The sequence below is a fragment of the Rattus rattus genome, chromosome 1, assembly GCF_011064425.1.
Source record: "Rattus rattus isolate New Zealand chromosome 1, Rrattus_CSIRO_v1, whole genome shotgun sequence".
NCBI classification, from domain to species: domain Eukaryota; kingdom Metazoa; phylum Chordata; class Mammalia; order Rodentia; family Muridae; genus Rattus; species Rattus rattus.
This window is the reverse complement of record NC_046154.1, coordinates 259,030,621-259,174,799: the sequence shown is the minus strand read 5'-3', so window position 1 is coordinate 259,174,799 and position 144,179 is coordinate 259,030,621. Positions and strand designations below refer to the sequence as shown.

Below are 144,179 nucleotides of genomic sequence, written 5' to 3'. Positions count from 1 at the left end.
ATGGAAGGATACAATAGAGAACATTTTGCACCAGAACAGTTTTTAAATAGCATGATGTTTCTGAAGTTTATCTACTTTCTAGCATAAAGTATTTCTTCCATTTTAGAACTCAGAGTAACAGTCTATGTCTACACTGTATCCGTCTATCCACTCATCTCCTGGAGAACACTGAGGTCGTTGAGCTTGTTCAGCTTGTTCGTACTGTAGTGAGTGGTGTTACTACTGTTTACACCCAGTATTTACACATGAACCTACACTCAATTTGGGGATGGACATCCATGGATTGAATTAATGGTTGCCATAGTGATTCTCTAACTTTCTCAGGAAACACAAAGTTCCTCTGCATAATAAATGTATCACTTTGCGTCCCAACAGGGATCTAATTTCTCCAGATTCTTGTTATCTGCTCTTTATTTCTTTCTAATATTGCCATCATAGTGGATGTAAAGGGGTACCTTGTAATTTTGCTTTGTATTTCTGTAATCACTAAAATGATGAGTGGTATACAATATGTTCAAGACACGTGTTTTCAAGTATTTTTGCTCAATTTTTAAGTTGAATTGTATGACATTTTGCTGCTGTGTTGTGTGATGTTTATTCACTATTACATATAAGACTTATGAACTTTGTCTACCGTTGTACAATTTTTTCTTTGCCAATTACTCTATTCTAATGAACAAAGCTTAAAGGTTTTATGTAGCCAATTTATCTACTTTCCTTATTGTTCACATGTAAGTGCCTTACTGAAGAGAACATTAATAAACTCATTGTCGTGATCATTTATCCATTAGTTTTCTTCAAAGAGTTTTGTATTTCAGACCATCAATCATATTTATGTCACTGACCCACTTGAAGTCAATTTCCGTGCACAGTATGAGGGGATTGTGTAGTTTCGCATATAACTAGCCGCATTGGCATCACTTGTTGATCAATTTTTTAAGAATGGAGCTGGTATCTTTGTTTTAAAAAAATTGGTTAAGGGGCTTGTGACCCCATAAAAACAACAATGTCAACCAACCAGAGCTTCCAGGGACTAAACCACTACCCAAAGACTATACATGGACTGACCCTGGGCTCCAACTACATAGGTAGCATTGAATAGCCTTATTGGGCACCAGTGGAAGGGGAAGCCCTTGGTCCTGCCAAGGCTGGACTCCCAGTGTAGGGGATTGTTGGGGGAGACGGTAATGGGGGGTGGATGGGGAAGGGAACACCCATATAGAAGGGGAGGGGAGGGGTTAGGGGGCTGATGGACAGGAAACAGGGAAATGGAATAACATTTGAAATGTAAATAAGAAATACCCAATTTAATAAAAATGGAAGAAAAAAAAAAGAAAGTGCACATAAAGTACATCTCCTTCTTAAAAAGAAAAAAATTGGTTTTCTCCAATAAAGCATCACTGGGTGTATCAACCACACTTCAAGGCAGGCCCCATCCAGGAATAACCAACAAACACAAAAATGGACTCCTTTGTCTAATGGGCTTTTGGTTTGGTTTGGTTTTGCCTTATTTGTTTTCATTTTGTCTGGAGTTTTTTGATGGGGAAGAGAGAATATTAAAATGAATGAGTAAGGAGTTGGGAGAATCTGAGAGGAGCTGGAGAGGAAAAAAATCTGATCAAAATGTACTATATGAAGAATTTTTTAAATTATTCAAGTAAAAAAATTCATTTGAACAACAATTTATAGCTTTATTTCTGACCTTAATTTTTATCTCTATATAGCTACACTTTCAGCAATACATAATTTTTAATCAATTTAGGAACAGCAAATATGAGTTCTCAAATTATACTTTTTTACAATATTTTAATTATTTGTTGAGATTACAATATAATTAAATCATTTCCCCCTTCTCTTGCTTCCGTCCAAATTCTTCCATATACTCCTCCTTGCTCTCCGTCAAATTCATATGGAATTATGTTGGCTTAATAAAGGTTCTGTTGTAGGTTCTCTTCCAGGACCTACAACTTGACTAGCTCCAGATAGTTACACAGATTTACAGTGCTGGGCACGGTTTCCCTATTGTTGAGCAGGTCTTCAGTCCAGTTATAAAGGTAGTAGTCATCGCCACTACCTCGAGGCTATCATGTCATACTGGTCATCGATGTCATCCTAAGAATCATAACTAGGTAAAACTGCTAGTGGCTTCCCTCCTTTGGAAGCTATCACGGCACCTCCTAGAACCATTATATCCTACTCCTCAGGGAACAAGCATTCAGGTCCGTTTCAGCTCAGGGGTCTCTTTACCCAGTTTTTGAAGTATGGTGTCCAGAGCAATAAGGACTTACCTTACATCTCTTCAGGAAACCAAGGGCAATAGTGGTGTTTCAAGATAGAAGGAGACTGAGATGGAGGAGGGGGAGACGGGGAGAGGGGAGGCAGGGGAGGCGGGGAGACGGGGAGGCGGGGAGGCAGGGAGGCGGGGAGGCGGGAGGCGGGGAGGCGGGGAGACGGGGAGGCGGGAGGCGGGGAGGGGAGGCGGGGAGACGGGGAGGGGGAGGGGAGGCGGGAGACAGAGACAGAGAATTTTGTTTTGACGGTGGTCACATTGATTCTGAGGTCTCTTTAAGTAGTATTGCCATTTTTTAAACAATATTAAGTTCTGTGTTCTAACTAAGCAGAGATTGCCTTTCTAATTCTTTTACTCTTCTTTAATTTCTGACAGGAACGTTTTAAAGGTTACTATGTAAGTTTTTCACCTGGCTGCCTAAAATTTATTATTAGATATAGTATGCTTTCATTATTATTGAATTAATGTATCAGTTATATTAATGGCATCATTTTATTAATCTCTTTTTCAAGTTGTTCAGTGCTCTTGTATAGATGTACAACTGGTTCTTGTCTGTTAGTGTTGCTCTCTGAGATTTGGCTGGACACATCCATTGGTCCCAATCAGTTCAGAAAATTTGTAACACGCAAGGCTGTGACATTTTTGCGTGTGATTTCACCTATTCTAACTTGGACCCCTTTGTGTCTCAGTTCCTGTTCTACTGCTGTGATGAATCGTGACCAAGATAATGTATAGAATATCATTTAATTAGAAGCTGGCTTACAGTTTCAGAGGGTTAGTCCATTATCACCAGGACACAGAGAGTGGCAGGAAGCAGGTAGACATGGTTCTAGAGCAGTAGCTAAGAGTTCACATCTGATCTGCAAGATGAAAGAGAACAAAAGTCAGGCTGGCCAAGGCTTTTGAAACCTCAAAGCCAATCCCCAGTGACATACCTTCTCCAAAAAGGCCACACCCTCTAATCCTTCCCAAACAATTCCACTAACTGGAGACCAAGTATCCAAACCTATGAGACTATTGGGACCATTTTCATTCAAACCACCACACTTTGCTTATTGCTTTGTTTACTAACTGCCAGGACTTAAATTTCAAGTACAATATTGAATACCAATACTAAATAAATAAATAAATAAAAATGAAAAAATAAAAATGCATGCTCATCTTATTTCTGATCTCAGAAGAAATCTTTCAATTTTTCACCACCAAGTCCTGTTTCAGGATTTTCTTAAGTTCTTTAATACCGTATGAAAGTTTCTCTCTGTCTTAGTTTACCTTTAATTTTTAGTATAAAATCATGTAAAAGTTTATTAAGCAATTGATCTGATGGTTTGTACCAATTATGAACATCGTTTCCATGCGTGTCGTTACAGTAAATTTTTTTTCAAGTTGAATCATGTTGTCTTTGCTGAAAAAAAATTTCCATAGGTCACAATGTGAAATCCTTTTCATACTTGTCAGACTTGGCTTGCTAGAATTTTATACATGATTTTTTTCATATTTATTCAAAGATAATTAGTTTTGTCTTATTGTGCTGTCTTAGTCTGGCTCTGCTAATAAGGCAATATTGGCCCAAACAATGTGGCATGATGTATTCCTCCACCTTATATTTTTTGGGAAAGTTCCAAGAGGATTAGTTTTAATTCTTTAAGTGTTTGATAGAGTTGATTTGGCTTATTTTTTAAAATCATTTTATTGTGTGTGTATTGGAGTTTTGCGTGCATGTCTGATAGTACATGTGTAACTGTGACTTGTGCCCATGGAGGCCAGAAGTGGCCCTCGAATTCCCTGGAACTGAAGTTACATACGACTATAAGCCACTATGCAAGTGTTGGGGATTGAGCCCAGGTCCTCTGGAAGAGCATGCATTTTTAACAACTGAGCTAACCCTCGAGCCTGAGGGCTTTCTTTTGGAAGGTTGCTGATGTAAAATTCCATCAGTTTAGTTATGTCGAGTCTATTTTGCTTACGTAAATTTTGATTCCTTGCGTGTTCCTAACAATTTGAGCACTTTGTTCACGTCATCTAAATTGCTACCACTAGTCTCTGTTAACCTCTGAAAGGTCAGTAGTAACAAAATTCTGTTCTCATCTTGTAGGATGATGTCACAGGTGAGGCAGGCACAAGATAGAAGGAGGCCTGTCATTGGATGAGAAGGAAGGATGGGCGGGAGAGAAGTTTGAAGGAAGAGGAGGTGACTGGAACAGAAAGAGACAGGAGATAGGAGAAGAGAAGCCGTGGCAGGACAATGTGGCAGGTGACATTAAGATTCTGTTCTGTGTATTTACAGGTTGTTATCAATGTTCCTAAGGGATGGATGGTACCAGGCTTTGTATGTTTAAGTTGGCAATTATATCTTGTCTATTGGATCTAAGATTATTGTGTTGTGTGTTCTTTTATGTGATGGTTTGAGTGTAGGAAAGTGTGCGGCGGCAAGAGACACTGGGCCGCCGAGGAATTGGGATGTGTTTCCGCCAAGATATCTAGCAGATATCTTCAACCTATACCTTTCTATTTTATATATTTTTACAACAACATCATCTCAGTTGTGTTCACTGGCATTTGTTTGATGAATCTAGATAAAGCCTTTTACAATTTCTTGATACTTTGTAAAAATCTGATTTTTTTTTTTGCTTTATTGATTCTACTGTTTTTCTATTTTCTATTTGTCACCATTTACTTTGTTAAATTCTGGTTTGCTAATTTTATCTAAGTTATATAGCATGGAGATAGGGTTTTGTTTTGTTTATTAGGCTTTTAAATGCTTATACAACATGGACTCAGCTGGAAGAGAATCTTAATGAGAAATTACCTAGATCAGGTCTGGCTCTAGAAAAACCTATAAGCCATTGTCTTGACTGTTCGGTGAAGTGGAAAGACTCACACTGAATACGGGTGACACCATTTTGTGGGCTTGGCGTTTCACTGTATAATAGTTAGGTGCTGAGCACAAACAAGCAAGCGAGGAACCATGCATTTATTCTCCGTGCCTTGAAGAATAGATGTGATGCTTTAATTTCCTTCCTTGTTTTACTTATAATGATGGTCTGTAACCTGAAATTATAAACTTAAATAACCCCCTTTCCCCTCCTAAATTGCCTGTTATCAGGATATTTTAATCACAGAGACTGAAACAGAAGTAAGACGACGGTCTGACATCTTTTTCTCACTTAAACCTACTTCCCTCTTTCTGATCATTACGTTGGTTTTCTAACAGTCTCACTTTGTTTTGCAACCAATAAATTTTGTTCATAAGCAACTTCATATATGTCTATAGTACGTTCTAATCATTCTTTCTCTACCCTCTCTCGTCTACTTCTTCACCCTTACCATCTCTCCTTCTTCCTTACAATTTGCTACCGTCTTCCCGACTTAATTTTATTGACCTACAGAGTTACCAATGTCACTTGTATGACCAAGAGGTCATAACTAGACTTTTGTTGTTGCTCCTCTCATAACATTTTCTAACTTCCCTGGATTTCTTCTCTGACCCAGTGGGTCTTGGGGTAGCTGTATTGAATTTCCACATACGTATGAATTTTTCCATTTGTCCTGTCATTGACGTTTAGTTTCATTCTACAATAACTACAAACATTTTTCACATTGTTTACATTTTGTAATTGATTAAGGCATGTGGTGGGGACAAGGTGTAGCTCAGTAGTAGAATAATTGCTTAGCATGCTAGAGAGTTTGGGCTGAAATCCTATTAACACAAATTGTGTCATTTAAGCTAATAAATGTTTTATCATGGAGTATTTAATGTGCGTTTCAGAAGAACATGTATTCTGTTGCTGTTTTATGTATAATTTTAGGTGTGTATTAGGTCTTATTAGTTTGTAGTGTCCTTCAAGTCTACATCCTCATTGATTATATGGCTTTATGTTCCACCTGATATTAAAAGTAGGCTATGGCTGAGTGCCTGTAGAAAGAAACAGGAAAGAGCATATGTCAGCAGCTTGACAGCACACCTAAAAGCTCTAGAAAAAAAAGAAGCAAATACACCCAGGAGGAGTAGAAGGCAGGAAATAATCAAACTCAGAGCCGAAATCAACCAAGTAGAAACAAAAAGGACCATAGAAAGAATCAACAAAACCAAAAGTTGGTTCTTTGAGAAAATCAACAAGATAGATAAACCCTTAGCCAGACTAACGAGAGGACACAGAGGGTGTGTCCAAATTAACAAAATCAAAAATGAAAAGGAGGACATAACAACAGAATCAGAGGAAATTAAAAAAATGATCAGATCCTACCACAAAAGCCTATATTCAACAAAACTTGAAAATCTGGAGGAAATGGACAATTTCCTAGACAGATATCAAAATCAAGTTAAATCAGGAACAGATAAACCATTTAAACAACCCCATAACTCCTAAGGAAATAGAAGCAGTCATTAAAGGTCTCCCAACCAAAAAGAGCCAGGTCCAGACGGTTCAGTGCAGAATTCTATCAGACCTTCATAGAAGACCTCATACCAATATTATCCAAACTATTCCACAAAATTGAAACAGATGGAGCACTACCAATTCCTTCTATGAAGCCACAATTACTTTTATACCTAAACCACACAAAGACCCAACAAAGAAAGAGAACTTCAGACCAATTTCCCTTATGAATATCGATGCAAAATACTCAATAAAATTCTGGCAAACCGAATCCAAGAGCACATCAAAACAATCATCCACCATGATCAAGTAGGCTTCATTCCAGGCATGCAGGGATGGTTTAATATACGAAAACCATCAACGTGATCCATTATATAAACAAACTGAAAGAACAAAACCACATGATCATTTCATTAGATGCTGAGAAAGCATTTGACAAAATTCAACACCCCTTCATGATAAAAGTCCTGGAAAGAATAGGAATTCAAGGCCCATACCTAAACATAGTAAAGCTATACATACAGCAAACCAGTTGCTAACATTAAACTAAATGGAGAGAAACTTGAAGCAATCCACTAAAATCAGGGGACTAGACAAGGCTGCCCACTCCTCCCTACTTATTCAATATAGTTCTTGAAGTTCTAGCCAGAGCAATCAGACAACAAAAGGAGGTCAAGGGATACAGATCGAAAAAGAAGAAGTCAAAATATCACTATTTGCAGATGATATGATAGTATATTTAAGTGATCCCAAAAGTTCCACCAGAGAACTACTAAAGCTGATAAACAACTTCAGCAAAGTGGCTGGGTATAAAATTAACTCAAATAAATCAGTAGCCTTCCTCTACACAAAAGAGAAACAGGCCGAGAAAGAAATTAGGGAAATGACACCCTTCATAATAGATCCAAATAATATAAAGTACCTCGGTGTGACTTTAACCAAGCAAGGGAAAGATCTGTACAATAAGAACTTCAAGACTCTGAAGAAAGAAATTGAAGAAGATCTCAGAAGATGGAAAGATCTCCCATGCTCATGGATTGGCAGGATTAATATAGTAAAAATGGCCATTCTACCAAAAGCGATCTACAGATTCAATGCAATCCCCATCAAAATACCAATCCAATCCTTCAAAGAGTTAGACAGAACAATTTGCAAATTCATCTGGAATAACAAAAAACCCAGGATAGCTAAAACTATCCTCAACAATAAAAGGACTTCAGGGGGAATCACTATCCCAGAACTCAAGCAGTATTACAGAGCAATAGTGATAAAAACTGCATGGTATTGGTACAGAGACAGACAGATAGACCAATGGAACAGAATTGAAGACCCAGAAATGAACCCACACACCTATGGGCACTTGATTTTTGACAAAGGAGCCAAAACCATCCAATGGAAAAAAAAAGATAGCATTTTCAGCAAATGGTGCTGGTTCAACTGGAGGTCAACATGTAGAAGAATGCAGATCGATCCATGCTTATCACCCTGTACAAAGCTTAAGTCCAAGTGGATCAAGGACCTCCACATCAAACCAGATACACTCAAACTAATAGAAGAAAAACTAGGGAAGCATTTGGAACACATGGGCACTGGAAAAAATTTCCTGAACAAAACACCAATGGCTTATGCGCTAAGACCAAGAATCGACAAATGGGATCTCATAAAACTGCAAAGCTTCTGTAAGGCAAAGGACACTGTGGTTAGGACAAAACGGCAACCAACAGCTTGGGAAAAGATCTTTACCAATCCTACAACAGATAGAGGCCTTATATCCAAAATATACAAAGAACTCAAGAAGTTAGACCGCAGGGAGACAAATAACCCTATTAAAAAATGGGGTTCAGAGCTAAACAAAGAATTCACAGCTGAGGAATACCGAATGGCGAGAAACACCTAAAGAAATGTTCAACATCGTTAGTCATAAGGAAATGCAAATCAAAACAACCCTGAGATTTCACCTCACACCAGTGAGAATGGCTAAGATCAAAAACTCAGGTGACAGCAAATGCTGGCCAGGATGTGGAGAAAGGGGAACACTCCTCCATTGTTGGTGGGGTTGCAGACTGGTACAACCATTCTGGAAATCAGTCTGGAGGTTCCTCAGAAAATTGGACATTGAACTGCCTGAGGATCCAGCTATACCTCTCCTGGGCATATACCCAAAAGATGCCCCAACATATAAAAAAGACACGTGCTCCACTATGTTCATCGCAGCCTTATTTATAATAGCCAGAAGCTGGAAAGAACCCAGATGCCCTTCAACAGAGGAATGGATACAGAAAATGTGGTACATCTACACAATGGAATATTACTCAGCTATCAAAAAACAATGACTTTATGAAATTCAGAGGCAAAATGGTTGGAACTGGAAAATATCATCCTGAGTGAGCTAACCTAATCACAGAAAGACATACATGGTATGTACTCATTGATAAGTGGCTATTAGCCCAAATGCTTGAATTACCCTAGATGCCTAGAACAAATGAAACTCAAGACGGATGATCAAATGTGAATGCATATCGCTCCTGAGAGACACAGCCAGAGTGCAGCAAATACAGAGGCATATGCCAGCGGGAAACCACTGAACTGAGAACAGGACCCCCGTTGAAGGAATCAGAGAAAGAACTGGAAGAGCTTGAAGGAGCTCGAGACCCCATATGTACAGCAATGCTGACCAAACAGAGCTTCCAGGGACTAAGCCACTACCCAAAGACTATACATGGACTGACCCTGGACTCTGACCTCATAGGTAGCAATGAATATCCTAGTGGGAGCACCAGTGGAAGGGGAAGCCCTGGGTCCTGCTAAGACTGAACCCCCAGTGAACTAGACTGTTGGGGAGAGGGAAGCAATGGGGGGAGGGTTGGGAGGGGAACACCCATAAGGAAGGGGAGGGGGGAGGGGGATGTTTGCCCGGAAACCGGGAAAGGGAATAACACTCGAAATGTATATAAGAAATACTCAAGTTAATAATAATAAAAAAATATATAAAAAAAAGAAAATATAACTTTTCCTTGATACATGAAAAAAAAAAGTAGGCTATGACTCTGTAGATCTTCTTGACCCTTCTTGTTGTGTCCTTACCCCTCTGGTCCTCTCAATCCTGTCCCCCACTCTTCCACAAGACCCCTGGAGCTCCGCCTGATGTTTGGCTGTGAGTTTCTCCATCTGTTTCCATCAACTACTGGATGAAGCCTCTCAGGAGACAGTTACACTAGGCTACTGTCTGTAAGCATAGCACAATATCATTAATATTGTCAGAGATTGGCTTTCTCCCACGGGGTATGTCTCAATTTAAGCCGGTCATTGGTTGGCCATTCCCTCAATCTCTGCTCCACCTTTATCTCTGCAAGTATTTGTAGGCAAGAAAGATTTTGAGTGAAAGGTTTTGTGGATATCTTGGTGTCCCTCTCCCCTCCACTGGAAGTCCTACCTCACTACAGGAGGTAGCCACTTCAGTGTCTATACCCAACCTCTGCTGCTAGAAGTCCTGTAAAGTCTTCCCTCCCAACCCTGGGGAGCCTCCTCTCCCCAACCCACCCCAACCCTGTCCCAGGTCTCCAGGTAATCCTGGAGATGACCCCTCCCCCAATTTCTATGCTCTCTCCCAGTCTTCTCCTATCCTCCCTCCCCATACCTGATCCCCCTTTCTGTTCCCCTCTTCACCTTCTCTGCCACCCAGATCCCTCCCTCCTTCACCTCCGATGTCTGTTTTGTTTCCCCTTCTGAGTGAGATTCAAGCATCCTCCCTTGGTAATCCTCTCCTTGGGTCTGTGGACTGTAGCATGATCATCCTGTACTTTATGGCTAATGTCCACTTCCAAGTGAGTCCACGCCGTGCATGTCTTTCTGAGTCTGTATTACCTCACTCGGGATGGTATTTGGACTTCCATCCATTTGCCTGCAAATTTAATGATGTCTTTGTTTTTAGTAGCTGAGTAGCATTTCATTCTGTAGATGTACCACATTTTCTTTATCCATTCTTCAGTTGAAGGCATCTAGGTTATTCCTTGTTTCTGGCTATTACGAATACACGTGCCACGAGCATAGTCTTGGGTCCATGGGGACTCACAGAGTGATCCACCATCCTAGGCCCTGGACCTAGGAGCCCCTACACATTTGAAGCAGATGTGCAGTGTGGTCTTCACGTGGGTCCCCTAACAATTGGAGTGGGGGGGGGCTGTCTCTGACTTTGTTGTCTGCCATTAGATCGCCTTCCCCTCGCTGGACTGCCTGGTTGGCCTCAGTGAGAGGAAGCAGTTAGTTCTGCTGTGACTTATGTCCCACTGGTACCCAAGAAAGGCTTCCCCTTCACCATGAAAAAGGGTAATTGGGGGAGGAATTTGTGAGGTTGAGACTAGGAAAAGAGTTGGTGGGGGGGAGGCTGTGACCAGAATGTAAAGTGAATAAATAAATAATTAATAAAAAAGTAGGCTAAAGGTAAATCTTAGAACTGGATGTGTTATAGCTCTGTTGTTTGACTAGTATGCTCTTTTAACTTCATGTTTTCTGACAAATTAACCCTTTTGTCAATATACAACCTCTTTCCTTGTCTTCTATAGTAATCTCAAATTTAGTATATTTCTCTTTTTAACTTTTTATTATATATTTATTTACTTACATTTAAAAGGTTATTCCCCTTCCTGGTTTTCTGTTCATAAGCCCCCATTCCCTCACCTCCCCCATCCCCTCCCCCTCCCCCATACAGGTATTCCCCCCTATATATTCCCCCTTATTGCCCTCCCCCATATTCCCCTGGGGAATCCCCAACCTTGGTAAGACCAAGGGCTTTCCCTTCCACTGGTGCCCCAACAAAGCTATTCTCTGCTACATATGCAGTTGGAGCCCTGGGTCAGTCCATGTATAGTCTGTTGGTGGTGGTTTAGTCCCTGGAAGCTCTGGTTGATTGGCATTGTTGTTTTCATGGGGTCGCAAGCTCCTTCAACTCTTTCAATCCTTCCTCTAATTCCCCCTAAGGGGGTCCTATTCTCAATTTGGTGATTTGCTGCTAGCATTGACCTCTGTATTGGACATGGTCTGGATGTGTCTCTCAGGAGAGAGCTATATCCTGTCCCTTTCCACTTGCATTTTTTAGCTTCATCAATCTTATCTAGTTCTGGTGGCTGTATATATGTGGGTCACATGTGTGTCAGGCTCTGAATGGCCATTCCTTGAGTCGCTGCTCTAAAGTTTGCTTCCATATCCCCTTCTATGGATATTTTCCCCCTTTTAAGAAGGAGTGGGAGCATCTGAATTTTGGCCATCCTTCTTCTTGAGCTTCCTGTGGTCTGTAGATTGCATCTTGGGTAATTTGAGCTTTTTGGCTAATATCCACTCATCAATGAGTGCATTCCAAGTGTGTTTTTCTGTGATTGAGTAACCTCACTCAGGATGATATCAAATTTAGTATATTTCTGATACAACTATAATTAAATTTTTGTTGGCCTTGTTTTGCATCTCTTTCTATCCTTTGACCTATTTTGACCTGTTCTTGGAGGCAGTGACAAAAATTTTTAGTCAGAGAAATTTATAAATAATATTGTTTCTTAGAGTTCTGGAAGCTTGGAGGTTCAAAATCAAGATGTCAGCATGTAAAATGGAAAGGACACCGGTAAGAACAGTGTGCGCCCTTTCCTTCCAATACAACAACGAGAGAGGAGACAGGCATGTCCACACATGCTGGAAGGCACAGAAAGAGTGAATCATCTCTCTCAAGCCATTTGGAAGTAGTAACAGCATCCCTGATGATCTTTCCCGTAGAAGTCAATCACTTCCTGAAAGTCTAACTTCTTGATACCATCAGAGTGATAATCAAGCTTATTTATTTATTTACTCCTGTTTTGAATATGGAATATTTTCTCACGTACTATATCTTGATTCAACTACCCCCTCCCTCCACTTCCCCCAGTTCCTTTCCAGCACCCCTGCCATCTGGATCTACCCTGTTTCTGTCTCTCATTAGAAAACAAACAGGCTTCTAAGGGATAATAATAATGATAATAATAATAATAATATGAAATAATATAAAATATAACAAGTTAAAACAAAAGCTAACACAGTGAAACAGAGCAATGCAAACAGACATGAGAAAAGGACCCCCCGCCCAAAGATTCAGAAACTCGATAATTCACACACTCAGGAATCATATAACAACACTGAATTAGGAGCTAGTGTGGATTTTTAGAAACCAGGCATTCTTCCTTTGGCCCTCCAAACTTTTGTGGGGGTTATTTGTTGCTGTATACAAATATTAGCTTCATCCCAGTGACCCCCAAAAGTCTTAACTCATTCCAGCATCAGCTTAGCATTATAAAAGTATGAGCATCATTTAATCCAATATGAGTGAGACTTAAAGACATCTCTCATGAAGAAAACTTCTCCAGTTGTGAGCTGATAAGTAAGTTTCATGCTTATTTAAAAGCAAACATCAAAATGCATATAAAAACATGCCTGGGTCAAACTGAAGAACTAGAAAAAGAAGAAAAGGAAAGTCTAAAACCCAGTGGGGCACATAATAATTCTTACTACTTGACAATAATGTTCTCTGATTTCTGGACTCTCAAGGGGTTTGAGTGGGACCTCTGTATATGCCAAGCTTCTGAGTACCATGTCATGTCAGTCCCATTATTGTTCTGAAAGTCATGATCTTCATTTCTCATGAAGACAATAATAGAAAAATTAACTAAAATTTAGACTCTAACATCCAAGTAGATATTCCCTTTGTCTTTTTCTATCTCTGGAAGGTACTGAAAAACACACATACATTTGAGAATTAGAATGAGAATTAAATATAATTCATACACATATGTGTATATTTGAATTATATATTTAATATATAACATATAATTATATATATAATATATAATATATAATATATAATGTACTATATACATTACATATGTAATTAATCATATATAATTAATGTAATTAATATTATATATATGGCATATGATGGAAATCACTACCCCTGTATCTTTCAATTCCTTGATTCTGGCAATGATTTCTGTAATCCCCCATCATTGTAGTATTGACTTTGGTCTGTTATTTTTGTAGGAAGCTGCAATTATAGAGGTGACTACTCAGCAACCCCACCACAGTAGTTATCGCTCCACGGAGCAGGAAACCAACTACCGGCTGCTTAGTACATTTATCCTAATCACGTACTCTGTAACTTGAACAATAACTACAGGTTTCAATACAACCTACTATGTTCTCTTTGACCCAGGCACAAGCTAAGGTTATATCCGTAAGCTAGGAAATCAATGTTTGTCAGCCTCTACTCTGACTGGTGGAATGCAACATGTTGAGTCTCCAATAATTCAGATAAATGGAGATCCATTGTACTATTATTCTCTAGTGCAAGGTTGAAGGATGGTTCACTCCAGTGAAAGGGAAGGCTGGACAAAAGGACTCATGGGAATAAGTTGTTAGCCAGATAGTCAAATACTTCCTTAAAGGTGGTCAACTTCCTCTCTATTCAAGTGGTGATGTGGTTATAATCACACAGGTCTGGCAATGAGGAGTTATGGCACTCTATTCAAGATCATATTCAAGTAATCTTATTATTTGCCTTAGAACTCTTCCACTAATACAGACCACATAACAGATTATCTGATTTTTTTTACAAGAAACATAATCAATTAACCAACAGAGCAGGGCTCTGATTTGGCTCTGCTCCCAGCTGCCTACTGTATAAACCATGATCTCCTTGACTATGGTGGTTGCCAGCAACTCTATGGGATTGTCTCCTTTGTGTTTTAGGACCCCTTCCATTAGCAGCAACTTTCAGGAAAACTTCTGACCCATAAAGAAGAGGACTTCCAGGACTTATCAAGGATGCTCAAGCTGTTCCCGTGAATAACTTCTCATAGTTATGGAGAAAGTTATGTTTTCCATCTGGAAAGCAGCTCTTACATAAGTCCAGAAAATCATTCTGATCATTAAAATTTTGTAACTTCTTGAACTGAAACATTACATCTAAAAGTTTTATTTGATGGAATCATATCGATAAACTTGGCCTAATCTCATTTTGTATCTTGAAACATCATCCCACACTTTTAATATATATATTTCACACACATTCCCCCCAACTCTATCTGCATACATTGGGGAAATCATGCAGGTTTTGTTTGCGTGTGTAGAACACTTCTGCATGGTTTATGTCTTGGGCCTTACCCTTAGGACTTAACGGAAATTGCATGAGACTACAAACGGAAAAGCTTGGTGATGGTGTTCTCTGGAATTCAGAGGCTTTTAAGAAGACAGCTATGTCAAGGGAATCTATTACAGGTTTTAGGGAGCAAAATAGGCTGCATTTATTTTGTACTGGATATATACATGAAACCTGGGCATGAGACCTGGCCTTAAGAGTGATTTGTATACCCAATGAGATTCCGTTGGAAAAAAAATACAATTTTTTTCATTTGTTAGTGGTTATCAATTGGAGATAGCTTCTGGATTAGGAATGGAGACTTGTGCCCTCTTCTTCTCTCAGTTCAGTGATCCCATCTGGCCAACACCTTTTCGGGCCTCTGCATGCTACCACACTCTCTGTGAATTTTTATGTGCATTGTTTGGTCCTGCTATGTTTAGGAGGCCTTGTTTTCTTGCTGTCTTCTACCTACTCTGGTTCTCACACTCTTTGTTTGTCCTCTTCAACAGGGTTCCCTGAACCATGAAAGAAGGGATTGACAACAGTATCCCATTTAGGACTGGGTACCCCAAGGTCTCTCTCTGCACTTTGTCCAGTTGTGGCCTTTTGCATTGTTCCCATCTACCGCAGGAGGAGTTTTTCTGATGATGACTGAACAATTCACTGACCTAGAGGTTCATTTTGTTATTATTGTCTGAATCATCTCATTGCTACATTCCTCTAGCAGTGTTACTGCTTTCCCCCTAGGTCCATGGCCTACCTAGTCTCAGGTCCTTGGCCACAAGAGCAGTATCAGACGTGGGTTCCATTTCATGGAGCGGCCTTAAATCCAATCAGTTAGTGGTTAGCTTCCCCTAGAACTTCTGTGCTACTATTGTACCAGCATATCTTTCAGGCAGGTCGCCATTTTAGGTCCAAGTGTTTGTAGCTGGACTGGTGTTTACTTTTCTCCTCCAGGAGCATGTGGAGTACTTTTCCTTACCATGAACTCAGTAGGAGTGAAGGCCCTAGGCCAGCACCAGCTCAACTCCTCTGTGTTCAGTGAGTTTTGTAAGCATTGTCTTCATCAGTAGGATTCCATCAGTGCATAAAGAACAACAAATGACTTTAGCAATAGCCTAGGTGGTTTGAGGGTTCCCCTGGGCCCCTTTACCAATAACTTTATTATGTGTAATGCATCCCTGTAACTGGAGGCTTCATTTTGTGAGGAGATATTTCTCAGTAATTTGTATGTTTTTGACATTTTCTTAATTAGGTGATGGCAACCTGTGTGTGTGTATTTTTGTGTCTCCTATTCTATTCATCTATATGTCTGGTTTTCTATAATTACCATGTTCTTTTCATGACAGCCCAGTGAGTTTTCCTGGGGCCTGAATTTCATGACAGCTCAGGATGTCTCCTGGCCTTAAACACAGACCCAGCAGTTAGGTCAATAGGCTTGCAAAGAGCTTTGCTCATCACGAGCACCCAATTCTAGAACCTCTGGTTCCAATCTTCAGCATGCAGTTGCTGGTAACAATGACTTGACAGCTGAATAGGTAAATAGGTGAAGGCCTGGCAAAGGAAGAGGTTACGTCCATGCTTAGATATCAATCTACACACTAACAACAAGTGCTGCTAACTCTGCTTGGGACTCCACATTGGTTGGAGGGGAGACTTGCACATGCGTGTTCCCAGACAAACCTGCACTTAGTTGCTAAATATCCCTCATAGTTCCCCAACTACTAAATGCTGTCCGAACAAAAGTTATTGCTGTCATCTTAGCATACAAGGATCCAGACCCTTTATTTCATTCATCTCAGGATAATGTAGCAAAATGAAAAAAAAAATGACCTCTTTTCTGGTTTGTGAGGTTTGAGGCAACAGCATTTAAGAGATGGAAAGTCCTGAACAAAAACCAGGGCAAACACAGCAACAATATGCAAGCAGTAAATCTGTAGATCAGGAACTCTGACCCTCAGAAGAAGAAATACCTCTTGGATACTATCAGGCTTACATCCACTCTTAGCCCCATATTCTGTGTATGCCATGGGGAACCAGCAGCACTGTGATAAGGCCACGGCTGTGAACATCCTCTACACGGACATCAAGGCACAGAGAAAGTTCAACAAGACAAGATGTGGGTCAAGAAGATGGCCAAGAAATTTGATGTCTTTTTACCCCTGGTCTCTGATCAGTCAGATTCCAATGAATTCTGGGCCCAGGCCTGAAACAAACTAGTAAGTTCCCTTCCCTGGTGACATACAATGAGAACACAGTGGCCAAAGGCAATAAACTAAGGTCCATAATCAAATTCCTCTGAAGAAGGTGCTGTGCCATTGGTTATGTAAAGATGACAGGTGGTGAGCCGGTCTACATCTGCTTTGCATTTAGTTTCTTGATATTATTGCTCAAGAAGTGAAAATTCTAAAGGTTTTATACACCAGAACTATAGGCAAGCCCCAGCACCCATGTTATGACACATCTTAATAAATCTTAGTTCTGCCAACCACAAGCAAATAAGAACAGAAACACTGAGCTCAGAGATTGCAATTGCTCAGCCCTGGATACACAGAAACCATCTAAAGCCTTAGTGTATGAAAAAAGTAACCTCTCAAGGAGCCTTGGGGCTGAAAAGCCAAACTCCAAATTCAAACCCTTATCAAAATAAATGGCTGTCAACACAAGGTAAGATCCCAGACTCTAAGAGTCTTGGCAATTAAAGTGAGGACACTGACTGGAAAAGATTCAATTGTGTTACTTGGGATGGAGGACCCCGGCAAGGCTTTAGGGCATTGAACTCTCAGATTATGATGGGTTTATTTTAACTGAAGAACCAATCTGCCTACCATGAGTGATGGGTACATTCATGATCCTCCCTCTGCACTACTGCCCTCTCTAACCTTGCCTTGGGGAAATTAACCTTGAATTGTTCATAAAATCACCAGTGACCTTGCCTAAAGACAGTACTGGCGCTACTCTTAGCCTATGTAGACTTATAATCACACTCAAGGTTCAACATTTTACTAGAGTGGGGGAACTTAGTGGGACCCTAAAGAACTTCCTGAATTTTCTAATCCATACCAGTGTAAATCTGGGAATAATGTGTGAGAATAGATTCTTTTGGAGGGAGAGAGTTTATTTATTTACATTTCAAATGTAAATATATTTACATTCCCCCCACCTCCAGAAACCCTCTATCCCATCCTTCTTGACCCTGCTTCTATGAGGGTGCTCCCCCACCCACCCACTCACACCTCACCTCCCTAGCATCCCCCAAACTCTGAGGCATCAAGGGCCTCTCCTCTCATTAATGCCCATCTCTGCAACATATGTGGCTGGAGCCATAGGTCCCTCCATGTATACTCTTTGGTTGGTGGTTTATTCCCTGGGAGATCTGGGAGTTCTGGTTAGTAGATATTGTTGCTCTTCCTATGGGATTGCAAACCCCTTCGGCTCCTTCAGTTTTCCCCCTAACTCCTCTATTGGGTTCCCATGCTCAGTCCCATGGTTGGCTGCAAGCATCCACATCTGTATTGGTCAGACTCTGGCAGAGCCCATCAGGCTCCTGTCAGCAAATGCTTCTTGGCATCAGCAATAGTGTCTGGGTTTGGTGTCTGCAGATGGAATGGATCCTTGGGTGGGGCCGTCTCTGGATGGCCTTCCCTTCAGTCTCTGCTCCACTCTTTGCCCCTGTGTTTCCTTTAGACAGGAGCAATTCTGGGTTAATATTTTTTAGATGGGAATAGATTCTTAACAGTAGTAGTGGTAAAAGGAAACTAAAAGTTCATCTGGCAAACTTTATCAGTGTAACTATGATAAGGAGGTGTAGATGAATATATATTTTATTCTCTTCTATACACACTTAACAAAATCAAGTCAGTACTCTGTTGTGGTAGCTTAAAAGAAATCTATGCCTAAAATCTATGTTGAACTATAGAGTTACATGGGAGTTACATGAGCTTAAATTTGACTTAGGTAAGCTGAGTTCTGCCAGCTCGTGATAACCCCTACTTCTTATCTTGGAAATGCAAACGCTTGCCAGAAATTGCCTGGAGAAGAGCTTGTCAAAGCTACTAAGGTCCTGATTGATGCAGATTCTATCTCTGTTTATTTTTTTCAAAGATTCATTTATTTTTATATATGTGGGTGTACACTGTCACTGTCTTCAGACACACCAGCAGAGGCATGAGATCCCATTACAGATGGTTGTGAGCCACCATGTGATTGATGGGAATTGAACTCAGGACCTCTGGAACAACAGTCAGTGCTTCTAACTGCTGAGCAATCTCTCCGGCCCCCTATTTCAGTTTATTAAGAAAAGGATCCTTTACCTTCCAACGTTTACATGTTTTTAATCACCCTTTAGAAATTGTTTTAGCTAGGATTATCATTGCTGTGAAGACATACCAGGACCTAGGCAACTTATAACAGAAAGCATTTAACTGGGGACTTGCTTACAATGTCAGAGGGTTAGTTCATTACCAGCATGGTAGTGGGGGAACATGGCAGTGGCAGGCAGGCATGGCACTGTAGCCATAGAGGAGAGTTTACATCCTAATCTACAGACAGGAAGCAGGGAGAGACTAGTCCTGGTAGGGCTTTCAAAAAGTCAAATCCCCCATTACACACATCCCCCAATAAGGCCATACCTCTCAATTCTTTCTAAACAGCCCACCTACTGAGAACCCAACTCTGAAGTATGCAAGCCTAATGGGGCCACTCTGATCAAATCACAAGTTAGGTAATCTTGGAAACACAGTGCAGCAGCCCACCATGGTGTTTCCACAAGGTTTTAACTCCTCAACACCAGGGATCAAAGACAATGGGGTAACTAAAGTGCCAGAAAATTCTTTCACAATACTAATTTTAAAAAATGATCAATGATCAGATAAAGGACTTAAATATCAGATGAATTTCAATAAAGAAATAAAATCTGAAGCTAGAAAAGAAAATTGGCAAAGTGAATCAAATGTTCAATAACCTTGACAAGAAAATTCAAAAAATGAAAAAACCTTCAGCAAGGAAATTTAGACTATGAAAGTAATAAGATAAAATTATGCGAATGAAAGAATTAATCAAAAAGAACAAAGCTGAAAAAACAAACCAAACCAAGAAACCCAAAACACTTCACTTGAGTTTCATAATCTGAGTTCTTCAGAAATGACTGCAGGAAGATCAAGAGTTTGAAGTCATCTTGACTCCACACGGAACTCCAGACAAGCCTAAGCTGCTCAAGACCCAACCACAATTATTTTGTAAGTTAATAAATAAATTTATAATAATATCTTTATAAATAAATAAATAGCAGCTATAAAAGTGTGGAAACATCAACAGACAGAACAGGTAGAAAGATGAAATTCAGGGGCAGAAGGCAGGGTGAAGACAACATATGAAGATATGCATAAAAAATATTAACAAAGATGATAAAAATTAATTCCTTGTACTCTAGAAGATGTCAAGAATCTATACAGTAAAAGAAAGAACTGAAATGAACTCTGAAGGCTCTGGAAATGTATTAAGATTCTAGCCGTATATATCCCAAACCTAGCGACAGAACTGAACATCTAATCACAAGAGGTATTTTGAACCCCAAAGAAAGAAGAGCAAGAGAGAACCTCTTGATGTTGCATCAGACTCCTCATATCAAAATACAAAACAATTATTTAAAATAAATACACACAGAGAGAAATTCCAACTTATGTGCAAGACTGAACCCATTAAAACATCATAACTTCTTTTGCAAACGGATCGAAAAGCAAATAATATCTCAATCCTTGACAGTAAAAACCATCAACTAAGATTGCTACATATAACCAAGCTATTTCTTAAGGCTGGTTGAGAGTTGGTTCTTTGAAAAGATTTTTTTTAAAAAAAAAAAGATAGATATACCCCTAACTACAACAGTAATAGGGGAGGGAAGAAAACATAAATTAATAATACCTGAGATTAAAAGGGATTTGTTGGGATGGAGAATAAAACAGAGGGGACATTGGGAAAAGGATAAATAAAACTAAACATAATTGAAAATGCCAAATTGAAATCTATTATTCTATAACCTCCCTAAAACCATAAATAGATGGAAGGAAGGAAGGAAGGAAGGAAGGATGGAAGGAAGGAAGGAAGGAAGGAAGCTAGGTAGATAGGTAGATAGTTAGGTAAGTAGGTGAGAAACATTTTTTTAAAAGATAATTTAATCAGAGTTACCTTAGGATGTGATAAAGCTCACCTTGGAAGCCATAGATTATGAAACAAAGGTCCCAGAGCCAGACTGAGAATATCTCCCTTTAAATTTATGTGGGATGAGTGTTTTCTTACTCCATATCCTTACCAGTATGAGCCGTCATTTGTTTTATTGATCATGGCCACGCTGGTGGGTGTAAGGTAGAATCTCAAAGTAGTTTCGATTTGCATTTCCCTGATGGCTAACGATGTTTAAGAGCTTCTCAACACTTTGGGTTTTCTCTTTGGAGAATTCGGTTTAGGTCTGTACCCCATTTTTCGATCAGGTTATTTGTTTCCTTGATACGGACACTCTATCAGATGTAAAACAGATAAAGATAGTTTTCCACTCTGGAGGCTACCTTCTCCAAATGATTATGTCCTTTGCCATACAGAAGTTTCTCAGCTTCATGAACTCCCACTTATTAACTTTTGTTCTTTGTGTCTGTGTTATTAGTGTTCTATTGAGATAACTCTTTCCCGTGCCATTAAGTTCAAAACTATTCCTCACCTTCTCCTCTCTCAGATCCAGTGCATGTGACTTTACATGGAGGTCTGTGATTCACTTGGAGTTGAGTTTTATGCAGGATGACATGTATGGATCTCTTTGCACTCTTCTACATGCAGCTGTCTAGTTTGACCATCACCATTTACTGAAATGGTGTCTTTTTCCAGCGTGTTATTTCTGGCTTCTTTACCAAAATCTAAGTGCCCATAGGTGTGTAGATTTATGTGTAGATCTTCAATTCTATTCTATGGATCAATGTGTCTTTCTGTGGTTACTGTAGCTTAGCTCTGTAATATAATTTGAATTAGGGGATGTGATTTTTCCAGCAATGGAATGATTTATCATTCAGCAATATCTTTGCAATTGGGAGTGAGGTGTTTCTATATAAAGCTAAACATTGACCTTTCGAGTTCTGTGAAGAATCGCCTTGGAATTTTGCTGGGAATTGCACTGAATCTGAAGATTGGTTTTGGTAGGATGGCCATTTTTACTATAGTAATGCCACTAAGCAGGGGAAATCTTTTTATCTTCTACACTTGATCTTAGCCAAAGGCCGAGAAGCGATTCTTTCTATCTTCTGATACCCTCTTCAGTTTTCTTTTCAGTATCTCTTTATCATATGAGTCCTTTACCTGTTTGGTTTGAGTTACCTCAAGATATTTTCTTTTTTTTTTTTTTTTTTAAATCTACTGTGAAAGATGTTTTCTTGTTTTCTTTCTCAGTCTATTTGTATATAGAAAGGTTACTGGTTTTTATAGCTTAACATTCTGTGCTGCTAGTTTAATGGAAGTGTTTTTTCAGCTGTAGGAGTTGTCATTGATAAGCAGGCTACAAACTGTATAACCACAGAGGTTAGGTATAGAGACTGGGGACACAGATGGATTTCCCTAGGAAGAAGAAATAGAATAATTATGGATAGAGTGGGAAATAAAATGGGGGGATTGAACAGGGAGGGGTATTTGTTTCTTTGTTTTAATAGTATTTTATCATATTATTATTAGTCACTAAGTGCCTGTTTATTTTCTAATAAGAGCCAAAAAAGATGTGGCTCCCAATGGAAGAGGAGATAGGGAAGAACTAAAAAGGAGAGGAGGGAGGGAAAACCATAATCAGAATATATTGTAAGAAAAAAATTATTTTCAATAAATGAAATAATTATTTTATATACCTATATTATATATGATATATATGTATGTTTTATAATATATATAACGCATATGGGTGTTTTACTTGCATGTGTATCTGGCACACTACATGTGTGCCTTGGTACTCACAGAGGTCAAAGGACATCACTAGTTCTCCTGGGCTTGGAGTTACAAATGGTTCTGAACAGACATGGTTTTCTGGGAATTGTGTTGGGTCCTCTGGAAGAGCAACTACAGCAATTGGCCATGAAATTCCTCTCCAGCCTCCCTGTGATAGTTTTCATTCCCTGGTCTTCAGCATGTAGAGTACTGCTCTCTGGCCTGGGGCTGGAATTTGGAGACGGCATAGTGGAAGCAGCCAATTCCCTAGCCTAATGTAGTTCCCCTGTCTCAGTCCACAAATACTGACCTAGCACTGGGTTGGTTTGTTTTTTGTTTTTTTTTTTCTTGTTCGGTTTTTTTTTTGGGGGGGGACAATAGGACTTATCCCAGGACTGTGTTTCACTGTCAGTTGGTTGAGAATAGCATTAATATGTCAGACTCGATACAGGTCTCAATTTCCATGCTGGACTGCCTGGAGTTGGAAGGATTCTGCAAACCTGTCTTTTTCCTGCCTCTCTTCATATATCTTGTCCTTTGACTTTGTAGTTTTAAAACCAGGCGTTTTAGTTTCTCCCCTGATTTTGTTTAGTTTTTATTAAAGGAGTTTGGTACATAGTAGCAGTCTAAGCTGATGTGGGGGGGGGGGTCACGACATGACACATAACCATACAGAAACATCTACAGTTGTCATCTTTAAAAAGCTACATCTCCAATTCTATCTAGTATCATTTTTAAATGTGTCTTGAAGCCCAAGTCTTTATTCATGGATCATTTCGTGCTCCCAACTCAAAGCCCTGGGTCTGGGTCTTCCGCTAGCTCTCCTCTGCCATCAAGGCCAGCTCTCCGCACTGCCCTATCGATGAGTGAGGCCAGCTCTCCTCAGCTTCTGAACTAATATCAACATGGCCCCAGGCAGCAGCCCCGACCAGGAGCATCCACATGAACGGGCTTGGGTATCCCTGAAAATTAACTAGCCTCAATACAAATTATTTCAGCTTTTGCCAGGTTGAATTAAAAGGATCTAGACTTCTTAGGAAAGATCCCTATCTGTGGGTCTTGATGTTTATCATTCATAAAAGTGAATGCCATTTTCTGAATTAGGACATGCAGGAGCAAGTCCAAGTGTATAAGGAAGTTAGGAGGGGATTCTGGGTAAGATGCTACACTACAAAGCCTCACTGGAATAAGTGAATGGTTACAACCTGAGAATTGCGCCGGGGCAGGAATATTTTTCTCACCTTATCAGCTACTACTCCTAGCCCAGAATCAACTTGATCAATATCTCAACAAAACGTTTCTATCTTTAGATGCATGAACTTTCTCCACCATCGGACTGGACTTGCTATTACAACGGCAACTAAAGCGACTGTTGTTTCCATAGCAGCATACTACTCCAGGAAACAGGCTGAACGATCCTACCCAGAATCCTATAAAAGGGGCACCAATAGGAAGGTCAGAGGAAAGTTTCCCGGGAGCTGCTTTCAAGGCCATCATCAGCGCCACAATGGGGAAACACAACGCTGTGAGACATGTTAGAAAATCATCCCCCCATTGCACAAAGAAGCACACAAAGAAAGTAACCCAGAAAGGCAATCTCGTTTTGTAGAAGCTGTGCACCACGAAACAAACTAGGCTAGCAAAACACACGGAGCAGGGTATTCAATAGGTTTTTATTCCAACACAAGAGAACTGTGTCTTTCCCCAATTGGTCGGGGTCTGACCTTACAGTTTCCTGTCACTGGGTAGTTTTAAAAGAATAGACACAAAGGAAATTGTGGAAACAGGGAAGGAGTTGGGAGCTCTGAGCCTTTAAATTCCAGGCATGAATGCAGCAGGGCCTTTGAGTAAACAAATATATTTTACCCTTGGGGGGATGGTTAAAATGTTTACATAAAAGTTTTGCAAGGTTGGGTGATTAAAAGATTTTAATTTCGTTGCTTACAAATATCTCATGAAGTGGGGGAGAGTGATGGAATATTGGCCATTTGGTGGGCCAGCCGAGTTTAATAAGGAACAATGTTCCTCGTATTCCTAACCACAAGTTCTAAGCAGCGCTTTGGACACACATGGCTGCCTGTCATTCCCCACCCTGTTGGAACACTGCTGCCAACCTGAATATCCACAGCACAGAGAGCACAGTGAAGAAAACTCACACACAAGGAGCAAATGCTGAGCACAAGAGAAGAAAGGCTTAGACAGTGAAGACAACAGAGAGCGTAGCCAGAGATACAGAACAAACGGTCCCTCACGGAGACTCAACATGCAGCCCAGTGAGTCCCCTCTATAATTCCACCCAACTCCCCTCCATTCCCTGTAACAGCTACTTCTTATCCTTATTCTATAGAAGGGCAATGTAGTAAGCCAACACCATCCCCTGCTCTTTTATTTATCCACCCATCTACCCATCCATCCTACCCCACCCATCCACCATCACCTATCTACCCATCTACCCATCTACCCACCCTACCCATCCTACCATCCACCCATCCACCCATCTACCCATCTACCACCTATCTACCTATCTTCCACCCATCTACCCATCTACCTATGTACCTACCTTACCCACCCATCTACCTATCTACCCATGTACCCACCTTACCTACCATCTACCCATCTACCTACCACATATCCATCTATTTATCTATCTACCTATCTACCTACCTACTTATCTATCTATCTATCTATCTATCTATCTATCTATCCATCTATCTATCTATCTATCTCTATCTATCTATATCTCTCTGCTTGCTGCCTGCAGACCAGGATGTAAAGCTCTCAGCTACTGCTCCAGAGCCATGCCTGTCTGCTCCCCGCCATGCTGAACATGGACTAACCCTCTAAAACTGTTAAATTAAATTAAATTAAAGCCCCAATTAAATGCTTTTTAAAAGTAAGAGTCACCTTGGTCATAGTATCTCTTCACAGCAATAGAACAGGGACAAAGTCAATGGCGAAAGAAAAGTAGGCTAAAGGAACTTATGGCCATCAAGCCAGCCTTGCCTCGGAGGCTGGAAGGAGTATTTCAGTTTAAGGAGAAAGATAGACATTCCCCAGGAGACTATAGGAGTTAAAAGCAAGTAGCATCCTCCCACTCTTTAAACGAAAGGAGGTTAAGAAGATCCCAAATAATCCAAAATCAAGGAATGACAGGGAGCAATGCACACCCTCCAGTGACAACTCTGAATATCAATGACAACTCTGAATATCAGTGTCCTCAAATCACCCATCAAAACACACAAACCAACAGGTTAGATTAAAAAATAACACCGTTCTTTCTGATGCCTCCAAGAAACACATCTCAAAGCCAAGACAAACACGTGTCTTAGGGTGAAAGGATGGAAAAATAACCCATGCAAATAAAACAGGAAGCAAGTAGATGGCACTACTCTAATAGGTGACAAAACAGACTTCAAAACATTTCTATCCAAAGTGAAAAGCAGAGTTTCTTTTGATTGCTCGAATCGTTAATGCATCAAGGGAAAGTTACGATTGTAAATACATATGTATTGCACACAGGCTCATCCACATCTATAAAGCAAACATTACCATATTTAAGGTCATTGATTAATACCAGCACAGTAATGGTAGGAGAGTTCACTACCCTAATCTCAGAATTAGGTAGAACAACTGTTAAAAACAAATAGTGAAACAAACACTGGAACTAAATACCATCATAAATCAAACTGACTCAAAAGAAATCTATATAGCATTCCATTCAGATACCAATGGATACGCATTGTCCGCGGCATCACAAAGACCGTTCTCTAAAGTATATCAAACATCAGGGCACAGATAGTGTCTCAACAAATACAGGAAAACTGAAACAACATCTTGTATTCTATCCGAAAGCAATGGGATAAAGGTATAAATCAATAGCAGGAGAAACCATTAATGGAGATTAAGCAGTATTATCATTGAATGATGACTGGGGTCACTGCAGAAATCAATAAGTAAATTTAAAGATTCATAAAATTAAATGAAAGCAAGATATTCAAATCTACAGGAAACAATGAAGACAGACCTAAGTGGGAGGCTTGTGATTTTTAAGTGTTTACATTTTAAAATATCAGAGAGATAGAAAAAATAACAAGAAAAAGAACAATCCGATGATGGACCTTGCAGGCAACCATGGAGTTTCCCTGACGTAGCTGCCTTGAGAGGCTTTTGTCACAGGTTTTTCAGGTTAGAGGCCATGGCTCCTGAGGTGCATGTGCCTTCCGGTTCCTGACACACGGATGCCCTCCCTCAGGCAGTGAAGTGTTCAGGTTGCTTTGTGTTTTCCTGTACATTCCCTTTGTAGTCAAGGAAGCATAGAAGCTTGACAGAACAATTGGTCTTTAGCAATAATCTTGAGGGCCCTGCATAGCTTGCAAATGTCATCGTATCCTGACTACTGCCACTGTATTGATCCCGGTGATCACCATTATATTCTGTTTCTGATAAAGGTATTAAAAGTGTGATTGCTGTCAATTAAATCGTCACAGCCTCAGTTGTGCTGCAGCTCCTCCAACTGTCCTGATTGAGCTCCTCTTGGTCCTATCAGGTGATCCTGGCTGACAACTAAGCACGGGTGCTTCTGCCACCTAATGGTGTTGGTGAAGCAAAATTAAGCCAATCCCAAAAGCTGTAGATGGGGAGATGTCATGAAGAAAATCAGAACAGGAATTATTGATAGGGAAAGGGAGGAATAGAATCAGTAAGTCAGCTGTTTCCTTGAAAAGATAAAATTGACAAGCCCTTAGTCAGATGAACCAAAGTAGAGAAAAGACTCAAGTTAATACAACTGGAGATTAAAAGGTCAACATTACAACAAGTACAACTGGGGAAGGTCAGAGAAGGACATACTCTAAAATTTACATCTCACTGAATTGGAAAAATCTAGAAGAAATGCACACGCATCTAGATGCACATGACCTACCAAGATTAAACAAACAAAAGTCAGTAATTTATACAGAGTTGTAAGAGTCAATGAGATAGAAACACTAACTACAAATTTCCTAACTCAGAAAAGCTGAGGGCCCAACTGATTGGGGGTAGAATTCTACCAGACCTTCAAAGAACTAACACCAAGTCTCCTCACATTATTCCATGATAGAGAAAAGAAAGAAACACTACCAAGATCTTTTAATAGTACCATTATTATTCTAATACTCAAAACTAAGAAAAAAAATAACCAAACAACAACAAATTGTAGCTCAAGCTCCCTGATGGAATATTCTAAATAGAATACTTGCAAATAATTCTTAAGAACACATTTAAAAAAATCATTCATCCTGATCTAGCTGGCTTCATTCCAGCCCATGTAAATCAATAAATATAATTCTTCACACTCAAGGACGAAAATTGCAGGGGCATTCGGTTGGTGAAGAAAGGGTCTTTGACAAAAATCCAACAACTTCTTATGATTTTAAAAAAAAACTGTAGAAATATAATTAAGCGATTTGTAACAAACTGAAAGCCACATTATAATAAATGAAGAAAAGCGCAAAATCTTCCAACTACAACCAGGAACAAGACAAAGGTGCCCGCTGTGGCCACTCCCACGCAGTATAAAGCTTGAAGTCCTGGCTAGAGAGAAATCAGGAGAGAGAAGGAAGCAAAAGGGACACACACAGGGAAGGAGGAAGCCAAGGTATCTCTGTTGGAACATGGTCCAAGAATGGCGCCCTGTGAGGACAATCCTGAGTGCTTGTGAGAACACTCCACACATGAGTCTTAGGCCCTCAGACTTTTCAAAACACAGGATTCTTCTCGAAATGTGCTTCCATGCTCCTCCCAGGCATAGCAGATAGGACTAAGTTTAGTTCAGATGACTCATTGCTTGCCGGTGCTATTTGAATAAATGTCGAAACTATCCTTTCTATGCCTCTGTAGAAAAGCATGCTTGGGCCATGTTCCGCTTGTCCCTTTGATTGTATACAACGTGAACTCATGAGAACTTCACTCATGTGATCCTTCTTAAGCCTCGGCGTCTATACTGTCTGATGTTCTGAATAGAGTTGGCCGTTGTTTGAGACTTTAGTCTGCCTTCTATATTGGCTTCATTCTCCCAGGTCCCACCACCTCCAGAGCCATGTGACATCCCTGTTTGCAGATGTCCAGACTCTATACAGAAAAGGCCCCCAAAGACTCCACCATATACTGACCGTGTCAGGGAACTGGTGATGCTCCTATGTCAATGTGTGCTGCTTGATCTGTGTGCAACCAACTCCTAGAGCTGACAAACACTTTCGGCCAAGTAGCAGATTGTAAAATTAAAATATCCAAATCAATAGCCTTCCTATATGTCAAGTACAAACAGACTGATCAGGAAAACAATACAATTCTCAAGAAAAGTAAACTGATAATAGAGGTGAAAGACCTACATGACGCACCCCCTTCAAGTACTGAATTAATATGCCAGAAAATGGAGCAGAGACCTTTCATGGACATAGTGTTGCTAATACCATGGCATTTACTGTTCTACCAAAAGCAATCTATAAAGTCAATGTAATCTCCATCCCCTAGACAATTCTTCACAGAACTTTAAACTTCATATGGAAGCACAAAAGCCCCTGGATAGGCAAAACACACCTGAATTATAAAAATACTTCTACAGACATCACCATTCCTAATTTCAAGATATACTACAGAGTCACAATAGTAAAAACAGTATGGTACAGGCACAAAAGAAGATATGTTAATCAACGGAATAGAATCAAGGACCCAAATGTAGGTCCACATACTGACAGTGTCAGGGAGCTAGTGACATTCCTATATAAATGAATATTGCTTGATCTGTGCACAACCATGTCAAGGATCCCAATCCCACAGTCTTGTGGGAATGAGTTAGACTCAAGAAATGGCAAAACCCTTTCCCTAGTTCATGTGTTGATATTATAGTGTGCAGAGAAAATGTCCACCATAGCTTTCTACCTATGTATGTACTGCCTGAAGACTGCTCCATTGTCAAGACAGCTATTACACTAGCTAAACCTGACTTTGTTGAGTTGTATAGAATAACGCTCCCTCCTTGTTTATATACAATAATCCCTCCTTTCTGTTCAATTGTATCTACTAAACACACTTATCGTCCTGAGCACTGTTGATTCTTTATCAGAGAGCCCCAATCTCAGCTTTCCTGTTCATGTGTCCATGTGTCTGTCCTTTCTTGAAATAATGTTTTGTATCTTATCAGACCACCACAGATTAACGCTGGACTTCAACAACAACAACAAACCACCAGAAAGCCTACATGCTCATGGAAATTGAACACCTCTCTGCTCATACTATAGCCAGGCAAGAACCTCCATTGGAGCAATAGGGACACCAACCTACCCACAAGTTTCAACCCAAAATTTATCCTGTCTACAAGAAATGCAGGCATTGGGGGGTAGAACAGAGACTGAGGGAACGGCCAACCAGTAACCGGCCCAACTTGAGACCCATCCCATGAACAGGCACCAATCCCTGACACTATTAATGATACTCTGTTATGCTTGCTGACAGGAATCTAACACGGCTGTCCTCTGAGAGGCTCCACCCAGCAGCTGACTCAGAGTCACACAACCAAACATTGGATGGAGCTTGGGGACTCTTATGGAAGAGTTGGGGTAAGGGGAGAGGAACACCACAGGAAGACCAACAGAGTCAACTAACATGGACCCTTGGGGCTCTCAGAGACTGAACCCCCAACCAAAGAACATACACAGACTGGACCTAGGACACTTGCTACAAGTAAGTGGCAGACGTGCAGCTTGGTCTTCGTGTGGGTGTGGAGCAACTGGAGCGGGAGCTTTCCCAAAAGCTGTTGCCTGTATGTGGGATATGTTGTTCTAGCTGGGCTGCTTTGTCTGGCCTCAGTGGGAGACCAAGCACCTAGCCTCACAGACACTTATGTTCAGGGTGGGGGTGATTATGGAAGGGTCTGACTAGGAAGGGGACAGCAATCAGGATATTAAATAAATAAATAAATAAATAAATAAATAAAAGAAATAATTAAACAGTTGGCTCTGATCACTCAGGTTGCGATTTCTTCTAAGGATCCTCTTAGTTCCCATTTGGGGGTGGTGGGGTATCCAGTAAAATCTGAAACTCAAATCTTGGGAATGACTCCCATATGTCTCTTATCTTACGATTCTTCCTCCTAGAGAACTGGAAAGAGCATGAGAATTTTAAAAGGAGAAAATGGAGGAGGCTTGAGCAAATAAGGGGGGAAAAAACCACAGTATCGAATATTCAAAATTGACACCAGGGATTTTATTTTTTTAGAAACTTCATCTCCAAACCAGTTTCTCCTACATATCACACAGAAGCCAGTGAGAGTCGGAAGCGACAGAGATCATTCAACATAATGGTTTTGTGGTGTTCTTGTTGTTGTTTGACAGTACCTCACTACGTAGCCTTGGTTAGCTTGGAATTCACAGACATGAGTGCCACCACGTAGGGCATAAGCAGCCTTTTTAAACTAACGGTGTTGAGTATGGTGCTTGTCCTTACAAACAGCAGTCAATGGCTGCTAAACGAGTCACTTCTTCAGAACTCCCTTAGCTGTGTGTGTGGATCGGGACAGGAAAGCATACCGGTACTGCTTGGTTTACTCTTTTTAAGCTCAAACAATTGGCAAAAAGCGACAGTGATAAAGTCTAGAGATTTAAATTCTTGTCATCTTAGCCTCCAACACTTGAATGAAGTCCTTTCCCCAGAGTCCTACTGAGCTACCAAGGAACAGCAGATTAGCAGTGTTTAATTCATTTGTTAATAAGTGATTTGTAGAAAAGACCACACGCTCAGGAGAAAAGACAGAACCCCCTGGTGTTCATTTTAGATGAAGAAGGAATAACTTCAAACAAATGATGTCCATCTGAAGCAATGGTCTGTAGGTTGTGACCCTTTTGTGGGAGAGGAGCATCAAAGGGTTCTTTCACAGGGGGTCACCTGAGACCACCAGAAAACACCGATATTTACATTACAATTATAACAGTAGCAACATTACAGTTACAAAGTAACAGCAAAAATGGTCTTATAACCATAAGTTTATAACTTATAACCATAAGTTTAGTACAGTGTATCACCACAACGTGATACACTGTACCAAAGGGTCGCAGCATGGGGAAGGCTGAGAACCACTGAGACGTTTACCCAGGTCACCAAAAACACCACTGAGGCTAGTGGCAGGCTAGGAATCTATAAACTAATGCTAGAAATGTTACTTTCAGAGTGTGTTTACTTAATACTAAAGCAGAAGCCAAGCATGAGAGGGTCATTAGAGGGATCCACATCTCTCTACTTCAGCAAGTGCAGTCTGTAAGTGGTATATAAGAGATAAATTACTCATTTGCTCCTCCACATAGCATTTCGCTCACCCAGTGCTTTCAAAGTCCCATGATGTGCTGCACACTGTTCTGCCCAGACTGTAGATAAACGGAGGGCAAGGACGACTGGAAAGTACTCTACTAAAATGTGTTACTTAAAGATCCAGCGTACAGTAGATAGTCGATATTTTTAGACTAACGGTTAAGTTGTTTTTTATTCTGGTCTTAGAAAAACCACCACTCATTATGCAATAAAGAAGAAAAATCAAAAGAACCCTGCAGATTTCATTGTTTCTTAATCATGGTGAAAATCGTCTCCAACCACCCAGTTTTCCTATGAATCAGGTAAAAGTGAGTCAGCTAATGAATGCTTACCCACCACAGTTGAGTCTTACCGCATTGTCCATCCAGCAGACATGAACCACAGACTGACTAGTAGTTTAAAATAAAATTGTGTTTTACCAGAATGGGCAAACAGACATGTTCAGCATGTTCTGTTTCAGAAATTATGTCTCTTTTGCCTAATAATAGCTAATCAAATCCTAGGGATACAATATGGGAACGAACCCACATGAAAATGTTTTTTTAACTTCTATTTTCCTTTTATTGAAATAGATTTCATATTCACACAGTATATTCTGATTGTGGTTTTACAGCCACCCCCCCAGTCCCCCCAGATTCTCCCACCACCATCACCACCACTAAATTCCACACCATCTCTTTCTCTTTCTTGTCAGGAAACAGACACCTAAAAAACTAATAATAAGAAAAATATTTTAATAGCGCAATATGACAAAATGAACAAACAAGAAAAGGAGTCAATGAGAAGGTAAAAGAAGAAAGCACACAGAGATGCAGAGACATGCACATCTGCACACACAGAAATTCCACAAAACACAAAACCATGAAGCATAATGTCTCAGTCAGGGTCTCTATTCCTACACAGACATCATGACCAAGAAGCAAGTTGGGGAGGAAAGGGTTTATTCAGCTTACACTTCCACATTGCTGCTCACCACCAAAGGAAGTCAGGACTGGAACTCAAGCAGGTCAGGAAGCAGGAGCTGATGCAGAGGCCATGGAGGGATATTACTCACTGGCTTGCTTCCCCTGGCTTGCTCAGCTTGCTCTCTTATAGAACCCAGGACCACCAGCCCAGGGATGGCACCACCCACAATGGACTGGGTCCTCCCCCCTTGATCACTAATTGAGAAAACGCCTTACAGCTGGGTCTCATGGAGGCATTTCCTCAAGAGGGTAGAGGGCTCCTTTCTCTGTGGTAACTCCAGCTTGTGTCAAGTTGAAGCACAAAACCAGCCAGTTCACACAATATATACGTAAAAGAACTGTAAGGTTTAAAAGGAAGGAGGAGGAAGAGGAGGAACAGAAGAAGAAAAATAAAAGAAGCCCTGAGACAAAGAATCTTTCAAAATTGTCATTGAGTTAGTTTTGACTTGATCATCTACTGCTGAACGTGTGGCCTGGCCTTCAGTATGTTTTGTATACCCAGTGAGACTCTACTGGAGTAAACTAATTTTTCATTTGCAAGCAGTTACCAGTTGGAGTTATATTCTGGGTAAGGTGTGGGGGGTTCTCTCTACTCCTCTTCATACTCAGACCCCCAGTCCCTAGTCGCTCTAGGCTCAGGTTCTTGGCCACCCAAGAACTGTTGGGTATGAGTTTCCTCTCCTGCAGTAGGATTTCAACCCAATCAGATACTGGTTATTCCTACAACAGTTGTAGCATTACTGCCCCGGTGTATCTTGTAGGAGAGTCGCAATTATAAATGGAAGGGTTTGCAGCTGGGTCAGCTTTTACCTTTCTTCTTCAGAGGCAAGCCAACGACTTTCCAATACCAAGAACACTAGTCCATAGGAGTGAGGGCCCAGTGTAGGCAATAACTTGATTTCTCCACGTTCAATGAGTTGTGTAGATATTTTCTTTACCAATATGACTTCATCGTCAGCTAGTGGAGAGCCACCAATACTTTGGCAACAGCCTGGGTTGTTTGGGGACTTCTATAGACCCCTTTGAAGAACAGCTACATTAAATGTAACCTATCCCTGGACTTGGAAGCTTCGTTTAATTGAGGGATGTGCCAGTGGGGCTCTGTTTCCCCATTATTTGGAGATCTCAGTTAGACCACCTTCATATATGTACACATTTTAGAAGCTTCTACTGTATTAGGTTTCTATATGATTCCTCAAATGGCCCTTAGTTTTAAGTGTCCCTCCTCCAACTGCCTCTCTTACCTTCTGCTTTCTCCCTCCTCCCTGTTTGTTCATTCATTCCGGTACAGCTTCTTGTGGTAGCTTGAATGAGAATAGACTCCATAGGCTCCTAGATTTGAACACTTGGCCCTCCAGGAGTAGCGCTATTTGAAAGGATTAGGAGGTTGCCTGGTAAGAAGTGTTTCTGAGATGCTAGTCACTGGGATTCCTGGGGTAGAAAGTGTTTCTAAGCATTGGGAGCTAACCCAAGAAATGGGAATGGGCTAGATGGGGGTGGTGGGGCTGGGAGAGTGCATCGGAGGGAGAAAACTGGCTCTGCTGGCAGGATCAAAGTAGTTCCTGGGAACAGGGACAAAGAGCTAGGAGGGTCTACCGTGGGTGGTCTGTTTCCGGTCTGGGGAGGAGTCTGGGTAATTACAATCTGAGGGCAAGAAGGAAAGTGAAGATTGCTTTGTCTACCTGTATCCCAGGCAGGTATGACCAGAGGGTTTCCAGGGAGCACCTCCGGGGGCTGGAGGCTGAGAGATAGGGATACAGGGAGGGTCTAAGGCTGTAAGAGAAGCTCTGCATTATCATGTGGGAAATGGGAACAGAGAGGACCTTAACGAAGCAGCAAATGGTTTACAAAGCTGGGGATAAGACTGGCGACTCTAAAGACCTTTGTTCAAACAGGCTGATAAAAAGACTTCAAAACAAATTCTTTACAATTAAAAATGCCCCTGGAGCTGATTGCACTGAACCTAATCCCCCACACTCAATTGACACAGAAGTCTGGTCTTCGCATTGTTTAAGCCTCCAGCAGAGAAGAGACTGGAATCAAGTGGTGCCTCCCAGTCACGAGTCATGATTTCAATAAATAAAACCCTGATGGATGGCATATTTCGTTCTGTCATCTACCGAGGAAGATTAAATGCAATGAATTCAAAATTACCCGTTCACAGTGCCGGGTAAACCGGCTTCTGGTGAACCTCACTCACTCTGCTGATAAAAGTGTTCTTACCTAGACTGTTCCCTATCCCCAAATTGTCATTGTGCCAAGTCGTTTTAAAACAAACTGTAAACAGGTATCATTCCACTTCGCACGACCTGTCTTCTGATTACATTTATTTTAAAATAAAAATAAAGACCATCAGGTCTGGAACGGGGAAAAGATTTTCCTTTCTTTTTTAAGAGATACAGAATCCGTGAGAGACCAGGGAGTAGGAAAGTTGGACTGAAATGGGGGAATGGGAAGAGTGTGACTGGGGCTCAGGAAGGTGTGTGGGAACCGCTGGAGGGCATGGTCGCCTCTGCCACAGCTGCCCGCGCCAGCCTGCCATTGGCCGAGCCGCCTAGCACCCGGGAGGCGCCGTTCTGCGCGCCGCCGCCCCTCGCTCCCCTCTGGCTGAGCTCTGCGCGCCTCCGAGCGCTCCGAGGAGAAGCGCAGACCTGGCAGCAGCGTCCGTCGGCGCGCGCCACCCTCCTGCGCCCTTGCCAACCATGGGGCCAACTCGCAACTCTTAAGGCTCAGCCTCGGGCCAAGGGAAATCAGAGAAGCTGCGAGCAGAAGCCAAGATGAGTTTCCGCAAGGAGGACGGGGTGAGCAGCCTGTGCCAGAAGGCGCTGCACATCATCACCGAGCTGTGCTTCGCGGGCCAGGTGGAGTGGGACAAGTGTTCGGGCATCTTTCCAGCCGATAGGAGCGGCCAGGGCGGAGGTGGCACAGGTAAAGGGACAAGCTTGCGCTCCTCGGGACAAGGGGCATTTGGGGGGCAGACTTCCTGGCTGGAGCTTGTCTAGTTGGGCCTCGGGGATTTGTTTGCTGGGTTTGTCGCCTGCACCTGCTGGGTCTCTGCTCCCAAGCTGTTCTCGCGCTCTCCCACCTGCTGCTCTAACACCCCAGGGACTCAGTGCTCTAGCTTGTCCCGCAGGGTGCAGCAGAATCAATCACTCAGCCTGGCAAGAGAATCTGCGCTTGGCCTCAAGGAACCCAGTTGTAGAGGTAGGGCTGAATCGTCAGCCCTAAACGCAGAAAGAATCTCTCAGCTGTAACTTTCGGATGCAACCTGTCGAGCTCTTCAAAGCTTGCAAGGCGTTTCATAATGCATATGTAATTTTCTAACGCTTCTTGGTGGTGACCGTTAAAGGGTAGGGATTATTGACACCGGGCGCTCAGGACACTTTTCAAGAAAATGGAAAAGAGAATCTAAATCCTTTCCACACTACTTACTTGCGTCCAGAACCTCGGAAGGAAATGTCAGGGGGAGGAGATGTGATCAGATGACCCCAGGGTCACTTAATCGCTTTAGGAGATGCACCGGCTCCTTGTGTGGGGTCTTGTCGCATTCACTTTATTTTGTCTCCAGGCAAGGGTTTCTAGCTTCTGGGTAGCCAGGGCAACAGGTAAGCGCAACCACGAAGTCAGGCTCAGGAGAGAAGTGAAGAAGATGAAAGGAGAGTTATTTTTTGCCGGTCGACCCTAGGAGCTAGACAAAGGAAGGGAGTCGGAATGGGTTTGCTTTAGCTGAATCTTCGAGATGTTTACATGGGCTGTCTCCTGGGTTTTCAAATGCTCTGCGGATGGCAACAGAAGCAAAAAGGGGGGTTGTCTGAGCTTGTCAGAACCAGGGATTCTTGAAGCAGAATGATACATTGTTGCTGCTGTCAGTGTGATAGAAACAGTCTTTTTTTTTTTTTAATGTATAAACGCCACCAAAGCCGTTTAAACCGAGTTTGTGCGGTGTGTGTGTGTGTGTGTGTGTGTGTGTGTGTGTGTGTGTGTGTGTGTTATGCAAAGGATGGAATAAAAATCAAAGTGCTGCGACTGTAAGGACCTCTGTGAAGAGAGTAAGCTCCTCTGAAATGTCCTTAAGCGAACATTAAGCTTGGGTTCCAAATGGGGAAGGGAGAATACTTAATTCTAAGGACATGCATTTGGTCACCAATAGTCGACGACGGAGAGACCATAACCCCTAATTCTTATTCTTTCTTGGCCCTAGGGATTGCACAGGAAGAGGTGGTTTCCTGGCTCCCATTGGCTAACAGTGTAGAAATTACGTGACAAATGAAAACTAAAATAGGGTTAGGTTCTCAACCGTCCAAAACGTTCAATTGAGCAAATTCAAGCTATGTAAATTTCATAGTATGTAAACTGCAGGAAAGAGTTCTGAGGTTTTCATAATCACTACAGTGCATAACTGTAGTCCTAGTTCTTGTTAGACATTCATTTGTGGGGGAGGGTGAAGAAAAATGACTCTAAAACAATTGTGTGGATATTTTTCTCTCTTTAAGGAAAATGTGTATTATAAAAGTGGGATATCCTGTCTGATATGTGAACATAGAAAGTATCTCTCTAGAGATAGTCCACAAATTACACTTGACATATGAAGATAAGTGAGATTCCTCTGCTTGTTTTCATTTGTAAATTTGATTCAGTCCAAAGCAAAGTGCTCTAATTTTAAAACAGCGTCCCCATATTAAAGGATAATCAAAGCAGACTTGATGATTATTTGCTAAATGTTTGATTATATCGGTTAGCTACTCAGATGCCTGTTCTGTAGATTTTCTCACAATGTGTGCCCTTTTCATGGCTCCTACATGAAATCACTTGCAACTGTTGCTGTTGACAGCATGGTAGGTAGGAGAACATCGGTGGCTTTTATTGATACAGTGGTGGTTCACTTTTAAAGTATCCAGTCCGTTATAACTAACAGTGTTCGTTTTACAGTGCAGTGACTATCTTGAGTTTTGAAACTGCATCCCTCTTCAATCCTTCACACAGTGATAACAAGAGAATGAATGGTTCACGTAATCCCAGATAAAGCCATTACCCCAGGAAGGGAGTTAGGAACCTAGTATACCACTAAGACAGAGATACGCCCCCGAAGGGTCCACAGTCCAGCCAGTCAAGCTCAGGCATTGGTGAAATGTTGAAGATTTAGACTGTAGTGACTAATGCTAACTAAACTGCCCTTTTAAAGTGCTTAGTGAAAGTCATTAAATGAATCAACATTACTATATACAAGGCAGTCTAACAATAGTACTACAAAGTGAGCCCTGAGTACGTTTTTAAAAAAACTAGATGTGGGAGAAGCTTAAAAACAAAAGACATTGGTTGACCTTAAAATGGAGACGTTACCCTACAAATCCATTTAGTGCACAACAATGTTATAACCAAGAAAGCTATGGGGAATTCAAAAAAATAGGTTCCTCTTGGGTGTCATTTCTAAGATATACTATAATAGTATACATAATATTCATAATAATTTTTAGCTGCTTTTAAGCTATCGTTTCTGGACAGGTTTTGGTGGTTGCTTAGATGTTTATCAAGTTTAAGAAACTTATATTGCTGGAAAATCAAAGCTCCAAATCCATAGCTAAGCAAGGCCATTGACGTTCACAGTGTCACACCACAACTGTGGATAACTAACCTTAATATACATATTTTAATAAGCATAATTCATCAGTGTTTCAGGTTTGTTTTTGTACAATTTTATTATGGGGAAACAGATTCTAAAAAAAAAAAAAAGTAAACAAATTATTCCAAGTTCATTCTAGCATTTAAAAGTGCTATTATTCAGCAAGTATTTATCAAGAATTTTCTAATTGGCAGTGATACAGTTAATGTGCACGTTAAGTCCATAAATGAAAAATCTGGGGTGCATTCTAAAGGCTCAATAGATATTTGCTGAGTGAATGAGGTGTCCTATGGTAAATGTACTTAGTTTATTGAAATTCTATTAAAAAAAAAACAAAAACAAAAAACCCTAGGAATCTCTGTATAAAAGAGATACCCTTCAAGTTATGGTGAGGTTGTGTTCCAATCAGACACCAATAATAAAATTCTAAGGTGCATTTAATAAGCCCAGCCCACTGAACTGAAAGCGTGACCACTCTCTATCTTAACCTGTACTAAAAAGACTTCAGCTTGTAGCCAAGCAACACAAGAAGATGATACCAATATTTCTAACTTAAGACAAGGTCGGCATCCCAAACTCAAAATATGGTCTCTACCTTATCTCTTGTTTGATTATAAAGAAAAAAAAGTCATGAATCAGGGCCACTCAGTGGCAATTGTCTCCATTTTGACTGCATAGCAGGGATTCTCCAGATTTGCATTGATGAGATTAATGTGCACTTTAAATGTCTGGAATATAATGTCCTTGAAAACAGAGCTTTGTCTACTCCTACATCCCCAGTGCTGGAAGCATCCAAGGCCCATACTAGAGATTTGATAATTTGCTCAATGAACAAAACGGCTTCTTTAATGATCCCCAGTAGCAAAAGAAAGCGTGTGACTTTGCTTAAGTAGAAAGTACTGGATATAATAAAAACCTATCATTAAAACTCTTTTCAGTTATTCTAGTTTAACCAGGGGCCATTACTTGGCAGATATGAAAATAAAAAGGGAAAAAAGGGGGTTACACTTTAATCACAAATCACAAGTAGTTGCTGATGAGTACACTTAAGAGCCTTGGGCTTCTTAAACCCCAGCCGTCCCAGAAAATACTGGAAAACACAGACTTTTAACTGTAGACCATAGACTACAACATATGAGAAGGTAACAAGGTTTTCCCACTCACGATTAACTCAAACCTCGAAACTTCCTTTTTTATTATTTTTTATTAGATATATTTCTTTATTTACATTTCAAATGTTATTTCCTTTCCTGGTTTCCTGTCCATAAGCCCCTCCATCTCCTCCTCCTCCCCCATACAGGTGTTTCTCCCATCCACTCTCCCTACCAACCCCGCTCCCAACAATCCCCTGCACTGGAGGTCCAAACTTGGCAGGACCAAGGGCTTCCCCTTCCACTGGTGCCCCAACAAGGACATTCTCTGCTACATATACAGTTGGAGCCCAGGGTCAGTCCATGTATAGTCTTTTAGTAGTGGCTTAGTCCCTGGAAGCTCTAGTTGGTTGGCATTGTTGTTCTTATGGGGTTGCAAGCCCCTTCAGCTCTTTCGATCCTTCCTCTAATTCCCCCAAAGGGGGTCCTGTTCTCAGTTCAGTGGTTTGCTGCTAGCATTGATCTCTGTGTTGGACATGCCCTGGATGTGTCTCTCAGGAGAGATCTATATCCAGTCCCTTTCAGCATGCACTTTTTAGCTTCATCAATCTTACCTAGTTTTGGTGGCTGTATATATATATGGGCCACATTGGGGCAGGCTCTGAATGGCCGTTCCTTCAGTCGCTGCTCTAAACTTTGCTTCCTTATCCCCTCCTATAGATATTGTTTTTCCCCCCTTTAAGAAGGAGTGAAAGCATCTGCATTTTGGTCATCCTTCTTCTCAAGCTTCCTGTGGTCTGTGGAATGTATCTTGGATAATTCAAGCATTTGGGCTAATATCCTTATCAATGAGTGCATACCAAGTGTGTTTTTCTGTGACTGGGTTACCTCACTCAGGATAATATTTTCCAGTTCATTCCATTTGCCTATGAATTTCATGAAGTCACTGTTTTTAATAGCTGAGTAGTACTCCACTGTGTAGATGTATCACATTTTCTGTATCCATTCCTCTGTTGAAGGGCATCTGGGTTCTTTCCAGCTTCTGGCTATTATAAATAAGGCTGCTATGAACATAGTGGTGCACATGTCTTTGTTGTATGTTGGAGCATCTTTTGGGTATATGCCCAGGAGAGGTATAGCTGGGTCCTGTAGATACCCTGTCACGCAAACAGCTGTGCAGGCATAGGTTATCCATTTGTCATACTTGAGCATACGCACTTATGTGCACCAAAGTTGGTGTAACTATTTGTTTAGCCACATTCTAGTCTAAATAGGATTGATTCACATTAAAAATGAGTTCATGCAAAAGGTTATTTAAATCATTTTCTTTTATGTGTGTGGCTGTTTCTCCTGCATGGCTGTCTTTGCGCTGAGCGTGGGAAGTACCCACAAAGACCAGAAGAAGATGTCAGAGTCTCTGGAGTTGGAGTCACAAATGACTGTCAGCTGCCACATGGGTGCTGGGAACTGAAGCTGGGCCCTCTAGAACAATCTGTGCTCTTATCTGCCGAGCTATCTCTCCTACCCAAGGGAAAAGAGTTTAGTATATTGAATGTACATAATGTTGAACTCATACAGTTTCACATAGGGCTTCTTTTTTATGTGCTTGTAGATAAATGGATAATGGAAAACAAAACAAATTGGTTTCTTTTTCCTATTTTGTAATTACTTTTTTTTAAAAAAATCAAGGAAACCCTTGGGTTTGTATATTTTCCTACCACATTTAGGAAGCCACAATCTATGTTATTAACTATAATTCATTATTGTGGGAAAATGAAGAGTGTGATAGCGCAAAAGGGCTCAAAGTCCTATGCTTGAAGATTCAGAAACAGTTCCGCACCAAGGAGACTGCACTGCTGATAATGAGTATTCTAATAAAGGTCAGCAAATCATACCTTCTCCTTTCTAACTTGTACAGTGTCGATTTCGGAAATTAAATCCCCGTGTGAAGATACAGTTTCTGACGACTAACAATAGTTTGTCTTTGCTTTATAGCAACGGATACATCCTCTGTAAGATGTAAGGTTGTATCATCTGAGCTCTAACAATGGCCCAGGAGACTATAGCGGAAAAATTATGTGCACACATTCTCTTACCTGTGTGCCCAATACAAAGTCAGCCCCATAAGTGCTCGGGCTCCACACCAGTAGATGGAAAACAGAGAAACAACTGCATCTGTAGGCTGCACAGATGCCTTTTCTTATTGTGACTCTTGGAACAATCAGTGTAGCAGCTATCTACGGAGCATTTACATAACGTTGGGAAATCTAAGGATGATTGAAAGTGCTTTGAAGAAAGTGTGCTGATCTGTGGTGATGTTACCTTGTTTTATGTAAGAGAGTGGAGCAGCTGGAGAACCTCTTCCCCTCAGCCAATTGAGATAGTCAATTCTCATCCGTCTCTGCCCGGCCCCTCCTTATTCTCCTCTGCAAAGTCCCGCCATGATGATGCTGGAGTCAGAATGATAAAGTCATCTGGGGTAGAAGGAAGAAAGGAACTATTTATTCCGTTATTGTTGAATATGAAACGTTACTGCCAGCTTTCAACTGTTGTCTTCTCTTTAGTCTCCCTTAGTTCTGCTTCAGAACTCATAGAATTATAGCAACAATAGGCTAGTTTTATTTATAGCCTCAGTCTTATTGTCATTTCAAATCTCTTTCAGTAAGAGTTGTTAATACATCTGAGTGACCCACAGGTTAAGAACCATTGCTCTAAACCTTGCTTTCTTTCAAATTCTTGGCCTCTTATTTCTTTGTTATTATATGCATATATGTACACATATATTCCTAAACAGAACCCGTAAGCCTATAAAATGTTGATGGTATGTGTGTTTTGGTATTAGATAACCGATTGATGTTCTCTTCCCTGGAGAAGGCTGTTTTTCTCACTTCTGGTTTTCCTCCATTGCCTGGAGTTCTTTCTGTAGCGAGGAGGCCTCTTGGGCTCTTCTCCATCCACTTTGGTGTGGCCATTGCTGTAGTCCTTGTTCAGCTTGTGTGTAGGCGGCCATGTTAGTGAAACTTTACAGATGTAGCTTCTGACATTCTGAGGAGACACAAACGCCCTGATATTCTGACCCTTATCATTTGCTGACCCCCTTCTTCTGCAATATTCCCAAGCCTTGGGTATGGGAGCTCAGTGCTTTCTATTCACATGAAATTGTTATATCGTATGTATAGAAAGCTATCCTTTAAACTTAAACAATAATTTTTAAATCACGCATCACCTCCCTAAACATATAAGAGGGGGAAAAAAACAAAAGAAATAAGTACATTTAGTTAATTTTGAAACTTAACTTCTTTATATTTTCCTTCACAGTGTTGAGAACTGAACCCAAGGTCTTATGTATTTGTGGCAAACACTCCTGACCACTGAGCTACACCTCAAGGCTTAAAGCTAAACTTCTGAGTCCAGTTCTTGCGAGTAGGTTCTTAATTCAGAATCCATGACGCACTTGCTGGTTGGCCATTTTCACACAATGAAATGGAGAGAATTGGGGCTTTCGTATTAATATAAGCTCCATTAGCTACTGTTCCGTACAGCCTTCTGTGCAAAATGTTGAGTGTCAGCAGTATTGGTAAATACATTTTACTCATCGCATCTGTCAACGACTTCCGCTAAGAGCTTAGTGTATGAGGGTGCAGTACAACATCATTTGCTGGAGTGCATTTTTTTTTCCCCACACTGTGAAATTCTTACATGGATTTTAATGTAGATGCTTTTGTTTTGCTGCGGGCATAACTACACCACAGTAGCTGTTAGAGATTTTCATAAACCATGACTACTAATATATATAGCACTGGTTCTCAACCTTCCTAACTCTGCCACTCTTTAATACAGTCCCTCATGTTGTGGTGACCCCCAATGATAAAACTATGCTGTTGCTACTTCATAACTGCACATCCCCTACACATCATAATGTAAATACCTGATGTGCGGGATATCTGATATGTGACACCCCCCCACCCCCGCAAGGGGTCGTGGCCCACAGGTTGAGAATCGCTGATATAGCGTGACTTTGGCAACAGGAAATATTTTAAAACACACGTTTTATCATCAGTTAGGTATGATATTAATGCAAACTCTTTCTTCATTTACTGTAACTCAAAGGAAGGGCAAGGGGAAATGAAATTACAGTGGAATTCCTCAGAGGCACAGTGCAAGGGCACGCTGATTATATTACATGTCTAATGTAGAAACGAAGAACAGGGACTGCTTGCCGGTGCTCCGACTCCCCTTTCCTTTGTAGACGTAGAACTCTCGGTGCTTAGTCAAGTTTGTGGTATGCTCGTCTGACTAAACTGTGGAGATCGGAACGCCAGACTCCGAGCAGCAGTGTGATGGGGTAACCCCGCACCATCCCGTCGCCCGCCGTTCTCCATCCAGACACCTAGGATGTGGGCGTGGCAGTTTTCCTTGTAAAACTGGGGTTGAAAAAGCTAGCCAGGGGAGCAAATCTCCTTGGTGTTGCTGAGTCTGCCCTGGGCTGCTTGAGTTGGCAGTTTCTCTCCCTTAAGAACAGAAAACCTTCCTGTCTAAGTCACTATTAACTCGGTCCTTTGTTATGGAAACCAGAAGGAGGACTTCGCTGTTAGAACAGGTATTCCAAACGAATAGTATAAACAAGTTAGCTTCATCTCCCTCTCTGCCGTATGGTGCCACAAACAGACGCACCGTCTAGAGTCTGTGGTTAGCCAACGAGTAAAACAAGAACCGTCGAGGAAACGAAACATGGGACACACCCCGGATAGAACCACAGAGGCTCCTTGACTTTAAGATCACGCCTTCAGACATTTTGAAAAATTAAAATGACTACAGTATTTAAAAATACAATCTAAAATAAGAAGAGGTCAAGAATTTGAGAGGGAGAGGGGATGCGGTAGGAGATGGAAGGGGGAAAGGGACGGACAGAGGGAGGGAGGAGAAAGGGAGGGGCGAAGGGATGAACAGGTGGAGGGAGAGAGGGAAGGAAGGAAGGAGGGAGGTAGGAAAGGAAGGACTAGTGTGATATAGATACAATGTCCATAAATAAAGTTCTCAAAAGCAACATCGCTAGCCGGACCACCCAGTGCTACCCAGAGACTAGACCACCAACCAAGGAGTGTACAGGGAAGGATCCATGGCTCCATATCCATATGTAGCAGAGGGTAGCCTTGCCTGACAGCAATTGGAGGGGAGGCCCTTGGTTCTGGGGAGGTTTGATGGCCCAGCATGGGGGGATGCTGGAGCAGTGGAGCAGGAGAGGGTGAGTGAGTGAAGGAGCACCCTCACAGAGGCAAAGGGGAAGGGGAGAGGCCAGATGTGGGATGGGGGTTTGTGCAGGGGTAACCGGGAAGTCGGATATCATTTGAGATGTAAAAGAATGGAATGATTAATTTTAAAAAAGACACACATATAGATGTAGTATTTATTAACCCAGCGGTGGCTGTTGAGTTGAGGGCATGGCACTTGGTATATGCTTTTCTAAGCGATTACCTCCAGTTGTGCGGATCAAAGGTAGTCAGATCTGATGGATTCACAAGTCATAGTGAATACCATACTTGGAAATGCGAAGACCAAATATCGGTTGGTCTTCAGCAAGATTCCATTCATCTGAACGTTCCTGAAGACGCACTCCTTCTTAGAGTGGTCTTTTTGGTTTTGGGGGTTTTTGTTTATTTGTTTGTTTTTGTTGTTGTTGTTGTTGTTGTTCAGAACTCTAAGGTTTTATTTTTGCTGTATTAAAACATGATAAAGAGTAAATTAGAACATACAAAGTTGTCTAAGTACATAGCGATAAGACAGTAGTTATGCAAATGTCTGTGCTCAATCCACGGTTTTAATCTGATTCTTTAGAAGCCTAATCTTATTTCTGTAAACTTTATCTACCTCCAATCTTCAAGATATAATAAATGACAGCTCTATAATGAAATCATTTAAATTGTTTGGAGACTGAAGATTTCAGCTCTGGAGGGCCCATTCTCGAGCTTGCTCATTTTCGTGGGTAACTTGATTCAAAGGCAAGGTGTGCATGTGTGTGGCGTGTGTGTGTGTGTGTCTGTGCATGTGTGTGTGTGTGTGTGTGTGTGTGTGTGTGTGTTTGTCTGTGTGTCTGTGTATCTGTGCATGTGTGTGTGTGCCCTGTGTACATGCATGTGAGTGTGTGTGCACATGTTGCATGTGTGTGCACATGTATGCATATATATGCACGTGAGTGTGTGTGTGTGTGTGTGTGTGTGTATCGGTGCTTGTGTGTGCTCCTGTGCACATGCATGTGCATGTGCTTGTTGCATGCATGCATATTTGAGTGTGTGTGTATATGTGTGTGTCTGTGTATCTGTGCATGTGTGTATGCTCGTGTGCACATGCATGTGCACATGCATGTGCATGTGTGTGTGTCTGTGCATATGTGTGTGCGTGCTCCTGTGCACATGCATGTGCATGTGCCTATGTGTGTGTGTAGTTGTTTGAGTCAGCATCTTGAACTGAGCTCAGACTTCCTTGAACTCCTGTGAGATTCCTTCCATAGCTTCCTCAATGCTGGAATTGGAGACATGAGCTACCACTCCTAGCTTTGAGGGACTTCTGTATCTTAGGACTGAGCGTGCTTTTATTTTCTACTTCCTGTGGACCGTGAAGTGAAGAACTTACATGCTTTCATTAGTATGGTGTTTTGCTCAAGCATATGTGACTAAGTGGTCACAGGCTGAACCTTCTGAAATGGCGAACCAGAAGAAATCTCTCTTCATTTGAAAGCCTCATCATGGTCACGATGAGGAAATGAGCTATCATGTAACACCCAATGCATAGTTTCAACAATTCCACAAATAATTTTTACTATGCCATAAAAAAATAGACACTGAGGGAAATAAATGTGTCTCTAGTCTAAAGGATCAAAAGGTGGGAAAGTAAGTAAGACGAAACTGCCTGGGGAAGGAAAAAGGAGTAAACTCAGGTTCCCTCATCCATTATAGGAAGCCCTCGAAACTTTGAAAATTGAAAATGAGTTTGTAAATTGTAGCAATCTGATACTAGTAACCTACCTGACTTGGCGTTAATTAATTAACACTGTATATTCTTATGGCTTGCAGTGATCCCAGTTATGTATATGTGGTTGCAGAAAATAGTGCTATGCTTGATCACTGTCCTAGACACTATATACCGTATCAATATGGTTATTAAAGGATTATTATAAGATGATTATTACATTATTATGGGATGAACACAAGTATGCCCCGTGATAGAGCAGGAAGGGAAGAAGGCACTGAAGCTACAGGAGGCCTTTAAAGATCATGACAAAGGAACACTGGCCACAGTAAAGCACAGAGAGTGAAGCCAGACCCATAGCCAGAGGCAATCACCAAGATGCTGGCCGATGTGCTAAGAAATTTGGATTTACCTAGAGGGATGGGAGTCTGAGAACAGGACGAGTGACTTTCCGCTGTCTTGTTTGTGTTGACAGCATAATCTGTCATTTTCAGAAATGTGCTGGTGCTTTGCAGAAGTGTCTGATGGCTTCCAAAATGATGTAATATTTTAGGAAGAAAAAGCAGTAGAAGGAAAATAGGAAGTACACTCAGATCTCCACAGGGCCCTTAACTAGAGTAAGTATCTATGAATGCTGAAGGCAACTCTCGGGGACAGTGCTGCTGCAGGGTTCTCCACTCAGACCTCATTAGGAAAGGGAGAGCTTTCCACTGACCATTGAAAATGATGTTCATCCCCCATAATCCTACAGGTCTACATCTGTTGATGTTGAAGGCTTCAGTTTTAAAACTTTAATTATTAAAGTTTTTATTATATTACTAAAGTTTTAAATTTAAAAAAATTAAAACTTCAATTTTAAAGAATACGGGATAATACAAGGTAAACGGTACAGAAAATTATTGAAGACCACAAGGTTGGATCTGTTTTCTGTTACTTGTTACATAATTTATAATTTATACATAAAGATTTTTTTCATACTTCTAAGACTAAGAAGTCCCATAGCAAAGGCCTTCGGGCGGGGCCAGAACTCACGAGCTTAACAATCAGTTCTCAGTAACTGCTCATGGGATAGCATCAGTCCAGTATTAAACCGGGGCCCTTGTGACTACAGAACCTCTTATTTAACCCTACTTTGAAGCCCACTGCTTTTGCAATAATGTTTATAAACCTTAGGGAGTACTTTAGAAGCATAGCCCACATGTCATCTTGATTCATTTTTTAAAAACTTAGTTAGTAGACAGGAAGCACATTAATCTCACACATTCTCTCTTCTCCTCAAGTTATGGTAATAATGAGTAATGCCTCAGTGCAAAAAATAAACTCCAAAATGTTGAAAAAGCCCTCCATACCAATAGGGTACAGATAAGGAGCACTCAGTTGTTACTCTAGTAAGCATAAAGAAAATTGAGGGAAATATCAATGCCCATTGTAGCATGCAAAACCTATCTTATTTGCATAACTAGGTAGTATGTATATACATATATATATATATCAGAATGGTCTCCCATTCCAGTCATGGGAAAACAAAACTTTAGAGAATTAGTGAAAATTAAGAGGTAGTATTTCTCTAAAATTGTAGAGATTTATAAGTCCATATGGTATCTCTTCCACAAGTAGAGGACTCATTTTGGAACTATGAAAACATCTAGAAAAACTAAATATGTGTATAATTGACTGAGCAATTCTATTTTGAGGCTTTTGCCTTAGAAAATCAGACACAAGTATCCATACACGGAGAAAGATGCTCAGTATAGGTGGGCTACACTACCAAACACTGGGTCTAACTACATATCTGTTCTGATGAATTATTACGGAAAATTATATCAGCATGAAATAACAACTCATTTCTGGGTAAAAGGGCAAACCAAAGGAAGAATCCCTCTGTAAACAACTTCTATTGAAATAATATTATGTAATTGTAAATCTTTAAGATCTTATAAGATATATTTCGTCTATAAGTACCAGGCTTAGGCATAACATCCACTTAGTATCCGTGGTTAGTTTCAAGGAACGTAGCATACTGTATCCACAACAGTGTTTAAAGGAATTCAGAATTATTCAGTGTTAATAGCCTAGGACTACCATAAAAACATACTAGAATGAATGGCTTACATGATTGCAATTTACTTCCCCATCCAGGCAGCCAGAGTCTATGGTCGAGGTATTCGCAGAGTTAAGATCTTCTGAGGCTTCTGTACTTAGCAAATGTGCTGGCTAGATTTGTATCAATGGGCACAAACTATAGTCACCTGACAGGAAAGGTCCTCAACGGAGAAAATGACTCCATAAGATCTGGCTGTGAGGCAGCTTGTAGAGCATTTTCCTGAGTAGTGATTGATGGGGAGGGTTCAGCCTTTGTGGGTGATGCTACTCCTCGCCTGATGATCTGGGGTCTATCAGAAGCAGGCTGAGCAAGCCGTGTGGAGCAAGTCAGTAAGCAGCACCCCTCCGTGACCTTTGCATCAGCTCTTGCCTCCAGGTTCCCGCTCTTTGAGTGCCTGACCTGACTTCCATCAGCGATGGACTATGACTTGGAAGTGTAGGCTGAATAAGCCATTTCCTCCCCGCCTGGCTTTTTGGGTGGCCGTGATGTTTTGTCACGGCAATGGAAACCCTAACTAAGACAGCCACTGATGGCCATCACTGTCCCTATGTGATTTTCCATCTCCATCCTCACCTCTTCTCCTCTGAGTCTCAATAGAGGAAGACTGGTTCGTATTACCTGATCTTATGATAATTACCAAAAGCCCCTTTTCTCAAACACAGTGGTATTTTGAAGTTTTGACTGCTTATTACGTCAAGATATAAATTTAGGAAGGAATAAGAGACAGATGCGATCATTCTGTGATATATTCCTAACAAATGAACTTAAACAAACAGAGGAGATTGGACTTATATCTGATATTGAGGGTAAATAAATTTGGTAATAAAAAAAAAAGCATAAGGTTAATCAAATCTGGAAAAGTCGTCCTTTACTAAGAATCTATTTGACATTCAGAATTTTAATAATGCTATAATGCCATGCGGCTAATTCAGGTCACTTTAGAAAAACAGAAACGGATAATGGGAAGATTAATTTTTATTTGTTTAGACTTCTTGTTTTTCAAGCAGTTTAAGGATTATAGAAAAATAACAAAGAACAGGCTCCCATCAAACCCAGGCCCAACCTCTCCTAATGCTAAGGCCTCACATCGAAATGACACATTGGTGTTATTCATATACTGGTACTGGAAGACTTACTAAAGGCCGTAACTTTTCCCTTGAGATTTTTCTTTTTATTCCAGGACCCTATCCAAGATGACTGGCTCCATTTTGTGGCTAAGTCTGTTTTGAGTTTGAGGCTCCTGGGCTGGGACATTTCCCCAGAACTTTTGTGGATGACCTTGATGACATGTAGAAGGTTGAGGCCGAATAAAGAATAAATGGAGAAAAGCAGGACACGCTCCTGGTCGGGTGTATTTTTAGGATGTCTACTTCTTGGAACTTGTCTGGTTTTATTGTTATCATGATTAGACGTGAACTTTGGGCATGAGGCATGACGATGACAGAAGCAAAGGGCCACTTACCTTGTTCCACGTCATGGCTGCACACTGTGACCACAACCCATCCCTGTCACTGTCTTCACCTCCGTTGTCGGTAGTACTCTTGTAGCGAACGTCCCGGTGAGGGTGTGCGTCCCACACCGAAGAGGTCAGGAGTGATGCACTCTCCCGGAGAGTAGACTATATACACAAATTTCTTACAATTCTTCTAAAGAGAGCCTGTCCTGCTTTTCTCCATTTATTCTTTATTCAGCCTCAACCTTTAAACTGTATTTCTATGAATCATTTCGCATGATAAGCCTATGTCGATCCGACAGTTATTTTAATAGAAATATCTTTAAATTCCTGAATAACAGTTTTCCTTAACCTATTCCAATTGCTATTGCAAAATAGTACTGACGGGGCAGCATGTAAAAGATAAAAATTTGTTTCTCAAAGTCTGCAGGCTGGGAGAGGTTGAGTTACTGGCACATTCAATAGTTCATGGGAACATATCTTTGTTTTCATTATTATTATCATTTTATTATTATCATTATCATTATTATCATTATCATTATTATTTAATCTTTTTTTACAATCCAGTGGTTATCCCCCTCCCAGTCTGCCCCCCAGCTGTTCCCCATTCCATACCTCCTCCCCCATCTCCAAGAGGATGTTCCCACCTCCCAACGCCTACCCCTCCAGACCTACCATTCCCTGGGGCCTCAAGTCTCTCGAGGGTTGTGTCTTCTCTCACTGAGTCCAGACCCTATATTCCTCTGCTGCATATGTGTCAGGGGCCTCCTATCAGCCGGTGTTTGCTGTCTGGTTGGAGGCTCAGTGTCTGAAAGATCTTGGAGGTCCAAGTTAGTCTTCCCTAATTCAACCACAGGGGTCCTGAGCTTCTGTCCATTGGTTTGGTGTAAGCATCTGCATCTGGCTTTTTTAGCTGCCTATTGGGCCTCTCAGGGGCCACCATGCTAGGCTCCTGTCTGTAAGCACAACATAGCATCAGTTAACAGTGTCAGAGCTTGGAGCCTCCCCCTTGAGCCCCCTGATCCTAATTCAGTCCTGTCACTGGACCTCCTTTCCCTCAGGCTCTTCTCCATTTTTGTCCCTGCAGTTCTTTCAGACAGGAACAATTCTGGGTCAGAGTTTTTGACTGTGGGATGGCAACCCCATCCCTCCACTTGATGACCTGTCTTTCTACTGGAGGTGGATTCTTTGTTTTCTTTTACCACTGGAGAATACCTAGAATACGAAGGTAGGAGATCCATTGTGTTTCAACAGGCCCAGAGTCTGGTAAGTCTACCTCCACCCAGTGAGGGCCTCTTGCCTCTTTGGCTCACGATGGACATTTGAAAAGGCAAAGCAGGGAACAGCCTTGTTATTTTAGCAATCCATCTTCCAGCCTACTAGTCTAGTCCGCAAAGAAGTAAAAATCAGGAATTATGGTGGAGCCGTTCCTGAAGGCTCCACGCTCATCACTCGCAAACCTCCCACGAGATCTTGTCTCCCAACACTGGTATCAGAGAATTGAAGTTCTAACCCATGCATTTTGAAGGAACCATGCTGTAGTTGAGGTCCATTCTTGGTTCATAGATAACAGCTACTTTCTGAAGCGTTGTGTGGCTGAAGGACAAAAGAGCACTATAATCCCATTCAGGAAAGTGCTCCCTCCGTGATGCAGTCGCCTTCTCAGAGGCCATGTCTCCTGTGTGTTAGCAACTGGTATGTTGTGAAGAGAGATCTGAGAGAACTTGAGGAAAGAGGCGCTTTGCTGTGTTTCAATTCACAGTGATGGGGCAAGAAGCAGACAATGAGAGTGTCAGATCTCACCCGACTTTCTCTTTCCCGTTTATGTATCTCATCTCTAATTAATGAGGTGGTGTCACTCACATTGTAGGTCAGTGGTTCTCAGCCTGTGGGTCGTGATCCCTTTGAGAATTGAATGACCCTTTCACAGGGGTCTCATGTTAGGAATCTGCATATCAGATGTTTGCATTATGATTCATAACAGTAGCAACATTACAGTATGGGGTAACAACAAGATAATTTTATAATTGAGTGTCACCACAATATGAGGAACTGTATTAAAGGGTCGCAGCATTAGGAAGGTTGAGAACCACTGTACTATGTAATTCATTCGTCCTAAATCAGCCCTGACTGAAAAGGCCCATAGACATGCCCAGCAGTACGCCTTATAATCTCTCAGGCGGTCCCAAATTCAGGCAAGGTTTAACTGTTATATCCTGTCTTGGGAGTTAGGGTTTAAACATAAGAGTTTTCAGAGGGTATGGACATCAGATGATAGACAAATTCATTTATTAACTTAGGACTTAAAATTGCATGCATACTAACTTAATATTGCATACGTACAAACTTGTTAGAAAACAGGGTTTGAAAGGCTAATTATTTACTTATAGCACGATGCTATTCTCACTTACCATACAGAAAGATAGTACTCAATGGTATTCTCTGTGTAGATAAGGGAAGGAGATCATTAAATCAGAGGAGTAAATAGTTTCTATCACATACAGCTTCAGGGTTCAACTTTCTGGCTTTGTAGCAGGAAGCAAGTTGGCAACCTTTACTTGCAAAATCTTGAATCTCTTGTGCTATGCTTGGATAGGTCATGTGTTCCTGAATTCAGTTGATACTTTTTAATATGATAAAACTTTTCAATCCCCCCCCATTATCTTAGTCATTTATGTCATCTTTTCTGCTTTTGATTTATAATGTCTATTGACAGTTCTCTCTACGGTGATTTTTTTCCAGACATTTCAGTCAGCCTGTTAGCAGTTGTTGTAAGCTTCTGTGGCCTGGCCCTGCTGGTTGTCTCCCTTTTCGTCTTCTGGAAGTTGTGCTGGCCCTGCTGGAAGAGCAAGCTCGTGGCCCCCAATGTCAGTACCCTTCCGCAGAGCATCTCAAGTGCTCCAACTGAGGTTTTTGAGACCGAAGAGAAAAAAGAAGTCGAAGAAAATGAAAAGCCAGCACCAAAAGCTATTGAGCCTGCAATAAAAATCAGCCACACATCCCCCGACATCCCAGCAGAAGTGCAAACTGCTTTAAAGGAGCATTTAATTAAACATGCCCGTGTGCAGAGGCAAACGACCGATCCTACATCTTCATCCCGGTAAGGAAGGGTCACGGGTGTGATCCTCTGGGTGGGTGTGGGAGTAAGGACAAAGAACAGAAAAGAAAGGAGGAAAGTCAACCGCAGAAATGGAAGGAGGAAAAAGAGAGAAGCAGACAATAAGGAAACACATGATCATACAAGGCAATCAGGAGACAAAGGGTAGGACACAGAAGGGGATGCAGATAGAACCATCAAGGGCCAAGAAGCAGATAGGGAGTGGAGTATGTAAAGGACTTGGACTTGGTAGCAATTGAGTCAAATCACACCAGTTATTTAACCCTTGCCCTTGAAATGTCATCACTCACAGTTGCCACCTGTAACTTTTCAATTTAATTTTGTTAATTAATCAATAGTGTACAAACAGCCATTGGAAAAAATGTATCACAGAAACTCTCTGTGTGTGTGTGTGTGTGTGTGTGTGTGTGTGTGTGTGGTATGTGTGTGTGTGTGTACCACACACACCAGAACTACCTAGCTGCTCACGATAAAAACAGAGGAGAATTGTTAGTCTGCAGTTGGTTAGCACCTAAACTTCAAACACAAATGTGCTCTCTTTATCCCAGCCCCTATAGATCAAACTTTAATGCTAGACAATTCTACAGAAGGATACCATGTAGCACACACTCTTTCTGAAATGTATTCCAGAGAGTTGAGTAAGAAACTGTTACCACTGACATGTGTAACTTCAGGAACAGTAACAAGGAAAGCAGGGGGCTAGCCTTAGGTGCTGGTTACAATTTACAACAGCTGCTAGCTAGTGGTTTTGAGAACATTTTTAGCCAGAGGCATTTATGGTCATTTAAAACTGTCAGTGGGTGGGCAATATGATCCCATAGCCTCCCTGAATTATTATGTTATTATCCCTGAAAATCACAAAGCAGTTTTTAAAAGAAGCAAGTTCTCCTGTCCACTAGGGATGTGTCCTGAGACCCCAGTATTGGATTCCTGAAAGCACCCAGTTCGATGAATGCTCTATTTTCCTACATGTACACACCTATGCTGAAGTGATTTCAATGAGAGCAACAAGAGTAAAATAGAGTGGTGGTAATTAAAACTATGAATCTGGTCCCTTTATCCCCAAATATTGCATTTTATTATATATAATAGCTTTCTTGCTGTTGTGATATGCAACGTTATTCCCTCCATGATACAAAAAAAGGGGACAGGGAAATGAATGATGCAGGCATTGTGACATCATGTTGGGCTTCAACACCAGAACAACTTGAATGAACGCATGATGGTACCTGACAGGGCATCTGACCACCAAGATGGCACATTAGTGACTGCGGCACTACATGAACCACATAGATGCGAGGGGCCATGAGTGAGCCACAACCCCAGAGACAGAACAAAGTGACCAATATTTCACCTCACCAGTCAGAACAATACTCATTTTTAAATTTATGAATTGTTTACCTCTGGAATTTTCCATTCAATATTCCCAGCCCTCGGTTTGCCACTGGTAACCAAGACAACAGTTTGACAAAGAACAGAGAACATAAGACAGGATAGGAACTACTGTCCTAACGATTATGAATAGATGACAACGTGGTGTTCAGAATTATTCAATGTTAGCTGAGAAGTGAATAAGTAAATGTACACGAGTAAATTCGAGCCACGAAGATAATGTAGGTATTTTATTTCAGAAAGCATCATAAAAATGAAATTTTATCTCCAAAACATTAAAGACATATTAAAACATTTAAATATAATTAAAAAATTAAAATAAAGCATGTTAAAGAAAGAACATGTGACTCTCCCTAGTAAACAGAAAATGAAAGACTAACGTACTGAACCTAAGGGCTGGGCCCTGGAGACAGAATGGCCTCTTTCAGTCAAGAGAAATAATTTTATTCTTAGACTCAATAATTATAGGCAAAGGAAAATCCATAGCAATTAAGTCAGAAAACTTCCTCTCTTGGTCTTAGAAAACATAAAAGTAGGATGCACACATCTGGTACTGTCTGATTACTGTGCATCTCAGGGATTTGATGGGAAGGGTGCTGTTTCATGTGCTTACGGACCTGCCCTTGTCTGGAGGGGAGGTTGGAAAGATGGGAATCTTGGATAACTCAGTCCCCTCCCCGCTGTGCCTCCACTATCCTGGGCAGAAAGGATCAGTAATCGTCTCTGTTCTTTGTGAATTAGCCAAAGCCCGGGGAGATTAAATATGTTGCCTGATAGGAAGAAAGCTGCAAGGAATGAGCATTCAGATTTATCCAGATGGATGAAACATTTCAATTTTTAAACACAATGTGGGTTTTAGATAAATAAAACTGAGTTACAGAGTCAGCTGAAGATAAGCTTGTCCTGCTTAATTAAAATCTGAACTTGGATGTGGTACTTTACGGAGAATGATCATAGAGAGAACTCCAAATACTCTTGGCATGGGTGTGGACGCCTTGTAGAAATCAAGGGGGCTGGGGATTTAGCTCAGTGGTAGAGTGCTTGCCTAGGAAGCGCAAGGCCCTGGGTTCGATCCCCAGCTCTGAAAAAAAGAACCAAAAAAAAAAAAAAGAAAAGAAAAGAAAAGAAATCAACACTTCTGTTTCTCAAGAATCCTCATCTGCATTGACCACTTTGTCGTGTGCATTACCTTTGTATTGAGAAGATGAGATTTCAGAGTTCTCTATGTAGTCACCTTGGACACGAAATAGAGATTACATTAGGATGAGTCAAATTGTCCAGGTCAAGTGCCAATTTTGCCTGGCATATGGCAAAAATCAAAGCTATGTGCATAATTTTCCATTTCCTCATCTTATTAGTTCAGACAAGAGATGATGTCATGCTCTTTCAAGTTTCAGTTATCCCTCTTTGTAGTGAGATGGTATTCCGACAGTTCTAGAAACTAGCAGCATTGCTGGACACGGGAAGGGTTCTTGACATTTGGCCCCTCCAGCTGTTAGTCAAATTACTCAGGCTCACTTGTGTTTCTCCATTACCAAGAAGCTCCTGCATCCATCTTGATTGACCCTTCATTCACTCAAAACACTCCCCATGCTTACTTCTGCGTGCAATCAATGTGTTCTGTGCCCTACCCACTTGAAGACTGTGTAAAGAAATGTCCGTCATGTGATACAGACTTCAACATAACCAGTGATAAATGTCACCAGTGTGGTGGAGAAGGTGAACTTCAGAGCACAGAGAGATTATTCCCTGCCGAGTCATGAAGAGGCAAACGGGAGTCCATAAATTTTCAATGGAGACTTGAGAGCGTTCCACTGACGGAAACACTTACATGAACTCATAGAACGCAAAGTCCTGCTAACAAAAGAGCCATTTGGTGGCAATATAAGCAGAGTCAGAGAGAATTAAGGCCTTAAAATCATGACTGAGATGTTCAAAACTGTTCTGTCAAAAAAAATATGTTCAGTAGAAGCCACTTATTTTCGAATATTAAATTCTCAAACTGTAAGGACCTTTTATGCCCTCCCATCTTCCAGAACTGTGTAGGGAGACACAGTAATTGTCAAGAGGATGTTTTTGATTGATTGATCATCGCTCCACTTCAGTTTATTCTGCCAGCCGTCATGTGCTAAGAGGACACTGTGCTCAGGTTAGAAGGAGGGTAAGGGTGATGTATCCACCGGATGAGTAGGAAAACCAATTTTCTGTTCATTCATTCATGGTGTAAGGATGAAATGAATAGACACTGGCAAAATAACTAAAGACGCAGAATTACATAAGGTTTATCACTGTCGGAGGATTCTAAGAACTCACGAAATGATGAGAAGATGTGAGAGATCTAATTGCACATGAACAAAAGCAAGTAAGTATGCATAAGACAAACAACGGAGGCACGCGCCGATGGAATTAGCTGTGACTGACTTCAAGACGATTCGTGAAATGGCCGTGCGCAGTTCCACAAAGAATAGTTCAGTGTACCCTGTTATAAGGGAAATTAAAAATTATGTAAAACCGTAAGTCCCGAGTAATTTTATTTACTGTAAGGGTTTTTTTTTATATATAAATTCAATTCCTTTCAAAGGACAACAAAAACTGAAATTACTCATCCCAGGCCACTGTATGGACTAGGAAAGAAGATAAAACAATAATAAAGGGGGGAATTTGAAAAAAATGTAGCTAGCTAGACATCAAGAAGCAATTCTTGTCCAGAACCATAGACAAAAGTCAATTTCCTTGGGCTGAAAGTTCATGAGGCATGTGCTAATGAAGCCCAAGCCTATGCTCTCTTACGTGCTTGTATGCACATGCTGCTTTTTCAAGTGGGGTGCCTCCTTTGATCAAGGGTGTACCTGACACAATAACCAGAGAACAAATTCCTCAAGTGTAAAACCATTTTAGCTTTCTGGTACTGACAGTAGATAGATAGATAGATAGATAGATAGATAGATAGATAGATAGATGGATGGATGGATGGATGGATGGATGGATGGATGGATGGATGGATGGATGGATGGGCAGACAGACAGATGATAGATAGATAGATAGATAGATAGATAGATAGATAGATAGACAGATAGATAATAGATAGATAGATAATAGATGGATGGATGGATAGATAGACAGACAGATAGATGATAGATAGATAGATAGATGATAGATAGATAGGTACATAAATGATAGATAGATATGTATATGTGCATGTAGAGAGAAGATAATATATACTAATATGCTAAATATACTATATGTATAGTATACTATATAGTATATATATATGATTTTATATATATGTGTGTGTGTGTGTGTCCTGAAAGTCTCATGGTATTTGTCACAAGGACCCCATCATAAATCATTTATATGAACAGACATTCATGTGGTCCCATAATGTTTTTAATTAAAAGTATTAGCAGATGAATAATAATTCTTCAATATTGTGAATGTCACAGTCTAATAAAATGCTGAAGAATGGCAGCCAGGAGAGACAGCGGATAATGCCTATAGACCAGGTGTGAAAACACAAGGAGAGCAGAGGGTTCCAGAGCAGCTCAGCTCGGGATTTCAACTGCTCTTCAGAACCTAGCTCAGCTCGCCTAGGAGATGTAATGTAAGGGAAAGCCTAAATTGCCACACTGAGCACAGAAACTTCAATCCAGAATAAGTTCAGTCAGGACATTTTTCTTGAGGTTCTAGAAATAATATAAACGTAGTCTAAGATTTGTTCTATGGCTATATATTGAGTTATTAATAATTTTTTACAAAGCTCTTTCGACGGTTTAATGGGATTGCATCCTTTACCCTTCCCCCTCCTCCATCCAAACCCTGCTGTGCCCCTCTACTTTCCTCTGTGTGCATGTATGTTCCTAAATAGAAACACAGCCTGCTTGGTCTATGTCACGTTACGTGTTTCAGGGCTGACCATTTGGTATTGGATAAGCAGTTGGCGTTCCTGTCCCCGGGAAAGACTGCTTTCCTCGCTCTAAGCATTCCCTAACAGCCTGTGGCTCTCTGTGTCAGGCTGAGGCCCCCGGGGCTTCCCCCATCCACCTTGGCACATCTCTTGTTGCTCTCACTCAGCTCACGTTTCGGCCGCCATGCTGGTGAGACTTTACGGCTGTAGCTTCTGGCGTTTCTAGGAGACACAGTCGTACAACACACTCTCCGATCTCACCGTCTCTTTGCTCCCTCTTCCTCGCTGTTCCCTGAGCTTTGGTTGTGGGTCTCTGCAGTGCTCTCCCTCTGTTAGAAGAGAGGCTCCCTTGACAAGGGCTGAGAACTCCTGTGGGCGTAAGAAAAAAAATATTTGGAATTAGTTAATGATTTTGCTGGTTTACTAATGTAGTTACAGGATCTCTAAGGTTATGACTTTCACTAGTCCTGAGTGGGTAGCTAGGTTTCCACTACCAGGCATGGTGTCCCACTTGCTGCGTGGATCTCGAGTCTTGGAGAACTGTTGATTACCTCAAGGATATTGCACTCGTGGGCCCTCGGAGGTGTCATGCCGTGCTAGTCATTGTCGTGGTTCATAAATACCATAGCTAGGTAGGTCTATTCGTTGCTTGCTTCCTTTGGAAGCTTGCGTGGGAACTTACAGCACCATGAAAGCCAGTCCTCAGGGAGCACACTCAGGTCAGATCCATCTCAAGGCTTCTGGGCTCTGTGTCTGAAGCGCATGGTGTCTTCGGCAATCAGGACGCATTTGGTTCTTGGAAGAAGCATAGTCAGCCAAGATAGGAAAATTTAGTTTAAAGTATGATGCACTGGCTTACTTATAAGAAATACTTATACTTTATAAGTATTTTTAGGTATTTTTCCAGCATTTAGGATTTTTTTTTTCAGACATCCTTACCCTGTTTTTCTCCTCCATCTTTACCTCCTTCCTTCCTCCTGAGTTACAGCCCCGCCCATCTTCCCATCCCCCTTCAGATCACTTGCATTCTGTCCTCTCTTGCTCCGCACCCAGGAAATGGTCCCCTTTTAACTTTCCTGGGTTTTGTAGTTACTCCAAGATATATTCTCACATGGCAAAGATTTGGCGTTAGGAGTTCAGATGAGCTAGAACGTGGTGTTTGTCTTTCTGGGACTGGATTAACTTACTCAATAACACCATCTCTCTAGTTCCATCCACTTACCAGAAAATGTCATGGTCTCTCTGTGTAGCTGAATAGTGTTCCATAATGTCTGCGCCCCACATTTCATTCTCCATTTGTCTGCACAAAGACATTTAGATGGTTTCCACTCCCGAGCTACTGTGAATATCGAGAACGTCGATTAACATGACTGAGCAAGTATCTATGGAGTAGACCGCATGCGCCAAACCCTTTACACATAGTCCAATGAGTGGTAGAGTTGGGTCATGTGGTAGGTTTGTTTTTAGCCTTTTAAAGAATTTTCATATGGCTATGAAAATGATCCTCCTTCACTGTTTGATGATGAGGTGTGTTGTAAACTGTCCCACCACTCTGGAAATCGGTGTGGAGAGAGAGAGAGAGAGAGAGAGAGAGAGAGAGAGAGAGAGAGAGAGAGAGAGAGAGAGAGAGAGAGAGAGAGAGAGAGAGAGAGAGAATCTGTATATTCTGGAGATGAATGCTCTGTCAGATGTGTTGCTCTCTCCTTTGGCATACTTCATCTACACCTGGCTGACTTCTTTTAAGCTGTGCAAAAGTATTTTTAGCTCTATAAGGTCCCACTTGTTAACTTTTGGCCTTATTGCTTGTGCAAAGTGTGAGTCCCATTCACGATTTCCTTTCCTACATCTGTATCATGTAGGCACTGCCAACGTTTTCTTCTCGCAGTTTCAGCGTTACAGGCTCGACATTTAGGTCTTTGATGCATTTGCAGCTAGTTTTTGTGCAAGCTGAGAGGTATAGGTCTAATTTGATTCTTCCAAATGTGAACATCCAATTTCCACAGAACCATTTGCTGAAGATATATTCTTTTCTTTGCCTTGTGGGTTTTTGGGGGGAGTTGTTAAATGGTAAGTGCCTCGAGTTATCTATACTCCCATTTGGGTCTTCAGTTTCATTCCATTGATCTATGTGTCTGTTTTTGTGCCGCTAATATATTGTTTAATTACTATGACTCTGTAATATATAGCTTGTGTCTTTTGATAGGAGAATTGAGACCATTCATATTTAAAGTTATTATTTTTTTACATTTTTTTATTATTAACTTGAGTATTTCTTATATACATTTAAAGTGTTATACCCTTTCGGTTTCGGCAAACATCCCCCGCCCCTCCCCCTCCCTTCCTTATGGGTGTTCCCCTCCCAACCCCTCCCCCCATTGCTGCCCTCTCCCCAACAGTCTAGTTCACTAGGGGTTCAGTCTTAGCAGGACCCAGGGCTTCCCCTTCCACTGGTGCTCTTACTAGGATATTCATTGCAACCTACGAGGTCAGAGTCCAGGGTAAGTCCATGTATAGTCTTTGGGTAGTGGCTTAGTCCCTGGAAGCTCTGGTTGGTTGGCATTGCTGTACATATGGGGTCTGGAGCTCCTTCAAGCTCTTCCAGTTCTTTCTCTGATTCCTTCAACAGGGGTCCTGTTCTCAGTTCAGTGGTTTCCTGCTGGCATACGCCTCTGTATTTGCTGTATTCTGGCTGTGTCTCTCAGGACCGATCTGCATTCACATTTTGATCATCCGTCTTGAGTTTCATTTGTTTTAGGCATCTAGGGTAATTCAAGCATTTGGGCTAATAGCCACTTATCAATGAGTACATACCATGTATGTCTTTCTGTGATTGGGTTAGCTCACTCAGGATGATATTTTCCAGTTCAACCATTTGCCTCTACAATTTCATAAAGTCATTGTTTTGATAGCTGAGTAATATTCCATTGTGTAGATGTACCACATTTTCTGTATCCATTCCTCTGTTGAAGGGCATCTGGGTTCTTTCCAGCTTCTGGCTATTATAAATAAGGCTGCGATGAACATAGTGGAGCACATTGTCTTTTTTTATATGTTGGGGCATCTTTTGGGTATATGCCCAGGAGAGGTATAGCTGGATCCTCAGGCAGTTCAATGTCCAATTTTCTGAGGAACCTCCAGACTGATTTCCAGAATGGTTGTACCAGTCTGCAATCCCACCAACAATGGAGGAGTGTTCCCCTTTCTCCACATCCTCGCCAGCATTTGCTGTCACCTGAGTTTTTGATCTTGGCCATTCTCACTGGTGTGAGGTGAAATCTCAGGGTTGTTTTGATTTGCATTTCCCTTATGACTAACGATGTTGAACATTTCTTTAGGTGTTTCTCGGCCATTCGGCATTCCTCAGCTGTGAATTCTTTGTTTAGCTCTGAACCCCATTTTTTTTAAATTAACTTGAATATTTCTTATACACATTTCGAGTGTTATTCCCTTTCCCGGTTTCCGGGCAAACATCCCCCTCCCCCCTCCCCTTCCTTATGGGTGTTCCCCTCCCCACCCTCCCCCTATTGCCGCCCTTCCCCCAACAGTCTAGTTCACTGGGGGTTCAGTCTTAGCAGGACCCAGGGCTTCCCCTTCCACTGGTGCTCTTACTAGGATATTCATTGCTACCTATGAGGTCAGAGTCCAGGATCAGTCCATGTATAGTCTTTGGGTAGTGGCTTAGTCCCTGGAAGCTCTGGTTGCTTGGCATTGTTGTACATATGGGGTCTCGAGCCTTCAAGCTCTTCAGTTCTTTCTCTGATTCCTTCAACGGGGGTCCTATTCTCAGTTCAGTGGTTTGCTGCTGACATTACGCCTCTGTATTTGCTGTATTCTGGCTGTGTCTCTCAGGAGCAATCTACATTTCTACACTTCTTTGCTTCATCCATCTTATCTAATTGGGTGGCTGTATATATATGGGCCACATGTGGTGCAGGCTCTGAATGGGTGTCCCTTCAGTCTCTGTTTTAATCTTTGCCTCTCTCTTCCCTGCTAAGGGTATTCTTTGAACCCCATTTTTAATAGGGTTATTTGTCTCCCTCTTGGTCCTAACTTCTTGAGTTCTTTGTATATTTTGGATATAAGGCCTCTATCTGTTGTAGGATTGGTAAAGATCTTTTCCCAATCTGTTGGTTGCCGTTTGTCCTAACCACAGTGTCCTTTGCCTTACAGAAGCTTTGCAGTTTTATGAGATCCCATTTGTCGATTCTTGATCTTAGAGCATAAGCCATTGGTGCTTTGTTCAGGAAATTTTTTCCAGTGCCCATGTGTTCCAAATGCTTCCCTAGTTTTTCTTCTATTAGTTTGAGTGTATCTGGTTTGATGTGGAGGTCCTTTATCCACTTGGACTTAAGCTTTGTACAGGGTGATAAGCATGGATCGATCTGCATTCTTCTACATGTTGACCTCCAGTTGAACCAGCACCATTTGCTGAAAATGCTATCTTTTTTCCATTTGATGGTTTTGGCTCCTTTGTCAAAAATCAAGTGCCCATAGGTGTGTGGGTTCATTTCTGGGTCTTCAATTCTGTTCCATTGGTCTATCTGTCTGTCTCTGTACCAATACCATGCAGTTTTTATCACTATTGCTCTGTAATACTGCTTGAGTTCTGGGATAGTGATTCCCCCTGAAGTCCTTTTACTGTTGAGGATAGTTTTAGCTATCCTGGGTTTTTTGTTATTCCAGATGAATTTGCAAATTGTTCTGTCTAACTCTTTGAAGGATTGGATTGGTATTTTGATGGGGATTGCATTGAATCTGTAGATCGCTTTTGGTAAAATGGCCATTTTTACTATATTAATCCTGCCAATCCATGAGCATGGGAGATCTTTCCATCTTCTGAGATCTTCTTCAATTTCTTTCTTCAGAGTCTTGAAGTTCTTATTGTACAGATCTTTCCCTTGCTTGGTTAAAGTCACACCGAGGTACTTTATATTATTTGGATCTATTATGAAGGGTGTCATTTCCCTAATTTCTTTCTCGGCTTCTTTCTCTTTTGTGTAGAGGAAGGCTACTGATTTATTTGAGTTAATTTTATACCCAGCCACTTTGCTGAAGTTGTTTATCAGCTTTAGTAGTTCTCTGGTGGAACTTTTGGGATCACTTAAATATACTATCATATCATCTGCAAATAGTGATATTTTGACTTCTTATTTTCCGATCTGTATCTCCTTGACCTCCTTTTGTTGTCTGATTGCTCTGGCTAGAACTTCAAGAACTATATTGAATAAGTAGGGAGAGAGTGGGCAGCCTTGTCTAGTCCCTGATTTTAGTGGGATTGCTTCAAGTTTCTCTCCATTTAGTTTAATGTTAGCAACTGGTTTGCTGTATATGGCTTTTACTATGTTTAGGTATGGGCCTTGAATTCCTATTCTTTCCAGGACTTTTATCATGAAGGGGTGTTGAATTTTGTCAAATGCTTTCTCAGCATCTAATGAAATGATCATGTGGTTTTGTTCTTTCAGTTTGTTTATATAATGGATCACGTTGATGGTTTTCCGTATATTAAACCATCCCTGCATGCCTGGGATGAAGCCTACTTGATCATGGTGGATGATTGTTTTGATGTGCTCTTGGATTCGGTTTGCCAGAATTTTATTGAGTATTTTTGCATCATATTCATAAGGGAAATTGGTCTGAAGTTTCTCTTTCTTTGTTGGGTCTTTGTGTGGTTTAGGTATAAGAGTAATTGTGGCTTCATAGAAGGGTCGGTAGTGCTCCATCTGTTTCAATTTTGTGGAATAGTTTGGATAATATTGGTACGAGGTCTTCTATGAAGGTCTGATAGAATTCTGCACTAAACCCATCTGGACCTGGGCTCTTTTTGGTTGGGAAACCTTTAATGACTTCTTCTATTTCCTTAGGAGTTATGGGGTTGTTTAACTGGTTTATCTGTTCCTGATTTAACTCCCCGGTACCTGGTATCTGTCTAGGAAATTGTCCATTTCCTGCAGATTTTCAAGTTTTGTTGAATATAGGCTTTTATAGTAAGATCTGATGATTTTTTGAATTTCCTCTGAATCTGTAGTTATGTCTCCCTTTTCATTTCTGATTTTGTTAATTTGGACACACTCTCTGTGTCCTCTCATTAATCTGGCTAAGGGTTTATCTATCTTGTTGATTTTCTCAAAGAACCAACTTTTGGTTCTGTTGATTCTTTTATGGTCCTTTTTGTTTCTACTTGGTTGATTTCAGCTCTGAGTTTGATTATTTCCTGCCTTCTACTCCTCCTGGGTGTATTTGCTTCTTTTTGTTCTAGAGCTTTTAGGTGTGCTGTCAAGCTGCTGACATATGCTCTTTCCTGTTTCTTTCTGCAGGCACTCAGCGCTATGAGTTTTCCTCTTAGCACAGCTTTCATTGTGTCCCATAAGTTTGGGTATGTTGTACCTTCATTTTCATTAAATTCTAAAAGTTTTTAATTTCTTTCTTTATTTCTTCCTTGACCAGGGTTTTATTTAGGCAGGCCTTGTTTAATTTTCACGTATATGTGGGCCTTCTTTCCTTATGGTTATTGAAGACCAGCTTTAGGCCGTGGTGGTCCGATAGCACGCATGGGATTATTTCTATCTTTCTGTACCTGTTGAGGCCCGTTTTTTGACCAATTATATGGTCAATTTTGGAGAAAGTACCATGAGGAGCTGAGAAGAAGGTATATCCTTTTGCTTTAGGATAGAATGTTCTATAAATATCTGTTAAGTCCATTTGGCTCATGACTTCTCTTAGTCTGTCTACTTCTCTGTTTAATTTCTGTTTCCATGATCTGTCCATTGATGAGAGTGGGGTGTTGAAATCTCCTACTATTATTGTGTGAGGTGTAATGTGTGTTTTGAGCTTTAGGTAAGGTTTCTTTTACGTATGTAGGTGCCCTTGTATTTGGGGCATAGATATTTAGGATTGAGAGTTCATCTTGGTGGATTTTTCCTTTGATGAATATGAAGTGTCCTTCCTTATCTTTTTTGATGACTTTTAGTTGAAAATTGATTTTATCTGATATTAGAATGGCTACTCCAGCTTGCTTCTTCTGACCATTTGCTTGGAAAGTTGTTTTCCAGCCTTTCACTCTGAGGTAGTGTCTGTCTTTGTCTCTGAGGTGTGTTTCCTATAGGCAGCAGAATGCAAGGTCCTCGTTGTGTATCCAGTTTGTTAATCTATGTCTTTTTATTGGGGAGTTGAGGCCATTGATGTTGAGAGATATTAAGGAATAGTGATTATTGCTTCCAGTTGTATTCATATTTGGATGTGAGGTTATGTTTGTGTGCTTTTCTTCTCTTTGTTTTGTTGCCAAGACGATTAGTTTCTTGCTTCTTCTAGGGTATAGCTTGCCTCCTTATGTTGGGCTTTACCATTTATTATCCTTTGTAGTGCTGGATTTGTAGAAAGATATTGTGTAAATTTGGTTTTGTCATGGAATATCTTGGTTTCTCCATCTATGTTGATTGAGAGTTTTGCAGGATACAGTAACCTGGGCTGGCATTTGTGTTCTCTTAGGGTCTGTATGACATCAGTCCAGGATCTTCTGGCCTTCATAGTTTCTGGCGAAAAGTCTGGTGTGATTCTGATAGGTCTGCCTTTATATGTTACTTGACCTTTTTCCCTTACTGCTTTTAATATTCTTTTTTTTATTTTGTCGTTTGTGTTTTGACTATTATGTGACGGAGGTGTTTCTTTTCTGGTCCAATCTATTTGGAGTTCTGTAGGCTTCTTGTATGCCTATGGGTATCTCTTTTTTTAGGTTAGGGAAGTTTTCTTCTATGATTTTGTTGAAGATATGTACTGGTCCTTTGAGCTGGGAGTCTTCACTCTCTTCTATACCTATTATCCTTAGGTTTGATCTTCTCATTGAGTCCTGGATTTCCTGTATGTTTTGGACCAGTAGCTTTTTCCGCTTTACATTATCTTTGACAGTTGAGTCAATGATTTCTATGGAATCTTCTGCTCCTGAGATTCTCTCTTCCATCTCTTGTATTCTGTTGGTGAAGCTTGTATCTACAGCTCCTTGTCTCTTCTTTTGGTTTTCTATATCCAGGGTTGTTTCCATGTGTTCTTTCTTGATTGCTTCTATTTCCATTTTTAATTCCTTCAACTGTTTGATTGTGTTTTCCTGGAATTCTTTCAGGGATTTTTGTGACTCCTCTCTATGGGCTTCTACTTGTTTATTTATGTTTTCCTGGAATTCTTTTAGGGATTTTTGTGACTCCTCTCTATGGGCTTCTACTTGTTTATTTATATTTTCCTGGAATTCTTTTAGGAATTTTTTCGATTCCTCTCTGTAGGCTTCTACTTGTTTATTTATGTTTTCCTGTGTTTCTCTAAGGGAGTTCTTCATGTCTTTCTTGAAGTCCTCCAACATCATGATCAAATATGATTTTGAAACTAGATCTTGCTTTTCTGGTGTGTTTGGATATTCCGTGTTTGCTTTGGTGGGAGAATTGGGCTCCGATGATGCCATGTAGTCTTGGTTTCTGTTGCTTGGGTTCCTGCGCTTGCCTCTCACCATCAGATTATCTCTAGTGTTACTTTGTTCTGCTATTTCTGACAGTGGCTAGACTGTCTTATAAGCCTGTGTTTCAGGAGTGCTGTAGACCTGTTTTCCTGTTTTCTTTCAGCCAGTTATGGGGACAGAGTGTTCTGCTTTCAGGCGTGTAGTTTTTCCTATCTACAAGTCTTCAGCTGTTCCTGTGAGCCTGTGTCTTGAGTTCACCAGGCAAGTCGTTTGTAGCAGAAAAGTTGGTCTTACCTGTGGTCTCGAGGCTCAAGTTTGCTCTCGGGGTGTTGCCTATGAGCTCTCTGCGGCCTCAGCAACCAGGAAGATCTGCACCGCCCTTTCCGGGAGGTTCCGTGCACCAGGGTTCCAGATAGCTTTTGTTGTTTTCCTCTGGGGTCAGTACTGTGTGCAGCGTGCAGTCTCTTCTGGTTTCTCAGGCGTGTCCGCCTCTCTGAGGGTTTAGCTCTCCCTCCCACAGGATTTGGGTGCAGAGAACTGTTTATCCGGTCTGTCCTTCAGGTGCGGTGTCTCAGGCGCAGTGGACCTGCTGCTCCTGGGCCCTCCTCTCACGGGTACCCAGAGGCCGTACAGTTTCCTCCTGGGCCAGGGATGTGGGCAGGGGTGGGCAGCGTTGGTGGTCTCCTCCGCTCTGCTGCCTCAGGAGTGCCTGCCCGACCAAGCGGCGAGAACTCCCCTCCAGGGGGCCTGGGAGCAGAGAGCTGCTGAGGGCAGGGATCTGCCGGCCCGGGACTCTGGCCAAACACCGGAAGTGTCCGGCCCCAGAGTTTAAAGTTATTATTGAAGTGCGTGTATTAATTGTACTCGTCCTATCATTGGATTTTGGTGGTGCTGTCTCTGTTTCCAGTGGTACTTCGTGTTTTAATAATTATGACTTCGTATTTCTTCTTCCCACAATATCTGTTATGCTCATTCCTCTTTATAGCCTGAAATATTGCTTCCTGTGTTATCTTTAGGTTTGCCCTGTTGTATATAAAGAATTTTTAGGTTGTTTGCATCATGGGAAGTTTTTCTTTCCCCTTCAATGGTTAGGGATAATTTTGCTAGATCTATTGATCAAGCTTGGTCATCATGGTCTTTCAGATCCTGGAGTGCACTGCTCCATACTCTTCCTGTTTTCCAAGTTTCCACCTGGAAATCCTCTTTATTCTGATGAATTTTCCTTTATATGTGACTTGCATTTTCTCTCTTGCAGCTTTAAATACACATTTCTTTGTTCTGTATACTTAGTATTTTAACTATGATAAACCACAAGGATTTTTTTCTGGCTTTGTCTATTCAGTGTTTTGTGTGCTTCTTCTATCTGTATGTGTTTGTTTTTCCTTAGTTTGGAAATGTTTTCTTCTTTGATATTGTTGAGGGTATGCTCTGTGTAGTTTCTTCTCCCTCATCTATACTTATAATCCAATGCTTTGTTCTTTTTGTGGAGTTCTACCTTTCCATATGTTTCTTTTTGTGATTTGATTTATTTTCCCTAGTCCTTACTTATCCAGCCTAGATCATTTACTTCACATTCGAGTCCAGATAGTCTATCTTCTGCTTGATTCATTCTTCTTGTAAGGGTTTCCTTTGAGTTTTGACCTTCCATTCATACCTATGTACTTGAGTTTTGGTTTGGCTTAATTTGACTGTGATTATCTCCTGGTTCTTCATTCTCAGAATAAAAAATTAATTTTTTTTTATTTTACAGGATTTCACAATTGAGAGATTTCAGACATTTTAATAGTTTTAATTTTTACATACTGTGGAACTTCTAATTCTATTTATGCTTTATAGTGTGATATTAGCATTAACATGAGATCACAGGGTTGAACAAGAGGGGAACGTTTAGGATAGAACATGGAAAGCAGATTTATTTGTGTGCGAAATCGACAAGGAGTCAAATGTCATGGTTTTTGTTGTTGTTGTTGTTGTTGTGTTTGTAAACTTGACACAAATTAGAGTTATCTGGTAAGAGGAACTTCAAGCCTTGAAATACCTCCATCTGGACTACCTGTAACAATTCTGTAAGGAATTCTTGATTAATGATCAGTGTTGAAGGGTCCAGGCCTTCTGGGGGATGCAACTCTTGGGAATGTGGTCTTGAGTTGTATTCAAAAGTAAACTGAGCCATTCATAAGAAGCAAGCCAGTAAACAGCATTCTGCCATGACTTCTGCTTCCACTCCTGCCCCCAGATTCCTGCCTTGAGTTCCTGCCCTGAATTCCCTCAGTAATGGAGTGTACCTGAGAAGTTAAGATAAAACAAACCGTGGTTGGGGATTTAGCTCAGTGGTAGCACACTTGCCAAGCAAGCGCAAGGCCCTGGGTTTGGTCCCCAGCTCCGAAAAAAAAAAAAAAAAAGAAAAGGAAAAAAAAAGATAAAACAAACCCTTTTCTCCCCACATTTTACCACTGTAGTGGACAATAGCCAATCCCTTCAGCTCACACCATGTAGCCGTCTATTGCTAAGTCTTTTCTTCCGTCATAACAAATGCTCCTTTCTGATTCTACATTACTGCTTCTCACTACTTGATGACAACTGTTCGGTCTGTCTCAAAAGAACATAGAAAGGTAGGAGATATTGATCAGAAGTATGCTCAAAGATGGAGCTGTGGAATAGTTTCCAGTTAACAATGAGACAGAATCAAACTGTTCACACGACGGTGATTAAAATATAAAACGTCCCTGTAGAAGAGTAGTTCATTGAATATAGAGATCAAACTGTGGGAAGAGAGATGTGTACAGTGGCATTTAGAAGAGAAGTTTCCAAAGTGTTAGGAACAAGGAGACTAATATAAATGTTTCAAGGGGATGATTTGACGATCAACAAGGGCTCCTAGCAGGAGATAACCATGAACAAATGCTTAGCTGAGAAGTCAGTGAAGCGACATTCATTTCTGAACTGTGTGATGTGGTAAAGGCCAATAAGAACAATGGAATATTCCAGGCCAAGACACAGTAGAATAACGGGTGGAGAGAAAAGTATCAGCAACCACAAGAAGTCTGGGGCAGGTTTCGATCAAACAGTGAAGTGTAGAGGACATCCATCCATACACTCGGTGACTTATGCAGTTAACCTCTAGGTAAGACAGCTATGGACCAGTTGTAGTCCTTTAAGGCCCAGCACTTCTCCCAGAGTCCTCGCATGGGTTCCCGGAAGTCTAAAGGGTAAAAGATGCAGTGGTTCACATCTGCAGTGTTTGAACACTTGTTAATCAGTCATTGCAAGAGAAAAGGAGGAAAAGGGAAAAAGCTGTGCGTTGTCATGGTGACAGCACAACATTGTAGCAATAAATGCTTTGTTAACCAGCCAGCTGCAATGACTTAGAATGTGCACCATTTACCCTGTAATTAGGGCACTGCTACTTGAATAAAAGTAACACTACAGTTTTTATTTCATTATAAGGGTCTCGGTAGACGTGAGTCCTATTAGAGACTTCATGACCATGCACATTTCGTTCTGAGGCACAAAGAAGACATTTCTAAGTTTTGAGAGAGAGAAAAGAGGATTAAACTATTTTATTTGAAATCATGAAATAAGCTTAGGACACTCAGTAATTAACTTCTTTCAGGTTCTGTTCATATGAATCAAAATTGTTGGACAAGTGAATTGATTTTAGTAAGAACATTGTTGCCTAATGAACCTTCTCAAGAAGTTAAGGCTTGCCCCATATGTAGTGATTAGCATCCTAGACTCTGCTTGCAAATTGGATTATAGTGGGCCATTTTAATGTTTCAGAACAACAATGGAGCCCATGGGAAATTTTTCCTCCTATTTTATAAATTATCTCTGACCTTATTCTGAATATAATTTAGGCTGCTGGCCTTTTCTTTTGGAATAGGCTTAGGGTCAATATTCATTACATTGTATGTCTAAAGAATTATAATGGGATAGATCTAGGAAGACAGATTGCTTTAAGATTTGCAGTCTTGAAGTTTTAATAAAGAATTTCACATTTATGTTATATATTCAGTTGCAGACACTGAAATGATGAGTTTTAAGTTAACTATAGGTTTAACCATAGCATTTTTATCAGACCTAAAATGTCTAGTATATTTCTCTCTATAAAAATAATTTTTCACTTATGGTCAAATTTTTATTTCACCATCATTTTTATTATATAATATAGCATAAATTGTTACAATATTTATGTTGCTGTTTTCCATACATATTTTTATATATTGGATATATATTATAAAATATTCTTTAGTAATATACTTAATTAGATATTGTTACACCATAGAATAGTTATAATTTGGCTCACAAATTCAGCATCCTAACTCCATTTCTGATTTAGATGGCTATTTCAAGAAGTGGGAAGGAACCCTCCAAAAATATAACTTAAGATATTTCAACCAAGTAAACTTTTAAGTTTAGTATATGTAAGTAGCTTGTATATAATGTTTAAGTGAAATGTTATATGAAGCATATATGAAAAATTTTAAGTATTTTCACATTTACTTAATATAGCATATTATTTAGTGCTGTTAGAGATTTTAGGGGGGGAGTGACTGGGCAGCAACAGGGAGAAAATGATAAATTTGTTTGAGTTTGGGAGTAGGATGGTAGGACATGTTGAGAATCCCGTTTCTTCACCATGGTTTTTAATGATGTGCTTATGGGGTGGGGGGGACAGCAAAGCCGCTAGACACTGTACATCTGTGTATTTCGATTATCGATTTTTAGACTTTTTCTTTGACAACCGTCATTATGGTTTTCCAAGGCAGCTCTCTTTGCATCAGTTGAGCGTGAGACGGTGCTGACACAGACATAGGCATAATAATCCTTCACAAGGACAATGACATTTTCTCCTGATCCTGGTGGGTGGGGAGGGTGTATATGCCAATACAAAACTACCTCAGAAAGGACTAACCTAAATGATTTTGTGTATGTGTGTATGTGTGTGTACAGCCACAATTCCTTCAGGAGGCACCTACCAAGGCAAATGAACGTCTCCAGTGTTGACTTTAGCATGGGCACGGAACCTGTCTTACAAAGAGGAGAAACGAGAACCAGCATCGGGAGGATAAAACCGGAACTCTATAAGCAGAAATCAGTTGACTCCGAGGGCAACAGAAAGGACGACGTCAAAACCTGTGGGAAACTTAACTTTGCGCTCCAGTACGATTATGAAAACGAACTCCTAGTTGTTAAAATTATCAAAGCTCTAGATCTCCCAGCTAAAGATTTCACAGGAACTTCTGATCCTTACGTGAAGATCTATCTTCTTCCGGACAGGAAGAAGAAATTTCAGACCCGTGTACACCGCAAGACTTTAAACCCTCTGTTCGATGAGCTGTTTCAGTTCCCGGTGGTTTACGATCAACTAAGCAACCGCAAACTACACTTTAGTATATATGATTTTGACAGATTTTCCAGACACGACATGATTGGGGAAGTGATTCTTGATAATTTATTTGAAGTCTCTGATCTCTCCAGGGAAGCCACAGTATGGAAAGATATCCACTGTGCAACCACAGTAAGTAAAAAGCCTTCCAACTTCTCTTTGACCGCTGGTGAGATTTAAGACCAACCATTGCCCGCGTTGTTAGAGTAAATTCTATGGAGCCATAGAACTTAAACTCCCAAGTTTCTGCAAAGGTGGCATTTGGTTAAATCACAATATAACTTGGGTGCCTAGTATGGCATCGGTAACATTAGCAGGTGCACGGACAGCAAAGTAGCTTCTACATGCTACTCCTGACGGGGAGACTTTTCTTTCACAAAAAAATACTTACGTGTCGCCTGTTCCCAGCACCAATTTCTCCATGAGCGATGCTGAGTTTTACTATTTAAAGGGATTTTATTTCACGGGTCAAACCTGAAATACATGCTGATGCAAGGTGGTTTGATCTGAAACAGCCCATTGACTTTAGAAGCTTGTGTCGAATGTACATGGTTACAGTATATGGGTGCTAAAGAATCAAAAGATAATTCTCCCTATTAGAATTACTTTCCCATGATCTTCGCTTACAAAACGATACAGTATTGAAACTTTTGAAAGCAGTAAAAACAGAATAGAAATAAAGTAATCAAAAATGCTGCCAATTATGTAAATGTTTTGGTTTCCTGTTTTCGCTCTGAATGCATTAAAATAATTATGATTACTCTGAATTTTTATTTTGACACTGATTTTGTTCCATGCTCATTTGCCTCAGTGTGTGACCTTTATTGTTTTCAATTTTAAATTATTAGTGTGTTTGTGAGTGAGTGTGTGTGTGTGTGTGTGTACCCACACATGCATGCAGAGTATGTACATGTACCATGACAGTAGCATGTTACAGAGGTCAGAGGACAATTCTGTGAGTCGGTTCTCTTCTACCCTGATGTGGGGTCCATGGATCTAATTCATAGTCCTGGGCTTGCACTTCAAACGCCTTTGCCTGCTTAGCAATATATTTTGTTGGCCAAAATGCACAGTATCTAGGTATGTGCTCCATTTAATTAACTATATTCTTATTACACACTTAAATGAAGCATAAATTTTGTTTTTAAAAAGTGAGTTCTTTCAATTCACTGTTATAAGGCTGGCTGTCTGCCATAGAATTTCAGAAGAGAAAGTAGGGACTTGCTCTCTGGTTCAATTATTAATTTACTTGGATTTATTAATTTTAAAGTGGGACCATTTTACTCTTTACCATCAGGTTGTGTTGATACACTTACCAGTTTGTCTTAACATTTTACCAAAATTCTTTCTATTGGTATTTTCCTGAGGTGGTGTTTGAAGTAACTGTTGTTACAGGTTGTGTGGGAACTGCAATGTTGCAACATTGTCACAACATAGAGAGAGAGAGAGAAAGAGAGAGAGAGAAAGAAAGAAAGAAAGAAAGAAAGAAAGAAAGAAAGAAAGAAAGGGAACAGGATCCTGATTCACAAGCAGGCACATCACTGTCTTTGACTTTAACATTTTAAATGTTTTTGTTGAGAATATTCTCACACAGACACTCTTAACAGTAACCCCACACAGGTTTTAGAGCTCTGATGGTTTGCACACACAGTTTAGAGCTCTGATGGTTTGCACACACAGTTTAGAGCTCTGATGGTTTGCACACACAGTTTAGAGCTCTGATGGTTTGCACACGCATTTTAGAGCTCTGATGGTTTGAATTCTACAAATGTAGACACTGATTGTTGAGCTGTCGTTGCAAAGTTATCTCCTTTGACTATGAAGTCTTCTATCATGGTTCACTATTTGGTCAGCAAATGTTTGCAGAGTACCACCAATGTTTGGTTAACTCTACACATTTCTAGAATACCATTGGAAGCGTGTTCTTTCTGTATGCTCAGGTTCAGCAGTAAGAAACCAACAAGTGAAGTGTAAGTTTGGTACCTTTTCCAGAGCCTCAGCACTAGTTTGTACATGCTTAGCTCAGAGAGTAGCAGGCACTATTTGGAGGTGTGGCCTTCTTTGAATAGGTGTGGCCTTGTTGGAGTAGGTGTGTCACTGTGCTTTCAGCTTTAAGACCCTTGTCCTTGACCCTTGACCCTGAGACCCTGGAACTCAGTATTCTGCTAGCAGCCTCCAGATGAAGATGTAGAGCTCTCAGCTCCTGCACCATGCCTGTCTGATGCTGCCATGTTCCCCTCTTGATGATAATGGACTGAACCTCCTAACCTGTAAGCCAGCCCCAATTAAACATTGTCCTTTATAAGATTTGCCATGGTCACAGTGTCTGATTACAGTGGTAAAACCCTAAGATAGCCTTGTAGTGGAATTTTTTTGTTATAATTAATTACAAGTTTTCCTATATGAACAGGTCCTTTAAAAAGTAGGCATTGCTTACAGGATCCTGAATTTTTGACACACACAATATAGTTATTTTAATAAATTATATAAATATTAGTATTTTATATATTTGATATATTATTTCATATTGTTATATTATTCTAATCAGCTCACTATAAATCCCAGGCTGGCTTTGCAGTCATGATCTCCTGCCTCTGCCTTCCAAGTTCTGAGAGTACTTGTATGTACTACCTTAGCTGTTCATGAGACAATTTTACATTTTTTATTTATACTCCTTTTTAATAAAAAGCAAATATTAATGCAGATCAAAAGCTGCTTCAAAAAAAAGTCCTATTCCTAGCCATACATCTATGAATTCAAATTGCAATTGTAGGGTTTTCTAGAAAGAAGGAAGTAAAAAGGAAAGAAATAGGAATCCAACAGAATCCCATCACCCAGGTCCTATAGAAGCTTAGAAAAGTGAGATAACATGCAAATTAGATATGAAGGGGTCAATAAAATGAAGAAATATTTAAGTAAAGGGCACATGATCTTTGTGTTAGGAGACACATGCATCAGAATGTCTCTAGAGCATTTTCCCTCACATATCTAAAACCCTTTCCAAGATCTTTCCTGAAAAACTAAGACAGTCCTTCCAGGCAGTCATTTTTCTTCCCTGAAGCCTGAGATCCACATAACTTTATTCTTATTATAAAATCAAAAACTTTCTCTGTGCAAGTTCATATTTAATTTTAAGGTACAGATAAATAATAGTAAAACATCGGTTTGGGCCAAGGAAGAAATAAAAAACAAGAGATAAATAAAAGAATAAAGCAACCCTCTGCCCATACCCAGTCAAAGTGTGTATTTTATTTAAAAGTCTTCCAGGGATGGTAACAGAATTCTGAAGAGTTCTTAGATACTTGAAGAGAAAATCTCACTAGGAAATACATCAAGATCAATGAGTATCTTCAGAGAGAATCACATGGGTTAAATAAGGCATTGTCACTTTTTTTTCTTTTAAAATGTGTTATTAAATAGCACAGAAAACATCAGGAGCACGTATTTGTTATGTATAAAAAGTGTTTTCATTGTATAGATCATCATATCAGCTGCCTATCATACATAATGCAATCTGGTCATTTCTTCTTCACTAACACAGAAAATTTGCTGACCTTAGGGAGGCTCACACTGAAGAGCAACACAGTATACCCTAGGCGGCCATTTTTGTGACAGGAGAGGAAAAGTACACGTCTATATTCAGTTATATAAAATTTGATGAAGATCACTAGGTACTGTCAAACATGTTAAGAACTACATGGATGACTATAAAAAAAATAATCTGACATTTTCATGTCTAAACTGTAAGTTTATTATTCAGTTTAGTTGGTGGATTTAGTTGAATTTTTAAATCACTATGAAAACAAACATTTTGTATATTTAGATGTAGATTTCCCACGTATAGCCAGAAGTCATTGGGAATATAAATGAGGAAAATAATTCCTTTAAAACATTATTCATTCATTCATTCATTTCATTTCATTTCATTTGTATGTGTATCCAGCATGTTTGCACATGAATGTGTACATGCGTAAGTGGGAGTAACAGGACAACTTGTAGAAATTGGTTCTCTTCTTCTGCAACACGGGTGGTAGGGCTTGAACTCAGGTCTTCAGGCTCAGCAGCAAGCCCCTGAACCTACTTTGCCCCCTCACTGACCTAATAATTCACTGTATCAATAAAATTACATTCTGAACATTTACTTATTTGGCTTTCTATTAAATAAACATTTATAGCAACAGCCTTCTCCTAAAGCACTTAAAGACTCTTGTTACAAGACACAAGAAAAAGAGACATGTGTTCATATAACATATTGAGCTTGTTTGTGGACATAAGATACTTTAATAGATTATTTTATGACACGGGATTTGCCAAGTAGCCTGGAAATGAGTAGACCTTGAATTGAGAACTGAAAATAAACTGTTGTCTCTGGTGCCAGCCTTTCAGAGTACTGAATGTTCCCACTGAGCTGCATGTAAATAAATATTCTTATCATTTATTATTATATTAATGTGAGTACTTAAATTTTTAATGATTTTTATTTGGATGCTGTATTCTTCATTTTTCCCCCACCAACACTATACAGGATTGGAATAATGCTCTTTATAAACTTTGCTATCAATAAACTTTCTCCTGAACGTCAACTATGAGTTGATATATTCACTGTTAAATTTTTCAAAATGACCAAATTCCAATTTCCTTTGAAGGAAAAATTTGTGGTACTAGGCAGGTGACTGTGATGTTTGTCTCACTGTATAACCAGAGCCCAGGAAGCAGAACTACAGACACGGGCTACATGTTAGTCAAAGCTCCTCACCCCCCTGCTAACTTTTATATAACCATGAAATTGGAACTCATCCTGACAGCAGAGGAAATCAAAGTTGAGACCAAGTTCAGTTGGCTGAATGTTTGCTTCGTACGTACAAAGCCGGGGTTTTAATTTCTGGCATCCTATAACTGAGTGAGGTGGCACACACCTGTAACCCCAGCACTGAGAGAAAAACGGCAGAAGAAGGAATTCCAAGGTCATCCTTAGCCAGGTAGAAAGTTTTCGAGTCTCAGAAAACAAGCAAACAACAAAACCCAGAAAATCCGAGTTCATTAGTTGCATCAGAGAACAGGCCATTCGGATTACAGCCAGTGTTATCATTCAGACATATTGATTGGCATCGCCCTGGAAGCACTTCCTGCATGGCCTGGTCCTTGTCCATCCTCCTATCCCGGAGCCTCTGTGGATGCTTTCACCGCTGCAATCCACTTCACCTTTCCTCAGGTTACATGGCCCCCTCCTCTGAAAATTAGACGCATTGGAAAGAATTAATAGCAATTGTATTTTTTAAATCACTGTTCTGTTTTAAAAAAAAAAACCCAAGTGCCTAAGATGCTTTAAGATGATAAAGACCTGTGTTTTTATTCTCTGTTGTTCCCTAATTAATTCTGTGACATTTTGAAAGGTCAAGATACTTGTTCAGAATCAGCTGTAAGAACCTTGGGAGAAAGCATTTATCTTGATCACTGGTGTCCCCGTGACCAGCCAAGCACCTGGTGCTTGGGGACGTTCTCAGTCACCGTGAGCATGGTCGTAAACGAGCAGGTCTTTTGAAGACTGATAAGGTATTTGATAGAGTTGGAATCAGAGTTTGGGGATTGTGAGAGCAAAATGAGAAATCAGTAATGATAATTAATAACAATTGGTGAAACTTTCAAGCCTATGCGTGTCATGATGTGAAGTTCGGACTTTATACTGTAAGACCTCTGTAAGACACATACTGGATCACTTTGAGGCTTTTAGCAGAACTAAGTGTTACTGGAGTTGTTGACGGTCAGAGCCTGGGAGAGCCCCCAATAAGTCATGTTCAGCCAGCTGGAATTAGTAAGCCAGCTAAGCAAGCAAGCAGTGGCAGAAAGCAGTAAAAACGGGTTCAAGGTGGCCGCACTGGGGAAAGGGATAAAACATTCCAGCTATGCCCCCTTCTCCCCTCCCGTTGCCAAGTCCATCTTCAGGGCTCTGGCATGAGGGTAACTTTCAAATGGAAGGAAGAGAGGTATGTATAATTAAGCAGCCTTGGTTCTGCCCCTCAATGACCCTGTCTGTCTTCTTTACCAGACAATCTGAAAAGTTGTTAGTAATGTGTGAGATCCCCGTCTAAGAGACAAGCTCCCTCTCTCTGGAAGGCACCAGGATCCAACCTTTCCATTCTCCCAGCATGAGATTTTGTGGAGAGAAATTCCTCGTCTCTGGGGGCATCATTTCAATGGTCCAGATTGTTCACATGGTGGGGAAACCAGGTCTTTTTTAGAATCTCCTTATTCCTTCCAGGCACCTTGATTAGGCACAATATAAATAACACTTTACATCCATTAACCTTTACGCCTTCCTTATTAATCTCCAGTTCAATGAACCTAGATGCTGTCTAATTGAAGGGTACCACCTCCCTCATCTGGCACATTTTCAAGCAATCAAAGTGATAGCTATGTTTTGTGTCTACTTTTTCCTCTTTGGAGCTATTAATGCCAATTAATCCTTTGTGATCTCTTCTGGGTCTCCACTAGCTATAGCAAACAAGCATGAAACTGCTGTTCTGGCATTACTTTTTAATGTATTTATTTTATGCGTATGGATATTTTGCCTACACATATGTCTGTGCAGTCTGTGTGCGCCTGGTATCAATAGGTGTCAGAATAGGGTGTGAGATCTTTTGGGAATTAAGTGAGTCACCATATGGATACTAGGAATTGAACCCCGATCCTTCTGAAGCATAGCCAGTGCTCTTACCTGCTATGCCAGCTCTCCAACTCCAGGTTCAGACACTCTTGAGCAGGCTTCAGCCATATATCCTCTGTGGACCTCATTTTTACTAGTGTTTACATTTATAAACATTTAGTGCTGGAAAATAATTTATTTCATCCTATGGAGTTACCATCCTATACCAAGGACACTGAGGCCACATAAGGGTAGGTGGGTTGCTCAAGATGAAACTCCAGGAGGTGTGTCATGAAGAAACGATAAGAATTTTATAGTCCTTTGAACCCAGAACACTATAAATTCCACTATAAATTCGTTTCCCTGGAGGTGGACACACAACTAGTAATTTGATAAAAGAGTTCGCTTGATCTACTTAGTAGCGCATCTTGCTTCTAGCAACATACTACAGAACACCATCTGCTTTCTTACCCTCGAGGAAATGTGGAAGGCAGGCTACATTTAGGGTGCTAAGTAGATGTGATGACTGCTGTAACCATAGCAACCAATGGGTTTTTTTTCCCAATAAGTCTTCATTAGTGTACTCCCCAATACATCCCTGAATTCAAACTTCTCCCTCAGCCTACATCTCCCATCCCTATCTCACTTAATCTGCTTCTTCTCTCTTCTCCTCCTAACTGGGTCACAAAAGATGAAGAAGCAGTGCAAATGGTATTGCCGCCATTAGTGTGCTCTGTATATATTTACATAAAGTACTTGCTTGACCTCACAAGGTAAAAGCTATTCTGGTTTCACCTGCGATTAATCAAGGAGGTCAAGTTTTTTGACTTATGTTTGGGGATCAAGACATGGAAGATGTGTGGTTTTTGTTGGTGGCAGTGTACACATCTGTACGTGTGTGTGTGTGTGTGTGTGTGTGTGTGTGTGTGTGTGTGTTAACGTTCATGTAAAGGTCAGAAGTTAAGGCTGGGTGTCTTCCTCAGTCACTCTCCACCATATTTTTGAGAATGTCTCTCACTGAAGCTAGAGCTCACAAGCTTGGCAATCCTTGACCATCCTCTGACCAGTGAGCTCTTTACTTACCTAAAACCGAGATGGCAGATGTGCACTGTCACACCAAGCATTTGCATGGGGACTGAACACGGGTCCTCACCCTTGAATAGCAGGCACTACTGTGATTGACCCATCTCACTAGTCCCGAAGTTTTACAGTTTCACCTCCATCAATTCTGATTCAGGACCTGAATCCTTCCCACTTTGCCAAGCTCCTGCTCTTGTATCTCACTAACCCTTTGGGTTTCTGGCTTCCTTAGAAGCCATCAGCTGCCTGCACTAAGCCCCATTAAATATCACTTCACCTCTTTTCGCCATGTGAACTAGTCATTCTTTGAATACTTATTTTATATATATATACATATATGTATATATATATATTCTCATCACTTCAACTCATTAAACATTAAATATAATGATGTCACAGTCAAGACAAAGAAATCAAGTGCACAACCCCTTGGGTCAGCCTTTTTGTTACCTTCCTTCATAATCCTCATTTTCCAGCTGTGCACTTAGAACATTGTCACAGTGAATACATAACTAAGTGAGTACATATATGGATTAAATGGGTTAAAGATACTCTTTGGAAGAAAAGTTATGGAATGCCAAGCATTAGACTTTACAGTAGTTGTTTTCTCAGAGATACAAGAGTTTCTAGAGGGCTAAGAAGGGAGATTCTTATAATAATACAGTAACATAACAATTAGTGAATTTTCAGGAGCCCCTCATAAGACAGCCTCATTTTAAGCACTTAAAGAAAATGAATGTGCCCAGTTATCTGCTGAAGTAGAATATAAAAATGTATGTTCTTATCTTGATAACACATTAATCATTTTGTGCTAGTTTCTGTTTACACTTTTAAGAAAATGCTAAGAATATATATTTCTATGTATCTAGGAGATATATTTCTGTGTATCCCCTTATAGCTGTATTCAAAGACTCTATCATGGTTTTTAGACTATTTGCTTCTTTTTATCTAAATTGTGTCTTTTATGGCTACATTTTATTTCTATATAGCTACTTTTATTTCTGCTACTGTCTTTTTAGATTCCATGTGCGTTTTCACCTGTTGTTGATTGATTAACAAATAAACATTCTTGTTAGAGTTTTGGAAACTATGAAAAGAATCTTTGAATGATGAGATTCAGTGGCCATTAAGTAGAAAAATTAATAGATTGCATGACACAATGTGATCTGTTAGATGATCAGTTAGAAGGTTTCTTAGATGATCCGTTAGATGACCAGTAAGACATTGGACTATTTATTCAGTAAGCTGTTTAGATAATTCTGTTTTTGTACTTTTTATCATTTTTTTCAAATATGTTTGTATTAGTAGAGGTTGACTAGAGAAGCAGAACTGAAAGAATGAATTCTCTCTCTCTCTCTCTACCTCTCTCTCTCTCTCTCTCTCTCTCTCTCTCTTTGTGTGTGTGTGTGTGTGTGTGTGTGTGTGTGTGTGTGTGTACCAAGAGATGACGAAAGGATCTTGTGCACTCTACCCATAATCTTTTTTACCTTCAATGTGGAGAATCAATCCAATTTCCCCTAGGTAATCTGGACACAGTTATTCCTTGGTTTAAGGGCATCAGAAACTCAAAGCAGTTAGGGAGGAGTCTGAGCATCCAGTTCAATGGAATGTTTATTGGGTCTTCTAGCAGGAGTGCTCCCTGATCTGTCATCAAAGTTTGTAGGACAGAGAACTTAATGGTTCTTTATGGGTGATAGTGAGTGAAGCCATTTCCTCTTCCACCCCATAATTTCTATATTCATGGATCCTGGATAAGGAAGAAACCATACCACATATAAGATGATGATTTAAAGCATTTACCACCTTCCTAAGAACTCTACCCACCCCCAGGCTGCTGCCACCTAATTGGCCCTCTAACTATGTCTTCAAAGGTCATCCCATTGCTCTATTACACTACATACTTCAGGATGACGGAGAATATGCTAAGACCAGTGGATTCTGTGATCATGGACCCATTGTCACATTTCTTTGGCTGTGAAGTGAGTTCCTTGGTCAGAAGCAATACTGTGTAGAATATCATAACAGTGGACGCGGCATTCTGTAATTCCCCTGCGACTAGTTTTGGCAGAAGTATTACATGTAGGAAAGGCAAATACATAACCAGAATAAATATCTACTCCAATAAAGACACAATGTTGTTCTTTCCACAAAGGAAATGGTGCAATGTAATCAACCTGCCACCACGTCACCCTGAGAAGGGTGACATATCAGGGTCTCCGTCTTGGTCTCTGCTGTTGGACTACCTGCCACTCCACAGCAGCTCTAGCAAGGTCAGCTTGGTGAGTGGAAGTCCACATTGTCAAATCCATGTATGACCTCCATCTCTCCATCTCATAACCATGGCCACTTTGTTCGTGTGACCATTGGACAATGGCACGGATGGCTAGGGAAATGGGCTGACTATCCACAGAATGGGTCATCTTATCTACTTGATTGTTGAACTCTGCTGAAGTATCTTCACATCCTTGATCCATTTGGAGAGATCTATCCACAACTCCTTCCAATCACTTTTCAGATCATGGCCTCTCCAAGTCCCTGTTATCCAGCAAATTCATTGGCTACAGAGCATGAATAAGTAAACAATAGCACATCTGTCCAGTTCTTCCAAACAGAATGTAAGACCATGAGTACTGCTTGAAATTCTGCCCACTCAGAAGATTTCCCTTTGATGGTGTATCTCAGGGTTGTCTCAGGAAGGGGTTATAAAGCTGCTGCTGTCCACTTCTGTGTGGTCCCGCAGAACCATCAGTAAGCCATGCTACTTTTATATTCCTTTTACCGTTATTTGACAGCCTTGAAATCGATTCTAACGTTCTTCAGACTTCTGAGTGAATGAATTAGCATGCTCGTTAGTAGTATAAAACATCTTCTCCTGAACTAGATTTATCTACTTGATAAGATGTAAAGGGATAAGATATCCCCTCTTAGCCTTATACCTGGTTATAGGTCTAACAATAATTTAGGTGGACCCTGAGGGATATCTATATTGCCAAGTCTGACATCTCCTTCAAAGAAGGACTTAGCATACAATGAAGGGCAGTTTTCCCAGACAAAGGTGAAAGGAGCAATATTTCAGAAGGTGGGGGTGGGGCGCATCTTCTGCTAAGGAGGGAGAAATTTCTTCCTCCATACCAACAATGGCCATCTCCAGATGAAAAAGCCAAGAATCCAGTAGTTGTTCAGTCCATTAAATGGCTGTCTCAGCTGGTCTTCAGAATCCAAAAGATGCTAATATCAATGCAGGAAAGAACTTGCCAGAGGGAGTGAGGGCAAGCAGTCAGAGAGCAAGAGCTTCCATCTTCTATGTCCCTTAGATAGGCTGCCACCAGATTTAAGGTGGATTTTTCTCCCTCAAAAGGTCCAGATATAAGGTGGGTCTTCCCAATTTTCATAATTTGGTTAAGAAAAAAATCCCTCACAGGTGTACCCAGCTGCTTGAAGGTTAGTTAATTCCAGATGTAGTCAAGAATATCTTTCACATTACTTACTCTTTGACAATTTCACACATATATACAACATATTTTGATCATATCCTCCCCTAGTTTCTCCTACGTACTCCTCCTGAACAACATCTGTCCTACTCATTTCCCTTCCAAATTCTTGTACTGAGTCCAATTAGTGATACCCATATGTGCACAGATATATAATAATCCTACCAGAAAGCACGCTTCTGAAGAAAACTGTCCCTCGGGAGCCATCAGCTGCCAATAATCCTTCACCTAGGGATATAGCCTCATAATCCCCCTCCCCTGTTGGGATATTGACTGACTTGATCTAGTGCAGTCATCCACAGCAGATGAGATCATGGTGTAACTGTCCCGCCATCTCCAAGAAGGTACTATTTTTGCAGCAATCCTCTCTCTTTTTCCCCCATTTTCCCTTTTATTGAAGACAGATTTTTTTCTCTCATACTATATCCTAAGTATGGTTTTCTCAAAGACTTTTCACCACCTCTCCCAAGATAGTCCTGAGGCTTTGGAGCAAGAATGATGAGAATGATGCAGACGTTCCATTTAGGACCGGCCTCTCCACACTCAATTATTCTCTGGACTTTGACCAGTTGTGGATCTCTGTGGTAGTCTCTGTCCACTACAATAAGAAGTTGCTCTGATGAGGGGCAAGAACTGCACTAATCTATAGGCATGAAGTAGAGTGCCTATAGGAGGCACTCTTATATTCATTTAGGAGAACATTAGTAGTAGACTGTCCCCTTGGGACTATGGCCTCCTTAGCTAAGGGTTACATTACCAGGCATAAACTGCCTATTGTGAACCAGGCTTTAAATTCAACTTAAAATTATGTTCATTATGCCCATGACTTCATGCCACCATGTCACCAAAGAGCATATCTTGTAACTGTGGTTGCCAGGGTTCGCAGCCCGATAAGACTGTTCCTGGTTTTTCTCTCCTAGCAGCTTTCACAGCACCTTCCTTCCATAGGCCCTGATGCACCTGACCACGTCTATTCATCTTCAACTCAGTTCATGGCAATTACTCCTTACCTCTGTGCCCACCTCTCTCTCTCTCTCTCTCTCTCTCTCTCTCTCTCTCTCTCTCTCTCTCTCTCTCTCTCTGTTTGAATCTTTCCCCATTCAGCTCACCGTCTCCTCCCCTGTGTTTTATCTATGCACTACCACCCGCTTCATTTAAGGTAATTCACCTCTAGGCCCTTCATCCCTAGTCTGGCATCCTGGCTTTGAGAGATGCTCCAAGCTAAGCACAACTGTAGAGCCAAATCTAGCATGTGAGCATTTCTGTTTCTGCGGGTAATTTTCCTCATTCACTGTAACTATTCAGTTTTGTTTTTCTTTATAGCTGAGTACAATTCCACTGTGTACATTTGTCACATCCCATTTTACATTCAACTGGAAATCTGGACCTATTACAGTTCCTATCTATTGTGAATAGAGTGGCAGTGAGCTTGGATAGTCTAATATAAATATCTCTGTATTAAGATATAGAGTCATTGGGATTCATGCTAAGGACTGGTATGGCTGGGTCATGAGGTAGATTTACTTACAGTGTTTTGAAAGACCTCCAGATGGATTTCCAAAGTGACCATAGTAGTTTGCATTCCCACTAACAGTGTATTAAGTTCTGTTCCCCTGTATCCATGCCAACACATGTTATTAAAGGAGACAGAATCTTAGACTAGGTTTAGTCTGCATCTCTGCTGGTAGAGGATTTCCACTGTTTCCCAGTGATTTGTAAATTTTCTTTTGAGAGCTCCCTGCTTAGTTCAAATCCCATTTTTCACTTGGGTTGTTTTCTTTGAGTTCAGTTTCGTGAATTTCTCGTGTATTCTGGCTGCTAATCCTATATCTCGTATATAACTGGAATTTATTTTCCCCTAACAGTTTCCTTTGCCTTGGATAATCTTTCTAGTTTCATGTGTCCAGTGTTGGTCTTATATGCCGCGTTGCTGGATTCCTGTTTAGAACAGCATTACCTATATTTATGCTGCAGTCAGGGGTGCAGTGATGTCACTGAACTACTCACTACCACATGGGTAGAAAGAAAATTTTGTTCAAACTGCCAAAGCTTTCTCTTGGGGAGTCAGAAAGAATAGCAAAATGGTGGAGAGATTCCTGCCAATTACAAGGAAGGGGTTATGTTTGGTGGGAGGGAGGCAGGTTAGCTGAAACAGCCTGGGAAATAGCATGGGGCTTTGATTTAATGAAGGCTTATATGAGTTAACCAGGGGCTAGATGTCTTTCCTGGAGACATTTGATTGTATGAGACAGATAAGAGAAATGATGGTTTCTCCTGACAAACAGAAGCCCACTCGTCAAGGTTTCTGGGGAATTCTGAGAGTGTAGTCTGGGCCGATCCAAGACTGTCATTTAGGACATTAACAGTGGCACTGCCATGTTGGGGTTTGGGAGCCCACGTTATACCCAGCATATATATGAAATTGTATTCCCTACTTTGCCTGTAACAGTTCTAAGGTATCTGGTCTTATATCTTTAACTCATTTACAAAGTTGAGTTCTGTGCAGGGCAAAATAATATATATGATTGTAGTTTCATTCTTCTGCGTGTTAACAGGTTTCAAGCACTATTCATGAAGATGCTGTCTGTCCTTTGATGTATATTTTTTGGATCCTTTGTAAAAAAAAAAAGATCAGGTCAGGTAGTCATAATTATTTATACTTGTATCCAAGTCTTCTATTTCATTGTCCTATGAATCTATGATTGTGCCAGGGCCTATAGCTCTGTGTACACAACTTAAAATCATGCGTGGTGAAATCTCATACAGTGTTATTTTTGCAAATGATTGCTTTAGCTATCCTTGGTCTTTCCCTTCATATATATTTTAAAAGTGTGTGTGTGTGTGTGTGTGTGTGTGTGTGTGTGTGTGTGTGCACCTGTGTCCTATGTGTGTCCACCTGTGTGTGCACCTATGGATTGTGTCCCTGTGGTTTCTTCGATTCTATTGATTGCTTTTGGTAGAACAGCCATTTCCACAGTCTTGATTTTTCCTGTCCATGTGTAAGGAAGGACTTTCCATCTCCTAGTGTCTTCCCTAATTTCTTTCTTCAACGTCTGAAAGTTTTGTTACAGAAGTCTTTGGTTTCCCAGGTATTTGATCGTTACTGACTATTACGGATGGGCTTGTTAAACTGATTTCCTTTCAGTATATCTTTCATTAATACAAGGGAAGTCTGCTGATTCGCTGTGTTAATTTCATATTCTTTCTTTTTGCTGCAGGTGATTTTTAGTTACCAGAGTTTATTTTTCTGTAGAATCCTTGGGCGTCTCTTTTTCATAGCAGTCTGCCATTTTCTTATTTCACCCTTTTTATTTCCTCCTTTCGTTTCCTTGCTCCAGATAAGACTTCAAGTCCTACATTGAATAAGCATAGAAAGGACCTGCATCCCTGTCTGATATCTGATCTTTGTGGGAATACTTTGAAGTTGTCTGTGTGTAGCATGGTGTTGGCTACAGGTTTTGATACACAGAATTTATCATATGGAAGATACTGAGCCATTCATTGCCAAAATGCACCAATGAACAAGACAACATCTCCTATCATCTGCTGATCTGTGTTGAATTCTTTATGCTTTAAATTATTTCACTGTTTGCTGTCTTTATGACTCTTGACCAATTGGTAACAAAACTATTCTTCTAATTTTAAGTGTGTGTGTGTGTGTGTGTGTGTGTGTGTGTGTATGTGTGTGTGTGTGTTTGCGTGTTCATTCACATGTGTTAATGCAGGTGTGCTATGGTGCATGTTTGGAGATCAGAGGACAATCTTGGGTGTTAGTCCTTGCCTTCCACCTTGAGAAAGAGTCCTTTGTTTGCAGCTGTGTACAGGATCGCTCTGGTTTGTAAGTTTTCGGGTGAGACTCTGTCTCCACCCCCTGTCATTGTCAGGACACTGGAATGACAGATGCACACCATTATGCCCAGTGGTTCTAGGAATAAAAACTCATAATCTTACGCTTGTATGGCAAGTGCTTTATCCACTGAACCATCCCCTCAACCCTTCGTTTGCATTTCTCTTGTGGCTTGTAAAGTTAAGCGTAATTGTATACATATGTCGGCCATTTGTAGATCATCTCTTGGGAGCTATCTGCTCGTCTTATTATACCATTTGGGTTGTTTGCTTTTTGCATTATTTGCATATCCTAGATATTAATCCTTCATTTGATATATAAATTATATTTATATGCCTTAGCTTTCTTCCCGCTCTTCCATGCTGTCTCTTGCCTAGATTAACTGTGTCCTCTGCTATGCTGAAGGCTTTGAACTTGATGAAGGTCTTGTCTGTTCACGTTTAGCTTGATTTCCCACGTGACTGGATTTCTATTAAAAAAAAATCTTCTCAATGTCAATTTCTTGAAATGTCTCCCTACTGTTTCCTTCAGTGGTTTCAGAGTTTATGGTCTTTGATCTGTCTGGATTTTATCGTATACAGGATGAAGGAAAGGAATTTAGTTTGATTCTTCTACATGTGCATATCCAGTGTTTCTCTGCACTATTAGTAAAAATGTCTTCTTTTCCACTGTGGGTTACTGCCATTGTGTGGCTGTTTCTGTAGGGTTTTATCTGGGTCCTTTGTTCTACTTGTTGATCTTACTCGGTGTATGTGGCAGTACTGTGCTGGTTTTCATGGTTATCAAGGCCTGTAGCATAACTTAAAATCAGTCTGATTTTGCCTCCTGCATTATTCTCTTCCCTCCAAACTGGTTTCACATCTGGGATCTTTCGTGTTCCCACAAACCTGCAGCCACTATTATACTAAATAGGGGAAACCTCCAAGCATTTCCACTGAAAGCAGGAATAAGGCAAGGCTGTCCACTTTCTCCACCCCTGTTCATAGTGTGCTCAGAAGTCTTAGGTCTTAGTGAAAGCAGTAAGACAAGAGAAAGAGATAAAGAGGGAAAACGAGTTTCAAATATCCCCATTTGCAGATGCTGTGACTGTGTACATAAAAGACCCTGAAGACTATTAAAGCTGATAAACACTTTCTGGAAAGTGGCAAGATACAAAACTGACAGACAGAAGTCAATACCCTTCCTATGTATCAGTAACAAACACGCTGAGGAAAAGATCAAGGAAGCACTCGCATTTAAAAGGGAGGCTGGGATGGAATAAGTACAACCAGGAAAGGAAAGACCTTTGCAATTAACCTTTAACACATCAAGGCATAAGACAAAGGATGGGAAGGGATAAGACAAAGAGGATGGGAAGCTGTCCAAAGCTTTCATGGAATCAGTTTCACGAAGGTTGCTGGACTGCTGAATGCAATCCACAGACCGACTGTGATGCCAATCAAAATTCTGACTTCATTCTTCAGCAAAATAAGGATTTTTAAAAAATGTTTTATGTTTTTCATTTATTTTGTGTGTGGGCATGGGTGCATATTTGCCAAAATGCACTGTGGGAGTCAGATGTCAGACTACAACTTGGAGGATTCTGAAGTCAATGCTTGCCCTCTAGCATGTGGCGTCCTTTTCGAAGACTGAACTCAGGTCATCAGGCTTAGAGGCATCTTTCCAGCCCCGAGACATAAAAGACTTTTAAGTTCTGTGATCCTGAGCACTGAATTAGGAATGTGTTTTCTCCAAATTAAGTCAACTTCATTTTTTTTCTTTACAAACGATTTCATCAAATCCCTTAAACCACCCTTAAAGAGAAATCCTTAATTCTCATTGTGTTTATCAGTTTTACGTTTATCATTTTTTACACTAGCTATGCAGTGATAGCATATACATCTACATCGGAATGCTAGGGACATTTCTAATGTGTAAGTGGAATTTAATACAGTCAGTGTTTATCCAGAGTAACTGACATTTATTCATTTCTTCAAAGACTAGGGTACCAACCGATTGAGGATATAGTGCATGGTAGAGTGATTGCCTAGCGTTCTTGGAATCCTGAGTCCAATCCTCAGAACCACAATATTTTTCAAGCACTGACAGCCACTAATAAACCACGTCTCTTTAGGACATTGAAAATAAGACAGGAAGCCTTGTTATATTAGACATCATATATGAGCAACAGGGAAAGAAGCCAAAGGGGAATTTTAGACGATAAATCAAGTCCATGCTGTGGTTGTTATGAAATTCTGTGAAGGAGCTGGGAGGGGCATGGAAAGGATCAAGGGAGAGACCTGGGAGGGGCATGGGCAGGGACAGGCCAGATGCTGCCTTAGGATAATGTCTCATTGAAGAATATCCGAACAGGCAGCTCCCAGAGAAGAAGTCAAGCAGCTAAGAGCTAAGGATATAGCTCATTGATTTAAGCATTTGCAAGTGTGAAGACCTGATCAGATCCCCAGAATGTACATCTGCAGCAGGTGGGTGTGGTGGTTCACTAATAGTCCCAGCCTCGGGAGGCAGAGAGAGGCTGGCTTCCAAAACTAGCCATATCGTGCTGGTGAACTCTGGGTTTGATTCAGAGACATGGCCTTAAAGAAAAAAGGGTGGAAGATAAATAAAGGATGATTCCTAGTATCAATCTCTGGCCCCTACATGCATGTACACACATGTGCACATCATGCACTGTGTGTGTGTGTGTGTGTGTGTGTGTGTGTGTGTAAATTTTGCTTTTCATTTCGTAACTGATCACTTTGACATGTGAAGCTTTATTTATGGAGTAGAGGTGAGTCTAATAGGCCATTTGATCCTGGTGGATGGTGGCTTGACCAATCACAGTACAGTAGATGCCAAGAGCCAGAAATATATGTCATATTTTGTCAGTGGTGTAGAGACATGCTCTGTCTCTGTCTTGGTTGGATGCAGAGGTGAGAGGAAATGAAGAATAATTTCCTACCAGGTGCCTACTAGGTTTGGCCTGGGCCTCTGAATAAGCTGTGTTGTCCTTTGTTCATTATGACAAACAAGATGAAGGTGGTCAGTGGGTGGCATCAGCAGTCTGGTCCTCTATGCTACGTTGCAGATGACAAGTGAGCAACTGGGATAGACTCTTTTTACTAACTCCATTCATAAAAAATTCATTATGTGTTGTCTTAATCCTCACTGAAACTATTTAAAAATTTCCAATGTTCTATTAATGCAAATGCTTTCACTGATCTTCCATTTCATTTTTCTTTCACTGTTTGGTGTCTGAAATTACTAATGTTATCAACTTCCTTTGTAGGAAAGCATAGACCTGGGCGAAATCATGTTTTCCCTTTGCTATTTGCCAACTGCTGGTCGCATGACCTTGACTGTGATCAAGTGCAGAAATCTGAAGGCAATGGACATTACCGGATCATCAGGTGCGTACACAGCAGTCGATAGCATATTCACATACAAATAATTTCACACATCTAAAACTGTATGGAGTTTAATAATTTCTCTGCTGTGGGATAAGATAAAAGCAGAAGGAGGAATTACAAATTAAAATGTTATAAATAGCCTTTTAGATAACAGTAAAATTATGAGATCTTTGAAATCTATCACTAGGTTGACTTTGAACTTTGGTTTTGCCTTTCTTCTTCCTTTCTTCCTTCCTGATCTAATCTATCTAGAAATGCCTAATTTTCTTTGTTCTGCCAAGCTTCCAGCTAGTCTGTTTGCAAAGGAAGATCTTTAGGCTTTCAGCTGTGAATCAACACCACACAAAGATATGTTTAAATTGAATATATTCCCTTTACTTGTCTGAAGAAGAGAGATGAAATGTAAGCTCACCACTGCGTTTGCATTCTTGACACCTTTCCAGTAACCATTGGGAATGTCTAAAGACACTACAAGATACAAACAAAAGCAATATGTCAAGAAACTCTTGAGAGAAATTTCTCAGGGAAAATTTGACAAAGGAATAAAACATGGTGCTTCCTTCTCTCCTCCTTTTATGGTTTTGGACATAAACTTTGCCTCAAGAATGATAAAGTGATACAAACCAGCAGGTGGCAAAGGAAGGGACCAGTTATTGTGTATGCTTTTCCTGTGTATTCTGCTAACATTTTTTTTTGCTGCACCCCGCTCCCCCTCTGCTAACATTTTAATTAGGGACTTTATCCCTGAATTTAATTTTGTAAACTATAGAATGAAAAAAGAGGTAGAAGAAAAATTAAATTTATCTTAGTGAAAAGCTGTGGGTAAACATACGTTGTTGAATGTCAACAAGGTTCCGGGCATGTTATTATTTATTCTGGTCTTTTATTGTGTGTTTTGAACCAAGCAGAACAGTGTCAGAGTTATTATGAAATTTGAAGTTATTCCACAGTTATGTGAAGCTTTTCATCCCAAGTGTCTGTGTTTGAAGAGTATTATCTAATTCTACCTCACAGCGGGCATATGCATCAGCAAATGCCATCAGAGATGTGAGGGGGAGCAGAGAGGAACTAGTCCTCACTCTCTCGTTAAGAGGTGACAGCCTTTTTTTAAAAAAATGTCTTGCTTAGAATGGTCTTCCAGGTGTTAAAATGTATTTCTGAGGTTAGGTAGTAAAACTGTCCCCTTGCATGCACCAGCATGTACATAACTCTAGTAACAGAATAAATACCTTTTGTTCCTCAAAATATAGAGATACCTTTTTCTACTGCTTAAAATGCTCAAAAAAATAGCTCAAAAATTAAAATCTGAGTCTAAAGACTTATGACTGTAGAAATAGAGAAAATAAGATCAAGAGTCTGTAGGCCTCAAAGTAAGTTATTTAATTTAAAAAATAGTAATACTAAAATGCTCATGTATACTCTCTTATTTAGTAAAAGCAAAATACAGTGTATGGTGCATATCATGGATGCTTTCATTTTAATAAAATTACCTTTCTTCTCATAGATCCATATGTCAAAGTGTCTCTGATGTGTGAGGGCCGGAGACTTAAAAAAAGAAAAACAACCACAAAGAAAAACACTCTCAACCCCGTGTACAATGAAGCCATTATTTTCGATATCCCTCCAGAAAATGTGGACCAGGTCAGCCTGTGCATTGCGGTCATGGATTACGACAGGTGGGTGGAGGCTTCTTGTCCGTGATGCAGATCATCAAATAGTCATAGCACGGGACACATAGCACTGGGGCAGCAGGTGAAACTTAAACAATTCAATAGAATCTGTAGTTATACTCTTGGTTTGGTTTCACCTCCAAAGCAGCCTTTCTTAACATTCACATGAGGCTGAACGAAGAGGGAGTCCGGAAGTAGCATGAAGTTCATGACGCACAGAACTATTCGGAATATTCCTCAGAATAACAAATATTACAATCCAGAGGTGGCTTTACTAGAGGGAATACCACACAAGGACAGTGGTGCTCACCCCAGCTCTAGAATGAACTGTCATCAAGGGACGGTGCAGCATGTCTATGAGATTCACTTCCTCCACTGGTAAACTGTTAACATCCTGTGGAACTGGGGTGATGATGGGGGGAAGACCCATAGCAGCCTGAGAGTCTGTGACAATGCTTATCGCTTTTGTACATCTCTCTGTTGATAGCTCTACCACTTGTTTAGAACATGAGTATAAAATGCCTAAGAGAATATTAATTGAACACTATGGGGAATGTTAGTAATGTGCCAGTCGATGTCTCAAACCCAGCCCCCAAAATTAATTAATTTTAATAATTTAATTAATTAATTAAGGAAAAGCACTTATGATGACTTTCCAGGGGTAATAAAAAATCTTGAATTATTCCACATTTCAAACCTAAAAATATTGTAGATGTCTTCATGAACAACTCTATTTTGCTTTATCAACTACTTCTATTGACTTCTCAAAGCAGTGGGGTTGGACTAATACAGCTGAGCATGTCATCAAGACATTGTTAAGGAAATAGATCCTAATATCACATAAATCAGGATTATAAAATCATTTCTACAAATATTCCTGCTGGGTAACTTGATATTGAGAGGAATTTACATAGAAGAAGAGCCAAAAACATACCAGAGCATCCTAAGATCACCCCATCGCTTTGATGCCTAGCAAATCACATTGATACCTATCAAAGCGACTCTGTAGAGTCCTTCAAATTCTTTCAATTACACTGTGTTTCAAGAAACAGATTATCAAGAGAGTTGTGGTGCAGAGACCTGAAATCTTAACAGTCAGAAATCACAGGCAGTGGGCTCATTCTCAGCTACATGTTAAGTCTGAGGGCAACCTCGGCTACATTAAGATCCCGTCTCAAAAAGAATAAGGGGAAGGAAATTCAGCTTGTCCGGGGCTGCCTTGACTTTACTGAGAGTCTAGCTCCTGCTGTTGACTCCTAGGAACTCTTCTAGGTATCTAGGTATTGTTGTTGTTGTTGTTGTTGTTGTTGTTGTTGTTGTTATGGTTGTTGTTGTGTTTATGAGTGAAGATGATAGAATTAAAATCATGGGCTTGGGATTAATTGTATCATTAAACTCAAAATACTTAGAAAACAATCTTTACATAGTGGACTCTCAAAAATATTAGTTACCTGAGTCCCAGTGGATATATCTACAAAACACTTCCACACCTAAGGCTTGGGAAACATTGCAGAAGAGATGGGTAGAAAGATTGGAAGAACCAGAGGGTCAAGGAGTTTGCCGTGAAATTGGGTCTCCTAGTAATATCAGAAGCTACACCCATAAAATATTACCAAACATGACGGCCTAAATGTGAGCTGATCAAGGACTACACCAACTGGTGCACCAAAGTGGATGGAGAAAAGCCCACTGGGTCCCAAACTTACACAAAGGACTATAGGCAACTGAGGAAAACAGGGAAAGAGAGAAGAGGTCTTCCTCAGGCAAAGGCATACCAATAGGTTGTTCAGTGCTGAACAGCCAGTCCTAGAAACATATGTATGTAAGAAACATTACACAGGCTAAACAATGTATATTTAGGGATATAAGTGTCTAAACATGTACGTACATGCATACAGTAGCATTTAATTAAAGGATCTGTGAATGTGAAGGAAAATGAGAAACAGTATTTGAGGGGATTTGGAGGGAGAAAGGGAAATATGGTACAATTATATTCTAATATAAAAAGTGAAAAGTAAAAATAAATATTAGCTATCATTGCTATTGGTTGCAGTGAAAACAGGGCACAAATAGAAAATAAGAATGTCAAACAGTATGTCTTGTTGTTCAGTAATAAATCACAGTAGGGGGACTAAACATAACCCTACCCTACTTAATTATATTGCCAGCTGTAGCATATTTACTCTTATAACTTAGAGTTAGTAAAATAGAGACTTTTATGCAAAAAAAATGAGCACTGTTCTCTAGGCATGCAGGCTAAGCACCATTACAGAGCAAGCCTTGTGAAATGAGTTGGATATTCTTTGCAGTATGGGGGTTTGATGGGGCTCCCTCCCAGAAAGCAGCGTTATAAAAGTAGTGGGGGGGAGTCTGTTGGTGTTTCCTAATGCACGTGATCTCATTGCCAATGTGGCAGAGAACTGAAAAAGTTTGAGATTTTTATACAAATTTACTCTGGATGTTGAGGTTGTTTAGTAAATTATTGTTGCATCTTTTTTGTTAGCTGGGTGGCTGGTTGTTTTGTTGGTTGGCTGACTGGCTGACTGGCTGGTTGGTCGTTCGTTGGTTGGTTGGTTGTTTGGTTGGCTGGTTGTTGGCTGTTTGGTGGTTGGTTGGTTGGTTGGTTGGTTGGTTGGTTGGTTGGTTGGTTGGTTAGTTGATTGGTTGGTTGGTTGGTTGATTGATTGGTTGGTTGGTTGTTGGTTGATTGGTTGGTGTTGGTTGGTTGGTTGTTTAGAGATAAGATCTCATGTGCCCCAAGCTGACCTCAAAACTTTCTCTGTAGCTGATGATGAACTTGAAGTTCTGACTCTCCTGTCTCCACCTCTCAGCTGTGTCCCACACCTAGCCTAGTTAATTTTTATTTAGGAATTTCCATTTAATCAAAGGGGGTATACAATAATCTCTTCTCTGTAGGGAATATTTCAACATGTTCCATATATAATGGAAACCAAAAACACTAGTGAGTCTCATAAATACAGTTCTTCCTACATGTACAGATTGCCATGAAGCCTACTTTATAAATTGTGCACAAGAAGAGGCTAACAATAACAAATAATAAATTAGAACAATTATAGCAATACACTGTAAATATAAACCACTGTGTAATATTGGTAGATTATTTGTTTCTTGAACTTTGCATTTGATATTTTCAGACAGTGATTGACCATGAGTCACTAAAAGCACAAAAAGTGAAATCTGGGTCCAAAGACTACCATAACCTGCAGGACCTATTGCTTTGATGATGAGTTTAAAATTCTACTGAAATGTGGAACATTCCACTTACTTTTGAACTGTGACAATGAAAATATGATATTCCTCAAATCCTAGGGTGGGACACAATGAGGTCATAGGTGTGTGTCGAACTGGCCTAGACGCTGAGGGTCTTGGGAGAGACCATTGGAATGAAATGCTGGCCTATCACCGAAAGCCAATCACACACTGGCACCCCTTGCTGGAGGTAAGGACGATGGCGCCACTTCTGCCCTCAGTCACTGCTATTGCTTAAACGTTTTTTTTTTTTTTTTATCTGCTAACTTTCATTTGAAATTTCATTTATCCACCTATTTGACAAAACATGCTCTTGCTTTTGTTTCAGAGTCTCTAACATTACCTGTTCAAAGTTCTCTGTGACTTGAGGGATTTTCAAAACATAAAGCCTCTAGATGCCTGGGGCTCCTTGTTCAGTAAGCCTGCAAAAAGAGTGTGTCTTTTCCTTTGCATAACCTTAGACTTTTGTCAGGGACCAGGGGCCATGGTTCATTACTCAATAGGAACTGAGCTCTGGCACCGATTGCTGTGAAAAAAACCTCCTTCCCTAAAGCCCCATTTCATTTATAAATCCGTAATTAATCGCTGTCTTCTGATACCTCTGGTTATGTCCCAGATGCAAGTCAGAAAGAACATACAGAGATTTAAAATATCAAAACAGCAACTTAGCTGCGGTCAAAGCCTGGCCATGCTATGTAACTTTAATTATAAATCTTGGTGAGCAGTCAACCTTCTCTAAGTTTCTACTATGCCTCTGCAGGAGGAGCAACTTACAATGAGAACACACAACGCTATGCCACACAGGCTGACTCAGTACCAGGTCTTGACAGTGGTGTCCTTGCCTGAGTTATGTTAGGAAGGAGGATTACCTGTTTTCTCTCTTAGACCTTTTGGGCAGTTTGTCTGCTGGAGGTACAAAGTATTGCTTTGTTTGATGCCTTTCTTTCCCACAAAATCAGTTGGCAGAACCTCCTCAAGAACCACATCAAGAGATGTAATGGGTGTTCACAGAAGGACAGAAAGCACTTTGTGAAGCTTCATAAAATGAACACTTATAATAGCCACAAAACACATAAAACTTTAGCCGTTTTAAGGAGTAAGTTGCTGCTTTGTGAACTAAGCTTTGGTTTTAAAATGGGAAGACTGCACTATAACTGGCCAAATGTATCAGTAGGACAAGATTTTTCAGTCTCAACTTAGCTTCAAGAATGAGACCCTGGCTATGTTATTCAAAACATTCTGTGGAAATGGGGCAAGCATTTCGTGTTCAGGCAACGGAAGTTAACTGCTATCCCAGATCCCCGTTGAAGGGATAATCTCTTGTGCACTGTGTAAAAGGATTGACCTGCCAATAAAGAGCTGAATGGCCAATAGCAAAGCAGGAAAGAATAAGCGGAACTTCCGGGAGAGAGAGGGGAACTCTGGGCAAGAGAAGGGTATGGAAATTCACTACCAAAACATTGAGGAAGTGGGATGTATGAAACTGAGGAGTGGTAACCAGCTATGTGGAACACATAGAATAGTATAAACAGGTTAGTTAAGTTATGATCTAGTTGGGAGCAAGCCTAGCTTATAGTAATCTATGAACATGCCTAGGTTAAGGCCTAGGCATTAATTCATAAATAAATAAGCCTCTGTGTCATTATTCAGAAAATGGGGTAGACATAGAAAAGCACAGTTACACCTCATTTATATATAAATGTCACAAAATTTTTCTCGACTTCATAATTAATGTAAGTCATAAGACACAGATACATACATACATAGAAAACACAGATAAAGACATGTATACAGACATACACATACACACAGACATACATTCACATACACACAGACATATATGTAGTACATATATGCATACATACATACATACACAGACACAGACACACATAGACATACATATACATAGGCATATACACACATACACATACAAAGACATACCAATACACACACATACACAGACACAAATACACACAGACTTGCATTATTTTAGTTACTTTTCTATTGCTGTAAAGAGACACCATGATCACAGCAACTTATAAAAGAAAGCATTTAATTGGGGCTTACGTACAGGTTCAGATGGTTGGTCCATGCTCATCATTGTGGGAAGCATATAGTTAAGCAAGGTGCTTCATTAATGTGTGTGTGTGTGTGTGTGTGTCTGTGTGTGTGTGTCTGTGTGTGTGTGTGTGTCTGTGTGTGTATTCCATTAGCTAAACTCTTAAAATGCAGATATCATGGGGTTCCCACATGATAAGCTAGCAGATTTTAATCCCCCAGATAAAAATCCCTTCCTGCTTCAAAGCAAAGGGAATAGGGCTTTGAATTTATTACAATTTGTTGCTGTCATAAAATATCAAAATCAAAATTGGCCTTTGGAAGAAAAAGCTGTTTTTGGCTTACAGTTCTAGAGGAATGTTGTCTGGATATAATATAGTGGAAAATATGTATAATGTATAGTATAGGATATATAATACACAATATAGGATATAATATATAGCATACGCTATGTCCTCTGGATATAATATAGAAGAGAAGAATGGTGGCAGGAAGACAGAGCAGGAAGCAGAGAGCACATTTTACCCACACACAGGAAACAGAACAAACTTGAAGAAGGGCCCGAGAGTATCAACCTTCAAAGCCCGCCCAACAAGGCCATACCTTCCTTCCAAAGGTTCCATAACCTTTCCAAATAGTCCTTAAGCATGTGAGTCTGTGAGGGACATTTCTCATTCAAACTACATAAGGATCTTAGGTCTACAAGTTCTTGTTACTCTTATAGTAAGTAATAGCATAGAAAAAATAAACTAAATATCTCCCATAAAGTGTGGGAGCCTTCTAAAGCCATAACGGTTACTGAATGACATTATTCTATATACTTTTTATATCCAAGTGCTATGTATTACAGGAAACATTTGTGTTTTCTCTCTACCTTGGAAGGTAAACTCTGAAGAACATAGAGGTTACATAAATCTTCCCTTCAGAAATTTGCAAGCTGTGTGTGACTATCCACTGTTAACAGAGAGATACAGTTGCCATTATGTGATGTTTTTTATTGGATCATATATTATGAAATTCCTGTTTTTCAGTTACCTGGCCGAGCAACCAGCTTTGACAGTCAAGGATCCTGCTCTTCTCCCAGGCCACCGTCCACACCATAAAAGCCTCCAAATAAGACCACATCACAGAAAGACCTAGAATCATGGGCTCATTGAATCAGAAACACATACACACAGAAAACACACATGCACAGAACATTTGGCTTCTTCATTTAAAATAGACCCATGATAATTAATAACTTGATGCATAATTTCTTTTGGCTTATTTGTTTTTAACTTTGAGCATATTAATACATTCTACTTGAGTACTAATAGTCCTTAGTTACATATGGCGTTTAACTTACATGTCTTCTCTCTATTAGCACAGTGTTTTAACATGTTGTAATTCTTTGCCTAAGCAACAAAATAAGATTTTTGAGAAGAGAATCCACATGTATGTAAAATTAAATATAGTTTATGCCTGTGTTGTGTGAAATAGTGTAACGTGTCATCTCCAATCGTATATACATTTCTATCTGAACTTTAATGTGCATACTTAAATCAGTTCAACAGAATCAACTCCTTCAAATACTAATTAACATCACGTGTCCGATAATAGTTTTTCTTCCATGATCAGCATTTCTGTCATCGAGGTATGTCTCTCAAGCTTCTGTTTTAGGGACACTCAGCTAAGCTGCAAAATGAAGAATCATTTTAAATATAACTGTACAACGTGACATTGAGTGCCTGGTAAACGACGCTATCAGCTTCCAGTGTCTTACCATTGCATTAGTTAGACACTGTACTGCTGACGGATAGTTTTAAAACTCCTAGTAATCTTCACCTCCAGTGCAGCTTGAGGTATTCCTAAGTGGCTACAGTCGTAAGTTTGTCTTTCAAGGTTCTCTAGTACTGTGGTGTGTCTGTCCTGTAACTTGGAGCTGTCCTGCGGCTCCCGTGCTTTTGATGGATCACATTTCATAGAAACCAAAGGTCCAGTGAAGCTCTCTGTGCCCATTGTCCTTTAGATGGACAGGCGTTGACTCCTCCCACCCAGAGGCTCATCACTCATCGCTAGAGCTAGACAGACTCTCAAGGACAAAACTTAGATGCATGCTATAAACAGTGCAGCTTTCACGCTTAATAAAAATAAATACATTTCAAAGGTCCAGACAGTCAGCTCTTTAATGAAAGGAAGGATTAATGATCAGACCATTAGAGGTTAAAGAAAAAACCCAACTATGCAGATGCTTTTTCTTTTTACAAGATAGAACGGTCTTTGAAATCAGGGCAGCTTTTTGCTGTCTCATTTTAAGACGCTATCAGAAGGAGCCTAAGCAGAATTATAATAACCTTGCTTTCCAGGTGTGCATATTTAAAGCTTATTCCACAATAAGGTTTCTAAAAGGGAAGAAAATTTATATTTGAATTTTTAAAACAAGTTCGTTAGGATGAGAAAGTTTTGTCACAAATTACAAACCTTTTTATATTTGTAAAAGTCCCTTATTTCAAATACTAAGAAATATATTTTTAAAGTCCTACAATTTCTCTCATAAAGATTCAGTTGCTGTTAGCCAGGATGCCAGCACTTCTCATTCATATTTATAGCGTAAACTCAGTTCTACCTAAAGCTTTGGGATAATGGCTGTGTCCAGCTAATGAAAACATACTACTAAACTTTTTCTTATTAAAAATAAGAGAAACGCATCTGAAAACACTTGACAATCCTGTCAAAACAAAACAAAATAACCCTAGACAGTAGACATGGATGTGTCATTTCTCAAGTCCACAAAGTATGCATTTTCGCTCAAAATGACATCATACAGACTTACTCCTTGAAAAACCACAGCTAATTTCCCAAGGAGAACAGGCTAAACCTTCTTAAGCATTTACGATGCTGTGAAAGAGGTTAAAGAGAGTAAATTCACAACCGTCTTTCAGTTAATATGTGAGAGACGTTTTCTCAGAGTGATGCACAAATTCATTAGAACAACAGTTCATTGAGAGAAAATACACTCCTTACGGGTCTTACACTGCTCACTCTTAATCTTACCCAGCCACACATAGAAACTTCTCTCTGCTCGTGAGCTGTTAATCTCTCAGTATTTAAAATACGGTTCCGTGTTCCAGATCTGCCGCCCTCCCCTCCCCCGACTAACTTGTGGAAGGGCACGTACGATGCAGGTCAACGTGGCATTCACTAAACTGCCAATGTCAAGGATTCATTCAGGGACTTACCACTATATGCATCTAGGAAAAAGATTCAGTGTTGCCTTGTGGGCGGGACAGCACTGTTGCTATGTACCGAATATGACAGACACCAGTATGTGTCCGGTGCACAGTCTTTTCAGAAAACCAGAAGCTGATTGGTTTGGAGTCTTGATTTTCTTCTTCATTGGATTTTAGTCCAAAGGTCCAGGAATGATCACTGCTTCCTAATACACTTTTCTCAACAGTTCCTGTTTCCTTTCTCAGGCCACCCTGTGTTGCTGGCACTTTACACGTAAAACTCACCACAGTCAGACACACTCAGTTCAGTCGAAAATGTTAGGACAAATGCCAGAAAAGTAGTGGCAGGAAGTGGAGCCAATCACATACCTACACGAAGTTCTGTGGGGCGTGCACTCGCTCGTTACTGCAGGGAGCTCACAAACGACTAATACTGACTCAGGGTTTATATTAGAGCAAATGTATTTGAGCTACTTGGTTGCGATGTTTAAGTGACATTCACAACTGTGCTTACTCTCCAGGTGTGTTTATTCTTTTAAAAGTTTCCAGGGTCAATAAAGAACTAGCAGTTTCTTGAAGCATTCACTTAACAGTTACTTCAGAAGTTAGAAAAAAAAGGTCAAAATTCCATTCTCATGCCAATTCTACTATCTATAAAACAAAATATAATTTATTCCAAGATGGGATGCCCAAGCAGCCAGGAATTATTACAATAAAGAAACATAAAATTATAACACTGAACACAAATCAATTTCTTTCTACCTCTTCAAACAGACAACTTGATAACCTTCTTCTTGAGCAGAATTTCTCTGATTTTTGTCATAATATTACTACAAGTCAGTTTGTTTGCAAATAGTAAGAAAACCAGGTTGGTATGGCCTTAAAAAACCATTAGGTTTAGCCATTGGTTAAATGTAAAGAAATAAGACCTGTATCCCAACTTGGTCTTCTAACAATTACAGTTGTTCTAAGCTGACATGGTTGGTTTCAGTGCTTGTAATTTTTAGAGTAAAGGAAGACTACTGTCAACAAGTAGGTTTTTAAAAGCCTAAGATAATTTAAATAACCACATATTTATTCTAAAAGATATTAAAGCATAGAAAACAATGATATGGAGATATAGGAAAAAAGAAATTCCTTCAAATTTTATCTCTTGTCGGACAGTAAATTCTCGAATGTCATTCCAAAACTCCATGACTCAGCATTTAATCGTCACTCAGTGACATAGCTCAGGACATGATTTATATGAACCTGCTGTGAGGACCTAATATTTAGGACAAAACGAGTTTAATATTTTACACGAGATAAAGAGCCAATTAAATAAAATACTGTTTTCGGGATGTAAATCCTTGGTGTTCTCTTAGCTAAGAATTTTTTCATTAAAAGATCAATATTTATCCAATATTATGTCAGTTAAGATTAAGGTAACTACTTAGCTTCCACTATGACAATTGACTAAAACCATACATATTTGAATAGAGGCATTCCATATTTGATCAAAAATGTATTTCCATCATAGTGGTTAAATCATTATTTTCTTTTCTTCCTGTCTATCATGTAACTAAGTGAAAGTTTGATTTGGTAGCATGACAGTGTTACGCTACAGAAATAGAGAAATGCACTCAGTTAAGGACCAAGGTAAGCCTTAACGCTTTGCTTAAAGAAAACATTTGAATACTAAAAGTAGTGACTTTAAAAAATAGGTAAAAGATGTTTAAGAGAAATGATAATATTTTGTATGTCTGAGATGATTAAATATACTCCTCCCAGGGGAACTATTTCTATAAATCCTATTTTTACCTCTATTGTGACAAGAAATATGAGCTGCTCTTGATAAATTTATATGGAAGTGTTTTCATCTCAAGCCTATGATAATTTTTGATGTAGACTATGAAACCCTTTCCAAACAGTAAGACTGTCTGATTTTATCACAGAGGGTAATGGTCTTCTGACATTTTGTTAAGTTGCATCTACTGTGTAGAGAATTCCCTACTTGCTGAACGTAGGGTTGAGTTTTAGTTATTCAACCTCATGAGGTTTTTGTTTCCTGAAAATAATTTCTTGAATAGCGATGCAAAACTCATTAAGGTTAAATTAGCTTCAATGCTGCAAAGTTAATGTCTGAGGGGGGGTTAGATTTCCTGAAACTTTCCAAGTAGCTTCTTGTGTGCCTCATCTGAACATTAAGGAAATACGTTTCCGTGATTTGCTGAAAATTTTGTGCACCCCAAATAATTCTCATCCCCAAGATTATGTAAAACAACAAAATAATCATTCTGTAGTAATATTTATAGAAAACATTTCATAGGTAGGTTTCATCAAGATTTGCTGTTTTTCCTGTAAAGTCCTTTAAGCTTTGCATTTAAAGAATGCGTTAGTAACAATGTGAAGAGTTCACTGCATAAAGGAGAAGCAGGTAAAACTCCTATATGTAAACTATTTGCATTTATAGCTTCTTCCTTAAACAAAGAGGTACAACACCCAGGTTGTCAACATTAGCTGTAATTGACCCAACAGAGCAATGACTGGGTTCACATTCAAACATGGAGAAACTACAGAGCATTGAATTCAGAATCAAGATAAGTCAACGAGAAAAGAATTGCCACCCCTCCCGTCATAAATGTGATGTTCCTCCTAACTCCTTGACAAGTAGGTAGTCACCATGTATACTGGTGGAAACCGCTAACTTTCTTCTCGCAGAGCCTCAGGCAATTTAAATCCATCACAGTTCATCTTCTTTGGGGTACCTCTAAGTCATTGTTCTCAGTGTAACCTTTTAAGTGAAGTTCGTGAGTCACTCCTTAGCCACTGTTTAAATCAGTACATTGACTTCTACTTTCTAGAACAGAAACTGGAGTCTTGAAATTTGTGTTCCTGACTTTTGTACGGTGACAGTCACTTGTGAATTTTGGCATCTTATAATCATATTACTTAGAGCAGCTTTTCCGTAAACCCTCTGGAAGATGTCCGTGCGTTGTGCTTTAGCCTTATTTACTGTGTCTTCTTTAGAGTGTACGAACACATTCGTCAGGATCAGATGAATTATGTAACAATGAAACCTCAAAGCTGTTATGAAGGGTAGTTCATAATTACTTTTGTAAAAGAAATGGAAAAGCACTTGAAATATAATTCTACTGTTTCATATGTATTTTAAAAAAAGAAATAAAGTCATTATAAATAATGTTATCTGTTACTTTTTTTAAAAAAAAATCCCTTTCCCCGACTTAATATGAAGCATTTCTTGAATATAAATTAAACGTACTTTTCCAGTTGCCTTTAATACTCATTGAAGTGGGGACAGAAAAACCCAACACTCTTCCGCACCATCACAAGGGCCTCTGTAATGAAGCAAACCCTACTGAGCTCTGATGAATGGGCAGCTGTAGAAATGTGGTAAACTAGAAACACATGACTCACTGGTGAAGCAACAACAAAAGCCAAAATAAAAGTCCCCCTGGCTGTCACGGCAAGTAACAATATTTTGAAATAATCCTTTTCTTGAAATAAAAATAAAAATCACCCGATTCTAAAATGAGCATAAATTTTGGTAACAGAAATCAATCGCCACTGTTAATGTATTTAATGAGTCTGATTAATTAGGAGCAAGGCTTTGGTGTGCTCAGTTGGTTCCTTGGGGGCGGAATATCCTTTTAAAATAAATTTTCACATATATGCTAATAAGATATTTATCTTAGATGGGAAACCATCCCTGACTTGGTGACAAGCACTCAAACACAGGCGTGAGGGGGCTGATATATCAGAAACATGTTCAGACACAGAAGGGACACCAAATCCCACAGTTCCAGCAAGTGTCACTCACAATGTATGTACTCTGTATGCATGGTGCCATCAGGAAACACAAAGCCAGCCACCATTGCTTAGTAAGTAGCAAGGTATCGCTGGAAGTCAGAGTCCACAAGAATTTAAATCCAGATTATTTGAATTGGTTAGATTGCTTAAAACAGACACAACACATGTGTGAACCCAACTCGGTTACACACATTACTCCTAATCTGCACAAAACTTTAAATATGATATTATGACCATTTTTAAAAGAAGGAGAAAGTTGTGTTGATACACAGTGATAAATGGCAGAAAACGATATTGCTCTGAACTTTAAACTTCACTCAAATCGGAACTTTGATTGTGTACAAGTCAAGAACTACAGGAGTAAATTCTTCAAATTGTTTTCACATAACATTTTTCTTTTCTTGATTTTTTATTGGTTATTTCATTTAATTACATTTCAAATGTTATCCACCTTCCCGGTTTCTTCTCCAAACCCCCCCAATCGCCCCCCCCTCCCTGCCTCCACAAGGGTGCTCTCCCATCCACCCACCCACTCCTGCCCCACCACCACCCTGGCATTCCCCTATGCTGGGGCATCAAGCCTTCACAGGACCAAGGGCCTCCCCTCCCTTTGATGCCAGACAAGGCATCCTCTGCTACATATACAGCTGGAGCCAATCCCTAAAACAATTCCTCACCCTCATTTGACAAAGATGGTCATTGCGGTTGAGAAGTTAAATGGAAACCCAAGGTCATTTGGTTGGGGCTGAGTTTCAAATCTAAGTTTTCCACCATCAAGTACACATAGGTATTTTGACCCTGTGCTTTGCCAGGGGAATTCATTAAGCAGACAATTGTAGAGAGAATCTCTTATAATCATCACTTGTTAATAGAAAAGCTTGTGGCCAATGGGCTGAGGCAGGAAATAGGAGGCGGGACATTCAGTAGAGATAGAAAGAATACCGGGAGATAGTCTCCCCCCTCAAAAAAGTGAGCAATCCCCCCCAGAACTCTGAGGAGGTCCACATATTAGGTGAACTCAGGTTAGAATAAAAGGGATAATAAAAGCTAGTCATAGAACAAGATAAAGCTTATGGCCTAGTCATTTGTCAATAAGTAGTCTCAGAGTCATTGTTGCCAGAAATTAAGTGGTCCGGAAGAAAAACTCATTTTACAGACAATAAAATTAAAGATGTCTTCCTCTTGGATGAATCGACAAGATGAAGAACACGCAAACCCTCTGACACTTCTCCGCAAATGGAAACCAACTGGGCCTGGCTGGTCTAGCTGCTAGTTATCGCTTGGACCAACTGTGAAACCAGTATCCTCCCATCAGGAACAGCTGAAACCCACAGGTGTCATAGAATCAGTGTCTGTGTATGTCCAGAGTCAGAGGACTGGATAACCCTGATCTGACCAACAAGAAAGGAAAGAAAGAGACAGGAGGGGGGAAGAGAAGGAGGGAGGAAGAGAAGGAGGGAGGGAGGGAAGGAGGGAGGGGGGAGTGAGGGAGGGAAGAGGGGGAGGGAGGGAGGGAGGGAGGGAGGAGGAGGGAGGGGGGGAAGGAGGGAGGGGGAGGGAGGGAGGGAGGGGGAGGGAGGGAGGGGAGGGAGAGAGAGACAGAGAATGAAAAAGAGAGGGAAGAAGAGAGAGAGGGATAAAATGAAAGAAAGGAAAGGGACAGAGAGAAAGAGGAGGGAGGGAGGAAGGAAGGAAGGAAGGAAGGAAGGAAGAAAGGAAGGAGAAAATTTTTTTAAAAAAACTGTACACTGTGCCCAGTAAAATCAAAACCAAGATACGTATTAGCCTTATTTCATTTTAATTTTTATTGCTACCTATTTCATTCTTTGCAATCCCTTCACTGTGTTTTCCTATATGCGCCTTGGTAAGTAATGCAAAAGTATTGGTAAGCATTCTCGGAATCCCATAGACGGATTCTGTAATGCACAGCTCTACGCCTATGGACATCCCATAAGCCTCCTCCCCTGCCTTTAACTGGCCTTAGGTGAGTGAAGTGGTAGGAGACCGGCTGGAAGTCTGAAAACGTAAAACAGTCTGAACTTTGACGCTCCTCTAACAGGTACACAAAATTAACTCTGTGTGCATCCCTCAGCCCACCCCTCCACTCCCACCCATCGATTCCAAGCTGACCCAGTAGTTCCACTGCAGGGATTTTGGAAAGCCATTTTCCTCCCCTCCCCCTTCTCACAGCCCCTCTCTTCTCACTTCCTGCCACCCTCTCAAAAACTCCATTCTTACGGTCTCATCTAAAAATAAAATTAAAAAAAAAAACCAAAAAAAAAGAAAAAATACGGTTTTACAGGAAGGAAGAACACTAGGGGCTGGACCTGTGAAGAGTTTGGAGTTGTGAGTGTGACTATAATCAAAATATATTGTATACATTTATCAAAGAATCAACAAAATACATTATTTAAAACACAGTAACACTCTACGGTCAGGTTTCTAAAGACCTTATTGTCTAAACGGGAAGTTATTCCTAAGGAAAGTTGCAACCGTCAGGGTAGCCTTTGCTCAGGAATGTGGGCACCCTTCTCCCTCTCTGACCTTGCCCAGGTTTGAGAGACTATGAGTTCCCGACCCTGTGAAACGTCTTTTGTTTTAATGAAATTGACTATGTGCTAGTACTACACACATGTTACAGTCCTGCAGTCAGTCCTGCAACGTTCTTTCCAGAACATCTATGTAATTCCTCTATCATGCTGGAATAAAACTGAGGCAACGGCCAACCAATAACGGGCCCAACTTCAGACCCATCCCACCGACAAGTAACAATCCCTGACAGGATTAATGCTACTCTGTTATACTTCGCAGATGAGAGTCTAGCATGGCTGACCTCTGAAAGGCTCCACCCAGCCACACACTCAGAAGGATGCAGGTACTCACAGCCAAACAGTGGACGGAGCTTGGAGACTCTTATGGAAGAGTAGGGGGAAAGATTGTGGGCCCAGAAGGGGATAGGAACTCCACAGGAAGACCAACAGAGTCAACTAACCTGGACCCTTGAGGCTCTCAGAGACTGAGCCGCCAACCAAAGAAAGTACATGGACTGGATTTAGGCCTCCCCGAACATATGTAGCAGATGGGCAGCTTGGACTTGGTGTGGGTCCTGAACAACTGGAGAAGGGCTATTCCAAAGGCTGTTGCCTGTCTTGGGTATGTTCTTCTAGCTGGGCTGCCTTGTCTGGCCTCAGTGGGAGAGGATGTGCCTAGCCTCACAGAGACTTTATGCCCCAGGGTGATGGGATACGCTGGTGGGGGTGGGGTGTCACCAGTTGCTCAGAGGAGAAGGGGGAAGGGGGAAGGATACGGGAGGAGGCGACCAGGAAGGGGTTGCAGTTCATGCGATGGAATGTGAATAAAGAAAAACCCACATCTAGGCTTTCGGGTTGACTCTTGCAGACTCTCTCCATATCCAGATCTCTACCACGCCCTGCTAGAAAGCAAGCAGCCTCCCCTACCAGCGCTAAGTAGAATTAACTTGACTACTCCCTGAGCGGGTGCTGTACCACATTCCCTTGCCTTTCTGATCCAGGGTCAGATCCAAGGAATTACCCAGAGGGTTGATGAAAGCCCAGAACCTTTTATGAAGTGAATTACAGATGCTATCCTTAGAAATACCAATCTAGAACTTGCCTCTGAGTCCAATAGGCTGTACTTGTGTACTCACTTTGTCTCCCAGTCCTCCCTAGATATTATTAAAAAATTAATTAATTAAATTAAAACGTAAAAAAAATAAACCACTAGAAGGCGCTAGCTCGGGTTTGATGGAGGCGGCTGGAAATAAAACAAAGGACATGGGCATTTCCAGAAGCAGAAATGTCCTTTAATCAGAACGCGGAAGCGCCACAGTCTCTCTGTGGAATGGCGTTGTGGTCTTGGGGTCTTATGAGATGGAAACGAGGGAAACATAGGGAAGAACCCACCTTCAGGTCGGTGCCCCTGCAGTCTGAAAATGGTTGATCCCAGCTTGTTTAGTATGGGGATCTCGACAGAAGCTTCCACCACCTTCGTCAGTAGAGTCAACCTTGCTATCTGGAGTTTCTCAGTGAACCTGTGCTTCTTCGGTAGTTAGCCCTTCATTCTGGACCCTGAGGACAAATAAAAAGAAGGGGGATGATATATTCTCTTATTGGCTACTTCCTAAGGAAGGATAGTGATGGGGGAAGAGACTAGATTCGCTACCCAAAAATCTAAGGGAACATAGGTTGGATTGATTTCAAACAGTAGGAGGAGGAGAGCGCTAACTTGGTCAACTGCAGTGGATCATACCATTTCCAGTGTACGTTTATAAAGAAACTTCTAAACTAATCATTAGAGGGCTGAAAATGACGATGTCATCACAGAGTTAACTGAGAGACTGCCCAGGTAGGTGGAGAAGTAGAAACAGGAGACAGAGGAGCCAGTATGAAGGGGACAGAGGGCCGTTGTACTGTGTCTCAAAGGGTTGTGGGTATTTGGTGGGGGTGAGTAGAGCCAGATGCCAGTAGAGTTAATAAGTTACAGTTAATATGGTAGTAAAGATAGTAAGTTACCATTCTGGATTGTAAGAACAGCAGAAAGCGGTAAGAGGCTAGAAAATCGGAGTGTCTTCTGAGATCGGTTATAGATATAGGACCTGGGAGAGGGCCCATCACTGTGTAAAGATACAGCCTGAAAAGAATGTTAGCTCTAGTGATGGGGGAGGTGGACAATGACAAGTCAGGAGTGCTAGACCTTAGTGGACAGACAGACCCAGTAGTTGATGAGTACAATTGGCCAATTTTAGGAGACGGTGGATCCTGTCTAAGAAGGACATTGAGCTCACTCGTGCCAAGATTAAAGGGAGAGGAAGGAGCACAGTCCATAGAAGGATCCTGGGGAGAAGGGGAAAATAAAGAGGCCGTGGCGAGAGAAAGGACGCTCACTGTGAAAAGGGAGGGAGGCCACCCAATCAGGAGTGAGTAAGGGTGACAGTGTATGAAGCCAAGGACTGCAATACAGTAAGTCTTTAAAAAAAATGTCCTCCCAGGTACAGTCACTTGGGGGTGACAGTGAGTAGTCCCTTATCTAGGAGCGTTGCACCAAAACAAGCTAGCAGAAACAACATGGGAATGCAGAACATTGAAGATCAGGGACAGGAGACTTAAGTGGACTGGACCAAGTACCAGAGCTCTCTAGAAGGATAAGGTCTCTGTAATCCGCTGTCTGTTACATCAGACTCCTGCATGAGGAACAAGCACCTGGGGGCTTTGTGAGAGAACAGAGTTAAAGTCAGCCTCATGCTGACAATTTAAAAGACAAGTAGAATCCTATTGGATCCTTCTTTAAGGACTGTCTAGCAAACTTCCAAGGGCACTACTTGGTTATTCTAAATAATTTCCCAAGCCTGTAAGTCTGATGTAGGACTGTTTTTCTCAGCTGTGAATAGACACCATAGTTGCTAATGTAATCCAAGGTCTCAGCCTACATCATATATATATATATATATATATATATATATATATATATATATATATGGAAGATTATCATTAGTGAGAGGTAGTCACTGAATTAACACTTGTTTAGAGATTGCATTCCCTTGAGCTCTTAAAGAAACACACTAATCATTTTCATCTTAGCTTATACTTTCCTGCTGGGTGTTTAAGACCATGTATGTCACCAAAATTATTTTCCGTTGTCACACTGGTAGGGCCAGTTGAGGAGGGTCCAGTGCTTGGGAGTACGGTGGGCTTGTGAGGTCTCTCTGACTCCCTACAGCTTTCTTTTACTAGTTGTCCATCTGTGATGATATGTCAAAGGCTTGGCTTCCTCCGGAAGCGCTGAGGAAATTTTCCCATGTGTAGACCCTCCTCTTTATAAACCAGATGCTGGTTAGAATTCTTTGAGTGGAGCTCCATCGCCTCACTGAAGAAGAGAACAGGTGACTTTCCGCAGTTACAGAACATTTCTAGAGTGGCCCACAGACCCCTGAGACCTCTCTGACCTTAGAGGAAAAATGAGAAAAATACTCTCCCTTCAGACTCTCTGACCATATTAGAATAGACTCAAGAAATGGTTACTAAACACCCAGAGGATCAGTTACAACCGTCTGGTATTTATAGTTACCGTGGAATATTTTAATAGCCAGATACTTCTAAGTTGACATACACTTCTTTTTATAATTGTTGAACTTAAACCTTAAACACTTTAATATAAATTATTTCTAAATCTCATCCTCTATGTCCCTTACATAACTTACTCAGACCATCACAACTTGCAAAACCTTCTGAGTTTTTTGGTTTTGATTTTTCCATTCTGTAAACATTCATCCATCTTAATCTTTGTATGTAAATACTTCTCTAACAAAGCAACTTCTATCTCTGTGTCCTTACAGCCTTCTTTTTCTTTCTTACATGAGATATAACAGTACTAACAAATGAATCTGCTAGCTGTTGTAAGAGTTTTCTCCCTGGGGGAGGTGACACGGAGCAATATCTATCCCCTCTATGTAAGGTTCGAATGGCAAACCAAATCTTAACTTCATCGAAGTTCACCTGAGGGAACCAACAAGTTTACTGAGCTTACTTAGAGCAAATTGATGAGGGGTGATTGATGGGACCGTGGGTGTCCCAGAATCAACCACGCTGAAATCCTTCCTTGGTACATAGAGGACATTTTATAATCACATAGACATTATTTATCATCTGCTGGGGTGGCCTGGATTATTGAAGCCTTCCTGTGATCTCAGGAGACCAGCACAGTTGAAGGCATATAGTTGACCGTTTAACTTAGAAGACAGGACGGAAACCCCGCATTGGATCTTGAAAAACTCATCTGTTTATTTGTTCATTTTTAAAAACACTATAGTGGTCAAAATTATCCTTAAAATCATTAAAAAGTATGTGTATTTATATATCCATTCATTTACATGTAAAACACACTTAAAAACATAGACATTCAAGTTATTCTTATACAAAGGAAAGGCTATTGTCCGGTACCAAAAAAAAATAGCCTACAATAGGAACAATCACCTCTTAACATTAATTTATATCCTCAAGATAAGGAATAGGTGCCATGTGGCAGAGCTAGAATTGGGATAAAGATCAAGGAGGTTACGTTTTGACCAGAATGGTATGATTTTGTATATCTTGTCATTAGATGCAGATTTAACTATCCTAAACTTTAAAACTCACGTTAATTGTTCCAGATAAATATTTAGGACCATTCTCCATTATTATTATTACTTTTCTATTTTAGTTTTACTTGAATAAGATGAAATTGAGCCAGGTTATCAACTTTAGTTTACATGATGTATAAGTCAATTTGGTTCTAAGTGATATATATACATATACATATATATATAAACCACAATTATATGTAGACAGTCTGTATATACATAATCATATATAAGACATTTTCATAAACCAAGATTCTGAGCATTATTGTTTGCTGGGTTTATATTGCTATCATTTCCATTGTGAAAGGAAACAACACAGAGATCTTTAGTAAACATTTTGTTAGACTGGGCAGAGACAAAAGCTGACACATGTAGAACAAAAAAAGAGTGAAGATGGAAAAGTACATTTTCTTTCAGTTAGAGGAAAATGGACCTGGAGATCCGCGGCAGAAATAACACCCACTGAGAGCAGAACAGCTCTTCACTGGCGAAAGCTTGACTAGCCCTTGTCAATTTACCCTTTGAGTCCCTGTCGGGGTCTGTGAATCGCAGAGCATTCGCTCCCTGTGTTAGGATACCAGTGTTGGAGGCATGTGGCAGGAAGAAGTTTTAGGTCTTCCATAGAAGCCAGTGATACATCCTTAAAAGCTGCATCAAAATTAAAATAAAATATTAAAATCACAAATATATGCCTTAGAGGTTTGAAGTTGCCTCTTTAGTTTAATATAAGAGGGGTACAGTGATCCCCAGAGGACTCGGTGAGACCGTGAAGTTGTAAGGGCGCTAACACTTTGGCTTGTGCCTCGTGGTGATATTAACTAAGATGATGGCCAAGTCACATGGTTGTGTCCATCTTGGTGAGGTTTCTGCTCACACCCACCCTCTTATAAAGTGGCCCCACCCCCAGCCAGGGCATTCCAAATCCCTGTGGAATCCATCATTTCACGGATGGAATGTGGACTGCAATACCCTTTTCTTTTTAAAAGGACACTCCATTTGCATCCGTCAGTGTTGATTTAGGAGGAGATGGTGCTTATGACCTAGAGAAGTAGGCCCCAAAGAGCGAATTAAAGAAACAGAGGAAGGATTTCATGGTCTCAGCTCAAGGAAGCTGAGCGTGTTAAGTAGCCTCTGGAATCACAGCATGAGGTTTCTCTCAGTTACGGAAAGAAAGAGTGGCTCAGCCGCGGTCTCCTTTTCCCAGTCCAGAGTCAGGGGTCCACCCGACCCAGGACAGGGGTTTGGAGGATAGGCACGCAAGGGTCTGGAGTGAGAGGCCAAATCCCATTAAGAACCGCGGTGCTGGGTTGGGGATTTAGCTCAGCGGTAGAGCGCTTGCCTAGTGAGCGCAAGGCCCTGGGTTCGGTCCCCAGCTCCGAAAAAAAGGAAAAAAAAAAAAAAAAGAACCGCGGTTGTCGGAGAATTCGATAACATAACTTAATATGCTCTGCTTGATAGGGCGGGCCTTGTTAGCCAGATCAGGATCTGAGAGAGAGAGTTTAGGGAATGGGGTTTAGATGTTTGAGCAGTAAAACCTGAAATGCAGAGATGGGGGAGTAAAGCATGGAGCAGGGGTCAAAGTAATAAAGACAGGAAGATGGGGGCTTTGTTGCCATCCTGAGTCAGTGAGACTTTGAAAGGCAAAGTGCTACCCAATATGTACTGGCTCCAGACCTCAGACAACAGCCATACAAATTCCTTGAGTTTGGTTTTCAGGAAAATCAATCATGCGCCAGAACGGAGATCCTGGACCAGACAAGGTAAGGGTGACACTAGTTTCTGATTATAAAAGTCACCACCTACAACCAGAAAGTGACCGTGAAAGGAGTGCCCAGGAGCTGAAATGGGTGTCCTCAGTTCCAGTGACCTAGTAGGCAAAGCTAAAGGACTCCTGGGTCAGGACAAGTATGTCAGTGCAGTGCACCTTCAGTTGAACTGAACTCGGACCTTCCCTCGGTGTGTGGATTGAACATGCTGTGATTGAATGGTAAAAGGCCTCTGCGCTAGGGACCACATAAAAGAATGAGAGGGAGAGGGGAGGGGCAGAGCCAAAATGAGAATGCATGACATATCCAAACCACAGAGAGGTTTCAAGCCATTGCTGGCAGCCAACAAGCCCTAGTAAGCTTGGGCAGAGGGTCTTGGGGTTTTATAGGACAGAAAAGGGGGGAATTTGGTAATGGAAGAGTCAGTCCGTCTGCAGGCTACTTCCTCTGTCTGAGAGTGTTGGACTCCAGCTGTTTGGTATGTGGATCTCCTTAGCAGCACACTTCATGGGTATCGGTCAAGTCAGCCTTTCTATCCAAACTTCTCGGTCCACTCAGGCTTTTTTGGTAATTAACTCTTCAGAAGATGGCCCTCAGAATGATGTAATCTCCAAAGTGTTAAGGCCTTTAATGACAGAGAAGATTGAAAACTACCAATCTGGCTCAGGACACAGTACAGCCTGCTGCTGAGCCTTTCAACCCGAGTTGGATATCCAGGACTTCCATAGCGTGATGCCAGGAGCTCGACTCCCTGGTAGCAGGCAGACAGGGAGATGAGCTATGGTGAGGTCTTAAAGGTGGCTCCCTTTCCAGGTGGCCACTAACCTAGTACAGAGACTTGCAGCCTGAAACAAAGAGCAGCCATTCTGTCTTTCTGCAAACTAACCAACCCTAAATTGGGAAAGGGAAACTCTCCAGAGAGTTTAGACCTCATCCTCTGAAAATATTTCTCCTCTCCTACCTGTCCAGTGTAAGATTTTTTTCCCCTGCCTTTGAGTTCTTTTACTGGCAGAGAAAACAACTCTGATCAAGATCCTTAGACTATAACAGTGGAAGAAGAGAACTGACCCCCTCTAGTTTGTCCTCTGACCTCCATAACGTATGCAGTGTCATTTGCACATGCCCACACATGTACACAAATACAATAAATGAACAAGTGTAATTTTTAAGAAAGAAAAAAATTGAACATCTTACAGAGGCTAGGGGTGGATCTGTCCACCTCCCTTGGGTTTTAGTATCTGCACCAGCTTACCTTGATCCTTGACACTGTGACCACTGTCTCTACCTTCAAAGGTAAGGGCCCAGCGTTATGTGGCTATGATAAACACCAAGACCAAAAGAATTAGAAGGGCAAAGAATTTAATGTGGCTTGCACACCCCAGGTCACATCCATCATTGAGGAAAGCCTAGATAGGAACTCAAGGTGGGAACCTGAGAGCAGGAACTAGAAGCAGAGGTCATGGAGGAAGGCAGATTACTGGCTTCTCAGTTTGGTGTATATATGTATTTATGTATGTATGTATGTATGTATGTATGTATGTATGTATGTATGTATGTTGTGGTTTGCCCTGGAGTTATCTGTATTTTGATGCTGATTCCATTGCCTCAAGGACAGCTGCCTACCCTCGTACTCAGGAATCAGGTGACTTCACCGAAACCTTCTCCCCGTTGAATTTGTAAAATACAGGTGAGGGCCAGGTACAAGATAGAAGGAGGGCTGTCATTGGAGGAGAAGGAAGAATGGGTAGGAGAGATGTTTGAAGGAAGAGGAGGAGACACACACACACACACACACACACACACACACACACAATCAGGACCATCTAAACAGGGCTACATCTCACAGCAGGCTCAGCTCTCTCACATCAATCATAATCAAGAAAATTCTCTCAGAGAATTCGTATGGGCCAGTCTAGAAGAGGCATTTTCTCAATTGAGTGTCTCTCTTCCCGGATGACCGCAGCTTGTCTCAAACTAACAAAAACACTAGCTGGCACAGAACCCAACAGTAAGAAGAGCTCCCAGGTTTTATAGACTCGGGGTTGTGAGGACAGTTATTTATTAGTTTCAGATAAACCGACAGACAGCCTGCGAAGAAGAAATGGCCTGTAGCATCTCCTGACATCTAAAGAAAGAAATCCTGTATCTTGCACTAAGTCACTAGCGTACAACAAGTCCCATGGTATTAGGAAGGGTCAGTCAGACCACAGAGGACTAACTTGTCTGAAGAAAGTTCTGGAGGTTTCTGGATCATAGGGTTGGGTGTGTGTGTGTGTGTGTGTGTGTGTGTGTGTGTGTGTGTGTGTGTGTGTGACAGTCACAGGTCTCATGCTCATGTAGCCTAAGCTAGCAATAATTTAGCTGAAGACGACTTTGAACTTCTGGTCTTGCATCCACCTCTGGAACGCTGAGAACAATAAATGTGGGCACAGGCTTCCAAGCGAACCCAGGGGAAAGAAGTCTTTGCCTGTTGCTTCTGTGCCCAGCTCAGTGGTTCTAGAGCCAAGCCTCCCTGGTAGGCTGCCACTTGGTGGTAAGCCTTGAGTTAATTCCTACTTCCAGAACCTGGATTGTTTTCTCCACGCTTGTGAACTTCGCGACTTGGGCTTCACTGCACACCGTTTATATTTGTTTCATTCTTTTTAAAGCCCTTACATAAAAAAGAAAAGACAAGGAACTAAACAGAAAAAAATTGAAAAGAGGTCAGCCTAAATACTAAGTAATTTAAGCCACAGCATCGATGTCACGCTAAGGAGTGAGAACAAAGTAAATTCCCCTCATATTAGGTTGGCCAACCGTGAATTTTCCTCTTCTTTGCCAGGGTCGTGCATCAGTCTGCAGTTTGTGGCTACTGGCTTGCCTTAGCTCATCTGTTGTGTGTCTGTGTCTGATCTGTCGGTCCTTGTGTCTGCTCTGAGTCTGTACAGAAATCATTACATGAGAGAAGAGATAAGGAGTTCTTTACAGAAATGATTAAAAGAATTTTACAAGGGAAGAATTTACTTCATTGACGCCAGTTTCTGGAAAATGTCACTCAAGACCACAAACAGATGCTATCAACCTGAATCCACAAGCCGATTGTAACACTTACGGGTTATTTATTGTATGAGGTTGCTTTTAACACACTGAATCATTTCAGCAAACGACTGTCATAACACGCACGTATGCATGTACGTTATTCTGGTCAAGGGCATGGAAGAACACATAACTAAAAGTTAAAGCCATATGTTCAGTTTGGGTTGTAAACGCTGATTACATGGGAAATCTAAGGCACAGTAATGTTGACCATACGGTATGGTGGTGTAGCAGTGCATTAGTTCATCTGCTCTATGCTCCCGGGCGGGAGGGGGTGCAGGGAGGGAGGTCATGCCTCCAGCCACCCACCAGAACCCTCTGGATTCATGAAAGAAACACACCCCACACACACACACACACACACACACACACACACACACACACACACACACACACACACCAGCTTAGTTTTAATATTCCCTGACTAGCTCAATGGCTACATACTTTTAAAACTCCTTGCAGCCAGCAAACACTCCCCTCCAGTACTCCTGGCTTAACAACTCCTAAATCCATATTTTATCTTTGCTTCCTTGACTCCTTCTGGGTGGCCCCCTATCTTTGCTGCCCAAGACACTTCTGGGCAGCCCTTCTGGGGGCCACTTTCCTTCTTGTACCTACACCTTGGCCCTTACTCCCAACTGTTCCTTCCCAGTGTGGTTCATTCTACCTCTTCTCCTAGCAGACCCTCTCTTCCTCCTTTCTTCCCACAGACCTCAGAAGCCTCACCTCTCTCATCCTGCCCAGCCATTGGTCATTGACTCTTTATTGATCAGTCAAAAACAAATTGAAGACAGGGACCTACAGAATTTGCACCATTTAGATTCCCAATTTTGGGGGCTGAATTAATACAAGGCATTAGGATATCCTAGCATGGTGGTTTGAATAAGAACGGTTTCCATAAGCTCATATATCCCAATGCTTGGTCATTTGGGAGTAGAATTAATTATTTAAGAGGGATTAGGAGGTGTGGCAGCACCATGTCTGTCTGTGTGCCACCATGCTCCCTACCCTGATAACAACAGACTAAACTTCTGGACTGTAAGCCAGCCCCCCAATTATCCATTTTCCTTTATAAGAGTTGCGGTGGTCATGGTGTCTCTTCACAGCAAATAGAACGCTGACTAATACACACTGTTATCTTAAATGCAAGTTAAGCTTTAAAATCCTGAATACACAGTAGGCTATCAGGTTAAGTACATACACTAAATGATCTCAAGGGATATCATTCGCTTGACTGCAAGGTCCAGAAAAACTCATTCTCTTTGGTGTCAAGAGATATTTTCAGGGGGAAAAAAATGTACTTTCATATGCCACTCACTATCCATAAGAACGAAAGGCTACCGGGACATTGCTTCTTTTATTTTTTTATTCTGAATTTTTAATAATTTTAATCCATGAAATAAGCTGATAATAGAAGTGGAACACTTCCTCTAAGAAGAGCAAAACTATCTGGAACATAAGTAGAGCGAAGTAAAGGGACAGGAGGCAGGGAGGGAAAAGGTGCAGTTCTGACAGACTGGGACAGGAGCCGCACCCTGTGCAAGAGCTGTTCATTTTGCCTATGAAGCTTCCTGTGGTGCAGCGGGCTGTGAAAGGTACCTCGATTCCTGGTTGAGATAGGTCGAATCCCTGGAAGACCTAAAAGGGACGGCAGGTGCATTCCCAGTCTCCCAGGATATCAGGGCCTCATGTAGATGCGCCCCACCCTGAACCCCTGTAGAGAGGTTTGAGACAGATCAGTCACAGAGGACAATGCCCCAAACCCATCCTCCACAGGTCATGTAGACTCAAGACAGATCAGTCATAGAAATAGGACCACGCCCCTGAATATGTAGATGCAGTCTTCCCTAGCTCCCAGGCCAAACCAATAGGAAGTACCAGCTATCAGACACTGACCCATCCAAAAACTGTATTTAAGAGTCGTGTTCAGGATTAAAAGTGTGCAGGAATTATTCCGTCGTCTGAGAGCTTCTGCCATAAGAGCTGTAACACCACCGCTTGGGGAAGAGATCTGCTCTCCCAAAATGGCTGCCTGAAGCTCCCCTGCACCCCTCTTTGGCTAGTTAGTCTCCTCCGCCCGAGCAATTGAAGCGGCAGCAGTTGTGGAAAGGAGCAGAATCAGCAGCTGAGGCTGAGGCAGCAGAAGCAATCCCCCCTCCCTGAGTGAGTTCTCTCCCTCCTCACCTGAACCCGCACACCGAGATCGAGATCGCTGTGAAGAGCCCCCTGGCACCAGAGCCCCACAGCTTCCCAAGTAACAGTCACCTATGCTCACTTCTGCCTTGGCTATGTCTCATCTACTCAATTCTTCTAGTCAAGTATAAACAGTCTTCTCTAGGTAGAAGAACAGAAAGAGGGAGTATAAATAAAATAGTTCCTGCCTCTACATATCATTTACTAACAGAAATGAGTCCAACTCATTTCTAGGAAAAGGTTGCTTTTCAGTGCCATTTTTCTGTGTCTTCAAAAGTCTTCAGTTTCTCTGGTGAATCAACGCATCCACTGAATACATTTACACTGAATACTTTATGTCCATACTCCAAAAGGAGACTCATCCATTTATCAATATCTTTATCAGGATCCACTAAAGAAATATAAAACAGCATCTAATCCAATGTCATAAAGAACTCAAACTCTTAATTTTCCATACTGAATTTGCATGCCAGGGTTGTGCCACAGAGGCAGAGAGCTTGCCTAAAACATCCTCAAAGCTCGGAGTTTAGTGTGAGTGCTGTGAAGGCTGGGAAGAAGTGGGTTTTTTTTGTTTTGTTTTGTTTTTTACCCAAATACCCAGGTGGATACAAAAGTTTACCCACATTAATAAAAAGGACACAATTCACATAGAACTGAAAGACTAATAATTTGTTTATACTCCAGACGAAACCAGGAGAGAGATTCTCAGCCTGTCTGTTTGTTTCTCCACTGCAGAGAAAAGACAAAACATAGGTTACACTTCTGAAAATGTAACTCTCACCCTAACTAGGAGAGAAGGCTTTCACCTGGCACCAGGAAAAAGACTCTTCTGTTGGATCCTTTTCACTCTCATCCTGGTATTTCTTCAAATTATTCTAATTCTTCAGCCCTATTATGTTCTGAACTAATAATAACAGTGGGCCGTATCCACAATGATCTAAATTATTTTAGGTCTATACATGGTCATCCAGATAAAGTTGTTTCCTATAAATTTTAAGAGCCTTTTATTTCTCCAATGTGTTGGGACCGGATATTTTCTTTTTCTTGGAGTCTAGGAAATGTGTAGTTCTTTCTCAAGCACAGATTCTATTCCAGATGTGGATCTCTACTGTGGGAGACTTCAGGCATGGAAAAGAAAATGCCTAGGCAAAGCCACAAGAGCAGGGGGGTGTAAAAAAAAAAAAGAAGGCAGTCAAAGATACTGTTTCATTTCTGCTTGCAAGACTGTCTCTGGTTTCTATCTAAACAATGCATAAGCGCCAGTGTGGGACGGTGGAGAGGGGAATAAGAGCTGTTCATTCTTGACACCAACCCAGAGTCTTTTGTCTCTGTCTACTCTAACCCTCCTTTCCAGGATGTCCCTGTGACACTGCTGACTGCACCAGCCATAAAGAGTGGTACCCACCATGGGAATACTCAAAGTTGCAAAGCCATTTAGATTTGAAAACAGAATGAATAAACTCAGGGAACACGCTGCTTTGTGAGCCATAAGAACCAAGAACACGAGGAATTCTGAAAGTGTTCAGGAACATCACTTCTCTTTATTTAATCATGTGTTGAAGAGCAGTTAGGTAAGTAAGGATGGCTGAGGTCAAAGTCTAGTCACTATTACTGAGCACATTACATGGTCTCTAGGAAAGGGACCATTAGATCCTGAGAACTGAGAGAAAATAGGAGAAGTGTAAGACAGACGCATGAGCAGAGTGAACTGGGTCCTGAGAAATCCTTTAGTATTCAGTGCGCTGTTACTGTTGCTTTGGAGCCCCTGAGAAACAAATTAAAGTTGCCTTCCAGTAGCGGGATAATACAGAGATTGCTGCCACCTTGTTTGTTTTGTTGACTTACCAAAAGACAAATTCTGGTGAGACCTCTAAGTAGGAGCCAAATATAAAAAAAAATAAGACCTTGTCTTTTGCTGGAGGTAACAGGCTTCCTACTGCGGTAGGAAGCTCATTAACAGAGTTCAAGAAGAGAACACTCAAATCACCACGCTCTTATCACTGGTCTAAAATTGATTTTACCGTTCCTTTTGGCTCCATTGGTGATCAAAAAATAAAGAAATAAACACCTATGTCTTGTGATATTAAAAAGCACTAAATAAAAAAAATTAAAAAAAATAAAAATAAATAAAAATAAAAAAAGCAGTAAATAAAAAGGTTAAATAAACATAAAATATAAAAGAGTTTAACATAAAAAGGATGGATATATACATATATATGTATACATATACATATATATATATGAAGGTTTAAATCCGTGGTTCTCAACCTGTGGCTCACAATCCCTTTGCCGGGGGCATATCAGATGTCCTGAATATCAGTATTTACATTATGATTCATAACAGTAGCAAAATTATAGTTGTAAAGTAGCAACGTTATGGTTAGGAGTAACAACACGAGGAATGAGGAACTGTATTAAAGGGTCATAGCATTGGTAAGGTTGAAAACCACTGGTTTAAATGGATGTATGATATGCCCAGATTTAAATACATGTATTTATTAATTAAATATAAATTATATAGTATATAATATACATTTACACACACAGGGGTTCTGAAGGCCTTAAAACGGTTGAAAATGACTGGATGTATCCAGAATGGAAAGAAAAACATTTATAGATGTGGCAAGGATGTTAGTTACGTGATTTAAGATATGTGAGAGTTAAGACTTGTTGATGATACATGTAATAACAAAACTTCACAGTTCCAAGTTTAGCATATCTATGTTAAACCTCTACTTGAATTAATGAAGTTCTTGTAAATTATTAACCTACTCTTGGTAACAGTTCTAAGAACTGGCTATTAATGCTTTATAAAAATAATTAAAATTATTATAGCTAAAGGCTCAAAGTTTGAATGTTCTTTGGTCATTTTAAATTGTTGATGTCGTGCTCCAAGCTTTTGAGGCTGTATTTTGCTGCCACTCAGACTTCTGAGCCTTCTTGTACTGCTTGTGGACACTCACGGACAGCCTTCTCTGCCGTGCAGATCTCAAAGTAGATGAGAACACACAATGGTCCTGCTTATACCAATCAAACTCTCATTTCCTTCTGTCAACTTCGGGAAAGTCATATCTCCCATGGTGTGCTCTATAACTCCCAAAGACAAACCATAATTGAATAAGCTCATTTATTACTAAAAAAAATCAAATATGTAGACAAGAAGGGAGCATTGATAAGATTTAACCGCTCAGGAGTAACATGCTTAAGCAACGTATGCAATGATATTGAAAATCTTTTCCTCTTAACTTTATCCTGACAATTATAGTTCATTATAATTATAATAAATATAATTTAGTGTTATAATCTATAGTGATATGTTAACATAATAATTACATTATGTGATACATAATAATATATTGATATGTATTGGTATAATTAACTATAGTAATTGCATTATTATAATCATAACAATTCTGTCAAAAAATTTGAATTCTAGCATTAATTGAACTGATTTTTTAATCTTTATTAACAATTCTGTCATACAAAATTCCCTTTTGTCAACATTCCTAACCCTCCCTTTCTATGGGTGTTCCCTTCATCCTCCCCCATTCCCCCAACAATGAGCTGATTTTAGAGGACCAATTTCCAGTCTTACGGACATTCATTGATGAAGTTCCAGATCCAGTGGCTTAGTCCCTAGAAGCTCTGGTTGCCAGTTTCTTGAGCCCCTTCAAGCTGTCCTTTTTTCTCTGATTTCTTCAACCACTCAGTTCAGTGGTTTGCTAAATTTGCTGTATATCTCCATCTACATCCGCTCCTGTCAGCCTGCACTTTTGCTTCATCCATCTTGTCTAATTGGGTGGCTGTATATGTATGGGCCCATGTGGGGCAGGCTCTGAATGGGTGTTCCTTCTGCCTCTGAAACTTTTGCCTCCCTATTCCTGCCTTTCTTGTTCCCCTTGAAGAAGGAGTGAAGACGAATTTTGTCTTGAGTTTCACGTGAATTGAACTGATTTTAGATGTATTTGAGAGGACATTTAACAAGTCCAAATGTGTCCAGTTTGGCTCACTCCCAATAGCCCTGTAAATTATCCATCAAACGTACATACTTGTAACTGACCTAGATAGCCACCACTCTTTTCCTTAGGCTGTCAGTGGATTTGAGACATCCCAACATGTGATTTCCTGTGAAGTACTAAAGGCAGTGAGGTTTAAAAATGAAATTAAAAATAATTCTTCATTCTGTACGCATGCCACACATTCTTTACTTACTGAACTCAATGGACTCTCAGATTGTTTTGTGGGTAACGCCTCCATGATGTTTTTTGGGTAACGCGACCGTGAACACGGCAGCGCAGATATCTTAGGAGGTGAAGGTGCACCCTCCCTTGAGTATGTACCTAGAAGCAGAGGCTGAGTCATACTGAAGTTCTACTTTGTCATCTCTTAGGAAACTCTGTACTCTTTCCTCTAAAGGCGTCACCAACCTACATCCCACCAACTGCGTACTGGAGTGCTCAGTGCATTTTTTATCATAGCTGTCGTGATGGGGATGAGTCGATGCAGCAGATGAGAAGTGTGATGTGAGACACAGGACTTGAAGAGGTGTGGAGCCTGAGAGGATTACGTAGCAGACATGCGGAACAGGCAGATCTGGAGCTCTAGCGCACAGCACAACACCACAGATACTCTTGTTAAATAAATGATTTGAAACTAGGCGAGACGAGAGATTATTAACTTTATTGCAGTAACTATTTTGCTACCAGTGAGCATCCTATAATATCATGTCTTAGCCATTCCCTCTGTGTTATCACAGTTTTTCCTGGTTTCACTGTTATTACTAACACTATATACAAACATGAGTGTATCTTTTTACCTTTTTTTTTCTTTTTCACTGCTGCTATGTCCTCATTGGAAAAGGAAACAAATATCAAGTAAGAAAGAGGGTCACAAAGGAAGTATTCAATGTATGTAAGGGAAAAGAAAGAAAAGAGAAAGTGTTCTGCAGGATATGAGGTCTAGAAATGAATATCAAGTGGGAGTTGGGAGGAGGGTTCCCACGGGACAGTAGGTGGGAATGCTGAGAATTGGAGCCCAGCTAGAAGGCTGACCCCACTTTGGCCAAACCAAGCTTCCCCCAGGAGAGCAGTAGAAACCCTAAGGCCTCTACTACTCTTTGCCTTCGGGGAAAAAAATGTAAGATGGAGTCCAGGCATCGGAAAGACTACCCTGAAAAGTTTTACAGCTTTCTCTCCATCATAGGACACAGGCATATGAAATATAGAGGCAATTCTTCCCCTCATGCTCCTGCTGCAAGAATCAGGAGCATCTGAGAGATACACCGTTCAATTCAGGGCAGAAATTAACTCTCACATTCACTTAATCTCCACTCTTGCAAACGTGTCTCGTGATGGTTTTGCTCATGTGTACATTTTGCAGTTAGATCTTGGAATTGTTGCTTCTCTGCCCAGTCTACTTACAACATCCTTTTTTAAAAATCTTTTTAATTTTTTTATTTTAATTTTTATTCATTTACATTCTACTCATTGCTCTCCTCGTTTTCCCCCCTCCCACACTTCCTCATCCCATTCCTCCTCCTTGCCTCTGAGAGGGTGCTTCCTGCTACCAGGTCTCTGCCTTCCCTGGGGCCTCAAGTGTCCTAAAGATTAAGCACATCTTCTCCCACTGAGGCCAGACCAGGCAGTCCCTGCTATGTATGTCCCAGAGGCCTCAGACCAGCCCATGTATGCTCCCGGTTGGTGGCTCCGTCTCTGGGAGCTCCCCGAGGTCTGGGTAAGTTGAGACTGCTGGTCTTCCTATGGGGTCACTCTTCCCTTCAACTTCTTCAATCCTTCCTCTAATTTAACCATAGGGGTCCCAACTTCAGTCCAATGACTGGTGTAAGTATCTGTGTCTGTCTCAGTCAGCTGCTGGTAGGGCCTCTCAGAGGACAGCCATGCCAGGCTCCCATCTGTAAGCACATACCTTTTTAAGTTTTTGAGATTACAACGTATTTATGACATTTCCTCCTTCTCTCTCCTCCCTCCAAGAACTCCATACACTCCTCCTTTCAAATTTATAGTCTCTTTTCATTATGTTATTACATACAAACCAGCCAAACTAAACAAAAAAAAGAGGCAATCCAAAGTTACGATTAGAGATGAAAAGAGAAACATTATGATAGATTCTGAAGAAATTCAGAGATTCGTAAAAATGTACTTTTAAAATCTGTATTCCATCAAACTGCAAAACCTAAAAGAAATGGGTAGATTCATTGACAGAGACAACCCACCAAGGTTAATTAAGATAAAGTAAAAAATTTAAATAGACTTATAACACTCAGTGAGAAAGAAGTAGTCGTTTAAAATCTCCCAGTAAGATGTGGCCAGAGGCAGGTGCATTCCATGCAGAATTCTATCAGGCTTTCAGAGAAGATGTCATCAATCAATGTGGCTCAAACTTTACTGCAAAATAAAAAATAGAGGAACCTTTATAAATTCTTTTTATGAAATCAGCATTGTTCATACTAAAGATAATGCACCAACAACAAAATAAAATTATAGACAACTATCTCTAATGAACATAGACATGAAAATTTTATACATAGCATTTGCAAACTGTAGGCAAGTACACATCAAATAATTATCTGAATGTTCAAGTCAGCTCCATTCCAGAGATACAGGGATAGTTCAACATACATAAATCAATGTGTGATCCACCACACACTAAAGGACAGAAATCACATGATTTTCCTCATTAGATACATGAAAAGTCTTTGATTAAAATCTAACATCCATTCATGAGAAAAAAATCTCAGAGAGATTAGGGATACAGAAGACATAGCTCAATACATTATACAGGAAGCCTACTGCCAACATCATCAAAACGTTTCCACTAAAATCAGAAACAAGACAAGGCTGTCCACGCTCCTCATTACTGTTCAACACAGTGCTTAAAGTCTTAGCCAAGCAACAAAACAGATAAAGGAAATAAAGGAGGCACAAACAGGAAAGGAAGAAGTCGAAGTTGAAGCATCTTTATTTGCAAACAGCCTGAATATGAAACAGCCTGAAAAACAACCAGAAAGGTGCTACATCTGATAAATACAATGTATCAGCAATATAACAGGATACTAAGTTAACCCTCAAAACCAACAGCTTTCAGATATACAAGTAAGAACCTGTTTAGAAACAAAACTAAGAAAGAATACCATTGCAGTCTCTTAAAAAATAAACATTGGAATATATCTAACTAAAGAAGCAAAATAATTGCAGAATGAAAACTTCAGAACACTAAAAAAGAAATTACCACAACATGGAAAAATCTCTCATGCCCATACATGGGCAGGTTTACTGTTGTGAAAATAGTCATCTTACCAAAAGCTATCTACATGTTCAATGCATTCCACATCAAAACCCCAATGCAATTATCCTTAGAAATTGAAAAGGATCAATACTAAATTTTATATGGGATTACAAAATATGTGGGATTGCCAAAATAATACTGAAAAACAACAAAATCACTGGAGGCCTCATCATTCTAGATTTCAAGTTATGTTACAGAGCTACGGTAGTGAAACAGTGTGGCACTGGAATAAAATCAGGCTTGGTGAATTGAGGACTCACTTATAAAACCATAATTCATTATCTCCTACCCTTGGCACTGAACAAAATTCTTTGATGACACTGTTGATTAACCATGAGTAAATAATACAGTATAGAAGGAAATATTCTGTAAGTTGTTTCTTTAAAGGAGTAAGGCTAGGCACATCTGTGTGGATGGGAGGAATTTTTTTATACCTGTATAATCTAGAGTCTCATGTACTTCTCTTCTTCAACCGGGATGCTAGAATGGGTCTTTCTTGAATTTTTTAACCTCAATGGAATTCACTAAGCCTTTCAGCCTGGCCCCGGGACAAGGGGAAGTGGGTCTCTATTCTGGTAAATTGTACCCATTGTTCAGGAAAGCTGGCTAAAACCCTGCTATTATCTCTCCTCAGTCATGCCTAGCTGCTGAGAAGACACTGTATTGAGTAACAGTACTTGTTCATTATTTTAGATGCTTTGTGTGGATGTAACTCTGTAAAATTTTTATTATATATACCCAGCTATCTACATTTTAGTCACGTATACATTGAGCATTAAATCTGCCAAAAATCACTTTAATATAATTACTTGCAGAGAAGTTGTTTAAAAGATGTTAACAAAGATCAATACTTAAATAATTACTTAAATGAAATAATTACTTAAGTGAACCTTAGCTTTGAAAAGTCAATTTTCTAAGTAGCCAAGTCTGAAGCACAAGCAGCAGAAAACACAAAACAATTTACTTAACCAAACATAATAAGATAATCATAGAATGTCACTACTAGCAGATGTTCTGTAAGGATATCTTATTGCTGCAGACGAGAAGAAATTTGCTTCTGTTTTATGCTGTCTTTACTCTGGAACTTTCTGAAAAAATGGACTTGTTTTTATGAGGATCCCAAACTGTAGGGTTTTATAACTGAGGTGAGAAACTAATTTCTCTTGTATATACCCTTATCAGTTCTGGGCTAAATGTGTGTTAAAGATAGACTAAGTTCTCAAAACTGATATAGAGCAACTCAAGGGTATCGAATGGTTCAGTGTCCAAAAATCTTGACCTTTCACATTGTTTGCATTTTTACAATGAGACCTGGATGTGTGGGGTTCTTTTGCTCATTCTGTGTCTGACGTGAATATACATCAGAGCCCAAGATGGGTTAACCGGAGCTGAGTCTGAAAGTTGGATATGATCTGGGTGAGGTAAAGTCAGTTGTATACAGGGGATTAGGTTAACATGAGGGATTTATGTCCTTGTCCAAGTCTCAGATTGGGGACAGCACGGGATTGCTCAGAATAGGCTAGAGCAGTGAATGCGGGACCCTGTTGAGGAAAATATTTAATAATGCCTGAACCTTTTATCCCGTGCTAGCGTCGGGACCCGTAGAGCCACGTGGCACTGCAGGGTACTTTTATCTCAGCAGCTCCATGCTGGCCCCAAGTACTTTCAGACCCAGGCAGCCCCCAAACCATTCCAGTGTGGCAAGGTACCACACTGGTCCCTAGAGTTAGTTCCGGCCCAGAGGGCCATATGGAACTAACCATAATTTATCTCTGGTTAACATCTCTCCTGGCAGTTCTCTATTAGACACTACCTCTCTGGTTCCAGCCAACCAGTAAAATCAGGGCTCTAGAAGTCCAACAGGGCTGGCCCACTGTGGAGGGGAGATCAGGCCTACCATGGACTCTGACCCAGAACATCCCTCAGTCAATTTAGGAGAATGAATGGTGAAGATTTATTTTATTTTAAGGTATGAAACTCCCAACTTTGTAAAATGTACCGGTGAAATCAGAAGAATGATTCAATAGAAGTAAAAAAAACAGTGGGGGACCTGAGTGAAAATTTAGTGTTCAATCAGAGTTTGAATAGTTTTAAATTCTTCATCCATGAATACATCTACATAATAAACTCATGAACAACCAATTGATAGGAGGAAATAAACCACCCACCTAGATATGGGAAAATTGTCTTATAGAAATCTATTCATGGTTTGAAAAGAAATACCCTAAAAAATGGCACATTTTTTAAAACTACCTAAGGGCCATTGAAAAGACCACCCAGATCAGTTTTCATCAATTCTCCATCTCCATCTTCCATTTGATGGGGAAGTAGGTAGCTGGGGATGTGCCTTTGAAGGCTATATATTTTTCCATGACTAAAATGTATCAGCTTCCTGGTTGCCATGAGGTGAGTAATTTTCCTCTACCATGCTCTTGCACTAAATTGTTTCCACCTTGCCAGTGCCCTGTAAACAACAGAGCCAGCAGGCTGTAAACAGACATCTTTAAACTGTGAACTAAAATAAGTAGCTCGTAAATTCACTCAAGCATCTTGTCACAGTGATGATAAGTAACACGAGTGGCACACTGAAGCGTGCAAAGCTCCTGAGAACTGTGAAATTATTGAAATTGCTGCTCAAGAGTGTAACGTAAAAGCTGGCAGTGTAAGGAGCACAGGGGGCAAACTATGAAGAACTTGGACTGCCTTCTTCCCCTTCTTCTCTCTTACTCTTTGCATTATTCTCTTGAAACAGGGTCTCTCAATGAACCAGAACTTTGCTGTTTTGGCTAGACAGCAAGCTTACGGGATCCACCCACTTCCATCCCCAAACAGTGAAGTTATTGGCGTACACAGCCATGCCCGGCATTGATTATTCATTTTAATGTGGCAATAGAAATTTTAACGTGGGTTCTTATGCTTCTTTTTTTGCAAAGTCTCTTTAACCATGGAGTCATCTCCCAAATCTAACACTTGGAATTTCTAACAGGTGAATGAGTTGTCTGTAGACAGAGCTCTTGGTTATAATTCTAAACACTTGCTAAAATTACAGATGTGACTTAATGAGAAGAGGATGCAAAAGGAAGAACATTGTTGATTTAGGAAGATGATTCAGAAGAGCTTGTCCACATACTGAATCTAAGCAACTGAGAATCTGAATAATTATGACAAGCAGATACATATCAAATACAAATCATTTGTTCAGATTAGTGCAGACTAAAGAGGTTGAGTCATTGGGTCTTGCAAGGAAGGTTCTGAAATAGTTATGGGAATGGTACATAAGCTAAGGTTAATCCTGAGGAGCCAAATCATAAAAATAAAATATGATAACCAGTTATATGTGACAATATAAACATACATTTCAATAAATGCATGTCCTAAGGATTTAAGGTAGAATGATGTGGCCTAACAGAAGGTACAAGTCACACTTGTGAAGAGTGAGAATCTTGGATGAAGAAGAGATAACCATCCAAAGCCGTCAGCACAAGAATTAACAACCCAATCATCTTTTAGTCTGACCCAGAAATGCAAATGAAACATGTCCAAGATTTCCCTGACACCAGTGAGAATGGCTGGAGGATACAAAAGTATTCAGAGACAGCAGAGGTTCTTTGAGACTACTGATGTGGAGAAACAAACCCTCCTCCATTGTGGGTGGGATTGCAAAACTGGCAGAATGAAAGATTTCATCAGAGAAGAGGACCCAGAACTGCCTGATTGATTGTAAATCTTGGGCAGTTTATTGAAAAGATGCCTCAACATAGCAAAAAGACACGGTCCAGATTCTGCCTTATTTATCAGCCAACTGAAAAACCCAGATGCCCCAACAGAGGAATGGATACTAGAAAATGTGGTACCTGATGAATAACTCAGCTATCAAAACAATGAGGCAAGTTTCATAGCAAATCTGAACTGAAAATATCAACAGGATATAACCCAATGAGTTATGGTATGCTTTCATTGATAAGTGCATTATCCAGCATGCAAATGATTGAATTTCTTTGACAATGCCTAAAGCTTTTATGAAAAATGGATGATCAAAATGAATTTTAGTCAGGGGCTTTAAAAGGGGAACAATGAATCAGTTCACTGAATAAGGTCATTAAAACAGACACAGAAGGAACACCGTATTCAAAGCAAGCTCTTCACATATAAACTATGAGCCACCCTGTAGCTAAGATGGATTTAATTTGGGGAAATGGATGTAGATTCCTGAGAGCCATATATGAATACAACAAATACAGAGATAGCCAGCAGCAAACCACTGAACTTAATCAGCTCTCCTGAAGGTTTCTGACAAAAAGAACTGGAATTTAGGCCGAGACCCCATTTGTACAACAATGCCAAGCAACCAGATTCCAGGGACTGCACCTAAAGACTATTGGAAGTTTTTGGACCTATATCAGGAAGGCAAGAATATTGACCAGTGGAATTAACACTGTTCAGACATGAACTCCCAGTGAACAGATTGTTAGCAATTGGGGAGGGGGGGAGGAACACCCTAAATAAGGGGAAAGGGATTAGGGGATGTTTCGAAACCGAAAGGGAATACTCAAAGGTTATAAGAAAATAATAAAAAAAAAAAAATTAACAATCAAAGATTTCTTTGAAGGACCCAGAAAGTGTGATGTGACTAAATGGAACTGATTTGTCCCAGGGCTCAGTGGATAAATGATGCCAGGGTCTTTGAATTTGAATAATAGAAAACAAATTAAGTGGAAAAGGGTTCAGCAAAATAAAAGACAGATTCCATCATGAGAAGGGAACCCAAGGTGTGGTTGATTGTAAATCTGGGGTTTATTGATAAGATCTCAGCAGAGCAATACCACACAGTGGATTCTGCTTTATATCTGCCAACTGGTAAACCCACAGCCCCAGGGCTGCTGCAGACTAGAAAAGGTGCCTGATGCATAACGATGAGAGTGAGGGGAGGCAAGTTTCTAGGTCTGATGACAGCAACAGGATATTCCCAATGAGTTATCCTCTTATTCAACTGCATTATCCAGCATGCATAATGATGCTGAATTTCTTTGACAACGTTAACAGCTTTCTGAAAATGGAAGACTAATAGCTCTTAGTCAGGGCATTGGGAGCATGAAGCAGTTCACTGCCAAAGTGTCAGATGCAAGCTCTTCCATTACAGGGATGTGAAAGGATTTAATTTTGGGTAAATGTATTTCTGCCAATATGAGGACTTCAAATGAGATACCTATTTTGGATTAATAATCTCCTAAGTGAGTTTCTGAAAAAGTACATCAATTTGGCCACCCATTTGGGGGCTCAGGAATGTTTTTTGCACTCTTGTAAGTTTGGCCTATATCAGGAAGGCAAATTGACAGGATTAAATTTAGTCATTGGTTTCTGTATTTTGTTTTCTTTAAAGTTTGTTGTCAGTCTAAATGATGGGTTATAGAGAATATCAAGAGAAAGTTATCATCCAAGCTTTTCAAGGGAAACAGCACTAAATGGAACTTTGTCCCAGGGCTCAGTGGATAAACTGATGCCAGGGTCTCTAATTTGAATAATAAAAACAACTTAAGGAAGGAAGGGATTTAGCTCACAATTTACAGTACAGTCCATCATGGTAGGGAAGTCAAGGTAGTAGGTGGTTGAAGCACCTGGTCAGAAGAAAACAATTCACCTGGTGCAAAACTTCTTCAGTTTTTACAGTCCAGGATCCTCCTTCCCAGGGAATGTTGCCACCCACAGTGGGCAGTGAGTATAATCATGAAAATTCCCAGAAGAGATGCAAAGAGGCCCATCTCTCTGTTAAGACTAGTGGCTACAGAAGCTCATACCAGTTTTAACTCATCCAGGACTCCTGCTGTTTCAGCACACCAAGGAGAGTCAACCTAGATGTACATAAACTTCTTACAATACCCAACACACAAAACATTCATGGTCCCAGAAATTTTTTAATTAATCATTTTTCTTGAAGACTTCAGCAAGCATTACAGAAGAAGGGGAAAAGAAGTTGGAATGAGACAAATTGAGAATTGAAGAGAAAATAAAGAATCAGATGTACAGAACATGATCCTGCCTGGATGGCACAAAAGTAGAAACTAAAAATGTGATGACCAACAGGGGATGTGTACAAGGAACAATGCTCAACCTCTTAGTGACATGTGGAGAAGAAAGGGAGGAAAGAATGGAGTATGTAACTCCAGATCACTGGGATGTTAGCTGACAATTGAAAGGTCGGCCTAAGAAAGTACAACAGGAGGTACTAGCAAGAGGGAGTAGCAAGCTTTAGAACCTGAATACATCAGGTAATAGACTCATTCAGAATTAAGTTAGAGCGTGGTTCTGCTAGAAGGAGAGAGTTGAAGGGAACAGCTCTGTTATAGTTGATGTAGTAAGAAAAAGGCTGAACTAATTTCATGGTCTGCTCTTGCAGCTAACACATTTGGAAAAATATGATAAATATAAGGGCAAGAGTTTCTACAAACTTTACATTTTACAAGAGATTTTTGAAGGGAGGCCATTGTGTGTTCAGCTCTACAGTCACAATCAGGGGTCATAGCTTAGTGATAAAAAAAAAACTTTCTGAATAGACAATCCTCAGATAAACAGTAGTAACCACGTGATTGAATATACACATACAAGCTAGAAAAACACCAATCCATATTAGATAGATAGATAGATAGATAGATAGATAGATAGATAGATAGATAGATAGATAGATAGATAGATAGATAGATAGATACATAGATACATAGATACATAGATACATAGATAGATACATAGATACATAGATACATAGATGATACATAGACACATAGACACATAGATACATAGATAGATACATAGATACATAAAGTATAATTGTATGATAAAAGTCATTCTATAAGTACATCTGTCACACCTGCCTGTACAATGCTGCACCTTCCAATAGAAAGGCCAATGTGTCTAATAGATGCAATACACACAAAAAGGGAGTGATTTTTCTTTCACACAAAACAGGTAGATGCCCAACTTCATCACCTTATTGAAGTTCACATGAACACTAAAATTGTTTTGGATGTTATACGATAAAACTTTCTAAATTCCCTCAGAGCCTTATTTTAAATAGCAAACACTGGCATCCACAGTTCGTGCTTCCTACAAAACTGCAGAGCCCTACCTGTCTTCATGGATGCCTTCGCCTCTTGGTGCTAGACCAAGATTTTCCAACCCCTTCTCTATCCTCCACTTGACTGTTTGCTATGTCAACAATCAGCCTACAGACTTTCGGTGTCTGTGTTCCGATCCCCAAACATCAGGGCTCCTATAGGCAGAAATGAGACAGCCTACTAAACTCAAGGCCCACTTCTTTGTTAGAAGTGGGCAGAACAAATAGCTTTAGAGAGGAGAGAAAAATGAAAAAGTATAACACAAATGATAATTTCCCCCTTTGTTTCTACAATATAATTATCTGTAGAATAAACAGACACTTGAGAAGGGAAGAGGAGAGGAGGCAAAAGGATAGCAAGATACTTATATTCATAACATTCAAAAGGATAATATTCCTATTCCTAAGAATAACATAATAATGCCTAAAGGCTTGGGTGTGGGTCATTGGTATTTGCCAGCCCAGGCTTTGATCCCTAGCACCACAGGACTTGTTTTCTATTGATCTGGTCACCATATGAGTCCTATTACAGTACTGGATGATGAACTTTGTGTTCACATCAAAAAAATTCTTTTTTGATATATTCAACCACGAAGTATAGTGAAATATAATAGATGGTATTTGTCCAGGACAAAGTTGATTATAACCATGGAACTCATTCATAGAGTGCCCTAGAAAAATTCCTCAGGGAGATCCTGGTGACTCTGGGTTCCCGCCATTTACAGAGACCACTTCCTCCCGTTATTTACTTTGTGAGTCTTGGGAAACTGCATACACTACAGTCCTCAATTATTTGGGCTTAGAGTAATTGGCTGCAGACGGTGATCATCTACACTGGATCTCTCCTGACCCTCAGGAAACTGGCATGTGTGGAATGGGGGTCTGAATGAGGGTGGATCCCAATCATTTCCAACTCTCCATTAGTTACTTTCCTTAAGGGAGGAAGTTTATCTGGGTAAATTGTTTCAAGGGGTTGTCATCCATCATTCTGGCCTCCTATGCCAGTAGAAGATGATGGAAGAGATTTCATATTGACTGGAAAGAAGACAGTAGCAAAGACATACACTCAAAGACCTGCTTTTACCAGATATTCTCCACCTCCTGAAGACCCCCACCATCTTCAAACAAGCACCACCAACCAGGGCCCAAGCACCCCAAACATGACCTCTAGGGAGCATTTCACAGCTGAACCACAATAAACTCCAAGTGTTAATTTTGCTAGTTCACTGGGAGCAAATCATTGTTGACAGGGTTAACAGCAAACCAACCATCAATCTTAGAGTGAAACTAAGAAAGGTTTCCTTAGCACCTAGACACTGACTGGCTGAGTCACTTAAAAGCAAAAGTTCTGTTGTTTTTTAATTAAAAATAGTCCTCCATCTGCTTCTTGAACCTGTCTTATAAAGTTGGTTACCTTTGGCAGTAATCTTCACAGTCATAACAAGTAAGCTGTCTTCTAAATTTCATTCACTAATTTCTAGCCTTGTCTCCTGCTGTAGACAATTGCTACAAAACCCAGTTAAATGAGTAAATACTTCTCTCTAAAAACTCAAGAAGCGCAGTTACTCTTGCTGGGACTCCTTGGCTTGTTATTTGCTTTTGGTTTGGCTGTCAAACACTGTGGGCAAACAACTTTTAGCATTTTAAAAACATATATTCTTTATGGACTCTTAGCTCATTATAGAAAGATGTCGAGAGAGGGAGACATACGATTGCTAATAATCATAGGCTTTTATTTTACGCTTCATACCTATACTCAACAAAATGCTTCATAGACCCCCTTTGGCGAGAGTTTACATTTCGTGTTACTGTTCCATTGTCGTGTTTTTAGGATGCACACGTGAAGGGGAGACCTCACGCTCTAGCGGCAAGCACGATCCAATAGGGAGAGACACAGTCAAACACCTGTGCATTCTGCTGTGCCGTGCTGACCGATAAACCCCAAATGGAGAGTGATGCAATGGCTAAAGCTTTTTATTCTTTCTGACTCGATTCACCATCATCTGCAGAACAATCCTTTTGATAAATAAGTGTCAATGTTTTGAAAACATAATTACTCAGAATTACCCAAATAGAACCCACAGTTTTTGAGCATTCGCTATGTACCAAAACTCTGCTGTGTGTGCTCTCAAGAACACACCTTTTTTTCTTCCAGAAACTCAGAATCTAATGTAGAAGAGGAACGTAAGTAAGCCATGCAAGACAAACTTAACAAATTGCATAATAAAGTAAAAATGAAGGAGTTCCGGGAAAACACAATGGTGACCTGCCCCAAGAGTTTAGAAAATGGCTTGCCAAAGAGAATCTACTAAAGCTAGCTCTAAGCAAAATGACTAAGAGGGCCATTATGGGTCCCGGTTTTATTTGTTTTAAGTACACACATTTGCAAAGCTTTTGTTGCGGGGCAGCATCCACACACAATGCTGGGATATTCATTAGATATTTAAATGCAAACTGACATTAATTCTGAGAAAAAAATGAAAGGTCAAGTGGATATAGAGATGAACTAGCACAACGGAACAGATAAGTCTGGTCACCTGGCCTGGCTTGCAGAACTTCTGTTTTCCATGGCAGATGTCCAGGATCCATGGGCATCAAGCCACCACCATGAACACTGTTGCCTACTTCAACCACCAATCTGAAAAATATGATAATCATATACTAATGAGAATAAACAAACAAAAAATTTAATCAACACAAAACTATTACCAGTCTTAAATTTTTAATTATGCTAGACTTTGTTATATAAAAGAAAAGTTTCACAGCAAATGTCTTTTCTTTCCCTGTTGTTGAAATGTTTTTTTTTTCTTTTTCATACAACATATTGTGATTATGGCCTCCTCTTCTCCTACTCCACATAGCTCCTCCCCTCCCATTTGGATCCACCCCCTTTCTTTCTATCCTTAAAAAACAGATAAGCATATAAGGGATAAAAATATAATAAAATAAATCAAAAACAGACAAATCAGGATTTGACAAAACAAGAAAAAGAACCAAAGGAAAAATCCTCAATAAATATATATAGAATCAAACACCCACACAATGACCAACATACAAAGAATCCCATAAAAAAATGGGAATCATACTGAATATGCAAAGAACCTGTAAGGTTAAGAATTAAAACAAACAGAATATGTGAACAACAACAATAAAAAATGCCCTGACTTAACATTAAGAAGCAAAGAACCTCCAAAAAAATTCCTCTGAGTTGTTTTGTGTCATCTACTCCTGGCATGGAACTCACCCATGGGAGAGCTTTGTTTCCCGAGTTGACTCCCTTGGAGAAAACAAAATTTTTATTTGCAGGTAGTTATCAACAGGAGATGATTTCTGGTTTAGAGATGGGGAAGTGTGTCCACCTCCTTCAGCTCCAAGACCCCATCCAGTGTCCTGTGTGTGTTGTCACACTCTGTGTGTTCATATGTATGCCAAACCTGTTGTGTCTGGAAGATTATTATACCTTGATGTCCTCTGCCTCCTCTTCCACATAAGTCATTGAACTCTGAGAGGTGGGGTTTGATGGAGACATCCCTTTTAGATCTCTTTTTCTGTATATTGTCTGACTATGGGTCTCTGTATTTTTTTCCATGTGTTGTAGGAGAAAATTGCTTTAATGGCTGAGCAAGGCACTGTTCTATGAGTATAGAAGAACATCATTGAGTTATTTTATTGCTATATTCCTATCACAGAGCAGTAATATTTAGTTTTACCCTAGATCCCTGTCCTATTAAATCTCATGTTCTTACCACTCAAGCAGTACTAGGTATGGATGGGTTTGCCCATCCCATGAAGTAGGCAGAATTCAAATCAGATATCGATTGGTTATTTTCAAGAACTTTGTGCTACGATTATACCAGTGTATCTTGCAGGCACACCACTCGTAGTTCAAAGGGTTTGTAGCTGGCTTGGTATTTACCTTTATACTTGGGTAGCACGCAGAGTACCTTCCAGTACCGTGAATACTAGTCTGTAGAGATGAAGGCGTTTACTAGGCACCAGCTCAACTTCTCCATGTCCAGTGAGTTGTCTGGGTGCTGTCTTCTGTAATAGAGTCCTGTCATCCATTTAAGAAGAGACCCCGGGGTTGGGGACTTAGCTCAGTGGTAGAGCGCTTGCCTAGCAAGCGCAAGGCCCTGGGTTCGGTCCCCCGCTCCGAAAAAAAAGAAAAAAAAAAAAGAAGAGACCCCAATAGCTATGGCAATAGCTTAGGTTATTTGGTGGGTTCCTATAGAACTACCATGTCCAATAAAATGATTAGATGTAAATGATTCCTGCTGTTAAAATTTTCATTGCTGATGAGAGATATCCAACTAGAGTCCCATCTCCCCTATTGATCTCATTTAGATAATCTTCCTATATATTATTATGTTGTATAGAGAGATAATAGATATATAATGCATATATTATTTATATATTGTTATATGTATTATATTTTATTCTATATATAATATATGATACATGTATATTATAGAAAGCTTCTACTATACTGTTTCCATCTGGCTCCCCAAGTGGCCATTAGTTTAAGCTGTCCTACCTGTATTGTCTCCATCACTTCCTTTTTCTCCCCCTTCTTGTCGGACCCTCCGATTCCAATTCCTCCCCATGGCCATCCATAGCTATCTGTTTTATTTCACTTTTCTGGGGAGATCCATCCCTCACCCTAGTCTCTTCCTCTGTACCTAATGTCTGTGGTTATACAGACTGTCTTGTCAAAGACTTAACAGATAACATCCATAAATAAGCAAATACACACCATAACAAATGTTACCTCATTCAGGATGTTTTTCTATTTTTATCCACTTACTATCTATTTCACAATTTCATTGTTTTAACTGCTGAGTGGTACTCCACATTTTTATCTATTCATCTGTTGACAGACATCTACACTGTCTCCAATTCTTGCTATTATGAATAGAGAAGCAATAAACATGGTTTATTGAGTGGTTCTGTAGTAGGATGAGGTTTTCTCTGTGAATATGCCCAGAGTGCTCTAGCTTGATCTTGATGTAGATTGATTTCTATCTTTCTGAGGAACCACTAAACTGATTTCCTTAGTGGCTATACAGATTTGCACTCCTGCCAGCAATGGATGAATGCCCCCCCTTACTCTACATCCTCACCTTCATAAGCTGTCATCTGTGGCATTGATCATGGCCATTCTGTTGGGTGTAAAATGAAATCTCAAAATAGTATTGATTTGCATTTCCCTGATGGCTAAAAGTGCTGAATACTTTTTTCAATGCTTCTCAGCCATTTGAGTTTCCTCTTTTGAGAATGCAGTTTAGATCTGTACCCTATTTTTTTTAATGGATTATTGTTTTCTTGACAATTTTTATTTCTTTATATAATTTACGTATTAGACCTCTGTCCAATGTGTAGTTGGTAAAGCTCTTTCCCCATTCTGCAGATTGCAAGTGTCCGAATGATGCTTTACAGTTCCATGACTTGTCATTTACTAATCATTGATCTTAGAGCCTGAGCTATTGATGTCCTGTTCGGAAAGTCTTTTCCTATCCCACTGAGCTCGTCTATGCCCTACATCCTCTTCTGTCAAGTTCAGGATAATATTTTATGTTGAGGTCTTTGATCCGATTGGAGTTAAAATTTGTAAACATTGATAAGTTTGGATTTATTTACCTGTAGAATCCAGCCATTCAGTTGGATGGGCACCCTTTGTTGAAGCAGCTGTCTTTGCTCTAGTGTGTATTTCTAGCTTCTTTATCAAAAACCAGGTGTACATAGATGTGTGGATTTGTAGAGGGTCCTCGATTCTATTCCATGGGCCAGCATGTCTGTTTTAGTGCCAATACTATGCTGTTTTATTGCTATAGATCTTTATACAATTCGATACTGGGATAGCAATACTTATTAATAGTTCCTTATCATCCAAATGTGGTTTTGCAATCACGTGTCTTCCTGTTCTTATAAAAAGCTGAAAATCATCCTTCCGAGTTCTGTGAAGAATTGAGTTGGAATTTTCATGAGGATTGCACTGAATCTGTAGATTGCTCTCGGTAGGATGATCATTTTTTTACTGCATCAATCCTACCAATGCACCAGCATGGACAATCTTTCCATCTTCTGATACCTTCTTCTATTTCTTTCTTCAACATCTTAAAGGTTTTATCATACATGTTTTTAACTTGCTTGGCTAGAATTACCCCCCAAGATATGTTATACTTTTGGACGTTACTGTGAAAGGCATTTGCACCCTAATTTATTTCTCAGTCTGTCTTTCGTATTTACAAAGGCTACTGATTTATGTGTGTTAATTTGTATCCCAATACATTGTAGAAAGTGTTGATCAGCTATAAGATTTTTCCAGTAGAATTTTATGATCATTAATGCATAATATCATATCATCTGCCGGTAGTCTATTTTGACTCCTTCCCATCCTACTTGTATCCCCTCGATCTCCTTCAGTTGTCTCGCTGCTCTAGCCAAGAATGCGAGTCCTATACTGAATAGGAATGGAGAGTGGACAACCTTATCTTGTTCCTTATTTTAATGGAAATATTCCAATTGATGTTGGCTGTGGGTTTGCTATAAGCTGCCTTTATCATGTTGAACTATGTCCCTTGAATCCCTAAACTTTACAGGACTTTTTTCACAAAGGAGCATTGGTTTTTGTCAAAGACCTTTCCTGCAGTTAATGGGAGGATGATCAGGCTTTTCTCTCAGTCTGTTTATGTGATGGACAGCATTAATCAATTCACATATGTTGAACCATCCATGCATCACTGGGATGAAGCCTACTCGATCATGGTGGATGATCTTTTCATGTGTTCCTGGGAGACCATCTTTTCATGTGATCTTTCATGTGTTCTTATAGCATAGTAGAGTAGAGTAGAATAGAGTAGAGTAGAGTAGAGTAGAGTAGAGTAGAGTAGAGTAGAGTAGAGTAGAGTAGTCTGGGCTAACATCTGTGGTATCTTGGGGTTTGTAGAATATCTGTTCAGGTCTTTCTGGCTTTTAGAGTCTCCACTGACATGTCAGGTGTTATTCTAATAAGTCTGCCTTAATAGATTATACCCTTTTCCCCTTGCAGTTTATATATCGTTCTCTCTCTCTCTCTCTCTCTCTCTCTCTCTCTCTCTCTGTGTGTGTGTGTGTGTGTGTGTGTGTGTGTGTGTGTGTGTGTGTGTGTGTAGTGTATATGTACATTTAGTGTTTTGATTATTATGGGATATACTTTTAACTTCCAGAGCCCTGATGACTGTCATTGGCATCTCTCCCTTTTGGAGCTGTCTATTCAGTTCACTGATTGGAAGATTTAGGTTTTTGTGGTTTCCTTTCTGCACTCCTAGGTATCAGCCCCTGTTATAGTCAGGTTTTTATCACTGTGATAAGAACCATGATTAAAAGTAACTTGTTGAGGAAAGGGATTTTTTTTTTTTTTTGGTTCACACTTTCAGATGATAATCCATCACTGAACAAAGTCTAAACAGGAACTGAAGCAGGCAGGAACCTGAAGGCAGGAACTGAAACAGAGGCCATGAAGGAGCCCTGCTTACAGACTTGCTTCTGTTATTTGTCCAGTCTGCCTTCTCATACTACCCAGCATCACCTGCCCATGCATAGGTGTCAATATCTCCAGTGGGCTGGGCTATCCCACACCAATCATCCATCAAGAAATTTTCCTTCAGACTTGCCTAAAGCTCACTCTGATGGACATTATTTTTTATCTTCAAGGTTCCCCTTCATAGATACCTCAAGCTTGGGTCAAGTTGACAATAAAACAAACCAAGACAGCCCCTGTCTGAGATATACATGGAAAAGATTTTCTCACATCTTCTAGCTGACAATTTCTCTTGCTGGGCAAAAGCTTTATAATATCAGTTAATCCAATTTGTCAATTCATGGGGTTATATCCTGTGCTACTAGAGATTTTTTTCTAAAAGAAATTCTTGCCTGGACTTTATCTTGAAGTATTTTCTTTGTATTTTCTTCTAGTACTTTCTACATGTTGGGTTTTATATTAAAGTATTTTTCCAGTTTCAATTACCTTGTGAAGGGTAGGTAATGCCAATGTAATTTTATTCTTTTGGCATAGATTCAATTTTCCCAATATCGTTTGATGAAGAAACTTTTCTCAAAATGTATGGTTTTTCAAGCATTTGTCAAAACTTAGGTTGCCAAATGAATATTTTAAAATTTGTTCAAAACCACTGAAGATAAGAAAAATGAAAATTAAAACTACCTTGGATTCCATATCATCTCAATGAGGTTAGCTATTGTCAAGGAAATAAATAAATAACAACAAATGCTGGAGAGGCTGTGAGGAAATAGGACTCCTTATTCACTACTGGTTGGACTTTAAACTTATGTGTATTAAATGAGAAAATGTCAAGATTTCCCAAAACTGAAAAATGTAGTCCTTCTGTGAGATCTTCCTCGTGACAAAGGACAACAGAAGTATTAGAAAGGATTCTCCAGGATACACAATTTGGAGTTTTCCTTGTAGATCACCCAATCCTGCAGGCTGTGCTTATGATTATGTATTATGCTGTGCATAAAAGAATGGAAAATATATGACAGAATCTACTAATTAGAGACCTGGACACATCTTGTGCTGTAAAGTGGTATCTCTATTACCCCAAACTCTGCCAATATTTGTGTGGCTTTTTTGTAAGAAGAAATTGATATCAGCCAAGACATTCCACAGCAGGTCTCAGTTTCTTTCTGCAAACCACCTCAAAGATACTCTCAGCCACCAGCAACTTGAATAGAGTGAACTTTGGAATCCAGGTAAATTAAAAGTCAGTGAAAGTCTAAGTACGTTTTGGCTTATAGATGCAGGCTCATTTGGAATGAAGTTTAAGCCGAGGGGCTTAAACTTAAATTGAAATCCAGAAAGAGGCAGTCAATGGTGCTATCCTTCAAAGTGTTTGTGGTGAATTATGTTTTCAGTCCCTAGTGTGTGTAGGTAACTGAAACCTACACATATAAGACCATAGAGCACAAACTATGGATTTCTGGAAGTTTCTATTCAAGTCAGTAGAAGACTGCATGTGTGCGTGCGCGCGCACACACACACACACACACACACACACACACACACACACAAAATCTGGACAGTGATAGAATACAAATTATTAAAGAGATTCATGATCATCTGGATTTCTATTATCTTTCAAGACAACAGAATCAGGAAATAATAGCATCTCCAGTATATAGTGCAGATCAAAAGCATCACAGAGGGCTGGAGAGATGGCTCAGTGGTTAAAAGCACTGACTGCTCTTCCAGAGGTCCTGAGTTCAATCCCAGAAACCTCATGGTTGCTCACAAAAGCATCACAGAGGTTGATTCTTATAACAGATCTTCCCCTTCCTCATCCTCCTGCTCTTCTTTTTATCTTATTTTGGCAATGGCGTTCATTACCTTTCCTGTTTCTGTGCGGAAAAAAAACCCTGACAATCACTTCTTTTTCTTTTACTGGATTTTTTAATTTAATTTTTAAATGTTATGCCATTTCCCGGTTTCCCCTCCAGAAACCCGCTATCCCACCCCTCCCACTTCTATGAGGGTGATCCCCTACCCACCCACTCACTCCCTTCCACCTCCCAGCCCTAGCATTCCCATACACTGGAGCATCGAGCCTTGACAGGACCAAGGGCCTGACTACGTATGCAGATGAAGGTCCATAGGTCCTGGGATAGGTCCATCCCTGTGTTCTCTTGGGATGGTGGCTTACTCCCTGGGAGCTCTGGGGTGTCTGGTTGGGTGAGTTGTTGTTCTTCTTTTGGGGTTGCAAACCCCTTCAGCTACTTTGGTTCTTTCTCTAACTCCTCCGTTGTGGACCCTGTTCTCAATGGTTAGCTACACACATACACCTCTGTATGTGTCAGGCTCTTGCAGAGAGAGGTGACAGCTCTGTCAGGCTCCTCTCAGCTTGCACTTCTTGCACCTGCAATAGTGACTGGGTTTAGTATCTGTGTATGGGATGGACCCCCCAGGTGGGGCAGTCTCTGGATGGCCCTTCCTTCAGTCTCTGCTCCACACTTTGTCTCTATATCTCTTCCTGTGACTGTTTTTGTACCCCCTTCTAAGAAGGTCTGAAGCATCCACATTTTGGTCTTCCTTATTCTCGAGCTTCATGTGGTCTGTGGATTGTATTTTGGGTAATTCGAGCTTTGGGGCTAATATTCGCTTATCAGTGAGTGCATACCATGTGTGCTCTTTTGTGATTGGGTTACCTCACTCAGGATATTTTCTAGCTCCATCCTTTTGTCTATGAATTTCATGAAGTCACTGTTTTTAATAACTGAGAAGTATTCCAGTGTGTAGATGTACCATATTTTCTGTATCCATTCCTTTATTGAAGGACATCTGGGCCCTTTCCAGCTTCTACTATTATAAAGAAGGCTGCTATGAACATAGTCAGCATGTTTCCTTGTTATATGTTGGAGCATCTTTTGGGTATATTCCCAGGAGTGGTAGAGCTGAGTCTTCAGGTAGTATGATGTCCAATTTTCTGAGGAAACTCCAAACTGATTTCCAAAGTGGTTGTACCAGCTTGCAATCCCACTAACAATAAAGGAGTGTTCCTCTTTCTCCACATACTCACTAGATTC

The 144,179-nt window shown here is 40.4% G+C and overlaps 1 protein-coding gene across 1 annotated transcript; it reads left to right on the top strand.

Moving 5' to 3' along the window:
• Positions 1-35,731: 35,731 nt before the first annotated feature.
• Positions 35,732-100,447, top strand: Syt10 (synaptotagmin 10). Its single transcript, XM_032919629.1, has 7 exons — positions 35,732-36,006; positions 53,055-53,412; positions 72,120-72,687; positions 90,885-91,005; positions 92,510-92,681; positions 96,006-96,135; positions 99,035-100,447. The coding sequence occupies exons 1-7, from the start codon at positions 35,856-35,858 to the stop codon at positions 99,104-99,106; spliced, it is 1,572 nt and encodes a 523-aa protein (XP_032775520.1). The 5' UTR covers positions 35,732-35,855; the 3' UTR covers positions 99,107-100,447.
• The last annotated feature ends 43,732 nt before the right edge of the window (positions 100,448-144,179 follow it).

Coding starts and splice junctions, on each gene's coding strand:
- Syt10 (XM_032919629.1), top strand. CDS start 35,856: ATGAGTTTCCGCAAGGAGGACGGGGTGAGCAGCCTGTGCCAGAAGGCG. Junction 91,006..92,509: donor GGACATTACCGGATCATCAG/GTGCGTACACAG, acceptor TTCTTCTCATAG/ATCCATATGTCAAAGTGTCT. Junction 96,136..99,034: donor ACTGGCACCCCTTGCTGGAG/GTAAGGACGATG, acceptor CCTGTTTTTCAG/TTACCTGGCCGAGCAACCAG.